The sequence below is a fragment of the Ailuropoda melanoleuca genome, chromosome 16 (assembly GCF_002007445.2).
Source record: "Ailuropoda melanoleuca isolate Jingjing chromosome 16, ASM200744v2, whole genome shotgun sequence".
Lineage (NCBI taxonomy): Eukaryota > Metazoa > Chordata > Mammalia > Carnivora > Ursidae > Ailuropoda > Ailuropoda melanoleuca.
In genome coordinates, this window is record NC_048233.1 from 39,719,778 (window position 1) to 39,859,799 (window position 140,022).

At 49.2% G+C, this 140,022-nt stretch overlaps 4 protein-coding genes and 1 non-coding gene across 20 annotated transcripts; 2 read left to right on the forward strand and 3 right to left on the reverse strand.

Annotated features, from left to right (window-relative positions):
• Nucleotides 1–9,467: 9,467 nt before the first annotated feature.
• Nucleotides 9,468–31,778, reverse strand: FAM186B (family with sequence similarity 186 member B). 3 transcript variants are annotated; one of them, XM_034646499.1, is made up of 11 exons: nt 30,809–30,836; nt 26,668–26,735; nt 24,461–24,567; nt 23,385–23,610; nt 18,688–18,870; nt 14,963–16,625; nt 14,326–14,518; nt 13,315–13,493; nt 12,392–12,577; nt 11,065–11,217; nt 9,468–9,809 (listed from the first exon to the last, which is right to left on the reverse strand). In XM_034646499.1, the coding sequence occupies exons 3-11, from the start codon at nt 24,554–24,556 to the stop codon at nt 9,665–9,667; spliced, it is 3,024 nt and encodes a 1,007-aa protein (XP_034502390.1). In that variant the 5' UTR covers nt 24,557–24,567; nt 26,668–26,735; nt 30,809–30,836; the 3' UTR covers nt 9,468–9,664. The 3 variants fall into 3 exon arrangements, with proteins under 3 accessions (XP_034502390.1, XP_034502391.1, XP_019658480.1); XM_034646500.1 differs by lacking the exons at nt 11,065–11,217; nt 24,461–24,567 and having other exon boundaries at nt 30,809–31,778; XM_019802921.2 differs by lacking the exons at nt 26,668–26,735; nt 30,809–30,836 and having other exon boundaries at nt 24,461–24,716.
• A 63-nt stretch (nt 31,779–31,841) lies between these two features.
• On the forward strand, nt 31,842–51,888 carry PRPF40B (pre-mRNA processing factor 40 homolog B). 9 transcript variants are annotated; one of them, XM_034646504.1, is made up of 26 exons: nt 31,847–32,063; nt 37,596–37,676; nt 38,449–38,592; nt 38,901–38,966; nt 39,628–39,655; nt 39,885–39,910; nt 40,040–40,150; nt 40,432–40,552; nt 40,636–40,660; nt 40,879–41,079; nt 41,316–41,445; nt 41,528–41,592; nt 42,101–42,265; nt 42,367–42,475; nt 42,846–42,996; nt 43,713–43,846; nt 44,522–44,636; nt 44,840–44,931; nt 49,036–49,152; nt 49,392–49,529; nt 49,738–49,833; nt 50,069–50,155; nt 50,305–50,548; nt 50,771–50,832; nt 50,946–51,089; nt 51,190–51,888. In XM_034646504.1, exons 1-26 carry the CDS (start codon nt 32,007–32,009, stop codon nt 51,280–51,282), a joined length of 2,802 nt encoding a protein of 933 aa, XP_034502395.1. In that variant the 5' UTR covers nt 31,847–32,006; the 3' UTR covers nt 51,283–51,888. The 9 variants fall into 9 exon arrangements, 6 of the variants coding, with proteins under 6 accessions (XP_034502394.1, XP_034502392.1, XP_034502395.1 ...); XM_034646505.1 differs by having other exon boundaries at nt 31,850–32,063; nt 50,374–50,548; XM_034646501.1 differs by lacking the exon at nt 39,628–39,655 and having other exon boundaries at nt 31,846–33,841.
• A 133-nt stretch (nt 51,889–52,021) lies between these two features.
• On the reverse strand, nt 52,022–103,709 carry FMNL3 (formin like 3). Its single transcript, XM_034646507.1, is given in 28 exon segments — nt 52,022–52,954; nt 53,654–53,770; nt 53,902–54,025; nt 54,302–54,394; nt 54,734–54,826; nt 54,828–54,836; nt 55,338–55,498; nt 56,151–56,280; nt 56,376–56,456; nt 56,563–56,631; nt 56,736–56,970; nt 57,813–58,015; nt 58,214–58,338; nt 58,422–58,490; nt 58,925–59,204; nt 60,254–60,355; nt 60,723–60,872; nt 61,185–61,295; nt 61,890–61,964; nt 63,074–63,167; nt 63,506–63,582; nt 63,755–63,863; nt 65,075–65,227; nt 68,001–68,084; nt 71,183–71,259; nt 71,539–71,619; nt 73,589–73,672; nt 103,274–103,709. Coding segments are annotated over 27 exon segments (3,087 nt in total). The 5' UTR covers nt 103,400–103,709; the 3' UTR covers nt 52,022–52,954; nt 53,654–53,678.
• A 15,167-nt stretch (nt 103,710–118,876) lies between these two features.
• TMBIM6 (transmembrane BAX inhibitor motif containing 6) lies at nt 118,877–137,028 on the forward strand. 6 transcript variants are annotated; one of them, XM_019802930.2, is made up of 10 exons: nt 118,877–119,001; nt 127,598–127,685; nt 128,072–128,180; nt 130,616–130,736; nt 131,975–132,023; nt 132,130–132,227; nt 132,432–132,511; nt 132,816–132,916; nt 133,557–133,632; nt 135,018–135,041. In XM_019802930.2, exons 2-10 carry the CDS (start codon nt 127,630–127,632, stop codon nt 135,039–135,041), a joined length of 714 nt encoding a protein of 237 aa, XP_019658489.1. In that variant the 5' UTR covers nt 118,877–119,001; nt 127,598–127,629. The 6 variants fall into 6 exon arrangements, with proteins under 6 accessions (XP_019658489.1, XP_011227173.1, XP_034500875.1 ...); XM_011228871.3 differs by having other exon boundaries at nt 118,881–118,993; XM_034644984.1 differs by lacking the exon at nt 118,877–119,001 and adding an exon at nt 119,718–119,736.
• On the reverse strand, nt 133,826–133,944 carry LOC117796827. Its single transcript, XR_004621532.1, has one exon. It is a non-coding gene; the product is annotated as a 5S ribosomal RNA (ribosomal RNA).
• Nucleotides 137,029–140,022: the final 2,994 nt, after the last annotated feature.

The following is a 140,022-nucleotide window of genomic DNA, read 5'->3' on the forward strand; positions in this document are numbered from 1 at the left end:
GCCGCAGTTTCATCACCTTTCAGGAAATAATAGTCTCCATTTCATAGGAGGGCTCTGAGGAGTAAATTACTGTTCAAACAAGCAGATAGCACAGAGCAAGTGTTGAACACGCTAGCAGTTGGTACTGTTCTTAGGGCTTGGGTCTTGGTGTCACCTGCCAGGTCATCAGTATAAGACCCAAACTGCGATGACATAGCCCGTCCCCACTCTGTCCACTTGAGAAGGTTCAGTTTCCCTCTCACCTAAAGCCGCCACCTTCTGGGCTCTCAGTCAGAGGACACAGGATCTTTCTGCTATTGGCTCAACTCTGTCGTCTTAGGAAGTCAAGTTTAATAAAGCTGTTGACCAGCAAAAAGTTACCTTTCGATTCACAGTACATTTTAAGTCAACATATACTTGATATCTGTACACATTTTTTTTTCCCCAAGGTAAGAGAAACCATCTGCCAAGGAAGAGCCTTACACACAGATGAGGGCTCCTGAAACAGCAGTCCCCAGGGCAGAGACCCACAGACACACTGTGAAACACGCAACTTCAAGAACATGACAAGGTTTACACATCGCAGTCCAAAAGCCAGCATCACACTTAATGAGAAAACTAAATTATTCCCATTAAAGTTAGATATGTCACAAGGATGGCCCCTGTGACGATTTTTATTTAATATTGCTTTGGAAGTACTAGCCTACTTAATTACAAAAGAGAAAGGAACGAGGTCAAAAAACTGGAAAAGAGGTAAAATTATTATGTATTTATGAAGTGATAGCCTACCTGGAAAATCTAAGGACATCAACTGCAAAACTGATATGAATGAGACATTTTAGCAAAGTAAATACAAGCTAATATACAAAAAGCCAGTGAACAACAACCAATTAAAAAATATAGGGGAATAAAATATATCCTTTGCAATAGCAACAACAAAGTAAACTAACCAAGACTAATCTTAATAAATGTGTTACATCTAGGTGCCCAATACTAAAATGCTAGCAAAGGACACAAAAGGAGGCTTGAATAAATGACAAGGCATATTCTATTTGGGATACAAAGACTCACTACCATAAAGATGTCAGCTCTCCATAAATTAATCTATAAATTTAGCACATTCTAATAAAAATACCAACAGACTACATAATCTGAATATAAAGTCCATATGGAAATTTCTGCATCACGAATAGCCATGAACATTCTGAAAAAGGTTAGTGAGAATTAGTTCTACCAAATATAAAACCATTAAAAGCTACAATAATTAAAACAGTAAAATCCAGGGGACACTAGCGCATACATGGGCAATTTGATCCAGAGAACCAAATTGAGAATCCAGTAATAGACTCAAGACATTTAAAATGTTAGTGTATGATAAAGATGGCATTGTCTATCAGCAGGGAAGAATGGATTAGACAATAAGTGGGTATCGAAACAATTGTGTAACTGCCTGAAAAAAAAAAAAGATGTATCTCTGCCTTGGTTTTTACACTAAAATAAATCCAAATGATCAATTGTGTTTAAACAAATGTAAAAGGATACAACCATAGATGGATGTCATAGTAGAGAAAGCATTTGTCAGAATAGCACAAAATTTCCCAAAGCATAAAAAAAAAAATTCTGTCAACATGAAAATCTATAATTTCTGCAGAGCAAATAACCACCATAAACAAAGACAAATGGTACACAGGGGGAAGTATCTGCAATTCCTATCATAGACAAAGGGACTAATTTGCTTAATATATACAAAATCCATTCAAATCAATATGAAAGGGAATAAAAATCCAATAAGAAAATGGGATGGTTAACATACGAGGAAGATAAATGGCTCTTAGACATATGAAAAAATAGTCAACCTCACAAGAAAATTGAAACTACATTTAGATATCATCTTTAAGCTACAGATTGGCAAAAAAAATCCAACATCTGATAATATACCCCTGGCATGTTTGTGGGGAAATAGGCCCTCTTATATGTTACTGGCAGAACTATGAATTGTTGGGGCGCCTGGGTGGCACAGCGGTTAAGCGTCTGCCTTCGGCTCAGGGCGTGATCCTGGCGTTGTGGGATCGGGCCCCACATCAGGCTCCTCTGCTGTGAGCCTGCTTCTTCCTCTCCCACTCCCCCTGCTTGTGTTCCCTCTCTCGCTGGCTGTCTCTATCTCTGTCAAATAAATAAATAAAATCTTAAAAAAAAAAAAAAGAACTATGAATTGTTAATACTTGTCAAAATTAAAAATGCACATAATTTCTGATCCAATATACTTGCTCACATACAAGATAAAGTATGTACAAAGTTATCAACTATAGCATTGTTTAGAGTAGTGAACGTTTACAAACATCTATCACTAGAAGACTAGTTAAACAAGTTATGGCCCAACCCTACAATGGAATATCATACAGCCAAGCCGAAGAGCTGTCACAAAAATCTTTGCAGAACATGGTTAAACTCGTGAAGAGCCATTAAGGAATTTTTATAAGACCCAGAAAGATCTCTCTGGCCTAGTGTGGAACGTAGAATGCAAGAGTAAAACTACAGACAGGGAGGTCAGTCAGTGGCCTAATCTAGAGTGTCACCAAAGACGAGACACATAAAATGTAGACTGGGTAGGGCTTGGGGCTAGACTGGGTGTAGAGGCGCAAGAGATGAGGCACTGAGGATACCCTGGTCTCCAGCTTTGGTGCTAGACGGATAGTGATGGTCATACACTGAGATAGGGAGAGCAAGCGGAGAAGTTGGTGTGAGTGGGAAGGAAAGAGGAGTTTTATTTGGATGACTTGAGCTAGAGGGGCTAGTGAGCAACCAGGTGACACATTCAGTTGGGCGTTTGGATATCCAGCTCTAGGACGCAGGAGAGAGGCTGGAATTACGGATAAATTTGGGAGCCATGATCATACAGCTGATGTTCAAAGCCGTAGGGGAGGATGAAGTCATTTGGGGACATCCTATGGTGTGAGGAAAGGAGAGAGTCCACGTACTGGAGCAACCCACAGAGTACCCCGGCAGAAGACAGCGAGCTTCTAGAAGAGCCACAGGAGTGTGAGGAATACAGGAGGAAACCAAATATCACAGGACAGAAGTCAAGGGAAAAATGTGGAAGCATTTTCGTGGTCTGTGTCTCTTACTTGATTATAAAGTCCTTGACATAAGCTGGTTTTATGTTTGTTTCCTCCCTGTCTGCTCCATCCCTATCTTCAATCAGTACAAGGTCTTGCACGTAATGGACACGTCTGTGAACAATTAAGGGCAAAATGAGTAAATCCAATCAAAGCTGGCTTTTATGCTACTCGGGTTGAAACCTTCATTGTTGCTCCCCTAACTGGGTTTCCCTGCATCCACTGTGTAATCCCTGTCTCCACCTTGCCACAGCTGCCTCTCGAAAGCACAGACCTGGAACTACCACTCCTTGCCTTGAAAATCATCAAGCCCATCCAAACTCAACCCCAATCTAGCTGAGCTCCTACAGCACCTGGCTTCTACCCAATGAACCACAGCCACAGGGACCACTTTCCGGCCCATAAAGATGGTCTAAGTAAGCTTCCAGTGTTCTATTCCCTTGGATTCCCCCCGCTTTCCCCACTCCTGCCACCCGTGTAGTTCTACCCATCCTTCAACGTTCTATTGAAATCCCACTTAGCCCTGAAGGCCTTTCCAGACCTTTGCTGCAAAGAACATCTCCTTCCCCTGTTCTCCATTTTACTTTGCACCTGCACTACTGTGTCACTTGCCCCGAACTGTGTTTGTTGTAGATGCCAGCTCCCCACCATTTGCTACTCTGTCTCCACACTGGAGTGTGAAGAGGGATCGTGTGCCAAGATCGTCATTACACGTCCAGCACTCAGTGCAGTACACTCAGTAATTGCTAAATGAGTGATAGATGGATGAGTGGACGGTGAGTCCTTGGCGCAGTATGAGGACCTAGTTCTATGTATTTGAGCACGCCAGTGCTTTGGATATGGTCTGTGCCCTGTGTTTGCAGAAAGATCCTGGGAAGCTTGTTTTATTCACTTAATGCCCTCACTGCCTCGTGTAGAGCACAGCCCTGCAGTGGGTGCTCGATAAATGTTTAAGGACTCAATAAATACTCATTTAACTTGCTCTCAGAAGCCTCCAGAGAGGCCAATGGCTTTGGCAAACAATGTTTTGTATGTGCTTCCTGCCTTTGCAGGGCAGTGACAAGTGTGTCTTGTAAACACGGCGCTACTGAGGGACTGTGAAGTGTGGCCGACACACTAAATTAGGGCTGTTCCTGTGGTAAAGCATTCAACACGAAGATGTGGCTCTCCGGGCAGAAACACAGCCCAGAAGAAGCCTCTGAGGTAAGGGTAGGCAGCTCGACTAAGGAGGGACGGAATCACTCACTCCTTAGGGAGAGTCTGACTCGGTTTCTGGGTGCACAGCCCTCTGTGCTGGGAGAAGCTACAGCTGTGAACACGAAGGGGCATCTGCTCTTCAAGCATCTAAGGTCTGGTGGGGCTGAGGATGGGCCTGTCACATTCCAGAATAAAGGCAAGGTTGACCAAGGCTGGGCGATGCCTGAATAAAAGGGGTTTTAGGGGGGATTAGGAGGGGCTTCCTGGGGGGAGGGCATTTGAGCTCTCTTACTAAGCTTTCCTGAATGGGATGGGAATTGTAAAAGCTTCTGACTGGTCTCCCTGCCTCCCCCTCCCAGCCTTCATCACTGTTCTCGTCACTGTAGCCAGAGCGATGCTTTTGTCTCCCACCAGTTTTTTTATTTAATTGAAGTGTAGGTGACGCACAATGTTACATTTATAATTGTAGGTGATGCACAATGTTACATTAGTTTCAGGTGTACCAGAGCCATGCTCTTGAAGTGTCGCTCAGATGTCACTCATTTCCTCAAAATTCTGCAATGGTTCCCATTTCATTCAAAATAAACATGGCTCCTGTTGGTTGAGAGTGAAAAAGAAGTCCTTACTGTGGCCTGCAAGGTGCTGATCTGTCCCCAGGTCCCCTCTCCCTCATCAGTCCTTCTCTTCTCCTCCCTCACCTGGCACCAGCCACACTGGAGGCTTGCTGGAACTTGAGTTTGGCGGGCACGTTCCCTTGCCTGCATGCTCTTCTTACCCCATGGCTCACATCTCGCCTCCTCAAGACTACTCAAATTTCACCTCAGTGAGGCCTGACGTGACCTATTTTAAATGGCAACTCCTTTATCGTGGTACCTTACCCTCTTGAAATGTGTGTTTCCCCATGGCATCTTTTACCATCTAACATACGGTGTATCGTATTACTTTTTAATTTCTTATCTTTCTCCCCAGAGGAATGTGAACTCCATGAAAGCACTTAAAAAAAAAATCTATTTTTGTCAGTACTTGTAGCCCTCATGCCTAGACCCGTGCCCAGTATTAAGTGGCCAACAGATATCTGTTGAATGAATAAATGAATGAATGAATGCAGACGTGATGTGGGTTTGAGGAAGTCTACAGGAAGGGTGTCCTGGCAGAGTTCCTAACAAGCAGTTGCCTCAAGAATCATTTGCAAGGAAAGCTCTCTGAACGGCCGAGCTGAGGACCCTGCAGGGGTGGTCAGAGGAGGAGGAGGTGGCCTCCACTGAGGGAGAGGACTCCGGCCACCAGGAATTGTCTGCAGGATCCGGATGTGCAAGGTGAGTGAGGAGTCCCTTGTCTCTTTCCCCTACCTTTGCTGTACTTGCTCTGCACACTCAGCCAAGCCCCTTCTCAGGGGAAGCCCACCAGCTTCACTTGTGTCCGTCTATTGGCAGTTCCCACTATTTTAAATCCCGCCCTCAGACTCCAGGCCAGCTGAGGCCCTAAAAGAAGCTCTTTGCCGCCTCCTTGTGGTTCCTGTAGTAAAGGAACTTTCTTCCGGAAAGTGAGGCCACGGAAGCCAACACAGGGACTCTTGGAACAGGGGTGGCGGGGGAGGAAACCTGATTCCTCCTGATCCCATGGCAACTCTGAATTATTGGCGACTGTCCGCCTCTCACAGACGTTGCCACCAATGGCAATGACCATGCACTCAGCAGAGCCCTGACAGGTGTCCCAACTGGACTCCGGCTTTGGTTGTTCCAGGCCGGTCATGTTTGGGAAAAGGATTTGGAGCAACAGTCAGATCCCAGGGCCTACCTTGATGGGCACTGAGGCCAGTCAACTAGTACGTCTAGCCTCTACCTACTCAGCCTCTTTCCTATTCACAGCCAATCAACAGTCTTTGAGGGGTGCCGTGGCCACAGCCAGCTCAAGGTGGGGCGTGTGTAAAGAGGGGAGGGCCTGGGTATGGCATGGGGTGGGGAGCGCGGGCTGCAGGCTGTGAACTGGGCAGCTGGTGCCCGGAAGGATGCTGCTCACTTGCAGCCCATTGGGTTTTGCACGTAACAGAAACCTGCCCAAGCTACTTTCAGTCTTCAAATGGGGAAATGTCGTGCCGCGCTCCTAGGTTGTCTTGTGGACCTCTAGGCAGGGATCCAGCCGGGCCTGGAACCATCTGGCTGAGTTTCTAATAAGACTCTTGTTTTTCTATATAATTTGTTTTACTTTCTGGTTTGTTTGTTTGTTTCTTTCTTTCTTGAGAGAGACTACTAAGTGGGGGTGGGGGCAGAGGGAGAGAGAGGGAGAGAATCTTAAGCTGACTCCCCACTGAGCGCAGAGCTGGACCAGGAACTGGATCTCACAACCCTGAGATCATGACCTGAGCCAAAATTAAGAGTCAGACGCTCAACTGACTGAGCCACCCAGGCCCTGCATCTTTCTGGTTACTTTCTAGATGTTCTCTGATTTCAACAGTTTGACTGTGATATGCTTAGTTATGTTTTTCTTCCCATTTATCCTGTTTGGGGTTCTCTGAGCTTCTTGGACCTGTGGTTTGTTGTCTTTTGTTAACTTGGGAGATTCTGGGGCGCGTGGGTGGCTCAGTTGTTAAGCATCTGCCTTCAGCTCAGGGCATGATCCCGGCGTTATGGGATCGAGCCCCACATCAGGCTCCTCTGCTGGGAGCCTGCTTCTTCCTCTCCCACTCCCCCTGCTTGTGTTCCCTCTTTCGCTGGCTGTCTCTCTCTGTCAAATAAATAAATACAATCTAAAAAAAAAAAAACCCAAAAAACTTGGGAGATTCTGAGTGATCATCTCTTCAAATATTTTTTCTGCCTCATTCTGTCTCCCCTCCCCTTCTGGGACGTCCATTACATATGTGTAGGACCAGTTGTCATTGTCTCATATGTCTTGGTGCTTAGTTCTGAGTTTGCTCAATTGTCTGTTTGCTTTTACTTTTTGTGATACAGTTTGGTTCATTTTTGTTGATCTAGCTCCAAGTTCACAGATTTTTTGACTCTGCTTCTGTCCAGTTTGATAAACGTGCTGAAGGAATTCTTCATCTCTGATGTTAAAGTTTTCCCTTCTAGCATTTTCACTTTTCCATTTCTTTTTTATAATTTCCTACTCTGCTCAAATTCCCCATCTGTTATGCATGTTGTCCACCTTTTCCACTAGACTATTTATAGTAAATATAACTATTTCAAATTCCCCAATTAATAGTAACATGTTAGCCATGCTTTTTATTTATTTTTAATTTTTAAGAAGATTACGCCTCCAGTCATGGAGTCACACTCAGCCTTTTTCTGACTTTCCAAGTTGGCCTCCCCAGTACATGGAAAACAAGACCTGGCATGGCTTTCCTCTCCCTGGCTCTTCGGCTGGGCTGTCTTCAAAAGGTTTTTGTCCTTTCCACTTTACCAACGCCTCCTTGCAGGTCACACTTAGCACTTCAAGCAGACCCTTTCCTCGTGTCTCCTTCTCCACATTAGTGTTGGCTCATCATCTTGGAGGCCCCGGAGGCCACGGGCCATACAGAGCTATGGCCAACTCCCAAATCTGGCTCGAAGAAATATGCCAAGAAGCATTCCTTCCTATGCCTTACGCTTCCTGAAGTTTTTTGGGGGGTGGAGGCGATATCTTATTCTACCAAGTACATCAACTTTCCTCCGAAAAAAAAAATGAAGCTCGTGTACAATGTCAAAAACTTCATAGAAAATCACCATATATATCACATATCCTCATAGAGAGACAGAGATAGAGATCTCTCTCCTTGGTGTCCAAACCTCTTGGCTTCCCAGGTGGGACAGTCCATGACTTCTTTGCCTTCAAGGATATGAAACTGTTGACAGAGCAGAAGAATCTGTCAGACACTCTGCTCGCTTGCCAGAGAGCTTACTAGAGAATGTCCAGAGGGTCGAAGTCTGCCATCACCAGAGCAGGCGTAGCCACTGGGCACCTTAAGCGCAGCGCCAAGAGCCTATAAAAACGTATGGAACCTTTAAAATGTCATTGGCATCAAAATACAAACATGGAAAAATATTAATATGCAATTGTTGACAAAACATAATACTGTTAGTTTCATTACACTGTCAACTTGAGTATTAAAATATTCTCATTACATTTACAAAACTTGTTAGATTTCATCCCTATGCATGAAGATCGTTGAGAAGTCACAGCCAACGACATGTTAAAAAAACTCAGAGCCAGTTATTTCCAAAGCAAAGTTATATAAATCCTTTCAGATTATGTAAAGCTGTACATGTCGTGCGAGGGCATTTTATTATGTGGGATACAATTGGGGTGAGGCCTCCAAAGAAAGAATAAGCCTGGGACCTGAAAGGCCAGGAGCGGCGTGGCCGCCACAGCCGTCCTGTGTAAGACCTGCGTCGGGAATGCCTCTCACTTCCCTCCCAGACCAGGCATCCTTGCTGTATGTTAAGCCGTTGCTCAGAAGTCATTTTCTACTCTGACATCATCCAAAGGCCAGCTGTTCATGTCCCATGTCCTCCTCTTCCTTCCAGAGTCTCGACCTTGAGTGGAAGCCAGGATAGACACCATTCCTGATAAACAGAATCCCTGGATTGCAGTTCTCTGAGGACAAGGTCATTTCCTGACCCATGTCCCTAGGCCAGGTGTGGCTGGGCCATTGGAGAGAAGGGGGAGGGTAGAGGCCAAGTGCGAGATGGGGCAGATGGCTGTGTGCCGGGGGAGTGGACTGGGCGGCAGCGCTCGTTAGCTGGGTGAACTCATGAAGGTAGTGTTGTGACTGGATCGAAGACAACTGGCAGAGATGGCCTCCTCGGCCCGCACCATCTAGATTTGGAACCTCTGTGTCTCTATTTCTTCTACCTGTGTCCTCACTCCTCAGAGACCTACATGCCTCTGCCTCCAACCGGGGACACTGGGCCTTGACTGGTACTTGGTGTCTTCCCTTGTTCTTATCTTTTGACCTTTCCGGCTAATTGTCAGCACAGCAGTTACTTACTTGTTCGTGTCTCTGATTCATCGAAAAGTCACCGGTGCCTACTGGGTGCCAGGCACTAACCGTGGCCATCTCAGCTTGTTGGCTCTCAAAGGGTAGAGACACCACTTGGGGAATCCCCCCCAATTGGCATCCAGTTCAGGGGCCAGGTGGTCATGGAGCTGGCTCCAAAAATGAGTTGGGGAGCTGCGGGTTTCAGCAACAACACAGAAATCTTTAAAAATAAACACACCTCTATTTTATTAAAAATGTACAGTTTGGGGACTGAAGGAGGAAAGTCGTGTTTCTCAAAGTTCTAGGACTACTTAGCAATACCCAGGATGTTTGTGTAAAAACACCAGCTGGGAACCTGCATTTGAATCAAGTTCCCATGTGATGTTTAGTCACCCTGAAGTTTGAGAATCACTGACTAAGGGATGGAGTGGGGACTGAGATTGTCTCGATCCTTCTGGCTTTTTAGGGTTCCAGGAAGGGACTCATTTGACTTTTTACAGACAAGCTCGGCTGACTCATCCGGGGCTTCCTGGCGTTCCTTTCTGTCAGCCACCAAGACACTGAAAGAGTTAATTCAATTATGGGTTGGAGAGCAGCTGAGACAAGGCCCCAGGATGTGAATGCCCACCCAGCCCACCCAAGAGCTTCCCTCTTCGCCCCTGGGAGACAGTCCAGGGCGGCGCCCAGACTGGACCCGGACGTGGAACTGCTTAACTTAACACTTCGGCCACGTCCGAGGGGCTCTGCTTCTCTTCTGGCGATCTGCCTCTTGTCTCACATCACAGAGTACTTCCTCTTCCCTCCCCTCATCCTGCCCTGCTCCTTCCTATCCATTTGTGTTCCTTCCTCTCCACTGCCCTCTAATCTCTTTCCCCAGAAACCAAGTTACAAGCCCTCTCTGTCTGCAGCAGGCTGGAGGTCTGTGTGAGTCTGTGCTCGCCGCATCTTGGCCGTGCACATGACCCACCGTCCTTGAGCAGTGCAGGGATAGGCCGCGAGCAACGGAGGGCAGAGCGCTTAGAGTCGGGCTCGAGATCCTTCTGTACCTGCAGACAGCGTTTGGTGTGTGCAGGCACACAGCTATCTTACCTGTCAGCCAGAGAGCCCGGAGGAGCTGTTCACAAGACAAAGCAGAGACAGCTCTTGGAGGAGGGGGTCTGCTGGGTTTTGAGGGACACGGCTTTGTAGTGTCCCAACCCATAGAGGCAAGATGAATAGCCCTTCCCCACATTCTGAGGGGACACCCCAGGGGCCTGTAGATGATACAGGCTGTCCATTGCAGGCAGGAGAATGCGGCAGGCGGTGTGCAGCCCATCCTAGTTATGAAACTAGATGGTGCCCTGACTGGGCCCAGGGAGCTGGTGAGGCTGACAGGATCACAAAGAAGTGAGTGACCTGGGACCACACAGCAGCTGGATGTGAGGATCCTTGATGAGCCAGGGGCAGGCAGCCAGAGAGAAGGTACACTCTAGTGGGAGTGGAAGCAGAGTGTGTCTCCACGCACGGAGCCCTCACAAAGAAAACAGCACGGCCACCCCCCACCCCCCGGCAGACAGCAGTAGCCTGGGCAAGTAGCAGAGAACTTTCACTGAAGAGTAGCAGATTCCCATGCCACAGTAATGGGGTCCCAAGACAACACGGGGAGCCCCCGCACTGAACCATCCAGGATGAGCCTGCCACGCAGGGAGGGGGCGCCCACCTGGGATGCGGAGCAAGAAGACAGAAGAGGTAGGGCTTTGCCGCTACACCTGGTAGTATGATACACTGAATCAACTCGTATGGAGTTAAAAAAGTGGGGAAGAAAATTGTATTCACCTAAATTCCCCTGGAAAGGGGAAGCTGTCTTTGCCGGGATCAATATTTTGATAAGTGCGTAAGCCTGAAGCTGAGATCCCAGTGGAGGTCTGGGTGTGGGTGGAACAGCTCTGCAGGAGATAGGAAGGAGTCTCCGGGTTTTGCATGTCATGCCAGAGAGAGGGGGGAAGAAAGGAGGCTGTTGTTCAGTGCTGTTCACTGTGAATCCCTTTCCCCAACAACCCCCACCCCCCAATTTTCAAGGGTCAAGTGGAGTGTGTATTCTTGATATTTACGTACACATATTTATGTGTGTGGGAAGAACAAAGGGGTTGGGCCTCAGATTCAAGCAGACACCAAGCAAAGCCCAGGCCCTGGCGGGGAGGCAGAGAGAAGAGGAGGTCGGGGAGAAAAGACGCTACTCTAGGGGCCTTGGGCAACTTAAGCCAAATCTTAGCAGGGCAGGGCCCCAGTTGAACCCTGGGTTCCTGAGTTCTGCCACAGTGTTGTTTTGGTTACTCTCAATTTTGTTTGCTTTATCCAACACAACTAACAACATACACATATACAGACACACAGACACACACATACCTCTTAGCCATTCTGCAGGAGCTGGAAACCAGGTATCTATGTACTAGCTGGGATCCTCAGGCCCACTTCAGAGTAGAAGTGGAGCCAAGGACCAGCCTGCTTTCATGTTACCATGTCATACTGTCTTCCCTAAGTCCCCGTCTGGAGGACAGGGCAGCAGTGGTGTCTTACACCTTGGTTCTGGTTAGATCTAGACGGGCAGGTGTCAGTGCCCTCTCCCTGTCAAAGATCTATAATTGGGGCAGGGCCAGGGCCACAAGAGGCAGCTGGGATTGGCTCTAAAAAATCTAAACAGGCTCCTTGAAAGAGCCTTGGGTCTTCAACAGTGACATCTTCAAGCCCGGGGAGGCAAAGGAGAATTGAACCTTCCTAACTACAAAAGCCTCCTGTTGGCCCACTGAGTCCTGCCTCTTCCCCTCAGCTACTCTTCTCGGAACAATTCTCGAAGGCAGTAGGGAAATGAGAATGCCAAAAACAGGGCCAGGCCCGAGTCTCGGGCTCATCACGGGATTCTTGGTCTCCCCCATCTCTCCATTCCTGTACCCAGTTCTAGAATGGTGGCGTGGGGCCCGAAGCTGATGGCTGGTGAGGCAGGTGAACATCTCTCTGTCTGAGGTGGTGCAATAAATGAGATGGTTATGAATGTCTGGAAAGAGATCTCTTGGGTGGTTGGACAGAGACAATATGCACTCTGGCCCCTGCCCGTGGTGGGAATGTCTCCCTGAATCCAGATTAACCGTCCAGGCTTGCACCTTACCAGGCCTTGAGGGACCTTAAGCTTCTGCGGTAGGAGGAATGCACATCCAAGGCCAACAGCCGGGGAACGTCTGGGCACCCTCCTAGCTGCTCCCAGGGCAGGCTGGGGGGAGTCCTCTCTTCTATTGGGTAACTGGAGGAGGCCACATCAGTTCTCCAGATGGCCTCCATCTGGTTCTCCTGTTGGCTGGGGTGTGGAGGTTGAAAGTGTAGAAAGAAACGAAGAGTTAGATACATAGAGGGAGATCGAGAAGCAACAAGCTCTCCAAAGATGTAAGGCCCAAAACATCGGGTCTTGTTTTCTTTCCCTCTCAAATAGTTGTCAACACCATCCTGTCACCTCTTGTCCCCTTAACCCTAAGCCTCGCCTCTCTGGGGCTTATCTGGCTGAGGAGCTGCTGGAAGGGCACCGGGATAGCCTCTGTTCTTCTAGGCACAAGCCCCAGGGCTGCCCCACACAGGGCCACACTAGGGGAGGATGTGGGCCTTCTTGACTGCCCAGAAGCTCATGGTATGTCTTTCTGAGCCTGGAGGTTACACGGTGGGAAGGATCAGCCTTGTTTATATGGACAGATCAATAGCAGTGCTGGATCAACAATGCTCAGGGCAGAAATGATTCTAAGCTCTCAGGGGTGGGTCCTCAGAGTCTTTCAGTTGCAGTTTGAAACCTGCTTGGTCGGGCTGGCTTCTGAAGCCCACATCTCTCACACACACACACACACACACACACACACACACACCTGAGCCAATGGCCAGAGCTGAGCAGGGCAGCTGAGAAGACGGGCATCTTGCAACTCACGAGGTGAGCTTGGCCTGTCTGTGCCCTCACCAAACTGCCAGGCTCCCCGGTCTGGCCACCCCCAGTCTTGCTCCCTTTCTCCCCACCCATCTCAAGGGGCTGCCCATCAGCTCCCCTGCACCTACCGGGCCCGGCGCAGGGGCACACATTTCCAGTGCTTGGCTGCACAGTGCTCTGGGGACTGCTTGGAGGAGGGACCACAGGAGTGGGTGCGGCGAAGAAAGGAGGGGGGTGGCTTGCTTTTCCTCGACTTTGGGTTGGTGATCACAGGAATGTGCATGTGGGTGTTCCACTCCAGCTGGAGCTAGAGGAGCCAGCAGAGGGGCATCAGGGAGATAGGAATGTATCCCCTCTCCAGAGCATAGCCTGACTCAGGGCGGAGAGGAGAAGGTAAGCCCCAGGGAACCCCTCCAATCAGAGACCCCTGGGATCCCCGAGGATCAAATTTCCTAAAAATTCCTTGAATTATTATTTGCTAGGTTAGTTCCTGTTTTCTCCTTTGTTGTGGAGAAGCTGGACAGTGAGCGAAACAGCAAGGAAAAACCTAACAGAAGCCAGAGCAACGGGAACTCGAGAGAGCACTCAGGATTCATGACATGAGGCCAAAGATACCAGAACATTCTAGGGTATCCTTGTTTCCAGGCCCGGCCCTGGCACTGCGTGAGGAGCTGAAGGAACCCTCCCAGCCACCCAGAGAACTGTCATGCAGTCCCTTTCCTTCTCACCCTCAAAACCAATGTGGCAAGTCAAGCTACCTACAGGAGATGATCTAGATGAGGGGAAAGTGGTTGGAAACTGAGTTGGGAGGATAGCCCCAAGGCCAAGGCACCTCCAGCTGCCCAGTGCCGGCACTTACACTGCGTGCCTCAGCACACAGCTTCCCCCAAACTCTACAGCTCTTTTTGAGGGCCTCTCTCTCTCTCTCTCCCTACCTCCCCCATATATGGAAATTGGAAAGCTGCCCTTCCTCCCACTCAGGGGCCTCCAGCCTTCACCTCCTCCTGGCTCAGAGGCTTTCACCTGCCGTTTTAGTTCCCTTCCGCTGCCCCGCCCCCAGTCCCACCCCACAGCCCCACTGGCTCACTTCCTGGCCCCGTCCCTCCTGGTGGTGTTGACCCCGGGCAGCAGAGGCCCACCTTGGGGAACATGGTCACCATGCTGCTCAGACACTCTCGGCGCTTCTCCTCCAGGTCCTTCTGCTTGTCTGCCCAGGCCTGCAGCCAGAGGTTCTGCAGGTGGTCGATGTTTTCCAGGAAGATGTAAAGGTTCTGGGCCTTGTAGGTAGTCTCAGTTTCTCTCATGACTTGTATGTGGTTGATCACTTCCTGTCTGGGAAACGAGGGAAGTGATTTAGTGGGTGAAAGGACCTCCTGCTCCCACAAGTCTGTTAAGCAGCTAGGGCTCTGTGTTTGTGATTCCTGACAGCAAGGAGAGCAACAGAGGCTGGGGAGAGCCAAGGAAAGCGGGAGGCAGAGAAGTGGGAGGTGGTGGCGGGTGAGGAGCCTTGGGGCCTGGCTGGAAGCAGGGGGGCACAGTAGGTGCGTTATGGACAGGGCTAAGGGAAGAGAGGAAGAAATAAGGAGGCGGGCTTCGAGGAAAAGCCTGCTATAGAAAGAGCAGAGTGCATGTGTATGTGCCTGACCTCCCAACGCCCCAAGGTCAGACACCCTTTGCCGGTCCCCTCCCTCGGGGGACCTTGTCCCGGTCCAGGGTGACCTCTCCATCCCCATGTGCCACACACAGCAGTGGGTGCGGGTGCCAGGGAGTACCTACCGGAGGCTCTGGAAGCGTCTGTAGAGGATGTACCTACGGCACAGGCACTGCAGCCGGAGCGTGCTCAGCTCCATGGTGGTGGTGGTGAGCTCCAGCGCCTTGCTGCGCAGGGAGTGGGGCAGCCCCGGCTCAGCCTCCTCCAGAAGCTTCAGGTTCTTCCTCTGGGCCTCTGCGTCCATGTGGTATACTTTCCCTTTAAGAGTTGCCGGGGACGTTTGCAAGGGAGGCCGGGACACCTTTTGGATGGATGTGCCTGTGACAGGGAAGGAGGCCGATTTCTTGGGCTTCGTGGGAACCTGGCAGGCCCGTGGTTTCTGGGTAGACTTGGCAGAACTCAGGTTCCTCTGGTTTCTGGGGGCAGGCCGCTGGGTACTAGGGGACCTGGGCCGGTGTGGCCTCCTGCCTTGGTAAGCAGACTGGGCCCGGCTTGGGGGAGGCGCCAGCGATGCCTTCTCCAGGTCCTTCCACCGCCTGGTAGTCGTGAAGATCATTCTGCCTACGTCCTCCCCTGACCGCTCTAGCTCTCTCCGCGGGCCCCCTTGCTCCTTCTCCTGCTGGCCCAACCTCCGCTGCTGCTCCCTCGCCTTCTCCTGCAACTCCCACTGCTGCAGCTTCTCCTGGTGCTCCCGCTCCAGCAGGGCCCATTTCTTCTGCCGCTGCAGCCACATCGCCTCCTCCTCCAGCCACTGCTGCCTCTGCCTCTCCCAGCTGAGTTCCTCTTCCCAGTGCTCCACTTTGCTCTTCAAGGCCACCTTCTTGGAGCTCTCTGGGGACAGCTGCGTCCTAAAATGAGACTTAATTTGGAGTCCTTCCTTCTCCTGGGTTGCTTTCTGGAAGTCCTTCTGGTCTTTGACTTGGTGTCCTGGGCTCTCTGCCACAGGTCCTTCCCATTTCTTAGGAAACTTGTGATCCACCGGGGACAGCAACACGGGGTGGAGATGTTCAGTGTCCTTGCTGCTGTACACATCTGCAATCCTTGAATGTGTGGTCATGGTGGAAAGTGGCTGAGACGTTGAAGGCCTGGTACCACTGTCCCAGGCTGGGGCCATGGAACCTGGGGTCAGTGACAAAAACAACCACTCCTTGGGTTCCTGTTGGGTTTCCTCCATGACTGTTTTTTTCTTTGGAAGGGTCTCTTTCTCAGGGGGGCCCAGGGAGTCGACCAAGATCTTGGCTGGTTCTTCTGCTTGATCTCTAGAAGACTGAGCCTTCTTCAGCTGGAACTCTAAGGCATGCTTTATCAGGAGGAGGTCATGGTATTTTCTCCCTAGGATTTCTACCTGCTTTAGTAGGGCATCCCTCTTGCTCTGGAGAACTTGGAGGGAATTCTGGAAGTAGAGCCTCTGGCTGCTGAGTTCTTTGGTCATCTCTATTTTCAGGTTCCTGTATTTGGTCTCCAGATTATTATTCTCCTTGTGCTGGAGGGTCAAGGCCTTGTTGAGGTTCTCCACCACAGCAGACATGTACCTGATGGCTCTGACCTCCCCCTGGTTAAACATGGTGGAGTCCAGGAGCTCCTGCAGCATGGACGTCACCTCAGAGACCTTCATGCAGGTAGTATGCTTGTCCTGGAGCATCTGCTCTGGGCTCAGTGGCTGAGGATAGGATGCAGATCTGGGGGGGCTTTGTTCCCACCAGTCCTGCCAGAAGGTGTGTTTGGATACTAGGAGAGGTAGAGAGAACAAAGGCAACAAACTCCCGTGGGTGCCAAAGATTATACTGATTCTCTACACCCTGCTTGGCTAAATTCCCATCCAACCCTCTTAGGCCTTTGTCAAGAATAAGGAACTGAGGCAATACATGAGGCCAGGGAGATGTTATCAGGAGAGGTCTCTGCCAGGCTCAGAGCTTGCCCAGAGCTTTCCCATCGGGGTCTGCCAGCTCCATGGCACCTGCAGGGCCCATGGGTCCTGAAACTATTCAATTCAGTTCAACTCAATTCAATGTACTTCTGATCCTACATATTTCCCTGGAGTAAAGTTACTTTTCTAATCATGCCACTTCCCAGCCTCAGTATCCATGTTTGGCTCCCTACTGCCAACTACCCAAACTCCGGAACCCTACCTGGCAGTTAGATTTCAGATCACCTGAGAAGATTTGTTTCCCTTTCCTGTTACCACTAGACTGTGTAGAGAATTTATCACATGGTTCTGCAGCTGTTCATATGCTGGGTTTTTTAATGACTAATGTCTTTTTCCATTTGGGGGGTCATGAACTCCTTTGATACTTTGAGGAAAGCCGGGGACCTCCTACCCAGGAAAATGCACATAAACACAGACTGTGCACTCTGTTCAAACCAGTTCATAGACCTCAGCTCCTCAGAGCTGGGTCATGGTCATAGTGGTATCCCCTTGATCTAGGTGCATAGGGCTGCTAGAGTGATTATCTTGGAACATCCATTCACTCGCCCATTCGACGGACATCACTGACAGAAAAAACATTGGCTAACTGGGTGAGGAGCTAAAGGGTATGTGGAAATTAAATGGCATTGAAGTCAAGCTAGCATTTGGCCTAGTGGTTCAGAGCTTGAATTCTGGAATCCGATAACTTGGGCTAGAATCCCATCCTTACTACTTGCTTTAGGCAAGTTTCCTAACTTCTCAGTGCCTCTGTTTCTGAACAATGGGGATAACCACAGCATCTACTCATAGGAATTCACTGGATCGTGCATGTTTAGTGGCAAGCACAGTACCAGGTACCTCGTAAGTGCTCAATAACTAATCCCTAAGAAGAAATGAATAAGACACAGCCTTTGCCCCTCCAGGAGTTTATAATCTAGCAGGGAAATGAGTATACAAATAACTATATTTCAAGACATAATGTCAAGGATTGTAGGAGAGTCCGTCTCCTTCCCTGCTTCTTCCCTCCCCCAACTATCGATCTTGCTTGATAAGGATCCTGGCCATGAGAATCAATGACAAAACACACATGTGACCTACCGCTTATTAAGCCCTGAGCATGTTCTAAGCTGGTGCCAGATGCCTCAGACCTAGGGGAACCCTGCACGTGGGCGGTGTGCTCCTCTCTTTGCATATGAAGAGAATGAGGTTCAGAAAGGTTAAACAACTTGCTCAAAGTCACACAGCCAGAAATTGACACACGGGATTCAAACTCAAGTCCATCTAACTGCGAAGCCCAGTAAGATTAAGAAGCCAGAAAACCTAAGTGTGGGGTCTGGTTTTGCCATAGTTTTTGTTTTGTTTTGTTTTGTTTTGTGGTCATTTCTCTTCTCTGAGCTTTAATGTTCTCAACTATAAAATGTAAGAGGAGTTCAATAATCTCAGGTCCCTTCTAGTGCTGATACAAGTAAAATTTCGAGGTTGAGCCGTGTTGTTGACTGACCATTTCTGGAGCAGCCACAAATGAGAAGGTTCTGGAAGGGCCTCTGGTGAGTCTCGCTAGACTTCTTGGCTCTGCAGCTACAAACTCCATCCAGCCTTTCTGGCTTTCTAGTCTTGATCCCCAGGACATGCATGAGGATACAGCCCCAGGAAGCACCAACAGGGACCTGTCTCCACATTACTCCTCCCTTCACAGCTCAGAACTGCAGAGCGCTCAGCTTGGGTTCAACACCCCAACCCCATAATACTGCCTCTCCATTTCAGATAAGGCTTTTGTTATGGAGGAGAGTCAAAAAGACCCCGACAGACCCCAGTATGTGACTTCTTCTCCTGAGATGGCATCCACCCCACACAACCCCCATCCTGGGTGCTCCTGCAACCTACTTTGTGTCCTTTTCTTTTGTCTTTCAATGAGAGTAGAGCAAAGGGAAATGAGAGACTCGATGCCTCCTTTGGTGGCAATGAGAGAGAGAGGTAACACCTTCTCCATCACCTCGATCCATTCGTCCAGAGCTTTCTCTTCCTCCTTACCCTTCCTGTTCCTGAACTCATAGGTCAGACTGTCACCTGGAAAGGGAGTGAGGGGTACAAGCTGAGTGCAATCTGTCCTCTAGGGAGCTCCAAGGAGTCCCATAGCATGAGGGTTATACCAGCAGGCTTTGAGGTCGGATTGGATTCACCTCTTACTAGCTGTGTGATGTTGGGTAAGTTACTTATTTCTCTGAGCCTCAACATACATGCCTGTAAGAGTTGGGTGGGGATTAAATGAGATAATACATGTGAAATGATTAACATGAACCCTGCTGTGTAGAAAATAGGCAATAGACATTAAACAGTGTTGTTTAACTATAAGGCCAGGGATGTGTCTGCCTTGTTATTGTTCTATCCCCATTGCCTAGTCTGGTATCTGGACAATTAAATGAATTAACTGGAGGGAACAACCCTGCTTAGTTCTTGGGTGCAGCTGAAGGACCACAGAATTGAGAGCTCCTTGGGGGAGGGCAGTGTAAAGGGGGTGGGGCACATCCCTAAACCCTCTTACTCCATCACTGCAGCATCTGCCCAACCTCATAGCAGAGTAAGGTCTTATGAAGGCATAACTCTGATCTTAATGAGGGTAGCACCTGGCTCCAGGCCTGCGTATAGTTGGTCCACACTCAAGTGGCTATACCAGTTGTTTACAGCTGGCCTCAATGCTATTTGGCCCAGTGCCCATGAAGTAAGAGTCATTAAGTAAATATCACCTGTGGGTTCCTCTATAAAATACCTGGTGTGTTCCACCAAAAAAACTGCTAGAACTAATAAACAAATTCAGTAAAGTTGCAGGGTACAAAATCAACATGTAAAAATCAGTTGCATTTCAGGGCGCCTGGGTGGCTCAGTCGGTTAAGCATCCGACTCTTAATTTCAGGTCAGGTCATGATCTCAGGGCTGTGGGACTGAGCCCCACATTGGGCTCCACACTGGGCGTGGAGCCTTCTGGGGATTCTCTCTGTCCCTCTCCCTCTGCGCCTCCTCTGACTGCATGCATGCGTGCGCACTCTCCCTCACTCTCTCAAAATAAATAAATAAAAATAAAGTTCTCTTTAAAAATCGGTTGCATTTCTATACGTTAACAATAACGTATCTGAAAAAAAAAAAGAAAATAATCCCATATACAACAGCATCAAAAACAATAATATACTTAGGAATAAATTTAACCAGGGAGGAGAAGGATCTCTACACTGGAAACTGTAAGACGTTGATAGGAGAAATTGAAGAAGACACATATAAATGGAAAGATACTCCACGTTCATGGATTGGAAGACAATATTGTTTAAAATGTCCATACTATTTTGGGGTGCCTGGGTGGCTCAGTCGTTAACCATCTGCCTTTGGCTCAGTTCATGATCCCAGCGTTCTGGGATCGAGCCCCACATCAGGCTCCCTGCTCAGCAGGAAGCCTGCTTCTCGCTCTCCCACTCCCCCTGCTTGTGTTCCCCCTCTCACTGCCTCTCTCTCTGTCAAATAAATAAATAAATAAATAAATAAAATCTTTAAAAAAAATAAATTAAATGTCCATACTACCATCTTAGAGACATCTATAGATTCAACAAAATCTCTATCAAAATCCCAACAACATTTTCCACAGAAACAGAAAAAACAATCCTAAAATTCATATAGAACCACAAAAGGCCCCAAATAGCCAGAGCAATCTTGAGAAAAAGAACAAAGATGGAGGCATCATCTGATTTCAAACTATGTTACCAAGCTATAGTAATCAAGACAATATGGTATTGGCATAAAAAGAGATACATAGACAAATGGAATAGAGTCAAGAACCCAGAAATAAACTCATGCATTAATGGGCAACTAATATTTGACAATCGAGTCAAGAATACACAATGGGTGAAGGATGGCTCTTCAATGAGTGATGTTGGTAAACCTGGATATTCATATGCAAAATGGATCCCTATCTTACACCATTCACAAAAATTAACTTGAAATGGATTAGAGACTTAAATCTAAGACCTGAAACCCTAAAACTCCTAGAAGAAAACACAGGGGAAAAGCTTCTTGACATTGGTCCTGGCAATGATTTTGTGAATATGACACCAAAAGCAAAGGCAACAGAAGCAAACACAAACAAGTGGGACTACATCAAACTAAAAAGTTTCTGCGTGGTAAAAGAAAGGATCAACAAAATGAAAAAGGCAATCTATAGAATGAGAGGAAGTATTTGCAAACCGTTTATCTGATAAGGGGTCAATATCCAGAAGAAGGAGCTCATACAACTGGATAGTGAACAAAACAAATAATCCAATTAAAAAACAGGCAAAGGCAACACAGATTCCATACTAAAGACCAAAGGAGGCTGGCCTGGTCTCAGAGATCTTTCCCTTGCGATGCAAGCACGCAGCTCCTAGAAAGCGGCCCTTTGAAAAATGACGACAACTAACTGTCCAACCGTAGCTACTCCATGACTGTGCAAGAGTCATACCCAAAGTCATCCCTTTGATCCAACTTCCTGCACGAGCTGCAACACATTCCGAACCAGTTTAAATGTACCCAGTGCAGAATCAGCTACCGGGCAGCCTATTGACATGGGGAGGAAACTGTACAGGTGCTGTCAGTGTTGTCCTGGAGTTTAGGAAAGCAGGCAAATGTGTGTCCCCCGCTGTGCTGACAAATGTGTCCATGAGTAACACCTGTCAGTGTGGGCCTGGCTGGGGCGGGACCATCTACTCCAGGGATGAGGAAACAGCCGTGCAGAAAAATCGAAACCAGTGCCTAAGTTCACACATCTACTAAATGGTGGAGACGGACTCACATCTCCTCCACAGCCAGTAATTTTAACCACAAGGGTTCGGTGTCTCCTGAAGTTGGAAAGGAGGTTTAGTGAAAGTGAGAAGGGTCAGTGGTCCTGAAGGGAGGGAGAGTAGGAGGCAGGGGCCAACAGCCCCAGGCAAATATTCAAATAAGTATCCTGAGAGATATGGAGGGCACACTAACATTGGAGATGATGAATTTAAAATGACAACAATTTGACATACTTCTTTTGTTATTTTTAATTTTCTCACATGTAATATTAAGGATATAGAACCAGATTATATTTATGATTCCTTTCAACCCCATGATTAAATATGTATATGAAAGGAAAGAAGGCAAAGGACCTGAACAGACATTTTTCTAAAGAAGACCTACAAATGGTCAACAGGTACGTGAAAAGGTGTTCAACAACACTCGTCGTCAGGGAAGCACAAATTAAAACCACAAGGGGATATTACCTCATACCCGATAGGATGGCTATTATGAAACAGATAAGAGATTCCAAGTGTTGGTGAGGATGTGGAGAAAAGGGGACCCTTGTGCACTGCCGGTGGAATATAAATTGGTACAACCATTTTGAAAAACAGTATGGAGGTTTTTTTCTAAAAGTTAAAAATACAATTACCACATGGTCCCGCAATCCCACTTCTGGGCATATGTCCAAAGGGAATGGAATCACTACCTCCAAGAGATATCTGTATTTCCATGTTCACTGAAACATCATTCACAGGAGCCAAAACATAAAACCAAGCTAAGAGTCAGTAGATCGATGAGTGGTTAAAGAAAATGTGGTATATATGATGAAATATTTATTTTTTTAGTTTATTTATTTATTTAAGTAACCTCTACCCCCAACGTGGGGCTTTAAGTCATGACCTTGAGGTCAAGAGTCACATGCTCTTCCAACTGAGCCAGCCAGGAGCCCCCTTTATACAATGAAATATTATTCAGTCATAGCAAAGGAAATCCTGCCATTTGTCACAACATGGATAGACCTTGAGGATATTATGGCAAGTGAAATAAGTCAAACAGAGAAAGACAAACACCATATGATCTCACGTGTGGAATCTAAAAAGCTGAACTCACAGAAACAGACAGTAGAACGGTGGTTACCAGGGGCTGGGGGGTGGGGGAAATGGGGAGATTGGCCAAAGGGTACAAAGTTTCAGTTATAAAATAAAAAAGTTCTGGGGATCTAATATAGTGTGGTGACTATACCAACAATGCCATACTGTGTGCCTGTAATAGGCCCACCAGAAAAAAAAAAAAGGGGGGGGGTGGTGGGTAATCTGTGAGATGATGGATGTGTTAACTAACCTGATTGTGACAAGCCTTGCACAACATATATGTCTATCAAATCATTGCATTGTACACTTTAAATTACACAATGTTATTTGTCAATTACGTCTCAATAAATCTGGAAAAAATAAAAACAAAATAAATAAAGCAGCATGGGTTTGAATTTAGTTTCAACCCTGCTAAAAAATGAGACGTCACAATGGACCTGTGACTTAGCTCCATCACACATGCAGCTAATGTCACGATCTACTATATTCTGGACAATTACATGTTTGTCCCTCTGGGGAGTAGACGGGATCGCTGTGACAGGAGTGGGGGAAGGTCTCAGTGGAGAGGCACTGCACCCACTGCCCTGCTTTCCCCTCCCGGCAAGAGCCGACGTGGTGTGGGGAAAGGAGGAGACAGGAATGAGTGTGGGACCAGTGTCCAGCGGGGAAGGTGCCCGCCCCCAGGCACCCGGTCTGCAGACTCACCCCAGTCACCCAGCCAGCGGAGAATTTCGTACAAGTGCTTCTCTTTAGTCTTAGCATCTTCGGAGAAGGAGGCAATTTTCTCCAGCAAGATGAATCTGTTCTTGCCCTTTTGCTCTGTTCGGTCAGATTTCACCTTTTCTTTTAAATCATATCCCAATTCTTCCTGGAAGCGGTTGATGACACAGTTGACATTGTCCAAGATGTCTGAGAGCTGGGAAGAGATATCCTATATGGGAGGCAGCAGATTGTAGTGTTTAGGGGTGGGAACTCTGGCGCCAGATCCCATGTCCCGGTAGTGTGATCTCAGACAAGTCAGTTCACCCCTTGGGGCCTCAGTGTTCTTACTTATAAACTGGGGATCATTATGGTACTCACGTCACAATTTTTCTAAAGATTAAATGAATCAATATTTGTAAAGCACTTAGGACGGTTCCTGGTACATGAAATAAGTGTTAGCTCTTCTTGGTGTCACTTTGATGATTAAGACCAGGTCAGGAAGGGAGAGAACACTAAAAATTCAGAGCATACATTTCTTCAGAATTTCAAAATTTTCTAGGGATTTCTGGACATCTCTCCTCACAAGGATCCAGAAGCAACAGGCTGAAAAAATGAGGCCCTAAGAAACCCTTAGGATCAGAGGCTCCCATAAAAAAAATGCACTGGATGCTCACGTGCAGGGTGATTTCAGTCTTTGGCCTTTTCCCTGTAAGCTTCTAGGGCTTAGCGTGAAGGATTCTCACAGGTGGCCAAGAACAGGCCTGAATCAGGAACTCTGGGCCCCTCCTCTTGCCCTGCTAAGACTTATCACTATGTGTCTCAGGGCCATCCTGGGGCTTCCTCATGGGCTGTTCCTTTCCTATGCCCTGTCTCACGGGGTGGTTTGATTCCCGCTCGCTCTACAGAGGCCAAGTCTAGGAGATGGATAGTTTGGATTAATCTGTCTGCAAACCCAGCTTGCTGAGGATCCCAGGACTCCCGAAGGCCCAGAGCTGGACTCCTGTCCCAGTCTGGACTCAGTTCCCAGTCTCCACATCAGATCCCAATAGAAGGGTTGACCCCTTCATTACAGGTGTTACCTCCTGAGCCCGCGTTTGCTGGGCAGCCTCAATCCTTGAGATGATGGCTTTCACCGATGCAGGGGTCATCAACTGTGGGGGCCTGTCTTTCTCCATTTTGGATCACCCTGTTAGTTGCAAAGGTGTCCTGTGTCTCTGGTACCCAGGCCTGGACATGTGATGCTAGCTGCTTTGGGGTTAAGGACTCCAGGGCAGTTCCTAAGTACCCTCTCTGCCTAGCCACAGCTCCCTGTAACTGCCAGACGTCAGGTTCCAACTGACCCCTTCTCCAGTGACATCATCAGTTTGATTAGAAGAATGGCTCCTTGTCAACTATCTGCGTGGTTATCTAGCTTTTTATGTATTACCTAATATATATTAAGTCGACCTATTGTGGGGTTTTTTTTGTTTTTGTTTTTAAAGATTTTATTTGTCAGAGAGAGAGAGAGAGAGCACGCAAGCAGGGGGAGCAGCAGGCAGAGGGAGAAACAGCCTCTGTGCTGAGCAAGGAGCCCAATGTGGGACTCAATCCCAGGACCCTGGGACCATGACCTGAGTGGAAAGCAGATGCTTACCCAACTGAGCCACCCTGGTGTCCCGTGTCGACCTATTGTTTTTTTCTTAAGTCCTTAAATGTTCTGTTACCAAACTAAATATTGCTGGCTAAAAATAGGAAAAAATAATTAGAAAAAGTTCTTTGCCCAAAGAAAAGTTTTTAAAAATTAGAACCAATCAATAAGTAATGGTGATATGTTTGCATTTGCACCAAGGATTAAGGCTCTATCAGCACTTTTCCTTACTGAAGGGGATCATTATTGCAAGATTGCTTTTAGAAACAAATGTCTAAAATGGACATTGTTGTATGCCCAGGACCTAGAACCAAGCCTGGCACACAGTAGGCACTTAATAAACACTTGTTGAATGAATGCATATGTAAGAACAAATGTGTATACTTGCAAATTATTCTTCCATGCTACTTAAAAGTACTCCCACTTAACAGATAAGGAATTAAATATTGTAAAGTTCAGTTCTCAGCAGTGCCATGGCCACTTAATAACTTGGCACCTGACACCCACCTTTCATATACCATCAGTTCATTCGCATACTCAAAGCTAGAAATACAGAAATGAGTGAGACCTAGTTCTGTCTTTGAGGCACTCATACCCTGATTTACAGATACCTCTCTATCTATACATCTGGCACTGGATAGTCCTTTAATCCCTTAAAATTTCAGAGCACGTTGTAGTTTACAAATAACTTATTCATCCTTAAAAACATGGATGAGCCACCTAAGACTCAGAAGAGTCACGAGATTTACCTAAAGTTACAGAGCTGGGGAAGTACAGAGCCAGGACTTCATCCTCATTTCCTGATTCCCAGTCTGGGGTCCTTTCCTTTTTCCCTCTTCTTCCTCCCCTTCCTCCCTTTCTTCTTTCTTTTGAACCCAATCATACTGATAATTAGATTACATATAAATGACCTAAGAAAGCTAATTAAAAGATAGAGCTTGTAAGGTTCAATAAAGAAAAACCCAAGACTCAATTATGTGCTGTCTATAAGAAACCACACTTAAAATAAAAAGACACACATAGGGGCACCTGGGTGGCGCAGTCATTAAGCATCTGCCTTTGGCTCAGGGCATGATCCCAGCATTCTGGGATCGAGCCCCACATCAGGCTTCTCTGCTAGGAGCCTGCTTTTTCCTCTCCCACTCCCCCTGCTTGTGTTCCCTCTCTTGCTGGCTCTCTCTCTCTCTCAAATAAATAAATAAAATCTTTAAAAAAAAAAAGACACACATAGGTTAAAAGTAAAAGGAGAGAAAGAGATAAACCATGCTAATACTAATCAAAAAGAAAGCTGGGATGGCTATATTAATAGCAGACTTTAGAATAAGAAATATCAGCAAAGATAAAAACGGGAGGGACATTCCATAATGATAGAGATGTCCATTAATAAAGGGGACATAATCCAGGGCGCCTGCATGGCTTAGTTGGTTAAGCATCTGCCTACCACTCAGGTCATGATCTCAGGGTCCTGGGATCAAGCCCCCATGTTGGGCTCCCTGCTCATCGGGGAGTCTGCTTTTCCTTCTCCCTCTGCCCCTCCCCCTGCTTGTGCTCTCCCTCTCTCTCAAATAAATATATATAATCTTTAAAAGAAGGATATAATCCTATATGTGCATGAACCTAATAACAGAGCTTCAAAATATACAAAGCAAAAAAACTTACAGATATGAAAGAACAAATGGACAAATCCACAATTACAGTTAGAGATTTCAACACTTCTCTTGCAGGAACTGGTAAAAATAGAAAAAAATCAGTAAGGACTTAGAGGTTTTGAAAAACACTATCAACCCACTTGACTCAACTGACATTTATAGAACACCTCATCCAACAACAACAGCGGGACACATATTATTTCCAAATGCATATGGAACAATCTGAGCCTTAAACAAACGTCAGTAAGTTTATGAAGATTAGAGTCATATAATGGGATGCCTGGATGGCTCAGTCAGTTAAGCGACCGACTCTTGATTTCCGCTGAGGTCATGATCTCAGGGTCATGGGATAGAGCCTGGGTGGGTGCTCCTTACTCAATGGGGCCTCTGCCTCTCTTGCTCTGCTTCTCCCCCTGTGCGCATGCACTCTCTCTCTCTCTCTCAAATAAACAAATAAATAAATCATTAAAAAAATATGTTCTCTGACCACAATGGAATTAAACTATAAATCAATAATTGAGAAATACCTAGAAAATTCCCAAATACTTGTAAATTAAACAACTTCTATATAATCCATGAATCAAAAAAGAAATCACAAGGAAAATTATGAAATATTGTGAACTGAATGGAAATGAAAACATGACAAAATTTAGCTCTTGATTTGGGCTCAGGTCATGATCTCAGGGTCATGAGATTGGCTACGTGACAGGGGTGGAGCCTGTTTAAGATTCTTTCCCTCTCCCTCTGCCCCTCCCCTGCTTCTTCTCTAAAAAGAAAAAAAAAAAAGGGGGTGCCTGGGTGGCTCAGTCCTTCAGTGTCTGCCTTTGGCTCAGGGCGTGATCACAGAGCCCTGGGATCGAGCCCCGCATCAGGCTCCTCTGCTAGGAGCCTGCTTCTTCCTCTCCCACTCCCCCTGCTTGTGGTTCCCTCTCTCGAAGGCTGTCTCTCTCTCTGTCAAATAAATAAATAAAATCTTTAAAAAAAGAAAAGAAAAGAAAAGAAAAGAAAAGAAAAGAAAAGAAAAGAAAAGAAAAAAAGAGCCACCCTTAATGATCACTAGCCCAGGAAAGATGTTTGTAAACCTTTTTTTTTTTAAAAAGCAGAAGTCTCCTTTTCCAAGCAAAGCCTTTTGCAGAACCTCACTACCTAAAACAGATAAAAGCAATATCTTACTAGAATACATTAATAGTATAAGTTCAATTTCATGATATCCCAGTGTTATAAAATTATTCAATGTCAACAAGGATGTTTCGGTAAACTGCGAAACTTGGTATGTAGGACATTTGAGTGTATCTATTTTTAGTTAATTTTTTATTAAAGTGATCTCTACACCCAACGTGCGGCTCGAACTCATTACCCTAAGATCAAGAGTCGCACGCTCCATTGACTGAGCCACAGCCAGGCGCCCCTTGAGTATACATGTTTTTAAACTACTGTTTTAAAAACAGATAAAATATATCTAAAGTTTTTGGATAAAAATGGTAGATTGAACACATGTATCTAATTTTGCTCTACTAAAAATACACTAAAACTATAGCAAAGGGATTTTTTAGGCCATAAATCCACAAAGACAGGGAAACAGGAGAGGAGACAGGAACAGAATACTTTAGGAAGTTGGAAAGCATACGGACGAGTGGTTATTGACTTAGACTAGAGAAGGATGGGTCCTAAGGCAGCAGTGGGGCAACTGGATGGCAAACAGAATTGGTTGTGCCAGATGCCTGACCACCCCAGAAGAAGACCTAAAGATGGTAGCATTAGAGGTTCCCTGCAGTGAAACTCTTGGCCAACAAGCCCCACCCATATACCTGAGCTCACAGAACACAGATGCCTCCCGTGGGCTTTTTGGTAACCCATCCTTTAATGTGAGCAAACGACCCAGGATTATAAGACGTCCAAGAAAAGATTCTAACAGAGAGAGAACAAAACAACAGAAAAAGAAATTTAGAGCAAACAGAGATTACGCAGAAAGAAGAAAACTGAAACAAAACTACCATTAATAGCTTCAGAGATAAGAAACCATTGCGATACTGAAACAAAATAAGATGCTATTAGAAAGGAATACTCGAAGAATAACAGTAAAGTGAGAGTAATAAAAATCTTTACAATATTGAAAAACTCAGTAGAATAATGGGAAGATAAGATTGAGAACTCTCCCAGGACACAAAGTAATAACGATGGAAAGTAGGAGAGAAAAATAAGAAATTGGTAGGAGCATTCCATCAGATTCATCATCTGGATTTTAGGAGTCCCCAAAAAGAAAGAATGGGGAAAATGGAAGGGAAGAAATCACCAATGGGATAATTCAAGATTATTTCCCAGAAGTGAGGGGGCACTGAGTGCCCAGCACAACAAACAGCCTCTCATCCAGACATATCACTGCCATCTTAGAACACTGGAGACAAGGAGAGGTTCAGAGATGGGGAAGAAGCTACTTACAAAGGATAAGAACTTACAAAGCTTCGGACTTCTCATAAGCAATAATGAAAGCTAGAAGGTAATGTCACAATGCCTTCATAATTCCTTAGAAATTCAATACCCAATCAAACAATCAATCAAGTGTTGGAGTAGAAAAATGGAGATGTCAAACATGCAAAGTTTCAAAATAATTTCCCTCTCCTTTTCTCAAGAAGCTTCTGCAAGATGGTCTCCAAAAAGAGGGAATAAATTAAACAACAAAAAAAGACATGGAATATGGCAAACAAAAGAGCCAACAAAGGAGAGATCAAAGACGATGCCAGGAAGATGAGAGAGGAGAGTCCAGGTTGCCAGGTGTGTAGCAAGGGTAGAGGATAAAGGCTCGGATTGGAGGTCCGAAGGCTCCAGCAGAGATCTCTTCAAGAAGATGAAGTTGATAGAGTCTCTGCTGTGTCTAGATATTCTGGGAAGAGATTCAGGCAACTAGGGGAAGATTTTGAGGCAGATTTTGTGATAAATACATAGAAAACTAAACAACTGAAAAAACAAGGTTTAAGTATTAATTCCAGGAAAAATCAAAAGTTGTGCAGGAGAGGAAGTCATCAAAGTTTTCTACATGGCTCGACTCCGAGGAGCAGGTGCAGTCAGTGTTGTAAAAACTGAAAACCAAACTAACAAAAATTATTGGATTAAATTTGCCAGATGGGGGATGAGAGTGAGGGATCAGGTGGTGGGGGGAGAGACCTGAAGGGAACAAAGTTAAATTCTCCAATCTGCCCCTTTTATTTGTGGGAGCTGAGGCAAGACTACAAATGGGATATGTACTCAAATATTTTAATGTTACAAATTAAACTAAAAACTTAATTAAAATACCTTCTAAACTCTTCACTTTACCAACCTACCTTCATAAGAACCTGGAAAGCCAGGTTCTAAATTAGAATTTTTGGAATCCTCAGAGTCCCGCTAGAAAATAGGAGCCCCCAGCCCCTGGCTCTTGTCTCACCCCCTTCTGTTCTGTAATTGCCTCTGTCCTACATGAGAGAGCTTCACACAGGGTCCTGTGGAGACCCCAGCTTGGGCTCTTCCTTCTTGCTGCAAAAAACTGCTCCTTGGCTATCCCTCAGGCCTAGTGGCGCCCATCAGCAAGGTCTTCCTGGGGAAGAAAGCTCCAAGGAGGCAAGCTGGGCAGGGAAATCCAAGGCCCCAGGTATTCAGAATATGGCTTATAAGGGGGTAAGTAGGCTTTGGATGGGCATATCCCCTTGGACTCCTGTGGGGAGGGATGCAGCTGGAGGAGGGCCAGGGTAATGAAGGTAAAATGCCAAAAGAAACAGCTTCAAATAGCTGAAAACGGCTGCCTCCAGGGAGGGAGAGATGATGGAGGCAGGGCTTTGATGTTTTTACTAACAAATCATATACAATTATTTGACTCTTTAAAATAGGTGCCTACGTAGGCTAAGAAATACCTTATTTGAAAAAGAAAAAAAATAAAATTCAATGTGACTGGTACAAGTTTATGGAGCCTCTGACCACTTCTGCGATGCCCAGAGGTCTCAGTAATAAAGTTTGAAAACCACAAGACTAGGCCTTCATTTGAGGCTATCTAGGTATTGTGAAGAAAACCATAATGAAGTTTCTCTCTACAATGGTCCCCACGAACGAACCCCTCTTCCTTTCCTCCCATTTGTCCCTTTTAATTTAGGAGTTCTGCTTCCTGTTGGTGGTTGCCTTACCTCTCTCTCCGTAGACTGTAAGCCCCTTGCAAGCAGAAACCGGCTCACAAGTTTTGGAACTCCAGCACCTAGCACAGCACCGAGTACAGAGTACAGACTCAACTAAGCGTTGATGAATAAAGAAAAAAGGAAGCATTTTTATCCAGGCTTTGGAGAGAAGGTGCTCGATCCCTTTCAGCACCCGTATCAGGAGTCCTGTCAGCTACTAGCCCTGAAACGTTCTGCATATTCATTAGTTTTGGGTTGTGGGTTGTAATTCCCTTTCTGCACAACATAGTATTTCGCTCACATCTCTAACGCCTATAAACGATTGGCTCACTTTCACCGCTTGGTGGGAGCCAAATCTTAAAAGAAGTAACTTCAGGTTCACCTAAGAAGCACGCACGCCGCCTCGGAGGGCAGGGATTTCAGAGGATCTGTATGCTTTTTTTTCAATTGCCCTCTGCCCAGTGCCTGGAACAGTTTGAGGCACATAACAGATGTTCAACAAACACTTGTTTAATGAATGAATTTAAAGTGCTAAAAAAAAAACTAGGCAAAGAATAAAAAAACTCTTTGTGAAGTGCAAAGATACCCCTACATTCTGAATGAACACGTCGGTCCAGCCCCCAGGTCCTGGGAGCGAGCGCCCGTGCGCGGCGGACACGCCAGGCGAGCTGCGACAGCCGGGAAACGGCGGGCCCAGGTCTGGAGGCGGCCGGCGGGAAGGGCGGGAAGGCAGGAGAGAGGCCGACGCGGGGAGCCGGCCCGGGAAGCGCGCTCAAGCCGCTCGGCGCGGCCGGGCTTCTGCGGCTCCCGCCGCCCGTCAGGAGTCCGGAGGCGCGCCCCGCCCCCCGTGGGCGGGCCCGGGACCTGGAGGCGCGGAGGCGGGGTCTGGCTGTCCGCGCCGGGGGCGGGGCCTGGCCCGGGCGCTCCGGGCCGGTTCAGGGCCCGGCTGGTCCGCGGGCGCGACCGGAGCCCCGGCCACCAANGGGGGAGAGGGGTTGAGGGAAGCGAGAGTTGCGGGACTGGGTGAGGAGGAGGAAGGGAAAGAGAGAAGGGTGGGTTTGTGGAGAAAGGTCAGGAAAGGAGAGGGGGCGGGAATGTGGGAACCGGGGGACAAGGGGAGAGCTGGGGGCCACAGTTTCCCCTTGCGGGGTATTTGGCGTGCAACACGCCCCTCGTCAGGCCCAGTGCTTGTTTCCTTTGGAAGCCCTGGATGCCCCGTAGGATCACTTGGAGAGCCCCTCCTTCGTTTCCCGCATTGTCTCCTGAGGTGAGGGGGCATTGTCTCCTGAGGGAGGAAAGGCTGCGGCCCCCATCTAGTGCTGGATAGTCCAAGAAATGAGAAAGCAGAGGACCCTTGGTCCCAACCCTGACTCTGCCACCAACAAACTGTGTTATGACAACTCTGTGTGACCTTGGGCAAGTCACTACCTTTCTTTGGGCCTCAGATTTCCCATCGGTTTGAGGAAAAAAAAAAAAAAACAACCAAGGAAAATGCATGAGAATGATACCCCAGATCTTTTCCAGCTTCAAAATGGAGTGGTTCTTGAGGAAAGAGTTCAGGAGAATGGATTCTAGGATGTGGGGAAGCTAGGGAAAACAGGCTGAAGATGGAGGCGAGGCCTTTAGCTGGGGCTGCAGAAAATCCCCAGGGATGTGGGGGATGGTAGGCACAAAGCCTGCAGGGCTGGAGCAGGCTAGCCAGCGCCTCTGGCATCCTATTGGAGGGATGGAAGAACTCTGAAAGTGGCAGAGGAGAGAGACCTAACCCAAGAAAATGAAGACCAGAATGAGGTCTTCATTCTGAGGAGAAGGCAGGACAGAGAGAAGCAATGGAAGCTATTTTCTAGTAGACAGCCAACATCTGTGGGGAGAAGGAGGAATATACTAAGGCTGGTATAGAGGAGTGGGGACTAGGATGGTCTTGAACACGGAGGGGGCTGGCACTGTTTGGGGCAGCTGAAGCAGGGCAGCCGGTAAAGGTTGACTTCAGGGTAATCGGCTGGTCTCTCGGCCTCTGTGGTATTTTTCTTTTTGATGAGAGGTACCCTTTCTGAGAGGTGTGCCTTCCAGCTTTCATTTTCCAACACAAATCCCTTTAGGGACTGAGTCAGACCAGACCGTCCTTGGGATCACCTGGAGGATTTCAGGATTGTGTGTTGTGGGTTGGGGTGAAAAGAAAACAGGAGAATCAGTTTGTAAGAGATAGCTGTGGCACCATCATCCTTGCTGGGAGACAGCTTTGTGGAGTGGTTGAAAGCACAGGCTTTGGAGTCAGGCTGCATGGATTCCAAACCTGCCTCTGCTGTTTAATCCTTTGGAACCTTGGTCAAGTTATTTAATCTCTCCGAACCTCAGTTTCTTTATTTATAAAATGGGGACAATAATAACCTTTTAGGTTGCAAGGATTAAATGATTGTTTGGCATGATATCTGGCCCGTAATAAGCACTCAATAAATATTAGTTATTAGCTATTCCCTCTTTCCACACTCTTCCTTCCATTTCTCCATTCTTGTTTTTTTCCCCTTTTCTTTCTTCTGAATCTTTAGTTCTGAGATGCCGCTTAGATGTGGAAGAATTGATTGCACCTTTGGGGGGAGTGGTCCTTCCAGTGGCCCAGGTGAACACATGATGATCAGATGATCAGTTGTCTCTTCGTCTCTCTCCAGCTCATATATGTGTTTTTGTTCCAGGAAAGACACAGGATCTGCTCTTTCAGCCCCTTTCCTGTATCCCTCTGTCACACAAGTTACTTCAGTCTTGCCCCAAGGTGTAATGAGACCCACAGTTGTCCAGGCACTGCAGCAAGTGAGATAGGGGCAGGGGTGTTTCAGGAAGAAAAGTATACACATTGCACGGGAAGCTCAGGGAAGGGAGGGCTGTGGAAGTTCCATGGTAATTTATATTCATTCCGTCGCTCTGTCCTCTGCGGGAACTGTCCAAAACAGTCCAGCATCTGGATCCTGGCCAGGGGTCTCCGTTCCAAGTTAAAGACGGTCATTGCTCGCTTCAGCGGCACATATGCCAAGTTAAAGATGCTCATATACAGTGAGTTTTTTATTATTTAGGTTTTTCCCATACCAGTATTTGATTCCAGTTCTCTTTCCCCAGCCGTACAGATAGCCTCTGCCAAGACGCCCATCTCATTATAGGCCGCCTTTACCCAGAGAATTTATACAAATGTACCTGGACGTGTGGGTGCACACGCACATATTTGCCTGTTTTAGGGTATTCCAGTATGCAAAAATCAAATAAGGTTGAGGCTGAGTCTGCATTCTGTCACAGCACTTTGTATGTAGGGCCCTGACTAGACACTCAAGGGGAGGCTTAAAAGGAGAAAACATAATCCCCCAATATGGAGAAATCTCCTCCCAAGTAGGGAGACAGGCTTTCCTGTGGGGAACACCCAGCAAACATCCACAGAGTAGCGTGTCATCAGTGCCAAGTAGTGCAGCATTTATCCTGAGGGGACACAGGGAGGGAGGAGTATGTGTGTGTGTGGAGGATAATCGTAAAGATAATCTGAAGGAGGTGAATATTGGATCATCTTGAGAAAGTGAGAGACAAAGTAGGATAAAAGGAACACATGGTGTAACCTAACAATTGCTGTGCAGAGAGGAGGAGGGAAGCCATTGAGTCGGGCGGAGCCAAGAAGAGTAGATGGGTCTTGCTGAAAGACTTTGAATGTTAGGTCAGATTCCGTAGGGTGAGCAGTAGGGAGCCACCACTAGTTCTCAAGGAAGGGTTGGATCCTTGCTGAGTTAACCACATGGGTAGCGAGGAAGATGCTGGAGTGAAAAAACAGACCCGCTTCCTGTGGCAAGAACTGAGGGGGTAGGACTGGAGGGCAGGTTGGATCCAGTCCTGGCTCTGTCCCTGACCACGGTGGAGCCTGGGACTGATAATTCCCCTTCTTTTTCTCATCAGTCTCAAGGAGACTACCTTGGGTGGTTGCCAGAGTCCCCTCCAGCTCTGACAATTCTGTGTTCCCTGAATAACTACAGGCCTTATCAGTGGCTGTATTTTGTCAACAAATACTAAGTCAACAAATAGTTACTAACACCTTCTGTGTTCCGGTGGGGGCAGTGAGGAAAATGCAGTGGGGATAAGAGATCAGGGTAAGCCCAAACAGGCAAAGTCCTGGCCCTTCAAGTCTAAGATCTGGTGGAGGCAGCAGATATTTCATTGATCCTAAGACTCACATTTTAAAATTTCTTGGCAAGACATCTTACAATCCACAGAGTATCATTTAAGTGGTGGCATTTGTTTTTTTATTAGTGGCCACATAAAATAATGGGACAATCAGCATTATGGAAGTGACTAAACTTCCAGTGGGTAATTGCTAAAGGGGAGGGTGTGTGGTACACAAGCATGTAAAAGAGGGCCCTGACTAAGCCTAGGCCACTGGCCTGGGAGGAAACCTTTCCTGAGGAGACGACTGGTCATGTGAGACCTGTAGGCTAGGTGTGTGGGGTCGGCAGGAAGTTGTGCCAGGCAAGCTGCAGGTCCGATGTGGGAGAACTGAGAGAAGGTGAGTGAAGACCCAGGAGCTCAGCGTGGATGAGGCTGGCAAGGCAGTTGGGAAGCAAACCTCCCACAGCCTTCCAGACCTTGGGGAGGAGTTTTGGTGTCAACCCTAAGAACAATGGGAGCCGCTGAAGAACTTTAAGCAGGGAGTAACATGCTCTGAGGTGCATTTAGATGAGCTTGTGGATGTGGGGAGACTACTACAGAAGATCAGATGAAAACAAGAGGGGTGGTGGGGCGGAGGAGGAAATGGAGAGAAGTGGACGAATTCAAGAAATGTGAATGAGGTACAGTTAGTAGGACTCAATGACGTATTGACAAGAGGGAGTGTGGAGAATGACTCACCAGTTTCCATCTTAGACAACTGTATGGACGGTGGTGCCAATCTCAGATGGGCAACTCTGGAGCCTGGTAGGACCCAGACATGGTTATGTAGCATCTGGGAGGTCAGACAGGGTCCTAAGGCAGCTGGAGATGGGCGAGTGTAGCACAGAGAATTGGAGTTCCTCCCACACTGGTTAATTTCTGACTTCCCATGCTAAGGACAGTCTCTGTCAGGAGCAGGTCTGAATACGGGGCCAGAGTAGTTGAACACTGAGAAAGGTGATTTAAGGTGGAATAGTGTGGCTTATCTCCTTCTCTCCTTAGGACAAGATGGGTGGGTAAAGAGGAAGGACAGATATTATGAGAGGTAGAGATTAGAAAGCATTTTTAAATGCCGAGCCTTCTCAACATAGGGGTCACTGGGGAAATAGGGAAGTTGGGCAGCAGTGGGATGGCTCCTCTTCAGCCAGCTACCAGCTTTCCCTAGAACTCCTCCCTGAAACCCTCTAACCCTCAAGCAAAAGGAGGAAGGGCACAGCCTTTTAGCTCTATCTCCAAGCCTCAGTTCACTTGAAAAGATTTTTTTTTTGGAATGGGTACTATAGTCACATGGATCCATATTCAAAGGTTACAAAAGGACATACATACAGTGAGAAGTTTCCCTTCCCACCTCAGTCCCCCTTCTACTGATTTCTTTATGTCATCTTTTCTCTCCAGCTTTCATTCAAATGATCCCACTTGCTGCACTTTGCATTTTTTCCACTTTTTAATATATCTTAGAGATTGCTCCTATCAAGACAGTGAACTTCTTCATTTTTTATGACTGCATAATATTCCATTTTATGTTTGTTTATAATTTCATATGTGACAGGTATTTAGGCTGATTCCAATCTTCTGTTTTTATGAATAATGCTGGAATGGAAACATACACATATCATTTTGGCCATATCTATAGGATGAATTTGGCTATATCTATAGGATGAATTTTTAGAATTGGGAGTGTTTGTTCCTTCATTTGTTCCTTCTTGCATTCATTCAATATTTATTGAGTACCCATTATGTGCCAGACACTGTGGCAGGTACCAGGAGTCCAGTTTTCAATAAGTCTGACACATCCCTGTCCTCATGGAATGTTATCACACATTAGTAAGGGGAAACGTAATAATTACGAAACTGTATACAACAGGAAACTAAGACGGGCATCAGATAGAGAATAAATTCAACAGTCAGGAAGGCTCCTGGGAGCAAGTCGTATTTAAGCCAACGACTGCGGAATGGGATGTGGCAGCTAGTGGGCATAGGACAGGGAGATGTGGGCTGTTCCCAGTCTCAGCCATGGGGAGAGGTGTTTGGGATCCGTAGGGGAGGGGGAGTAGAGCCGTAGAGGAGAGGGTGATTGGGAGTGGGAGGTGTCAAAGAGTGAGCGAGGAAGTAACGATGAGGCCAGTTGTGGGTCCCCCCCCACCCCGCCACAGTGAAGAGAGAGGGAGGCTAGCTCTTAAGAAGACTGGGTTTAGAGGGCTTTGGGGTTGAATCTAACGGTGAATTCAGGTAGGGGGACGGGAAAAGAGGTCACTTCCTCCCTGGCCTCTTTGGGAATGAGAGACCTGTGTTTAAGGCTTGAGAAGGCACATCCTTGCCCATAGATGGGAGAATGGATGAAAAGCGTCGGGAAGAGCCACACTGGGCCTGTGGTACAGCCGCCTCCATCTCTTCTGTGGTTCTGGCGCGATAAAGACGACCTGGAAGGGGCCTGGCCGGCTGGCTCTTGGCTGGTGGAAGAGAGCAGACCTAGCCAGGGCTCGGAGCTGGGCGTGGGCAGGAAACCGGGCCAGGAGACCCTTCCTCTGAACTTTGTGCTCCTTTTTCATCCTCACCGCTCTGCTTCCCTTCTGCAAAAGCCCATCTCTTTGCCCATCCTGGGTCCTATGACTTTTCTCTCCCTCAACAGTCGGTTCCCGATTCTGGTCCCCGGCCCCCAGCAGCGCCTGCCCCCTTCCCACCGGGGCCCCCCATGATGCCACCACCCTTCGTAAGTTTTATGTCTTTCCCTGGGCTTGGCTTTTCCAGCCTGCACCCCCATCTCCCCGGTCCCTAGCACCGCTGCATTGCCAGCACGGTTTTGTGTCCTGCCTCCTCTGCTACCCTTGGAAAGGGGTGGTGATGCTTGGGCATCGGGGTGGGGGGAGCTGCTGTTAAGCTCCCAGTCCGTAAAGTTGACAGCTCCCCTTTTGTCTTTTTGTCCTTGGGACACACTGGGGCTGGGGTAGGAGAAGTGAAAGGGAAAAGACCCTGTTAGTGTGAGGGCATGGTGGGGCTGCCTTTCTGTTTCACTACTCCTTCTCTGTCCTTTCAATGTGCCACAGAAGTCAGGCTGAAGTAGCAGCTGGTGGTCATCAAGCTGGAGAAAAGGGGATGGGAGGCAGGGGACTGGGGGATGTGGGTACCTGGAATCCTGCCTTCTGGCCCTGCTTCTGAGAGGCCTCTTTGGGGAGAGTTGCTGAAGAGATGGAGCCTTCCAGCCACAGTCTGGTGGCAGTTAGACTTTCCCTCTCCCTTCCCTACCTCTGAAGAAACTGTGTGCTTGCCTGTTAGACCCAGAAGAGCCCCCCGCCCCAGTTTTCCATCTTTCTCAGTGGTGAGAAGCAGGCAGTTTCATGCTTTAAGCTTCTCGAACTAAAGCCTTGGAATTGCCTCAGAGCCGGGGTGGAGGGTTGAGAAGGGTGGGAGACAAGTGGATATTCCCTGACAGGTCCAAGGAGGTGTCTTCTCTGCTCAGTGTCCCTTCCTTTCCTCACTTCCAGATGCCCCCTCCAGGAATCCCCCCACCCTTTCCTCCGATGGGACTACCCCCCATGAGTCAGAGACCACCAGCCATCCCCCCGATGCCACCTGGCATCATGCCCCCAATGCTTCCACCAATGGGGGCACCACCACCACTCACGCAGGTAATCCTCTCTCCTGCACCAGTGCCTCAGAAAACCCCGTGAGTCCAGCTGGGGGTGGAGGTGAGAATGGGCGTCTGGACTTTAGGAAGTAGGGAGAGAAGGGAGGGAGCTTTGGCTAGGCCCATGTGGATTTGTCTGCTGAATGACGGGAGAAAACTCTCTGGCTGGGCTGAGAGCCCAAAACCTGGGGATTGTCTAAAGGGGGGCCATGTGAAGGTCATGGCCCCGAACGGGATCTCTCAGGAGCCTGCCTTGCTTGTGCCTGCCCTCACCTCGGTAGTTGTTTTTTGTCTTCTTTGTATCCCTAGATACCAGGAATGGTACCTCCCATGATGCCAGGAATGCTGATGCCAGCGGTGCCTGTCACCGCAGCGGTAAGCACTGGGGGCCAGCAGGAAGCAGGCCTTGCCCTGCAGCCCTGTGGGTCTGACTCGGAGTACAGGGAATGGCCTCCATTCTTTCCCTCTTCTCATTGGATCCATCCTGGTCCGGGCAGCACTCCCCACACTCAAGTCCTCTTCTCCAGCCACATACTCTGCTCTTTTCGTTTCTCACTCCTCCCCAAAGGCATGTTACTCTCTTGTTACTCCTCGCTGTGCCCAGCTCCCTTAAGGAACACAGTCTTGGCTGACACTGCTTACCCTCATAGAGCTGGCACTGTGGACACTTGAATAGAGTCCCTCCTCACATCTTCTTTGTCTCTAGCGGAAGCAACAGCTTCCCGTGCCATTGCTCAGTGTAGCAGAGTCTGGGTAGGATGTAGCAGTTGGCATCCACTATGGAAGAGGGGCCTCGGAGGTTGACTCAACAAAATACTCTCACTTGAGGAAAACAAAGAACAGAGCTGCTCTGCGGTTCCCCATAGGATCCTACAGCCACGGCCCCAGAGGGTGGGGGATGCTTGTTAGGGAGCAGAGGTCCCTGGGAGCAGGACACATGGATCCTGGCCTGGCCTGCTTCTTCATCCCCCATGGCCTGGGTCCTGGGGGCCACTGGGCTTGGCCCCAACCCTTCCCCCTCCTCTTTCTTCGGCAGACGGCTCCGGGTGCGGACACAGCCAGCTGTGAGTCTTCTGGGGGTCTGCTCCCCCCAGGCTCGGAGGTTGGGGGGGTACAGGGGAGAGGGGACCGTGGACTAGAGCCCACCCTGGATCATGCCTGTTGGGATGCCAGGGAGCCTGGGATGTTGATGGGACCAGGGGATATTTCTTGGGGATGGAGTAGGGGAGGAATAGGTGGGATAAGATGGGGGTCGGGGCAAGGACTTAATATTTCTCTTGGCTTCTTTTCTAGCTGCTGTGGCTGGGACAGGCCCTCCGGTGAGTTCTGCCAACTCAGGGGTCTCTGGGTAGAGAAGCTGAACATTGGGGGGCTGATGGTTAAATCTTTGGGGTAAGGAGGAGAAGCTTTGGGGATGGGGCCCTGACCACCATTCTGTGCCCCCCCAGAGGGCGCTGTGGAGTGAGCATGTGGCCCCTGACGGACGCATCTACTACTACAACGCTGACGACAAGCAGTCCGTGTGGGAGAAGCCCAGCGTGCTCAAGTCCAAGGCAGAGGTCCTGAGCGGGGCTTTCTGGCCCTTCCTCTCAGCTGCCCTGACCCTTCCAAGTCCTTGCCCTCCCCTGAGTCTTTAACCATACACATGGTTCCTCTGATCCCAAGATCCCTGACCATTCCCCCAGCCTCCCTAGGATCTCAGGAAGTTTGTCTTCCCTCGTGTTGAGCCAGGGCAGGTGGTAGCTAAAAGTTCCCTATTCACTGGTTCCCCTTAGCTCCCCCGACTGTAGCTAGAGGGCATGTCCAGCCCACTGATGTCCTTTGACCCATCCTCTTGCAGTTGCTGCTGTCCCAGTGTCCCTGGAAAGAGTACAAGTCAGACACAGGCAAACCTTACTACTATAACAACCAGAGTAAGGAGTCTCGCTGGACCCGGCCCAAGGACCTGGATGACCTGGAGGGTGAGGAGGGGCTGGGGCCTGGGCTGCGGTTCTGGGGGGTGGCCCTTGCCACCCTGTGACCGTGTTATCTTTTCCTGTTGCAGCTCTAGTCAAACAGGAGGCTGCAGGGTGAGTGACTTGCCCACCTACCCACCTGTACTTGGGGCCGCCTGAGGGGTGGGGGTGGACCCTCTCTGTGATCCCTACTCTGTGGAAGAGCCAGCTCTCAGTCTCCTTGTGGAGCAGCCTGCCCCGGCCCCAGTGCTTCGCAGGATAGAGACCAGCTGGCCCTGCCGGTCCCTCTCTCTGCTCCACTCCTGGACACTGCCGTTCCGGCCCACCTGCAGGAAACAGCAGCAGCCCCAGACACTGCAGCCTCAGCCGCCTCAGCCCCAGCCTGAGCCCCCGCCTGTGCCGCCTGGCCCCACCCCTCTGCCCCTGGGCCTTCTAGAGCCTGAGCCAGGTGGGAGTGAAGATTGCGATATGTCAGAGGCTGCCCAGCCTGTGGAGCAGGGCTTTCTGCAGCAGCCGGAGGAGGGCCCCAGCAGGTGAGGGCTGCCCCCCTGAGGCATTCCAGATGCTGGCTTCAAGCTCCCAGCCTAGTTCAACCCTTGACTTCTGCCAGGCCTCTTGGGAAGGGTGTGCAGATCTGGGCATGGCCTCTGGAGGGCAGAGAAGGGCTGCTTTGGGGAGCCAGGAGAGGGTGGCATACTCCTGACCACATAGGGCACTGAAAGCTGTGGGGCCTGGGAGATGCTGTGGCTGAGTCCCCTTTGCCCCCCAGTGCTACTGGACAGCATCAGCCACCACAGCAGGAGGAAGAGGAATCAAAGCCAGAACCAGAGAGGTCTGGCCTCAGTTGGAGCAACCGGGAGAAGGCAAAGCAGGCCTTCAAGGAGCTGCTGAGGGATAAGGTGCGGGGGTGGGGCTCCCAGGGTAGGCCTGGAGGGGCCTAGAGGTGGGCAGGCCCCATGACCCCTGCCTGCTCCATTCTAGGCTGTCCCCTCCAATGCCTCGTGGGAACAGGCCATGAAGATGGTGGTCACCGACCCCCGTTACAGGTAGGCCTGGGCAGAGGGAGCCAGGCCCTCCAGACTATGAGCAGCTGGGCCAGGGCCTCCCTGAGAAGCCCCAGCTCAACATTCAGGCCCCAGAGGGGCCTGAGTCAGGAGAGTGATAGAAGGGCAAGGGTGCAGAGGAAAGAGAAGCTGGAGGGCCTCCAGGAGGAGGAGGGGAAAGGTATCTGACACGAGACATTCAATAAATGCTTGTTGAATTGAATTGATTCGAATTGAATTAATTGGGGTGAGGGGGCTGGATAGGGTGGAGGCCTGAATGCACCTTGAGAACCCCAGAGCAAAAGGGCTCAGTGTCAGTGTCTTGGAGCCCTGTCTTCCCCCTCACTGCCTCCCGCCCCTCCCCTCATCCCAGAGACCCGTCTTGCCTCCCTGCAGCCTGCTGTGCCCATGCATGGACCCCTCACTCAGTTCCGTGTGCCGTGACCCTGCTTGGTGGGCTGTTCAGGGTGACTCCTCTATCCCCACCCCACTCCCACCCTTTCCACCCCAGTGCCTTGCCCAAACTGAGTGAGAAAAAGCAGGCATTCAATGCCTACAAGGCGCAGCGGGAGAAGGAGGAGAAGGAAGAGGCCCGGCTAAGGGCTAAGGAGGCCAAGCAGACCTTGCAGCATTTCCTGGAGCAGCACGAACGCATGACCTCTACCACCCGCTACCGGTCAGGGGGCCAGGCTGGGGTGGGGTCTGGGAACCCCGAGAACACATGGGCCCAGGGTCTCTGTCCCCTGCCTGCCTACCCACAGCCCATATGCTTCACAGGCGGGCAGAACAGACCTTTGGGGAGCTGGAGGTGTGGGCTGTGGTCCCTGAGAGGGATCGAAAAGAGGTTTATGATGATGTCCTCTTCTTCCTGGCCAAGAAGGAGAAGGTAACAGTCACTGGCTGGATCCGTCAGTCTGTCTTACTTGAGGCTTTTGTGTCTTTGCGTCCTTGCGGAGCCCGGCCATTCATTTCTCCACTGCCCCAGGGTCTCAGCTCCTTACTTGGAAGCTGTTGTGGCACTTGCACATCCCCCCACTTCTGCTCGGGTCCTACAACCTGGGTGTGGGAGGTCAGGAGGGCCTCTGCGAGGGGTTGGTCTGTAATCCGCGCTCCTTCCCGGATGTGGAAGTCTTGAGTCTGGGCCTCCTAGGGTTCCCTAGCTGCCTGCCTTTCCCCAGACGCTCCTCTGCCCAGGCCCACTTGAGTAGCTCCCACCTGCCCTCCCTCACCCTGACCCTGACGCTATGGCTCCCCAGGAACAGGCCAAGCAGCTCCGGCGCCGCAACATCCAGGCCCTGAAGAGCATCCTGGATGGGATGAGTAGTGTCAACTTCCAAACTACGTGGTCCCAGGCCCAGCAGTACCTCATGGATAACCCCAGCTTTGCTCAGGACCACCAGCTGCAGAGTAAGCCCGGGTCTCCGCTCCCGCCTGTCCCTTCCCCCTTCCTCACCGACCGGGGACGCCAGAGCCTGCCTCATACTGCTCCCCTGCACTTCTTGCCCCACTGGATGTCCAGGGGTCCTCAGCATTCACTCAGTCCCTGTATCTCTCCAGAGTCTGGAGATGCTAGAATGCTGGGACACGCCCTCCCTCCCTCCGGGGTCCACTGTTGACCTGGCCATTGTGTGTCCTTGGAGAAGGAGCTCTAGGATAGGCGTCAGAAGACCGGGAGAGAATGATTTTTCTAACTCCTATGAATATGGTCTTAAATTGTCATGGCCTGTGGGCCTTAACTGGTCGCATGTTGTTACAGTGAGCTGTTGTTGCCCTGTAGTTGTTGGCAGTATCAGAAATAGACCTTCTGAACTTTCATCAAAGCCTGATTGATTCCCAGTTCCATAAAACACAAAACTTCAGATCCCGAGATGACTGATTTCATAGGATTACTTCCAGTAACTGACTTCACAAGAGCTGCCTACTTGCTGATTTTGTTCTCATACATTAATGAACACCTCTCCAGAACCACCATTACAGTCTCCTCTCCCGCAGAGGCCTCTGCTCCCCTTGCCTCCCCCACTGTGGGGGACCCTGGCACCTACTGAGGCAGCACCTTCGAACACGGGGGGCGCTGGGGTCAGCGAGGGTGGCCCACTGGTGCCGAGCCTCCTCCCTGTGCTTAGACATGGACAAGGAAGATGCACTGATCTGCTTCGAGGAGCACATCCGAGCTTTGGAGAGGGAGGAGGAGGAGGAGCGGGAGCGGGCCCGCCTTCGGGAGCGGCGTCAGCAACGCAAGAACCGGGAGGCCTTCCAGGTACCTTTGCCGCCCGCCGGAGAGGCGCTTAGCTCCGCCCGGGCCCGTACCCTGCTCTTGCCCATGCCCTGCCTCCGCGGCTAGGCCCTCTGTGCCGTGTCTGCCCGGTGGTCCCGTGCAGTGCCTCCTCCGCCAGGCCGCTCTGCACCTGTGGCTCTGTCCCTGCTGTGTCCCCTTCCCCCGGGGCGTGCTCCTCGCGGGAGACTAGATGAATGCACCACCCAGAAGCTGCCAGCAGGGAGCACCCTAAAGGCACAACCTGGCAGCTCCCGGTTCATTTCCCTTTGGTGGGGAGCCAGATGGGCAGAGCTGGCGTGTCCCACAGCTTGGAGGTGGCAGCGGTGGCGATCGTGGTGGGGGTTCCTTAGCTCTAACACTTCGGGAAGCTGAGAGCAAGCCGCAGGAAGGACATGCTGCAGACAAGTTTCTATTGCTCCGCCTTCTAGTCCGGCTCCTGTCATGTTTGAGTCTGGCCCTCTCTGTATTTACATTCTCTCCGTTTTCACTGCTCTCTGCCTCCCCATCTGTAGCTCTTCATCTCTGCCTCCGTTGCCTGCATTTCCTCAGTCTGGATTGTCCCGGCCTCTCCCTCCCATCCCCTCTCTTCCTCCCCAGTCTCTGGCTCTGCCTCTCTCCCTGTCTCACTCTCCCTATAACTGGCCTCTCCCCGCTCAGACCTTCCTGGACGAGCTGCACGAGACAGGGCAGCTGCACTCTATGTCCACCTGGATGGAGCTGTATCCAGCTGTCAGCACTGATGTCCGCTTTGCCAACATGCTGGGCCAGCCGGGTAAGGCAGCCAGGCTCCCCCTTCTCTGGCCTGGCTTCCTGTCCTGCCAGCCTCTCTGCACCCCAGCCAGGCTCCCCCTTCTCTGGCCTGGCTTCCTGTCCTGCCAGCCTCTCTGCACCCCCACTCCCTCGTCCTGCCCTCGACCCCTCCCCCAGGCCTCGGGAAGCTGCCGCCCGCCAGGCCCCCCTCCCTCTCCCCCGCAGGCTCCACCCCTCTGGACTTGTTCAAGTTCTATGTGGAGGAGTTGAAGGCACGATTCCATGATGAGAAGAAGATCATTAAGGACATCCTTAAGGTGAGGGAGGCCCGGGGTTGTGGATGGATGCAGACTGGGTGCAGGGCACCTCTCTGGACAGGACTCCCTAATTAAGTCCTATATGGCCGGAGCAGCGTGGCTCCGTTCAGCAGAGATCTGCTGAGATCCCTGACTGCGCACGGGGGACACGGAAATAAGAAAGTTGCAGTTTCTGGCCGTAAGGAGCTCATGGCCTAGGAGGAAGATAAACGTGACACCTATTACGGAGGGGGGCAAGTGCTATTAGAGACGAGAATCGCCAGAATTGCTCTTTGCGCTGCACCTGTAAGAACAAGTAAGTGGAGGAGGCCGGTGTCCCAGGCACAGGGTATTGCAGGAGCAGAGGCAAGGGGGTGGGAAGGGCACGGCAGGTTTGAGGAGCAAGGGGCACAGCTAATCGTAAGCTGGTAGCGCACAGAGATGTTCCTTCTGGCCTGTACAGCGTTTTAGAAAAAGTTCAACTTTGTTGCTAACATTTTAAAATTAGGAGATTGTACAGAAAAATCTGGGTCTTCAACTTCTCTTAAAAATACGGATGATCTAGCAGCACTGGGCTGGTTTTGCAAGGCATTCAGTGGCCTCAGGGGCATGCCATCCTTAACCTCACGTGCCTGCCACCACTCTGGCGTGGCAGCGAGTTTAGTGGCACCTTGCAGCCACCTTGCTTGTCTTACACTGGAGAGAGAGTTCTCAACGTCCGTGTCCACCAAAGATGGAAGAGTGATTGCTGCACTAAGAACCTCGTGTTTCAGAAGGAAAAAACAAAGAGAAAGCGTGTTTGTTGGTGGAAGCGAAGAACACGCAGGGGCGCTGGGGAGGCCGTACACGCAGCAGTTAGGAGCAGCGGTGTGGGGCAGACTGCCTGGGACACGAGTCCAGCTTAACCGCTTACTAATTGTGTGACCTTCGGCAGACTGTTTAACTTTTCTGAGCCTCAGTTTCCTCCTCTGAAAAATGGGGGATTTTCCACCAACGCATACCTGATTACCAAGGGCAGTGACGTGGCACCTGGGGCGAGAAGGGTCTGAGAATAGAGCTAGGAACGTGCCCCTGCACACACAGCATTTCTCTGAAGGCCTGTGTTTTGCTTCCAGATGCAGGTGTTGTATCTTCATACCGTATTACTTCTCTGTTTAATACAAACATAACGTTTTAAAAGTCCTTACCATTAGGTAACACATGCCCTATTGTCCTGTGGCTTCCTGTTTCGCTGGGACCCGACGGCCCAGTTTGGAAGGAGAGCCCTAGGTGTAAAATACCTTGAATGCTAACACAAGAAGTTTGCGTTTTTATCTTGTAAGTAATGGGCAGCCAGGGAACGGTATGGTCGGAGGATGTCTTGGAAGAGCCACGGGGGCCGAGTGTAGAGTAGCACCTCTCAGACTGAGTGCTTGCGTCCTTAGGGATCGGTGGGGGAAAGACAGTATTCGAAGCCTCGGGACACTGAAAAGTCACAGTGGCCAGTGATTCGAACACATTTGGAGCTTGAGCCGTCCTCTTCTGGCTCACCCCCAGGCTCTCTCCCCTGCTGTTCGGGCCCTTTGGTGGAAAAGTCGGAGCAGTACAGGACTGGAGCACGGTTAGCAGTGCGGGAGGTGGTCTGGGTGGTAAGTGAGCTCGGCAGAGGCAGCAGGGACAGCAGATGAGGGGGAGCTGTAGTGCTCCAGCTGTGTTTTTCTGAGGACCCCCCTCCCCTCGGGTTTCCTCAGGGGTGCCTTGGGACAAGAAAGTGGGACAGTTTATGCTCCTTCCTCTATGTTTAAGTATAGCAGTTTTTCTTTTATATGTTGAGGCTCTACATAAGATTTTTGTGAAAAAAAATGTTTCTGCTGTTAAAAAAAGAAGTTTAAAAGCAGGAGGGTGGAGTCACTCAGAAGTCGAGGGGATGGATTTTTTGCGTGTGAAATGGAGGGCACGGAAGGAGGAGGTTGAAGTGGGCGGAGGTGGGATGATGGTACCATGAGTGAGGACTCAGCAGAACAGGGCTGGAGAAAATAGGAATTCCATTTGGGGAATTACTCTCGAAACTACCCTGGGGCGGGGAGGAATAAAGCAAAGACCATATCTTAAATAGGATGATCGTGTAAAGTATAAATATCGAATCCCAGGAGAGCTACATTTTATTGGATGCTTACATCTTAGCCACAGGGTGGCTGGTCCTGCTGACGGGCCCTGTAGGAGTCCCGTCCTTGCTGTGTCCTGTCTGTCCACCTCTCCTGAGAAAGAAGCTAAGAGTCCCCCTACCTCTTCCCCTTTTGGGGCTCCTGCGTACAGAAGGCTGATGAGCCCAGGAGTCCCCGTGGCCATCCACTAGCCAGACAGACTGTGAGGGCACCTCTCACACCATGGGATAATGCAAAGAGCCTTGGAACAGCTGGAGGCCAGAAGATCTGGGCCTGGGAGATCCATGGGAGTGGAGACGGATGGCTCACAGGGAATGAATTCTCTTGGGGTCCACTGAATTTGAAGTTTCTGTGAAACATCCAGTCTGTTATGGGTCTGAAAATCAGGAGGGACGGAGGGGCCGGGGTTGCTAGGGACAGTCTAGATTGTAAAGACCCAAGTACTGTTCTCAGGGGAATAAGCACAGGCAAGAGAGGCAGTTAAAGAGGTCAGAGAGACCAGAGGGTAGTCGTTGAAGGGAGCAGCACACATACAAGGATCAGTCAAGTGAGGACCGAGAAGGGGCCCTTGGAAGTTGTCTCTGAGGACATGAGCGTTTTTAGGAAAGTAGTGTCTGTAAAGAGGGTAGAGTGGGTGCAGCTCAGACCTTGGAGTCAGGTAACGCCTGGCGGTATGTTAGTTGAGACCTCTGCAAGTCATACAACGTCTGAGCCTCAGTTTCCTCATCTGTAGAATAGGGATAATTTACGTGCATGGTTGTGGGCAGTGCTAATATTTGTATAGTGCCTGGCTTATAGTAGGTTCACGAAATGTTGATTTGTTTTCCTGTGTGCTGCATTTAAAGATTTTGAACCAAAGGGAAAGCAGCACAGGTTGTTAGCTTGAGGAAGGTGAGAGCAGGTGGACAGGAGTGAGGGGTATGAGCTTGATGGAAGCAGCCAGTGGAGAGGTGGGATTGAAGCTTTCACTTCCCTGAGAGAGAGACTGGGATGTTTGAGAGGGGCTGGAGCGTGGGTTGAGGAAACGCTCTCGAAACGGACAAGAGCACGCTCTGCTGCGGGCAGAAGGCCGCCACAAGTTAGTGCTGTGCGGAGGGCGGGGGAGGGGACTGGGCCTGGGCCTCCACTGACGCACACTCCAGCGGCTCCACTTTTCACCGGGTCAACTTGGGCCCAGTGAGGTAACTCTCCTAAGCCTCTGCTTTATGGAGGTGTTGGGAGGCAGGGATGAGAAGCTTGGAGTCTGGCCCAGGGAGCTTCGAGAAGGGGAGGTATTTTTAATAGTGTTCTGGAGTTGCACACCTGATGGCCTGGAATTCCCCTGAGGACTGAGTGATCTGTGTGGGTTTAGTGCTGCAAACTGTGGGCTTTGGTGTTAGAAGGACCTGGGGTAGAGTTAGCTGTGAGACCGTGGGCAAGCGCTCTAGTTTCTCTAAACCTTGGTTTCTCCTTCCACATAAACTCAGGCGGCCAGGACCTATGGTTAAATTTCGATACTGAGGATTAAAACAGATAAGGTGTGTGAAGCACTCAGCACAGTACCTGGCAGCATAGTAAGCACCCAAGAAATAAGCCAAAGGATGGGACCGACAGGTGTTGACAGAATGCAAGGAAGTTACTGAGCAGCAGCAGGAGGGCCCATCTGGGGCCGAGCCTTAAGCCGAAGGAACAAAGAATGACTTGTGAGAAAGGCAGGCATCAGTCAGCAGACAGGGTGCACGCGCACCGTGCTCCCCTCCCCATGGGATCCGGTGCCCCCCTCCGCTCCCTGCGACATCCAGACCGAGGGCAGGCGTGGGAGGCTTAGTCATCACACGGTGAGGACTTGGACAGCAGAAGTACGTCTGAGTCCCGTGGGTCTCTTCTGGGGGCTGGGGGACTTCTAGAGCACCCTGTAGTCTGACCCTCTGCCTGCGCCGGAGGCCGGCTTCGGGCTTCGGGCCCTTGGTGGCCTCTGCTTCATGCGCCGCTGTGCCCACAGGACCGGGGCTTCTGCGTGGAGGTGAACACAGCCTTTGAGGACTTCGCCCACGTCATAAGCTTTGACAAGAGGGCTGCTGCGCTGGACGCAGGCAACATCAAGCTGACCTTCAATAGTGTGAGGGGCGGGGCAGGGCGGGGCCGTAGCCAGAGCTTCATTCTCGAACTCATCCCTTTGTCTTGTTCCATTCCTTCTCACTCACTGCCCCGGTGTGACTGTACCCCCGCCCCCACCCCCGTTCAGTGGGTGGCGGCCGGAGCCCAGACCCCAGCCTCCCATGTCCTGCAGTCTGCCCGAGTGGGGCCTGGGCGCCCACCCTCCTGGGTGACCCTGCTCTGCCCTCTTTCTGTCCTCAGCTGCTGGAGAAAGCAGAGGCGCGGGAGAGAGAGCGGGAGAAGGAGGAGGCGCGAAGGATGCGGCGCAGGGAAGCTGCCTTCCGAAGCATGCTGAGGCAGGCCGTGCCTGCCCTGGAGCTGGGCACTGCCTGGGAAGAGGTCAGCGCTGCAGCCTGGCACCACACACCACCCCCTCGGTCCTGAGGGCAGCGGTGCTTCACCACCACTGGGGGCCCGCCCCAGTCATAGCACAGCTCGCGGCCAGCTTCGGCTCCCTTCCTTCCTCTGCCCCAGCCCTGCCCTGTGTTCATGGCGGTGTCCGTGCCTTGCTGGGGCTGGTCTCATCAGCAGTGCTCTCCCGTTCAAGGTCCGTGAGCGCTTTGTGTGCGACTCAGCCTTTGAGCAGATCACCCTGGAGTCGGAGCGGATCCGGCTCTTCCGGGAGTTCCTGCAGGTACTGGAGGTGAGGCAGAGCTTCTGACCCTGCGCATCCGTCCCGGGCTCGTGAACACCCGGTCGGGCTCAGCAGAGACCCAGTGGCCTCCTACCCCTGGGGCTCTCCTTTCCCTGAGGTCTGACGGTGGCCTGGAGAGGCCGGAGGCCCTCGCTTGAGAGGAGGCAAAGCCAGATTTTCGGCGCAGGGTGCTTCCTTTGGCTAGCCCTGGCGCCTTCCTCACCCTTCCCTCTGCCCCTACCAGACTGAATGCCAGCACCTCCACACCAAAGGCCGAAAACACGGCAGAAAGGGCAAGAAGCACCATCGAAAGCGTTCCCACTCGCCCTCAGTGAGTTGGTGGGCAGAAGGGATGTTGGGGGGAGGCTGGATTGTCTCGGGGAAATAGGAGCCGCTTTTCTTGTTTTTTCCCTACGTCACCTCCCCTTGGAGTGAGATTTGAAACTTCCTTTGGCCCTGGATCCTCCTCTCTGTCCCCAGTTCCCAGACTTGAGGGCTTCTGGAGGCCAGAGAACCTGTGTGCTGACATGTGTCTGCCGGTCTGCCCAGGGCTCTGAGTCGGAAGAGGAGCTGCCCCCGCCGTCTCTCCGACCCCCCAAGCGGAGAAGGCGGAACCCCTCGGAGTCAGGCTCCGAGCCCTCTTCCTCACTTGATTCGGTTGAAAGTGCGGGTGCTGCCCTTGGAGGACGGGGCTCCCCATCCGCTCGCCTTCTCCTTGGATCAGGTGAGCAGTTGGGAGTTGGAGCAGTTGACTCAGTGCCCTGAGGGTGGAGTGGATTAGGAGGTCTGCGCCCATCACAGTGGGGAGAACTGGGAGAAGGAAGGGAAACTGCACGGACAGAGACTTCCTCAGCTAGCTCCCTGTCTAAGGAACAAGGACTGCGGCCAAGAAAGCAACGAGCCCTCCCTCCTCCTGTGGGACTTACTGGGCATTTTCTATCTCCAGATCATGGCCTTCGGAAAGCCAAGAAACCAAAAAAGAAAACTAAGAAGAGAAGACACAAGTCGGTGCGTAGAGAAGGGACTTCTACCCAGGGTCCTGCTATGTTGAGAGAGCTCTTCAGCCGCCTCCCGGGCTGTCCTTCACAGGAACTGAGCAGGCGGGCTCTGGGCTCTTACAGAACAGTCCTGAGAGCGAGACAGACCCTGAGGAGAAAGCTGGCAAGGAGAGTGATGAGAAAGAACCAGAACAGGACAAGGACAGGGAGCTCCGGCGGGCAGAACTCCCTAACCGCTCCCCAGGTTTTGGAGTCAAGAAGGAGAAGGTGAGAGGCAGGCGCCTGACCCCAGCCCAGTCAGCACCCTCTCCAGGCCTCCGTGGCCCTCGGGGGAGGCTGTGCATGAGCTGTGCCTTTGCTCCGCCAGACGGGCTGGGACACGTCGGAAAGTGAGCTGAGCGAGGGGGAGCTAGAAAGGCGGCGGCGGACACTCCTGCAGCAGCTGGATGACCACCAGTGACCCGACGAGCTGCTCTGCCTCGGGTCTATGTGAGGCCGTGGATCCTAGGTCACCCTCACTCTCTGCACTAGACTCCTTTCTTAGTCTGGCCTGTGTCCACCTTTCCTCAAGTAAGCCCACCCCCAGCACGCCACGGCTGGCACCTGCCCAGGTTGCTCGTGGTCTTCAAGGGTCCTCCACTTCCCAGGCAACTAGCGCAGTCCTCGCCCTCAGCCCCAGACTGGAGATGGGGATGCCATGCGGAGCAGGTGGTGCCAGTAGAGAAAATGTGAGAAGGGGCCTCTAGGGAAGAATGACAGGTTGGTGACAGGCGGGGTCCTTACCCTCTAGCATCAGTGCCTGCTCCTGCCTGCCTGGGCCCTCGGGCTCCACCACTCCTTCCTTCAGCCCCAGGACCCAGTGTATGTGTGTTTTGTTTTGTTTTGTTTTTGTTTTTTAAATAATATTTATAACATGGCCAGTGGCTCTTTTATCATCTTCATATCCTGCTGGGGCTTGCTGGGGACTGGGCAGGTGCACGCGTGGCCAGCAGAGAGCACCAGTGTCTTGTGGCAGGCCAGTCTCCCTTTGTGTGGTTGGAGCTCGCCCAGCCCCGTTCCCCTTCCCCAGGCTTTTGCGCTCACTTCCCCCATGCAGACGGCAGCTCCATGTGGCCTCCTTTCTGTCCCCATGGTTCGGGTCAGGCTAAAGGGCCACCTGACAACCTCCCCCCCCCCGAAAGAGGAAACAGAGTCAGGCCTGGTGCTTCAAGCCTTTGTTGAGAGAAGGGAGGTCTGGGATTTATGTACACGAGAAGGGAGGTGGTACATGTACAGAAAGAAGTGGGTCCCTGTGTTCCCCTCCAGGGGCTGAGGAGAAACTGGCAGGAGACTGAGAAAATAGTCAGCTAGGACTGCCATGCCCCCTGTCCCCTGCCAAAAACCCTAGTTGTGGAAAGGAGGTAAGGGTGCTGATGGCACACCCTTTCTCTAGCGATCCAGGGGAAACCTCTCCGCCTCCGCCCACCCAAAAACAGAGTCAGCCTAGAGTGGAAAGGGCCCAGGGCAGTAAGTGTGGCATCTCTCCTCTCCCCTTATCACCAGGGCACAGCTGTGTGGGGACCAGGCTTAAGTGGGCCTTGCTCCTGGTAAAAGGTGATCTGAGACTGGTAGGGTCCTGGGGCCCCCTAAGTCTGGATACTTCCACACCATAGCTGACCATGGGCCTACGAAAAGGAAGGGAAAAAAAGGGGTATTTGCTTTCTCCTCTTGTCCCTCTGGCCTAGTGATAGAGGGGGCTGTGGGCCCCTGCATAGGCTAAAGCTAGAAGTGATTTTTCCCAGCTCTGAGCTGACCCTTGCTGACCTTTCAGTCAGGAAATGAATTTGAAGACCCTGGGGACAAAGTGCAGTACTGAAGGCACCAGGGAAGTGCCAGGCCCCAAGAGACCCAGTGACCCCAGTGACGTCAGGCATGTGCAGCTTTGAGAGCTGGGGTGGACACTGGGTTGAGAGCAGCATAGCCCTGTGCTGCGCCCTCAGCCAATTCCAGGGCTCCAGGTCCACAGGTTGGAGAGTTGAAGTGCTTCTGCCTTCTGAGGGGGTCTTAGTGGGGGCCTGGAGCCCGAGGGGGGCTGTTGGGCGGGGCAGCACTCCTGGCTTGGTGGCGAATGACAATGGGCTGGCGGTGGAGGCCTGTGGGGAAGACAGAGACCTGTGAACAGGCAAGGAGGCTGGGCCAGGCCCACCCTCTGTCGGAATAGCCCCTTGAAGGGCAGCCCCATGGGCAAGGCCAAAGAAGAGCCCATCGTGAGGCCGAGGAGGGAGAAGCTTTAAGAGAGGCTAGAGGGGATGGTCAGGGAGATTGCTGGGGCTCTGCATTTTCCGAGGACCAGGTGGCGGTGACTGGAGGCCACTGGGCAGTGGCAGAGATGAAGTAGACTCGGCAATGGCCAGAGGCTGGGGAGAGACCCCAGGGAGACTGAGTATCAGGAAACCGGCCAAGGGACATCCGACGCCCCAGGGCAGAAGCTACCGCCAGAGCTCTTATGGGGGCGGGGGACAAGTCACAAAGGATACCCCGGCCCAGGAATGGAGCCTCAGCGTCAGCACCGAGAGGTGGTGGCCTGGTCCTGCCTGCTCTGCAAACACCCTACCCCTCCGCTCTTAGTAGAAGCCAGGACAGCATTAGTGGGAGACACCACTTCCCTGAAGGCACATGCAAGGGGCCAAGCCATGCTGCTCAGAGCATGGGGCATGCAAGTAGAGTAGAGCCCCATCCCTGTGAGGCTGCCAGAGGATGGTTCCAAGTCATGCAGGGGAGGAGGTGCCTGTGGGCCCAGCAGGAGTCCTGCGAGGTGGGCATGCAGAGGGGGCAGCTGTGGTGCCCAGTACCTGTCAAGAGCCCCAGCCTTGGGGGTTAACAGTTTGACTCATCATGGTGGGCTGCGTCGCAGAAGAAGCGCGAGCCCCGCTTGGCAGTACGGGCCGTGAAAGGGACACTCTTCAACACTGTGGCCCAGGAAAGAGACACAGTGGTCAGGCCTCCTGGGGATGGGGTGGGAGGAGGGCCCGAAGGGGTAGGGTTGGAGTGTGGGAGCTGGGCCTAGAGGCCAGGCCCAAGGGAGGGACAAGGGCCCCACCTGTAATGATGTCTTCAATGGTACCATCCTTCCCCTCGTACACAGGCCGATGCTCCTTGGCCTGGCGTCTCCTCAACTCTGCAATTAGCTCCTGCTGTTGCCACTTGTTCCGCTGAGATGGGGTCTAGGGCCGAGCAACGAAGGGGAAGGGAGTCCTCACTAACCTACCGTGGGGCTGGTTCCTGCCCCAGGACGCAGTCTGAGGATGCCCTTGATCGCACACAGCAGCCCACCCCCGATCGTCACCTAGGAATCCCCTCCCAAAGCCCCTCTCCCCATCCCTTTGGACTCCAGCCTCAGACCCTCTGGGTGGTCTCTGGGCTCCAGTTTTCCATCTCTGAGTTCTCTCTCCACCCCTCCTAATCCTCTGCTCCAGGCCCCAGCTCTTGGTCCCACCCACCTTGGCATCCAGTTTCTTGGCTTCCTGAGCCAGCTGCTTCTCCCGCATTACCTCCTCCTGCTTCTTTCTAGCTTCGTTCTCTTGTTCTGCTTCCTAAGACCGGGCGGGGGGTGGGGGGTAGGGGGTGAGGCTCACACAGGCCGTGAGGGGAGGGGCTGACACTGAGGGTGGAGAATGGGTGGCAGTGGGACCAGCAACCCCAGGTGGCCACCCTCTGGAGGGGCACTTCCTGCCCTGAACAATGACAGGAAGGGCCTGGGCCCCCACCCTGCCCACCAGTCCACAGCTGAGAGGCCCGTGGCCAGCTTCCATTGCTCCCTCCCAGGACTCCGAGGAGGAGACAGAAAAGGCCCAGACTTGGAGCCCAGCCCTCCCTCCCCCACCAGTCTTCTCTCAGCCAGACTCCTTTTTAAAAGCCTCTCTTCTGCTCACCTTGTAAGAACGAATGAATCGGACAAAAACTGGGAAGAATACAGAAGGGGGTGTGGTCTTGGGACTCTCGCCAAAGTAGCGCACAACTGCATTTATAGGCCTCCTGGGGGGGGGGGGNGGCCCCCGGGGGGGGGGGGGGACGGAAGGGGTCAGGCTGGCAGAGAAGGACAAGCCCGGCTCCCCAGCAGGGACAGGAGGCCCACAGAAAACAGTGCTTGGGGCCAAAGGAGGCAAATTAGCACCCCTGTGGGATGGAAGTGAACCTGGGGCTCCCACAGCTCCTTAGACTATGTCCCCAGAGGCAGCTGCTGGCCACCCCCAAAGCCCCCTCTCCCCCCATACAGCCAGCCAACCATGTGGTAAAGGTTCTTTGGTCCAGGGGCGCCTGGGCGGCACAGTTAAGCTCAGATTGTCATCTTGGCGTCTCCTTAAGACTCTCTCTCCCTCTCCCTCTGCCCCCCTCCCTGCACGCACTTGCTCTCTCTCAAATAAATAAATCTTTAAAAAAAAAAAGTGCTTTCATCCAAGAACCAGAACAAAGCCCATCTAGAGGGGCAAGTGCCTTGGCCCTGGCTGCTCCCACCTGCCCCCACCCTTTGCCCACCTCGGCCGTCTTGGCGTCACGCTGGAGCTTGTCCAGTTTGCCTTCATTGGTGCTGAGGAAGTTCCGAAGGACGCTGTTGTCATGGATGCCGCATTCCCGCCGAATCAGCTCCATGCCCCGGCCCAGCTCCTTAACGTCTAGCAGCACGTTCTCCAGGGACACTGTGGTTACCAGAACCCGGGCTGAGGCCTGCTCGGGGGCCGACATGCCCACCTCCCAGCCCAGGGCTGCACAGAACTCGGCCCTCCCTGTCAGCAGGGGCTCCCTCAGCTGCTCATGCCCCTGCCACCCGAGCCACCCGGGGGACGCAGAGAAGCACACACACAGCGAACGGGGCTCTCACAGAGGTAAGGAAAAGGAATGGCGGCTGTGAGCTCATGACCCCAAATGCAAGGTAGCACAGAAGACAAGCCAGAGAGACTGCTGGTCTCCAAAATGGAGCTGCCTCCGGCCTGGGGCAGAAATACCAGCTGCCTTAGGCTGTGGGGGCTTTATGGTTTTTCTAAGCCCTTCACGGCATCACAGAGAAAGTCTCCAGGGCCAGCCTGAGGCAGTTGGGAGTGAAGAGCCACTGTGGCTGCTCTGCCTGCCCCGCGGCACCCCGGTGGGAAGGGCTGGGCCAGGCGGGTGCTGCAGGAAGGCTCCCTCTGTGGTGGCCCCTACCCATGGCCCCAGCGGAAAGCTTTGAAGTGGCCAGAAAGGAGATAAAAAAAAGCCAGAAACGAAAGGACCCAAGCGTTCCCTCTCCCAAGGTTCCTGGGATTGTCCTGGGCTAGCCACGAGGGCCGGCTCGCCGGGCCAGGCTCCGCTCACCTGCCGCGGCCTTCTCCACGAAGTGCAGCTCGTGCCAGAAGTTGGCCAGGTCTGGGTATTTCTCCTTCACCGTCAAAGCGATGAAATGCAGCAGGGTCATCTTCCTGTCAGTGGACTTGGTGTCCAGCAGCTGGGAGAGGGGGGCCGGGGGTGGTGAGAGAGGGCCGAACACCGTGACTCAGGCCTCCCGGCCCCGGGCTGCCCCCCGCCCCCCGCCCATCTTACCAGATCCAGGCTCTGCAGCTTGAAGCCGTACACAGCTCCTCGCTTGCTGCTGTTCATGTAGTTCCCCAGGGCCAGTATGATCTAGCCAAAAGACGCAGGGGAGGAGGTGAGGCCGGGCCCAGTGGGCTCCTTCCTCCCCCCCCCGGGCCCAGGCCCAAGGGCGCCCGCATCCGCGACCTCTCCGCACCTCCAGCATCTGCTTCAGCTTCTGCGAGGACTTGACAGAGGCAGAGGCGGCGATGATGGCGTTGAGTTGCTGGAAGGCAAGACGCAGAGCTGCTCAGCCCTGGCTGGGATGGGGCGGAGCCAGCCCAACGGGGCGGGCGGGGCGGGGGTAGCAGGTGCAGGGCGAGGCTGTACCGGCGTGAGCATCTGCAGGTTGTCCTGGAAGTTGCCCAGGAAGGCCATGCCGGCCATGCGCTGGGTCAGCCGCTCCACCTTGCTGAAGAGCAGCATGAAGCGGTCCTCGGCCGCCAGCTCATCCAGAGGCTGCCGCTCCCGCTCGTACTGCCGCAGCAGCTTGACCTCGGCCTCCGTGGGCAGGAAGCGCATCAGGCACTCCACGAAGTCCACGGGCAGCGTCTGCAGGTCAAACCTGTGTAGGAGGAAGGAGCCACCTCAGGTCTTGCATCGCCTGTTCTCGGTCATCCCTTGGTTCTCCAGCTTCTAGAAGGACTGAGGGTGGGGTCTGCCCATTGCCTTCTCTATCAGAGCACGAGGAACAATCCTAGGGGAACATTCCACAGCTTGTTTTAAAGCCCTTCAGTGTCTTCCCTCTACCCCTAGGGAGAACTCTTTTTTTTTTTTTAAGATTTTATTTATTTATGTGACAGACAGCGAGAGAGGGAACACAAGCAGGGGGAGTGGGAGAGGAAGAAGCAGGCTCCTAGCAGAGGAGCCCAATGTGGGACTTGATCCCAGAACGCCGGGATCACGCCCTGAGCCGAAGGCAGACGCTTAACGACTGCGCTACCCAGGCGCCCCCCTAGGGAGAACTCTTAATACCCGATCATCGATCATCATGCTTCTCCCTCCAGGCACTGAAGAGGACTTCATATACTTCCTCAGGCCAGGTCGCAGGTGAGACCTCCCCTCTTCCAGGAAGCCATCCCTGATCACCCAGCTCAGCTACCTGGCCTGCTCTGTTCCCCCAAAGCTGCCCATCCCTCCACCACCTTAGTGCTTATCACCCAGTGCTACTGGTCTGCTCCCCCTAGACTGGCAGCAACTCGAGCGAAGGTTTGGGCTGATCCCCAGCACCTCCCACAGTGCCTGGCACACAGCACAGATGCATTAAGTTCTGGCCAAACCAGTGGCTGATTGAGGGGTGTGAGATAGCTCTGTCGATGCCCTCGAATCCGGGGAAGGCCAGGATCCTAGGTGGAGAACCGGGTTGCCAACTGACTGGGACCCGGGCGAGGTGAGCGGGAGCCTCACGTGTGGATGGCCCTGCAGATCTCCTCGGCCGAGCGGCCAGCCTTGCGGAGGGTGATGGCTAGGTTCTTGGCACGATTGGCTTCCAACAGGGTCACCTTGCTGGCGGCCTTTTGCGCTGTCTTGTTCTTAGAGCAGATGAGGTCAAGGGCAGGGCCCTGGGCTTTCGTCTTGAACAGTTCTTCAAACTTGTCCAGGTCTAGGTCCTGGCAGGGGTTGACGAGAAGGGAAAAAGCGGTGGCCTGTCCTACTAGAAGACCCCTGGCAGCACGCCCAGCATCTGTTCAGCTCTGGTGCGTGGATGCCTGAGTCCTAGGGCGTTTCCAAGGCCAGGAGATCTGGCTAAAAGCACGATCCGGTCCCCGCGCCCTCAGCCCCACCCCTAAGGTTCGAGGCCCCGCTACCTCCAAGATCTTCTCATCGTCAAGCTCACTGAAGACGGTGCCGCTGATCTGGTTGGGTTTCAGTGCCGTCCAGTTGAAGACAGGCAGCCGGAACTTGGTCTTGATAGGTTTCTTGATGCGAATGGCTAATTTGGAAGGAAGATCAGTGAGGCGCTGAAGCTAAGGACACCTTCCTCCGTCCCACTAGCCCTGCCCTGGGGGCACTCACCGGACAGGCCTACTGTCAACACCACAGAGGGAGCAGCGCCAGGGAGAGGTGGGGCTGGGGGACACTTGTCTGGAGGAAAAGAAATGCCACGGTGACCCAGGGCCCAAAGACTCTTCAGAGATCCCTTCCCTGATGCCACCCCACCTGTCCACGAAGCGTCTTGGGGAAAGCGGATGTGTGAACTCCCTGCCCTTCCGGCTCCCAGGGGCCCTAACTCTGGTGGGGCAGGTCTCATGGCGTCTGGCCCACTGTCTCCTGCTCTGGCCTAAGCCCTCCCCGTGGCCGTCCTCAGAGGAATCAGGAGCAGCACCGTTATGGACCCTTAAAACAGACCCATGTCTGCCCTTGGGTGCCCCTTCCCCAGTAACCTGAGCCTCCCTCAGATTCTCGCCCTCCGCCAATGCTTGCCCACCTGACTTCACATCCTTCCACTCACGTCCCTGGCTTCCCCCTAAGGGAGGCACTGCTCACTGGGGTTTCGGGGTGGCCGCGGTCCTCCTCACCTGGTAACGGGGGTGGGGGCGGGGGCAGGGGAGGAGCTGGCGGCGGAGGCAGGGGCAGGGCCTCCTCGGGCGGTGGGGCTGGAGCCAGGAGGTCCAGGTCGGAGGGCAGCATGCCCTCACTCAGCTCTGCCGGGCCAATCCGGGCCAGGGCCTCGCTGCCCACTGACTCCAGGCCCCGCGCCCCAGGCTCCAAGTGGCATCGGCGCTGGAAGGCCTCCTCCTTCTCTTTAATGAGCCGCCGCAGCGTGTGTACCTGGTGGCTCGTGTTCTCGTAAGTCTCCTAGCGGGAGACAGTGCCAGTAAGGAAAGGTAAGCGGAAGGCACAGCAGTCGTTGCCCTTGAGAGGGACACTTCCTACCCCCAGTTTCTCAGCTGGGCTCTCTGGGAGGGTGCCCAGAGGCAGAGAGCAGCAGGAACCCAGGTGGGGGCCGGGAAGGCTGGACCGCACAGAACGAGAGGTGAGCCACAGAGCGCCGGCCCAGCGGACACCCTCCCGTGTGCTTCCTCTCAGACCCAGCCTTAGACTCACTGGTTCCTCAAGGCCCAGGCTGGAGGCTGCTCCTGGGCACACCTCCCGGGCCTACCTCTAGCCTGCCACACTGCTCTCAGCCCTCTGTGCCTCGACTGCTCCCGCTGCGTTTGGCCTTGTATGATCACTCCCTTGGCAGCCCCCTGTGGACAAGGCCCTGCCCGAGCCATCTCTGTATCCTCCATATTCCCTGGAACAGTACTGCAAACTCTCAGCAGGCCTGATAGATGTGTATCGCGCCCCTGGTCTCCCGACGCAGGAGACCTGGCGGACAGCACCTGAGCTACGCAGCCTGCCCGTTAGGCAGGGGAGGGGCCGGTAGGAGGAGGCCTGGATGCTAGAGGCACCTGCGGGGGCCCCATCTGCTCCTGTCCTCCTCTGCGTGCGCCTGGTCCACTCTGGATTCAGTTTCCCTCCCCAACTAAAAATTGGGGTGAAATCATCAGCCCACCCTCGTCTGAGTGCCTCAAGTGTGAACCAAGATCTGGATTTTCGAAGACTTAACATGACTCAAGAAATAAAAGCCAAACAAAAAACTAAGATTTGCATTTCTTATACTAGGATGGAGCTGACTGTATGAAAAAGCAAAAAGATAAAAATAAATTGATAAGAGAAATGTTGAAAGAAAGAAAAGGAAGGAAGAGAGAGAGAAGAAGGAAGGAAGGGAGAAAGAAAGAAGAAAGAAAGAAAGAAAGAAAGAAAGAAAGAAAGAAAGAAAGAAAGAAAGAAAAGCAAGGCCTGTTCCCCAGGCCCGGTGCCGAGCACCTGTCGGGGCCTCCCTTTCCCAGATTACTTGGTACCTTGACGCTCTCTAGTTCCTTCTCCCGCTGCAGCAGCTGCTTCTCTAGCTCTGCGACACGCATCATGTTCTCATTCTCTAGGTCCAGAAGCTTCTCCGTGAGCTGCAGGATGGGAAGGGCAGGTCTGGAGACAGGCCTAAATCTTGGGCACTTTGCACAGCCTAAACCTCCGCCAGGATCTGGGCCCGACCCCCTCCTCCAGAGCTGCAAAGGCAGCAGGGCCTGGTGGCTTCCCTGCATCACTCCGGTGGGCCCAGGGTCTGAGACCCTGTGAAACAGACCACATCGGACTCTCTCCAGCCTGAGGCCACCTCGCGCCCAGTCCTGGAGGTCAGTGTGTGTCCTAATCTGGCCTCGGCCAGATCATGCGAGGTTCCGAGGCTTCCGTGGGCCTCAATCTGGAACTGAGATGGCCCCATCCTCTCCCCACCCGCAATGGTAGTTCTGGAAGCAAAAAAGGACTACCTACGTGGGACACATGTTCTTCCAGCTCCTCCACCTTCTCCAGGGCCACGTTCTTGGTCTCTGCATCCTCCAACAAGCCTCCCACGTCAAACACGTTGTCCAGGTAGGCCTGGATCTGCACCTGCAGCTTCTCGCTCTCTGTGTGCCTTGACTTCTGGGAAGAGTGGAGACGGTAGTAGTTGGGGGAGTCTCCTGAGAGAGACGTGGTCCTCACCACCCTCCATGACCGCTTCCTAGAGCATAAGACCCAGGGACTTCCTTCTGCAGCCATGGAGAGACTCACCCTATGGAACTGCCTAGTTAGAGAGCGCCCCCTGCAGGAGGGCCCGGGACCCCGGCCGCAGAAGACAGGCGGCGTTCCGAGAGCATCCACCTCTAGGCTCTTGTAAAAGAACCCTTCGTGATATGACTAAGCGGGCCCTCTGCCCCCAGGCTCCCCACCCGCAAAGACTCGAGGCCAGCTCACCTGCAAGAACTCCTCCAGCCCCAGCTTGGTGAACTCGTACTGCAGGTGGACCCGGAAGTTCATATCCTCCACCGAGTGCACCACGATGTTGATGAACTGCATGCAGGCCACCTGCGGAGCAGCCGCCCAGAGGGTCAGGGGCAGGGAGCACCAGGGGCGACCACAGAGCCAGGCTGTTAGCACCGGCGTCGTCACGGGGGTACTCAAAGGACAATTAAAAAACTGAATCTTTCTGGGAACAGTAAGAGTATTTTAACTGAAAAAATATCGACCTTAATATTCAGTATTCAGTGTACGAAGACAAGTACATTACATGAGAACTGGACAGAAATGGAGATACAATTGATTTCCTTTGCATGTCAGCAGGTATTTCTTGAGACAATGCTACGTGACTAAAGACCGGAGGCTGAAGGGAAGAGAAGCTAGGGAAAGGTTGGGCAAAGCGAAGCAGCTTGAAAAAATCCAAATCAGGGGCAGTAAGGCCACAAAAAGGGGGAAAGGAGGTGGACCCAAGACACAAAAAGGTCAGTGTCCTGAAGTTTCTAAAAGCTCTCTGCGGTAGGAGAGTGGACGAGGAGCACTCATTGAGTAGAGAGAATCATTCTAGGTTCTAGACAGAATATCAAGATAATGCTGTTGGCCTCGGCCTGTTAAAGAGTGTGGGACCCTGCTAGGCATGCGCCTGACCCAGGCCCAGTTCCTCACCATGAAGTCGATGTTGCTGTCCTCGTTCCGGAAATACTCCATCAGCTTCTCAAAGCGGTGAAGCTCCTTGCATACCTGAACGAGGAAACTTGCCCAGTGAGAAGCTCTATCCCGTGCAGAACCTAAGCCCTTGAGCCCTGCTCCCAGGAGCATCGCAGCAAAGGGGCTGGTTCAGACTTAGCTTAACCACGACTCTTTCTATGCAAGGAAGCATTTGTGACACATAGAAGAAAGCCTGTAAGTTTAGCAGGCTCTCCAAGTAGAAGAAAGCCTGGGACCTGCCACTGCCTTGGGTCACTGGTCCCCCATTAATTTGCTGAGGAAACCCAGTAAAGCGTAGGCCATTAGTCTGGGCTTTAGGTGCCTCTGGGGGTAGGCCAAGAAGAAACACAGTTGCTCCATTATTGAAGGAAGGAGGGAGGAAGGAGGAAGGTGGGAGGCCATGGCTGAGGTCCTAGCGGGGACACAGGAGAGAGGCCAGGGTGCAGGAAAGCCCCTGTGCTGAGAGAGGGGTCCAGAGACTCTGCTGAGCCTCTGGCTTCAAGGAGGAAGAGCCATTTCCTGGCTTGAACAATGGATGTTAGGGAAGAGGTCCAAAGAGGAGGAAGGGGTGGGACCAGCAGCTGCGACTGGATGTCGAGGAATCCTATGTTCAAGCAGATGAGGGTTTCCGAGCCAGGCCCGGTGGCTGGGGAAATTCCAAGTAGGAGCGCCCTCTTCCCTCACCAATACCAGCCAACAACCAGGAGGATCCTTGCTTGCCTTCTCCTCCCACGGCAAACACGTCTGCCTTGGGTTCTCCCAGTGGGTTGTCTGCCTCAGAGCCACCGGGGGGGGGCCTGTTAAAGCACAGGTACTCAGCCCCCCAGGAGCAAGTTTAACAAGCTCCTCAGGTGTTCTGACGCATGGCCAGGTTAGAGCCGTTGGACGGCAGCCCTCAACTGAGGGCATCTTTAGCTGGAGCTGTCTTGCCGTTAGATCTGGTAAGATTGAAGTTCTGGTTTCGGTGTTAAAAAAAAAAAAGGCAGGGGGGCAGGCTTCTTAGTCAAGCACCAGATGTTAAAATCATCACTGGGGTGTGTGAGATCACAGGAAAGGGAGCTTACCTACCTGGCTCCCCACCTCCTCACCAAACACACACACACACACACACACACACACACACACACACGTAGGAGACTGACCTCTTTGAAATTGTCAAAGGCGGCAAGAATGATTTCGTGACCTCCCCGCACCAAACACACAGCTGCCAAGAGCTCCAAGACAAGGGCTTTGGTCCTAAGGGGCGAAGAAAAAAGATGAACCCCCTAGCTCCCCACCCCGACCACCACACAGTTCACCTGCACGACTAGGTGAGCCCTTTCAGAGTGACAGCCTCAGAAGTGAGGGGAGTGGGTTTCGGAAAGGAAGCAGGGGAACGAGGGCGAGCTGTGCAGACCAGAGGGAAGCCAGGGACACTCCCCTCCCAGCTGAAGCGAGGAGCAGAACTAAGGCGCTGACCTAGGCTGCGGGTCCCCCGAGGCCAGGCAGGCGGGACTTCTTGTCAGGGACAAGTGGAGCGCGGATCGCCAGAGCGCTGAACGCAGTGGGCAGGAAGGGGCAGGGAAGGGACTCACCTTGGGTTCTTGTTGTTGAGACTGAGGGCAATCTCATTGACAGCGTGGGGGTGGGACATGACCAGGTTGAAGCCGTACTGCAACAAGGGGAAAGGACGGAAGGAAGGAAGACCTTGATGGTGGGGAAGGCAGCTCCCTGCTGGATCTCCCTGACTATCGGCCTTTTACAAGCCGGTGCCCTCCCAGCTCTTCTAGTTCGGGACATGAGGCAGGACGGGCAGAGCATCGTGGCTAGTGCTGCCCCCTTACCTGATAGTTCATGATGGCTCTGAGGCAAAGGATACAGACGTGGACATCATCCTTCTGGCTCACCAGGCGGGAGTTCTTCAGGGCCCTGCGCCCGGGGAGAGTGCTATACCTGGGGAAGAGGGGGCTGCTGGTGAAGGGTCTAGAATCACTCACTATCACCCAGACAGCAGGCTGCACCCCAACAGCAGCAGGAAAGGGGGACAGGCAACCTTGAACTGACAGCCTCGAGAGTGGTGGGGGCGGGGGCAGGGTGCTCAGCCGTTTTCACCTCTCCGCCACAGGCCTTTGTGAGGAACCCAGCTTTAGAATCAGTGCCCAAACCATCCTGAGCCTAGGGTTCCTCCGAAACACAACGGCAGCCATGCAGGCCTTCCCGGTCCTCAAGATGGATCCAGGGAGACATTCATATGAGCCTTCCCGCCTCCTCCTTCCAGTCGCTGCATCTTCCACAAATTCCCCGGGGCGGGAGCATCTTGGCCCCCATCCCACTTCTGTGTCCCAGAAAGGGCAGAGCAGGCCCCGAAGACAGTAGGAGGGCCAGGAGCTACATCTGGCTTTGCCCCCAGTGAGGTTTTATGAAAGAAAGAGGAAGCATGAATGGTGTCTGCTCACGCACAACGAGAATGATGAGCGGGGTCAGAGGGACAAAACCCAAAGGAGACCAGGAGAAAAGCATGACCACAAGAGGGGCACGGAGCACAGAAAGGGCCACAAGGCCCAAAGGAAAGCCTCCCTGGGTAGGAGACGCTCTGAAAAGTCATCTGGTCTATCCACCTGCCTCCAGGCAGGACGGCTCCTAAAACATTGAAAAAAAAAAAATGAACACAAGGCGGGCTTGGAGAGAAAAGAAAGAAGTGAAGGGAAGGCGAGCAGCGGGCAGGTTGGGTGGGAGCTGGTCACGGAGCAGCCGATGGGGCAGAATGCAGAGCCAGAGGGAAACAGACGTGAGGGCAGGAGCCGGATCACCCAGTGACGACCAGGAAGCTGGATAAGGGCTGGTCCCGACCAACAGGCCGGCGGGAATGGCAGAATGAAAAAGAGGAATGGGGGGAGCCCCTAGATGGGGAGTGTGGAGAGGGGAGAGCTGGAACCCCAGGTGGGGTGGGCACAGCCGAGGGCGATGTACTTACCCAGGACAGATTGCTGGACAGAGTCAAGGAGACAGAGAGGACAGACCAGAGACAGACTGGCAGGCAGAGGGCAAGAGAGCTGAGCCTGGAAGCAAGAGTGGAGGGAGGAGCAATGAGCACTCACCCCGGCACCCGAGACCTGGCCCGGGGGCTGGGGGGAGGCAGGCGGGCAGAGCAAGAACACACATACCGGAGCACAGACTGGCGCGCAGAGCGAGCGAGGCTGTTGGTGAAGGGGGCTGACAGGGCGCTGGGGGGCTGCAGGTCCTCGATGGACCTGCTCCAGGACCGGAGCTTGTCAAACGCACCGTCGTCACCACTCTCCAGACCCTCAAAGTCAAACCTGGAGCACGAAAGGGGACACACAAGCGCACACACAGGAGAAAGTCAGGGCTAAGCCCCTGGACAGCCCACCCCCACCCTGTAGACCTCGAGGGCAATACGAAGCAAGGATGGCAAGAAGAGAAAGCGGAATTGGGCAGCAGAGACCCAACCCTGGTCGGGAGAGCCACAACGCAGGACAAGGGCAGCGGAGGCACAGGCAGCAACCAGGAGGGGGACCTGAGGGGATGGGAATGCTGACAGGGGTGAGCTGCAGCTCCCTGCTGGCCAGGCAACTCCAGGAGTGACCGCTCCATGGGCCTGAAGGGAGGCTTTCTGCGCTCCTAGCCTTAGATAGCGCATCTCAGAGAAGCCATGGCTTCCCGTGGAGAATCTGCCCTGTGGAAGGGTGCTGGGGAACAGGCCGATGCAGGTCTCGCTGGTTGGCAAATGGCAGTGGCCAAAGGGGCCTCTCAGTGCCCTGAAGGGGCCTGGCTTGTTCTGGATTGGGCTCATGAGGGCAGGTCTGAATGGAGGGGAATGGGGGTCCCAGCCAACCTAGAGTGGGACAGGCCACGAGGTTCAAGAGTACCATGGTCCCATCCCAGCACTGGGTTTTAATGGCTGGGTTTTCTGTGGTTGTACTTGAGACTGCTAGGTTTTCTGAAATAGAGGCTCCTTGGGCTTAAGCTTCCCGGGGGGAAGAAATCACAGGTCAAGGGTGTGGACTGGGGTCCTTCAACCCTACAGGAGTTGGGATGGTTTCTCTGCCACTTTCTACTTCCACGACCACCACCAGCAATTTGGGAGTGGGGCCAGGGCAAGGAGGACAGCTTGAGATCCCAGGCCCATGGGTCCTTGTCCTTTACGAATCCCCACATCAGGATATACCCACTCTGAGAAACCAGCTCCACTTTTCTTTCCTGTCCTCTTCCCCCCAGTAGGTCATTAAGGACTGAACAAGCATCTCCGACAGGCTCTTCCCCCGAGGAACCTTCTGCTCAGAACTTCATAGCCCCAGGGTCAAAGGCACAGAGGCCAAGGCTCTCTGAGATAGGAAATGACATCTGCAGATGACTGAATGTTCCAAAGGAGCCGGGGCAGGCTGCAGAGTCCCAATGATGAGATGTTTAACGGGGCTCTCAAGTAAACATCAGAGGAGGCTCCCTGACAGGGAAGCTTGCCAGTGGCTTCCCTTGGTCAGTAATAGTATTCCTTAGCCCCGGTACACGCAGTTTACAAATAAATGCCTCACCCAAACTCTGTTTGGCTTCACCCTTTTCCTTTCAACCCTTCCCAAAATACACTTTCTCTCCCCTTCACACTCTCTCCCTGCCCTGAATCTTTCTTTCGAAAACAGAGTCAAAAGCTCTGCTGTGGACACTGCAATACTGAGAATCCCGCGTATTTTGGTTTCAAGCAGCTGGGATTTGTTTGCTTTTCGAACAAGATAGATAGGCTTATTTGGAAAAGTGATCTAAATCTTTTTACTATAAAAGCTCTGAATTTTTAAAAAAATCACTTCAGCAAATGTTTTTCATTTCTTTCTATAAAAAGAGTAGTTTTGAAAGGGAGAGGAGGGTCACGAGGTCTGAACTCTGCAGGGATGGGAACGGGGAGTAGGCCACTCGTGGTTTTCACGAGGGGTGACCTGAAGAAAGTGACAGGCAAACCAAGGAGAGGCATTAGTTAGAACCCTAAAGAGCTACAGCTGAGGGTCTGCTGGACAAAGGAGAATGGCCGTGGGGTAAGGACAGTAACGACGAAAGTGAAAGCCAAGGCTAGGACTGAGTCCCAGAACTGAGGGGTTCCCCAGGACTCGGGACTTTTGGTGCTAACATTGGGAAAAGTCCCGGGCACACCGGGGTGGTCGGTCAGCCAAGGGCTGACTGAAGTCTCAGCTCTAAGTCTGAAGCTTTCCTCGGTCACCCCACGAATCATCAGTACAGTCCCTCTTTCCCTGTATCCGGGCAATTACGGTAGGTTACACCACCTTGAATAATAATAATTAACAATAAATCGCTAGTGCAGTATAGACTTGGCTACGCTCCGAACACTACTAGTGGCTTTCCACACATTATCATCTCAACCTTCCAACAACCCTGGAACACGGATCCCCTTTTATACAAGAGGATGCAAATGCGCTTGAGGTCACCCAGATAGTCAAGGTCGTTATAACTGAGACCCACAGCCAGCTTTGCGGGTGTTGTGGTCGAAAGCACTCGTTTTCATCACCTCATGCCGCCTTCTCTTCTGCACTCGTGTGCTCAAGGCTACTTCCACCCCCCACCCAGCGACCTGATTGAAAGGGCTCTGAATACTTCATTTTTGGTCTGGGTCAAAGGTCATGCCCACTGCCCCTGGGGCTCTTCTTCAGCAATGACCTGTAGTAACCCTCTCACGTCTGGAGACCCAAAGGAGATTCTTAAAGACTCAATCCCCAGAGTCAAATGAATCCCACCGGGCGTCTCTCCCAGAAGCCAGGACATTTCCTTAGACTGCTCTCAGCCTGGAGTCTGGATCCTCTGGGTTCTAACCCTGAGCTCCCTTTCTGTATCTCCCTCCTTCTGCTTCCCAAAATGTACCTTCTGCTCCAGCCACCTGGCCTTCTTCACGGATCCCAGACATCTCCTTGGCTGCCTGTCCACTCCCACACCACCGCCTGGCCTGGGACTCCTGGCCTGGGACTCCCATTCCCGTCTTCATGACTGCAGTCTCACCCTTCCTCAGCAAATCAGAATAGGAGTGTGTCCTCCCTCGCCGGTCCTCAACCCCAGCCCCAGGGAGGTACTCACATGACAGAACATTGGGCAAAGGACAGGTAATCCACCAGCACATCCAGGCCTTTGTTTTCATCGTTCAGAAACTCCCGCACCCACCTGCAGATAGAGGAAACATAGTGGAGGGGTCTGCTAAAGCAGGTCAAGGGTGAGAAAGGCGAAGGGCCTCTGACCCAACACCCACTCCTGAATCCTTTGGAACTTAGCACCAGGCTGGGAAAATTCTGAGGTTCAAAACCCATGGCAGACTGATCCATGGTCACAGCACTGGCCTAGAGCTCCGCGAGGCCGGGGAGCCAGGAATGGGGAAAGGTACAAGGCTTTCCAATGCCATGTCATCCACACAAGCTTTCAGGAACCCTCTCCGAAATGGCCGGGGCCCAGGCTCCATCATCTCCTGTGTCCTTGGTGTCTAGCACAACACCGGGGTGCTGTCCCTGCGTGGTGTCTACTGGCAGAATTGTGCGGAGGTGCGAGATTGAGCAAAAGCATCTACCACAGGCCCTTGTGCACAGCCGTGCCTGACACGGGCTAGCACGGCTCCAACTGGACTGAAGTCTCTGTCAAAAGACAGGCAGGAAGGGTCAAAGAGAGCTCTGGAACAGAGACATTCTGGGCCGAAGGGCCCTTTCACCGAGTTCAAGGAAAGAGAGTTTGGGCCACAGTGAGCCAAGAGGGATATGTGGGAATTCTGTGTTTGGTCAGGGTGAGTTTGACGGAATAGGAAAAGGATGGGGGAACAGTTAGGCGAGTAACTCCAGAATGGCTATGACCACTCAGAGCCAGACTGAGGCCTCAGGCCCCTTCAGCCAGAGAGGCAGGAAGGTGGACAACAAAGACCCTTAAGACAATGGACCCGGGCATTTCCACCCTCTGCCTTCAGGCCTCTTGGCCTGAGATATCCCTGGAAGGAAATTCAAGAGCCGATCCCAGGAGGGCTGTTACAGGACAGGTTCATTCCACGGCACAGAGAAACATAAAACTCGCAGGATGAAACCCCGACTCTCCTCAGGGCTGTTTCCTTGGACGTCTGGGGGTCTTATAGGCAGCTGCACCCAACAGCCCTGCAGGGCTGTCTCCCCCCCCCGCCGCTGGAACACCAGCGCCATGTTTGCTGGCCACACCCTGGGACACAGTGAGAGGCTGGGCCGGAGCGCCAGGCTCAGCTGAAGCTGACTGACACCGGAGCTGCCTGAAGTTAGCTTCCTCCCTGGGGGCCGACAGGCCTCCCGTTTCCTGTCTGTCTGCTCTCCAGCTCCCCACCCCCTTCTCATTTCCTGTCTGAGTCTACACTGCTATTTTCGGGATCTTGACACTCTGAGGAGAGGTTAAAGGGCACTTCGGCAAGGCAGAGAAACCAATACAAACCAGAGAGAGAAGGAGCTGCTGAGGCGCTGGAATCCCACTTCCCAGCCTGCCCCGCTCCAGGGCCTGAGTTCCCATTGGGCTGCCCCTACACACCCAGCTTCGGCAGGCCCTGGGGCTGGTCAGGCTGTGACAGAAGCAGGACCCTCCTCTCCCCACCTTGCCCTGGCCTCCTACCACCCCGGAGCACCCACACCCCAGTCTGACAGCCTGACAAGCTCTTCCTGCCTGGAACTCTGGGAAGGAGCCTGGCCCTCCCACATAACTGCCCAGAGAAGCCACAGTTCAGACGGCAGGAGCTCCTAAAATGCCAGACCCTAAGCTGTTCCCTGGGAACCAAGGGCCAGGTCCAGACCTCTAACTTCTGTGCCAACTGCCAAGAGGCCCCGGGCCTGGGAACCATGCTGCTCTGGCCCCAGCTCCTGGCTAGCGGCCAGAGAGGCAGGCACCAGGTAGAAGGGGTGAGCAGAGCGGTGTGTCGCGCACGACTCTGTGGCCCCCTCCTGAGAAGAACAGGCTCCCATCCTCATGCAGCAAGACCTACTAAGAAAGAAAGAGGGGCCTGAGAGGGAGGGGAGGGGGGCGAAGGCCCTGTGGGGTGGCATGTAGGTGGGATTGGGAGTTGCCATCTCTTTCACTCCCCCCATCCCCCCCCACACACAGGATAGCTGCGGGGGCCCTGCCACTCCTTCTGCGAGGATTCACCAAATACAGCTGGAGGCTGAGTTTCACGTTTGCTAGCCTGTCAGCTCTCACTCTGGTTCACGGATGAGGCGTGCAAGCCAATTCTGGCCACCGAGCACAGCTGCCGAGGCCAGGAACTAGCCCTTTCCTGTTCTCTCCTGCGCCATGTCCCCGTGACTGCTGCTGCCGCAGCTGGCCGCAAACAGGTAGCCGCTATAAGAGCCCCAGGCCAGCCAAGCCCGGTGTGGACAAGTGGGCGGCCGCCACGGGCAGGAGGGGAAAGGCAGATGATGTCATTTGGCTCTTTCCACCCCTGCTCTCAGGAAGCCCAGGACCCTGGGGATGGCACCTGCCCAGCCTCCCCCACCCCCACCCCAGGCTCAACTTCTCGCTCATGCAAGCTCTCAGTATTTGTGCCAGGCCCCTCGGTCAGGACTGCAGCCCCGCCTGCAGTCCTCCATCAGGTTTCCCTCACTGTCCTTCCTGTACATTCTCTCTGTCTCTGTCTCTCTCTCACTTTCACTACATATACTCTGACTGGTTACAGTTTTATAAAACGGAGACCACAGCCATCTGTCACTGTACCTCACACATTAGCCTTCGGCCTGTTCAGCAAGTCCTGGTTCCCCACTCAGAGACCAGCAAACACGACTCCCACCGTTCCTAGGGACCCCGTCAGCAGATGGCAGTACCAGGGGCTAGATAACAGAAGACGTTCGACTCCTGGCCCTCACTGCCTTAGATCTGCCTTCTTGGTGCCCTAGGAAGCTGCTTCTGCTCATGAACTAAGATTGTCTTGTAATCACGAAAGTAATCTTCTGGGCACCGAACGGTCCGGGGACGAGGTCTCAGCTGCCCGATGTCATGTGCTCGCCCATCGCCAGCACTCTCTGGGGCTCCCCCGGCCCAGCCCCAGGCCCCAGGCCCCCTCGAGTCTCAGCTGCTACTTCAAGCCACAGGCTGACGACCCCAGGAGAGGCCCCAAGCTCGCCAGCGGCATCCAGTCAGCAGCTGGCAGAGCAAAGAGCACAGTCTGAAGCTCTGGGGAACCAAAAGCCATTCAAGGGGCGACTGTGCCTCACGGCAGGGAGATAAACAAGCCGCCATCTTCAGAGGACACCGGATCCTGACGGCCGATTCTGACTCACCCAATGTGGTTGGTACGAAGTGAGATCTCCAGCTCCCTCAGTACTTTGGTTGACTCCTGCACTCTCCTCCTGAACTTCTGCAAACATGGAATTTCCTGTCACTATTGGAGGTCCCCGATCCAACTTGATAGTACAAACAAAAGGGGTAGAAAAGGAAGGGAGGGGACACAAGAGGGCAGTTATAAGCCTTCCCTCTGTTAGTAGCCAGCCACTCCAGGCCCATGGCCTCAGAACCCAGAAACCCAACTCCCATTGCTCAGAAGCAGATGTCCCACCCCAAGTCACAGGGTTTGCCCCCCAAACCCCACAGGACCACAAGGGGCAGCAAGGTGGGGCCTCCCTGCCTCACACGTCACCTTCCGGGTTACGCTGGGGTCCAAGAAGCTCTGGAGTTTCTGGATGTAAGTGTGGGGAGGATTCTTCACCTGGAACCGTTCCTGTGAGGGAAACACGCATGTGCGCACAGACACCCAGAGTTCTGAGGACAGTGTTGAGGAAGTCGAACACTCATGGTGTTCAGTGTGAGGGGACCCAGCCTCCTAAAGTTGTCAGCTGGCCCTTAACATCATCCAAACTATAGGTTCTCTTCCTGGACTTATTTTCAGGCGCTTCTCATCTACCGCCATCTTTCCCTTCCCCGATTAGTGATCTCTGAGCCTAAAATACTTTTCTATGTTGCAAATGATGTTAAGAGCCTGCCGCTTGCTAAGATGTGGGGATTAAAGAACTGGGAACAGCACCCAAAACAAAGATACAATTGAGAAATGGTGTCCACTGCTTAGCAAACTGATGGCCTGGGATTAGGAGGGCCGTGGAGAGAGGAGCTAAGCCATGTGGAATACAAACTCCTCAGCCCTGACCCCAGACCTGGGATGGGACTGGCTTCGCAGCACTAACACATTCAGGGCTGCAAACACACGTTCTGTTCCTTGCCTGGACCCCAGGCCCCGACAAGCCAGACAATCTCAAATGCTGAACCTGCTTTCGGCGAGGTTATCCCTCGATCCCCTTCCATGGAGGGCACGGGACCACGGGATCGTGCCCTCCCCGTTTTGGTCCAACCCCCCGTATCAGACCCAAGAGAAAACTCAGGGAAAACTCTGAAGCGTTCTGATCCTTTAGGGCCTTCACAACTGAGACCTGAAGAGCTGGGGGGTAGGGGTGCCGCAGAGGGTTCAGGGAAAATGATCAAATGTTAGGAAATAGAACCTCAACCCATAATGAAAGAAAAAAGGAAGGTGTGAGAAACAGTCGAAATGACGTGACCTGGCAGAGACAGGGAGATGATCAGTTAAGGAAACTCAGTACCAGCAGGCTACTGCTCTCCAGCCCCCAGGCAGGAGCTCGCCGCGCGTGCCAGCTCTGCGTAACATAGAAGACAAGGAAACGGGCCTTCCCTGGAAAGGCAGGGACCTGAACCAGGGGCTCTGAGGCATGAGTCTACCTTGGGTCACGCAGCCTGATTTGGGAGGCAGTGGAACATAAAATCTAGCACAGACGAACTCGGCTGCTTCCAAAAAACATAACGGCGCCTTCCTCAGGAGGGTTTTGTGAGGATGACATGAGATATTTCAGTATATGTAAAGTTCTTGGTCCCCGATAAGTACTTAATAAATGTCAGCTATTACGGTTCTGTTCTGTGCTTGAAAAGAAGTCATAACTTCGTGAGCACTCCCTCACGACGTGCTGGGTGGGTGCACTGAGTACCCGCCGTGCCAGGTGCTTCGCGCTCCCGAGAGGTAAGGAAGTAAAAGCGGACTCTCCTAGCGGAGCAGACAGGCCTGTCGGAGTTCAGGAACTCATGATTCATGAAATCCAAATGCACGCAGGGGAAAGAGCCAGGCCTTGGGTCCTGGTTCTAGTTCTGAGCTAAGTGATAATCTCTCTACTCTATTCCACCTCAAAACACCACTCGTGCAGGGAGAGCTTCCAATCCTCATGTTCTGAGATGTGGGAACAGAAGCCTTTAGGGGACTGGGTCTTCTCATTCCTAGAGAAAAACCCAGGTGCCAGGGCTGGGGTTGAGTGAGAGAGAAAGGGTCCTTTGGTCGGCCCTGCCAGACAGAGCCCTCACCCTGGAGAAAGGCAGAAACAGACTCTGCTGGGAAAGCTACCCAGCTCCTCTGCAGACAGCCAGACAGCCAGACCTACACAAACTTCCTCAGGGTTCTGCCCATCAGGAAGAAATCAAGACAGCTCTTTGCAGGAGTTAGAGGGGAACTTGGCCTGCCAGCCCTGTCTTTGTTAAGAGAGCCCTCTTAGAACAGGAAGTGAGCACGGACTAAGGCCAAGCCCAGGCCAGGGTTTCTCAAGGACCCCAGGGCTGCAGTCAGTGCCTTCGGCCCTGCTGCCTTGTCCAGCCCAAGACACAACCCCTACTCCTGGGCCTCGCCCCAAACCCCATACCTGGTCACAGATCAGATCCCACTTCTTCTCATTGTCATACTGCCGCAGGAGCCGGGCCTTGTCAGGAGGCAGGTTCATGGAGCTCTGAGGAGAGAACCTGAGTCAACAGGGCTGAAAGCTCCCCTCACCCAGAGGAGAGCAAGGGAGAGCGCGCGTACCTTTCCCCTCCTGGGCCCTCGGCTTCCCCCTGATGTTCTGTGGCTGATAAGGAAGGCTCAGAGAGCTGTGACAGTCCTTCTGCCTCCCCTTCACATTCAGTTCAGTTTGGTTGAGCAATGTTTTCCAAATTAGTGAGTCGAGATTAACTTTATTTTTAATGAAAACAAACAGATTAAAATAGAAGAGGCTAGAAGATACCAGAAATCCCTACAAGTAGGAAATATGTTTCATGAAGCTTTTGTTTTTTTTATATTTTAAGTATATACATACACATATGCCCGCACACCAGTCATGCCATAAAATGTGTTTAACTTGGGACAGGGCAGAAAAGTGAGAAAGCCCCCTGTCTAAAACAGCAGCTTTCAATCTGCTTCTCCCCCACGGCCTGAGGGATGCACAGCCTTCCTGCATCATGCACGACCACGGGTGAATCCCGAGCCAGCCACAGCCTGTGTGGACGCCACGAGTCTACCACTTTGCCCCATATCAGGATACAAGTACACGAGAAGGACATTAGCATAAAGATAACGGCTCATTTTTTTAAGGAAATAATTTATGAAATGTCAGTACTTGAATTATTAGTAGCAAGTTACTTATGATGCAACTCCCCATTAATTAAGACACAGGAAAGTGTTCCAACCCCTTCCTGAAAGACACTCTAAGTTGGAATACAGAAGCACAGACCAGAAGTCGTCTTATTTCGCTCACTACTGTTTGCTGAATAAATAAAGAAATAAAAGTGGGCATGAGCGAGGGAAGCCCAAGGTACCCCTGGGCTAGCCATACGCGGCCCAGCAGCCTACCTTCCCTTCCCCTCCTTGATCCGCACCCAGCCAAGCTTCTCATCTACCCAGTGTGGCTGCCTTCATTTCAGGTCACAGCCCTTGCCTCTGTAGGCACCTGTCCTTCGCCCCATAGTCCCAAATCAAATATCATCTCCTACCCGAACAATCATAGCTGTCTGATAAACCACGTGACTTCCCACACATCCAGCCTCTTTCCCCAGCACACTGCAGGCCACCTGGAAGGCCTTCCTCTCCTCTTTCTCTCCCTTACTTACTGCTCCAAGTTCAGCTCCAACTCCCTGGGCACCCAAGCATGGCCAATGTTTACATCTATCATCTAGCCCCTCAAGGACTGTGTCTATTCTTATGGTCTCCAACTCCTGATGATGTCTCATACTCTGATAGGCACCTAGTGGAGAGAAAGCGGACAGTAACCCTAAGGTTAAGGCATCCTGGTTCTGAGTAATGGGCCCAGCTCTGGGCCAGAAACCTGGTCACTGTGGCTCAAAAAAAGGAGTATGGTTGGGATTTTTGCTCAGTGTTTAGGAATACCAACATGGGGCAAGGGAGAGAAGAAAAGAAGGGGGAGAGGATCACCCATCACACCCGTCTTCGCAGTTTCTGCTGCCCTGCGAGTCTGCCTGAACTCCTGCAGGAAGAGGAGCTAATCAAATCCCCCTCGCTGCTGATGCAGTAGGGATGGCTGGTTGGGCAAATACAATCCCGAATATTCTCTCTGAAACTACTTGGCTAAGGGCCATTCTCAGCATGTCTGTGTGGAGAGGAGGACAGGGGCAGGAGGCCACAACGTAACAGGGACCCCAAAGTGGAAAGTGAGCCCGGACCAAGGTCTCCCTCCTAACCACAGCCAGGCTGCTGCTGGCTAAGCCCAAAAGAGGCCAGAGAAGAAAGAGACCTCAGGCCCGGTTCCGGCTCTGGGCACAATTTGAGCACTTCACTATCTTCTGTCCATTTCTCCTAAGTCCGTGCCATGGAAATAGAAAATAGTCGTCTCCCCTGGAAGAAAGCAACTGGAGAAGTGGGGAGCCTGTCGCTACTGTGGCAGACATCACATCCTATCTACACCAACTTCCTCAGCCACCCGCTGTCAGCGGCTGTGGTCTCGTGCTTCCCCACAAGGTGAACTGGGGAGAAAATGTCTGGTGCCCCAGGGGCTTTGAGGATGGAACAAAGTCACCCCCTTTGGGAACCCTGGCCTAAGAGCATGGAAGAGTGGAAGAGGCACATCAGGGTTCAAACTTTAGATGCCCAGGAGAGATGGAGTATGGACATGGGTGGCAGAAGCATGAATCAGCTCTGACCACAGGCCCACAAGCTCCAGTCTTGAGCTTTGCGTGGCACTTTCTGGGCAGTGATGCTGGCTTCCTCTGTTTCTCTGGGGCCCAAGTGTGACGAGGAAGGAAGTGGGGAGGGGAATTCCCCCCGCCTCCAGCACTCTCACACGAAGTCGGTCCCCAAGTGCAGGGTGGGAGCCAGCCGCACGGGCCTCTCTCCGTGCCAGACGAGGGCCCTAGATCTTCTGCAGGCGCCCGATAACGTGTGTGAGCCCAGCAGGGCCCTGACATCCTGAGCAAGGACAACTTCCTGAGTTCCGGGGACAGCCAGGGAATAAACCCAACATGTTCGGGTCTCCGTCAAAGGTGTGTTTCCTTGACACTTTTGTTCAGTGGTTCCGCACCAATGGTGAGCTCTTGTGAGGCAGAAGCTAGGCTCAGTGCTTGCTAACTGCTCCCTGAAACCCTTGCTGAGCAGAAAGGGGGCACGGCTGTCTTGGAGCCGAGGCACTGAATGTGGGTTCAGAAAGCCCAAGATCAACTCTGGGCTCTTCAGAGCTCATCCATAAAATGGAGATAATCTCCCTACTTCACAGGGGCTTATGAGGATTAAATGATAAATATTTTATATCCGTATGTGTCTGGAACACTGTGGGTGTTCCACTGTCTCCTTCCCCTTCCTCCTGAAAATCCCGGGTCATGTTCGGACATCCCAAGGACCCCTCTTGCTTCTGGGTTGACTCGATCTCTGCCCCTGTCCCTCCTTCAGCACTGCTTCTCGACCACTCAGGACACAGTCATCCTTTGCACTACCCCCACCTCGTCATCCCCCACCAACACTAAGATGAGGAGGCAATTAAACACCGACATCCTCGAGGAAGGAGACCCTGGAGAGATGGGGGCAGAAGGGGAAGATGAACTCACACGGAAAGCAACTCTGAGACATCAGAGCAACCAGCCAGAAATCTAATAATAAAAACCTATAACAGGAAGCAGCAGAAAGGGGGGGATGTGATGCTTCCCCAGCAGGGCTGTTCTGGTTTACTGCCAGTTTGAGGTCAGGCACAGAGCCCTGCTCAGTGCCTAACCCCCTCCTGGGTTCTCTGGGAGCAAGGCTTCCTTACTCCCCACCCAACCCCTCTCAGCCCCAGAGAAGCCAAGGAGGACGGAGCTAGCTCTGGTCACGGAGGTTCCCTTTCCTGCCCTGTACCCCTAGCCAGTTAGCCCCTCCTCACTTCCTTCCCATAGCAGGGGAAGGGAAATGCCGGTGGGGTTGGAGTTTCCTTCGAAGGTGTGGGTCCTGCTCTGGGACTCACCCCTGACTCTGTCAGTCTCCTTGGGCCAGGCCTGGGGAAAACCCAACCAACAGAAATAGGAACCACCAAAAACTCCCAACTGTTTCTGTTGGTCCCAGTTGATCACGATGAATCTGGGGAACAGAAATGAACACAGGCATAGCTCCTCTGAGAGGCAGGGAGAGGGATGTCTGAAACTTTCCCACGAAGGGGATTCTGGAGGCTTTAGGGAAGGCAGTCAGGGACTGTTTATTCTGAGCAAACACAGAATGTGAGTTGGTTTTCTTTATGTTTTCCCCCTCAGAACCGTTTCCCCACCAGGTCCGTTATGGCTGACTTTTCTCCCAAGTGTGGTAGGCCCAGTCCCCATGCTCAGCCCATGGGGGTGGGAAGGCTGGAAAGCTGAATCTAGAACTTCCCCAGAGATGAAATAGACACTGTCCTGGGCACCACCTGTTGCTAGGCCCCTGGCCACAGCTGCCAACGAGTCCTCCTGGGCACCCACGGATCAGCCCATTCTGCAGACAGGCAGAGGCAGAATGAGGTGAGGAGGCACCAGGTTTGGGAGCCCAGGAGACTGCTGTAGGAGGAGCTGGAGCCCTGTGTTCCCGCCCTGCGTTCCCGCCCTGCGTTCCTTCACAAACCAACAATCTTGCCCAAGCCAACAGCAAAGCAAGCAACACCAGGCACAAAGGCCCGTCCCCAGCCGCCAAAAGGACAGAGCGCTAGGAGTGGCCCAGCCTGCCCTCCACGTCTCTCTACTACTGGTGGGCAGTAGGCACAGCTGTGGCCAGCTGGGCATGGCTCCCAAAGGGCGAGAGCCCAAGGAGGTGGGAGGTACCAGCTCCTGCCGCCTTGGCCCCCTTGGCGGCCACAGCCAGCCCCGCTGCAGTAGCAGCTCCCAGACAATGAGAGTTATTTTCAGCCAGCGCTTTAACACAAGCCAGCTGGCCCGTGTGCAGGGCGGGAGCCCTCCACCCAGCCCGCCCAGACGGCAGCCGCTGGCCCAGCCCACTGCCCACGCCGCTCCCGCCTCTGCGTCACTGTTTATCTCCTTTCAGCACAGCTCCTCCTAACTGCCCCCCCAAAACTGGAATCCTGTCAAAAGGAAACCAAAAAATCAGAGAGTTTGATCAAAGATCCAAGAGCTGAAATTCAGAAGGTCCAGATCTGGGAAGCAGAGAAGCCCCTCCAAACACCCCCACTCTTTTCCCCAGTCCCGTGACTGGCAGGAGTAGTGCTGGGGAGGAAGCGGACTGGACAGGGGCTCCCTGCAGCCCCCACGGGCCGGGGCCGAGCCTGGCTTTGCTGCCAACCAGAAGATGAAGCTCGGGACGGCTCTCCTGGCCTCCCTCCCTCCCATCCTTCTTTCCAGACCTTAGGTTTGGAGATGAGCACTTGAGACAGCCTGGAATGAGCCAGAGCCAACCGTGAAAGGTTCTGGGAGAAGTACCGTATCCTGCGGCAGAAGGGCAACCTAAGCTGGGTTTAGGACACTTGGCTGGAGGGAGAGGTTGCCCTCCCCATCCATGATGGAGTGGGGGTAAACGCTTCACCCAGCCTCCTGCACAGCAGAGCGGTCAAGGATAGGAAGCGGTGGGCTCCAGGCCTCCAGCCCTGCTGCCGTCACACCCGGCAGCCTCGGCAGCACGGCTCCCCTCTGTTCCTCATCTCCCTCCACCTGCAACCCCCCTGCACAGGCGCTCCAGTGTGCAACCCAACTCTAGCCACACACGGCTTCCTCGAGGCCTGAGCTGCCCTGGTACGCTTATGGGAAAGTTGCTGGGGTACGGCATGACAGAAGACATCAGAAAAGTGGGTGCTCCTTGACTTAAGTGTCTGTAGTGGTTAGGTCTAGCCTTCTGTTTTTGTTTACTTGGAGCTCTCACTCCGGGGACAAGCTGCCAGGGGAAAGCCAGCTTTCACAGACTCAGAGCCCCGTCTGGAGAACGTGCTTCTGTGGTCACTGATGACTCTATAACCAGAAATGACTTGCTGAGCAGTTATGGGCCAAGTCCCCGAGCAGCCTGGAGGAAAAAGAGATGGATTCACCAGATGTCTCAGGCTGAGCTCTGCAACTCACACCAGGGAAGTCAGATGAAGGAGAGGCCTTAGAAGGTCAGCGTCAAAGAGGTGGCTTTTTCCGAAATAGAACCGTACCCCCGAGGCCTCTTCTTCACCCTGGGAGACCCTTCCACTGGCTCCTGAGAAGGCAAAGGAAGTTGGCCATCTCCCCAGTGCTAGCAAACCCCATAGTTCTATGTCTGCCACACCGTCGGCCTCACACCTGATATCAGATAACCTCAGGAGGTACGCTGGCCCCCAGACGCCAGGTGAGGACGTCCCTTCTGGACTATTCGGTCAAGAGGCACACAAGCGCAGACAGAGGAACTCATGTTAGCTCTTCCCAACTGAGCCCCCAGGCCCTAGTGAAAAGCCACTGTCACAGCAACTCGATCTGTCTGCTGGCTCCTCAGCCCCTCCTCGCGGTTAGCCAGGCCCACACACTCCCCAGTTACGCAAAATGGAAACTATTCTGCTGGGGGCAGCCGGATTTCCAAAGCTAAGGAGGCTTGGGGCAGAGCCTCACATTCTCCCTGCGGCCAGCCAAGGTCCCCCTTTCTCCTCATGATATTCTCCCCTCCTGCCTGGGAGCCCTGAGAGGCAGCACTACTTTTCAGAGGACACAGTGTTTCTGGGGTTACATCCCACAAAGGGGATTTTCCTCTCTCTCCCTAGACCACAGCTGTTATTCACTGAGACCCAATACATGTCCCTCTCAGGGCCTCTCGTCCATACCTTCCCTTCCATTCCCACTGTCACCAATCAGCTAGGCCCTTATTGTTTACTCCTGACCCTCTGGGATGAACTTCCAGCTAGCACCCCTATTTCCTATTTCCAGCCCTCTTTCCCCCCAACCTGCGCAAGGATGAAATTCCTCAACTTCTCAGCACCTAAGAAAAATCATGTCTTTTCTTAATTCAGAACTCTTCTCTGACTCCTTATCATTTATACAAAACACCCTGAACTCCTTGGACTGCTGTTCTTAGAGTCTTAAAATAAGAAAGAGCTGTCCTGTCTCCCCCAGGCTGGCCCCTGCATGTCTGAGCAGCCTTGTCCTCTTCTGGACTCTCTCCTGGAACAGCTACTCTTGCCATAGGAGCTGCTTATAACTGATGTTTCCCCAATCTCCTGAATCCCTACCTATTACTGACTCAAAATCCATCAGCTCTGTGACCCCCCAACCTAAAATAATCAGCTCCTCTTCTGAGCTCCAAAGCCTAATCATACACGTGAAGAATGAAAAGCCAGAGACCTTGTTATCCCCCACCCTCTTCTTCTCATCTTCCTCAGTAACGAAACTCCAATGTTCAGTGGAGCACTTGGCAGCCCAGAATTAATACATTTCTCTTCTTCCCTTGCATTTAGGTATGGCTATGCGACATAAACAGAAGTAGTGTGTACAACTTCTGAGAAGTGTCATTAAAAGGAGGGAGCGTACCCTTCTTTTCCCCTTTCTGCTTCCAGCTGGTTGAAATGCAGAGGTAATGGCTGGAACTTCAACAGCTATTCTGGACCATGAAGTGACCTTGGAAATGAAGTCCAGATGGATGAAGTAACAAGAAAGAAAATACGTGGTCACTGATACCTTGGACCTCAGCGCAAATTAAACGTCTTCCATATAGTGTCTCTCGTGTGTGTTTCCTCTATTCACAACTAGAACACAAATTCCTTAAGGGTAGGGGTCATGCCTGATCCCTTTTTTGAACCACATGCAGGTGCTTAATAAGTAACTGACTGATCTGCTACAACCTCTCCTACCACCAAGTTCGTTTTTGGCCCCTGGTTATTTTTGGAGGGGATTGCCCAATTTCTCACTGTTGTCCTTTCTATTTCTGGGCTCTCTTTCCTATAATCAGCCTCATCTACTGTAGCCCAAATCACTTTCTTTATACGCTGCGTCTCCCTCAGCAAGCTCCCGCTCCTCTGTCTGAGTTTCAACTCTGCCCTTCAGTTCATGCCCTAAATCTGAGCCACTCCTCTGCCCTTCTCTTTAATCAGCCTCATCTTATGTGTGCTAGACCCTAGGTCCCCGAGCGCAGGGATTACCACCAGATTACTGACCAGTGTAATGCTCTATAGAGATTGGGCAAGTTGAATTTCCCCATACGTATACTCCTCTGCCTGCCCCTATGTTTAAGTGTTCTGCTCCATGACACCCTAGAGACATCATTCCCAACTGTCAGCACTGTCTCTTCTTCAATTCAACATAGGTGAAATCCTACCTTTTCCCCACCCCCCAACAGTGTCTCCACACATTTACTAATGCCTTCCAAACTGTCTCCAGAAAGCTGTGACTTACGGCTAATGTCTTGTCACCTTTTCTTGGGCATCCAATCAATATTCTGTCGCAACCTCAGAGTGTGGTTAAAGCTGTGAAGGATGAGCCATACCGCCCTGGCATGAATCCTACCTCCACCGCGTACTAGTTACGTGGCCTTGAGAGAATTACTTAATCTCTATGAGCCTTAGTTTCCTCATCTATAAAACGGAGGTAGAAATAGTATCTCCCTCACACGGTTGTTATGATGATTAAATATGTTAATACACGTAAAGTATTTATTTACTATATGTAAAGCATTTAAATCAGAACCTAGGTAGTAAATGTTACATATAATGCTAGCAATGTTTTTTGTCTGGGTTTTTTTATTCAACACATAGCTGGAAAACAAGCATTTGCCAAGCACTAAGCTAGGAGCTGGGAATATTAAAATAAATAGGGCAGGATCCCTCCGTTCAGGAAGTTTATATCCAGAGGGCAAGGCAGGAGCAAAGCAGGTGTGAGTGTAGGCAGCGCTGCTGGAAAAGAGAGTTGTGCCTGGCCCTGCGGGGGCCTGAGGAGGCAACATCTAATTGGACAGAGGAATCAAGGAAGGTTTGCTGGAAGAGATCCTGTAGGATTTAGTCTTAAAGATCGAGCAGGAGGGAGTCAGGCAAAGCAATGAAGGAGGGGAAGGTGGCGATATTCTAGGCAAGAAGACAGCATCTCCGTGACATGGAAGTGCAAAGCAGCCTATGAAGTCCAGAAGTCCCTGAGTGATCTGCAAAGATGAAGTGACAGTGTATAGGAGGGAATTACAGTAGGCAGGGAACAGTCAAGACAAAGGGGCTTAGGAGCTAAGGCAAGTAGGTGGCCATGAAGAGGACAATAAGGATACCACTATTAAAATGAAAATAGTAATAATGACAAAAGCTACCATTTATTCACTGAACTGCGATAAGAGCTATCCATGAATTACCTCATTGAATTCTCACAACAAGCCTATGAAGTTGGGACTATCCTCACTCCCATTTTAGAGGTGAGTTAGCAAAGGCTTGGGAAGGCTGTGGAACCTGCCCGGGTTCACAGAGCAAATACGGGGTGGAGCTGGGATTTGAACCCAGGTCTGACACCGCAGCCTGACCTTGTAACCCCACACAACGGAGGCAATGAATTCTATTAGGCCTCCTCTGTGACTTTTCTAATTGTATGCAACCTTCGGGATCAACACAATGAACCTTCCTCACGAACCTCCCCCAAACCACCCAGAGTTCACACGCTCCTTCCTCCGAGCAAGCTTGCACGAGGTTTACTGCCCTTCACCTCCTACTGGCAATCGCATTCAATCCCGCCTTCAACAACTCGGTGGATCACTCACTGTGCCAAAGGGAAGACGTGTTTTGCTTTGTGGTAACTCCTATATATTTACAAAGAAACGGGAAATTGCAGTTGATAAACATCTGCTCTGGGCCAGGCGCTGTGCTAGACCCTTTAATTATAAGATGTCATGGAAAAAAATCACTTGTCTCTCATATTGTTATTCACCTTTCACATTTTGTGCTGTTTCCCAGACTATACTGTAAGCTCCATGAGGGCACGGACCTTGCCTTGAGTACGCTCTTCCTAGACAAGAATGTCTGGCCAGCAGAAGATGTTCCGTAGATACCGCGGGCCAGCCATGTGGACCGTGGAGGCCGGCTGGGGGTGGCACGCCGTCGCACCCAGTACACTGGCGAGCGACCCATCTCTGGCTTTCCAGGAGTCTCATTATAAGACCAGGAGCTTATTATCAAACCATAAAACTTAATGAATCCCTTCCTACTTGCAGGCTATATGTGGGAGGGGCATGACTCCTGCTTTATGGAAGGATAAACTGAGGCCCAACATGGGCTCACATCTGTCACAAGTCACATGAGCTGGGGAGAGGCACTTTAAGTCTTCTGTCTGTCCTTGCTTTCTCAATTGTTCTCAAATGTGGGTCTGGCCTCAGGGCGGCAGTGCTCCTGTGGTCTTGGGGGAGAAATGATAATGACCCCAGTCTGCTCTTGACCCATGAGGCTGTCTGCCCAACATTGTTCCCCTCTGCCTTTTAAGTAAGGCCAGAGCTTGACACAGGTGTCATAGGTGCCCAACCCCAATTCCATCTTTGAGTGTCCCAGATTTTTTATGTCTCATTTCATCATCCACCCAGAAAAGCAACAATAACTACATCTCTTTGGAGTTAGCCTTCCGCGAGTTCCCACCCCACAATCTAAAGAGACCTTGACTCTTCTCTGCTTCTTGCAACGTCTGGCTCCCTAAGTACCATATCCACTCAGGGCCACAGATGCAGAGGAGAACGTTCCTCAGCATCTCTTGCACACCAGGCACTTTTCTCACATAAGCTCCCTTACTGCCTCCAATAACCACTGCAGGGAACTCATGCTTGTTTAACTGGTGAGAGAATTAAGACTCTGAAACCAACTGGCTTGAGATCACACAGAATGTGGCAGAACCCAGATTCAAATCCAGAAATGTGGCCTCCAACATAACTTTTGCCAGGACGTGGCTCCTTCTACCGTGTCCTTCCATCTCTTTACAACACAAAAAACAAAAAACAAAAAACTCCATTTCTAGCTTGGGAAGGTCCACCTGGATTTGTCTGACTGGCTTTGGTTGATGATTAAACAGTGCTTCCCTGTCCAGCACAACTGGGATAAAACCAGCTAAACAAGGTGTGCCAGGCACCTAAAGTGCAAGGCTTTGGTCTCAGAGTAAGAATGAGACCCTGCAGAGCAGAGACAAGGGAACTGCCTCCTTGAACACCACGTGGTGACAGTTCCCTCGTATATGAACGGCATCTTAAAAGTTCAGAGCGCTATGGATAACAGCATGGACTCTGGAATCAGGGATGACCTAGATTTGAAACCTGGTACTTTTTATGAGACAGTGGGAAAGTTATTAACTTTCTTTGAATCTAAGTTTCTTCATCCATAAAATGTGGATTGTGGTATCCACCCCTTATAAGAATTAAGTGAAGGGATGAATGAATGAAAAGGATTTCACACAGTATCTGGCACGGGAGAAGGGCTCTATAAACGGTACCTGGGGTGACCTACTCCAGGAGTCACAGGTGACTCGAGTTAACTTCTAAGCACACATTCAAAATACAATTTCATAGTCCTTTAAAATACATAAAGGTGAAACTATATAGATAGAGCGAACAGTATAGGTTAAATATATTTATTTATGTGTTTCTTAACCCTCTAGGTTAGAGCAATTGCACACACTCCTCTTCGAAAGATCAGACCGAGACATCAACGGCCACCAGGGGAGTCCCAGGAAAGCTGGGACCAGAATTTGGGGAGACACAAATGAGTCACTGACGAAGGCGCCCTGCTGAGTGACCTGGGACAACTCCTCTAACCTTTCGGAGATTTTGCTGAGCTGTCTTCAGTGTTCGACCTTATCTCACATCCCTCATTTCCCCCTTGTCTCCTGACGTCCTCAGGTTAAATCTGCAGTATGTAAACCTGAGGTCCAGTTTCTACCACAAATCTCTATTTTTGGTTCCCTCACCTAACCGCTCCTCTAGCAAGTCTGTCCTCTCCTTGGGATAGTGCCTGCCCTCCCAGTCACTTGAAGGGCTGTGCTGTCTAGGGATAGAGAGAAAGGCAGGAGAATGCTTCAGCCCCCAGTTTTATTTGACCAGTAGAGACTGATGACTGTCAAGTATTTCCTTCTATCCCAGACTTCTCCTTTGAGTTTCAGCTTTAATTATCCAACTGCCCGTTAGACATTCCACCTGGACTTCCACAGTCTCCGTGACTTCACGTGCCTCAGACTGACCTCATCACTTTTCCTTCTACGTTATTTCCTCTCCTGTGTTCTCAACCAGTAGCACCTCCATCTAACTCATCCCAGCAAGCTAGAAACATGGGGGTCATCCTGAATTCCTCCCTTAGCCCTCATCTCCATCTTCCCAATGTCAAATCTAATCAGTTGTCAAGTCCCCCACATTTAATTTTTGTAACTACCTAGTGACTCTGTCGCATGGTCTCCATCACTCACGCCAGCCCTGGTTCAGGCTCCCACTGCCATCACCACACTACCCCGGCCTCCTTGACCACTCCCGCCTCTCCTCCCACCGCTCAGCCTGACCCCTCCCACTCCAACAACCCCGCTGCATGAGGATTCCTGACATATCTGCTCTTCCTCACCCCGCTGCCCCTGCTGTCCCCTCTACCTAGAACGCTTTCTCTCCTACACGTCTCTCCAACTCCTAATTATCCCTTTAGCCAGCATAGATTTCCTCCCACAGGCAGTATTCCCCGAGCCCCACCTCTCCTCTGTGCCCCCCAGATGCTCCTGCATTGTCTATACCATTGCACTTCCCAAGCTGTATATTACAATTACATGTTTAGTGTGTTTGTCTCCCTCTCTAGACTGAACTCCTGGGGGCAGACACCGTCTTAGTCATCTTCACTTTTCTGGCACTTAACATAATTCTAAGTGCTCAGTAAATGCTTACGGAGTGAATGAAGGCTAGGCTGCAGTCAGCGAGTCTCTGAGGGCTGGCACTGGGTCCTTCTCTCCCTCTCCAGGCAGGGAAGATGACACCTTAACAATTCTCAGTTCACAGCCTCAGGCCCCCCAGGGTACTGATGTGACTCTTCACCTGCCTTGCCGTAGAGTAAGGATGGAGTAAGCTGTCTGCCCTCTGGCCTCCACGACATTCGGAAACAACTGGTAGTGTTTTTATACTGTTATGACACCACCTTGATATTTCCCTGGGCATCTGCAGCAACAGGTATGACATGATGTCTTTACAATTCTTGGAAAGAATCAACTGAGAAGCCAAATGCTGCCATACACTGTCTAGCTCGCTGCCCCTCACCTCCTGAGCTTATGCTCAAAACTTTTAACAAGGATATTCTGGAGAAATGACAAACAAATGCTTTGGGAGCTCACCAGGACCAGCTGCCCCATAAAAGCACAGATTCTTAATTCCTCAGTCACTCACGATGCCAGCAGTAATTAGCCAACCCAAAGGGAGCAAGTAATAGCTGCTATTGGACCATCGTTCTGGAACTCATGCCAGCTGCATTGGAAAATAATCTGCAGACGTGAGCACTTTACAAGGGATTCACCAAGTGCCCCGACTGCCAAGGGCCTGAGGATAATGAGCCCTTGTGTGATGCTGATTCCGCTGAGCAGCGAGTAAAAACAAAATAACCACAACCACAAACAAGAAGCCTGCCCAAAGTAAGGGGCTCAAACATATCCTGGACACATAAGGTTCAAACAAAGACAGTCTTTCCCAGTTAGCTCTCATCCATCCATTCTAGAACATTGTCTGGACCTCACTCTAAGGCTGGCATCGAGGGGAGGGCAGTATGTGATCTCCAATCTGCATACGAACCCACATAAGAGTGGCCCCTACCACCCCAGAGTTCACTACTGTCCCAGGAGCATGGGTCTGGACCTGGGCAGGCCTATGCTAGCTGTTCTGGCCTTGGTAAATGCCCCAGTCCAGAAGCCGCTTGACATCCAATCCTTCTGGGGTGCCTAGGTGGCTCGAGTCCTGGGATCGAGCCCTGCATCGGGCTCCCTGCTCAGCGGGGAGTCTGCTTCTTCCTCTCCCTCTGCTGCTCTCTCTGTCAAATAAACAAAATCTTTACTGTCCAATCCTTCCATGGCTGTACAAGAGATGAAATGTGCTGAGGGGCAGACCAAGGGTTACACCAGTTCCTAAAGGCTGTAAGCCCTGTGGATAAGTCAGGACAAGGCCAACATCATCAACGGGGAAAGCAAGGGGACAACTATGTGCTGTGCAGTTCAGTGATTTGACAACTTGTGGTACACAAAACCAGTCCCTACTCATCAACAGTAATTCATATTTCTTGAATATTCCTTTTGGGCTCCTTAATACTAGATCCCTGACATGAAGAGGTTAGTGGTCTTAAAACATTTCTACTTAAAATTTATTAAGTGCCCAGTATGCCAGACACTGCCCTGGGCCCTTTACATCCTCATAAATTCCTTAGAAGCCAAGTATTATTATCCTGATTATACAGATAAAAAAATTAAGACTCAAGGAAATGAAGGCACTGGCCCAAGGTCACAGAGATAATAAATGGCAGAGCCAGGATTCAAATCCGGATTCACTGAGTCCCAAAGCTCTTGAAAAAGGCCTGCCTGAACAGGCAAAAGGAATCCCTGAACTCCTTGCAGTTTCCTAGGCCAGACTTCTTTTTTTTTTTTTTTTAAGATTTTATTTATTTCTTTGACAGAGAGAGACAGCCAGCAAGAGAGGGAACACAGGCAGGGGGAGTGGGAGAGGAAGAAGCAGGCTCATAGCGGAGGAGCCTGATGTGGGGCTCGATCCCAGGGCTCCGGGATCACGCCCTGAGCCGAAGGCAGACGCTTAACGACTGAGCCACCCAGGTGCCCCCCTAGGCCAGACTTCTTATTCCTCCGCCAGCCGAGGACACACAGAGAGACTTCAGGAGATCTTGAGAGAATGAGGCTTGAGGAGCCCTGGAAAGACAAGTATTTAAAGACTCTGCTTCTATCCCAGTGGGCTACGTAAGAAACAAGACTGAATAATACTGACTTCACAGGAATCCCTAAAAATCTGTTGTCAGACTCTATCATCCCTTCCAAATATCTCCCTAAAATCCAGCACAGCTCACCCCAGGCCTACAAACCCCAACCCTGCCCAGAACAGGTACTAAAGGGAGAAAATGGAACAGTGCCTAGGGAGGAGACACATTTCTCCTCCACTTAAATACAGCCCAGGACCTCTGCAAATTAAAAGCTCCCTCTTTACTGAATCCACTCAGCTTTAGTTATAGGTCGCACTTTTTATTTTTGTAACCAGCCAACCCGCCAAATTATAGGCTCAGGCCACTGGTAGGCACGCCAAACACTGGGGCCAGCAGAGGCACTGCCCTTTCTGGCCTGAGGGTGGGTAGAGGAGTGAGGACTGAGCTCCAGTCAAACCTGAAAAGGCAGAGGGCATGATCACTCCACTGGGCAAAGCTGAGTGAGGAGCCTGGTCTCACTCAGGCCACCATGCTGCCCAGAGGGGAGCCAGATTCCAGGATTCCCCACGCAGCAGCCATAGGGAACTCTTTTTTTTTTATTTTAAGATTTTATTTATTTCTTTGACAGAGATAGAGACAGCCAGCGAGAGAGGGAACACAAGATTTTATAGTGGGAGAGGAAGAAGCAGGCTCATAGCGGAAGAGCCTGATGTGGGGCTCGATCCCAGGGCTCCGGGATCACGCCCTGAGCCGAAGGCAGACGCTTAACCGCTGTGCCACCCAGGCGCCCCAGGGAACTCTTAATACTATAAAGCAGATCAAGTCACTCCCCTACAATAATATCCAAATTCCTTACCAAAGTTGACATGGTCCCCCATGATCTGGGCCCTGCTCACCTCTCTCCAGCATCCTTTTTTCTTTTTTTAAAGATTTTATTTATTTATTCGACAGAGAGAGAGAGACAGCCAGCGAGAGAGGGAACACAAGCAGGGGCAGTGGGAGAGGAAGAAGCAGGCTCCCAGCGGAGGAGCCTGATGTGGGGCTCGATCCCAAAACACCAGGATCACGCCCTGAGCCGAAGGCAGACGCTTAACGACTGAGCCACCCAGGCGCCCCCAGCATCCTTGTCAACCAATCTGGCATTCCTTCAGGTCCTCAGCTGTAGCCTAGCGTGACTCCCGGGTGTCTGGCCCGCACAACTAGCTGGAAGAGGGTGCGGGGTCATCCTTCTACCCTCTACCCCAACAGTGTGCAAGAAAACACTAGCAGGTAGAAAGTGGCTCAGAAACACTGGACGCTATTGCTAAGCAATGAGCTACGTTTATTGAGCACCTACCATGAACAAGGCACTGCTAATAACACAAATTATTTAGTGCAAGACAACATTTCCCCCTAAAGGAAGGCAAGATAGATTTGGCAAAAGAAAGAATTAGCCCAAAACCTGGTGACTGGAAATGGAGTCTTCCAAATTTTGGGACTTCTGCAGTTCAGGGGTAACATATGGATCATCCTCTATCCAGTTTTGCCTACATCAAATTATTCTGATTTTGTAACCTCTAAGGACTGAATCGCCACCTATTTCTCCTATACTTAAATCATTTTGTTTATAGAGCAAACCCATGAATGGCCATGAACCACTTACCAACTAATCTCTATTCCCCGTTGAAAGCCTGGGCAAGAAGGCCTCCACAGCCTTTTCTAACGATCAGGAACACTTCGGACAAAACTCTCTGTGAACTGCCCATCCGTCCTGATCCAGGCTCACCTCCCGGTCTGTACCTGGGCTTCTCTGTCCCAGCAGCAGGCTCCTGGCTGCCCCTCACTTGGCTGGTTGTTCTTCTCTTAATCCCCTCCCCTATGCTCTGGACTGCAGCAGCCTCCTTGCTCCTTAGCTGCACCTGTCACCTTTAAGACCTGACTGAAAGCGCATGTCCTCCTTAGAGCACTGCCGGATCAGCAATCCACTGCCACGGTGATCCTTCCTTAACTCTCCAGCCCTTCTGTGCTCCTAGCTGTGTGACACCCCGTCACCTCAGGGTCTCATTTGGTCTTCCCAAATGCATGGGACCGGGCGAGACAAAGAGGATCCCCAGGTAATGGATAAGATAACTGACGTGCACAAGGAGTCTCGTAGACAATCTGAAGACACACAGTGGTTTTAATTCTCCATTTGTTCAAAGTACAGTTCTAAGTATATAGTTTTGTCTCTCCAACTTAGATAGTGAGCGTTGTCTTTTATTTCTTGGTGTTCTCCAAAGTACTCAGGAAAGTGCCATGTTTACAGCAGGAACCTAAGACCTGTTTCCTTAATAAATCAAGAGAGGAAGAAAAATGAAATGAAAGCAGAAAACCTCTTATAAACTTCCCAGGCTATTTCTGGTCTTCATTTAAAGGGAGCCTTTGTTATGCTCTCTCCTAACAACTTGTTCTTTGCCTCCCAAGGACATATCATAATTCGTGATTAAGTATTTATTTGCTTAATATCTGTCTTTCCCTGTAAACTCCACCAAGGCGGAGGTGATTATTTGTTTTTCCACCATTGTATACCCAGTGGTACTGCTGGCACATAGTAAGTAAAAAAACAAACCAAAACAAAAAACCTCCAAAAACCAAAAACCAAAACCAAAACACTTGAATAGCCCATGTCCTAGTGGGATAAGACTGGCTGGCTCCAAAGCAAATCTTCCTACATCTCTTAGCAAAGGAAAACTTGTTCTGGAACCTTCCATATATTCTGCTGTAATCCACACAATCCCCTCCAAAGCAGCACCGAGGGCAAGGGGCCCGATCCTGGGAAGAGAAGGAAACCCTAGCCCACAATGTGGGCTTGGAGTCAGATGGCTTGAATTCAGATCCTGACTTCACCACTTACTAACCGTGTGATCATAAGTGAGCTACTCAACCTTCCTGGACCTTGGTGTCCTCATCTGTAAAATGCAGATAATAAAGCCACTTCATAAAGTTGTGATGATCAAATGAGATAATGTGTGAAGAGCTTTGCACGGTGCCTGGCATACCATTAGCACTGGAAATGTGGGCTGTGCAAAAGATCAGCTATCTGTATTCCTGGGAGATAAGAATCTAGAGAACGTGACTTCCATGGGGGTCAGGACTTTGAGAAACTTAACTGCAGGAAGTCCAGAGCTCACATTTATTCTCTTTGCTCACTTCACCTGCTACAGCTCTGCTAAGGCTGGAGGTGCAGCTTTCACTGGCCTAGAAATAAAAAAGGCTAAAAATATACAACCTGACTGTGTCTGGGGGACCAAGATCATGCCTACATTAAGGAATTTAAAATGCAGCCTCAGGGCAGAAGAGCATCTCCTAGGATTCTTTCTACTCTAAAAATGATTGCCAGCTCAGCACAAGGCAGGGAATGGGCTGTGGCCAGTTGCTGACTCCACTGGTGTCCTTTCTCCCTCTTGCTCTCCTCTTTTGGCTCAGTATAGAGAATAAGAAAGAGGAGCTTTCTTTTTTGCAAGAAAAGTTGAGTCCATCTCCCCTATTTTTTTCCCCTCCTTTTCCCTCAGAAGAGGAATAAATGTATGAGTATATACTGTAAAAAAAAAAAATCAATCAATGCAAAAGCTTACAGAATAAAAAATGAGTCACTCTTCAGCCCCCAACTCTATCCATTGCCCCCCAAGGGTCACCACAATTAACAATTTGGTGTGGATTCTTCCAGGCTTTTTTTCTATATGTTTACATATAAACATACATGGCTTAAAAAGCANAGGAATAAATGTATGAGTATATACTGTAAAAAAAAAAAATCAATCAATGCAAAAGCTTACAGAATAAAAAATGAGTCACTCTTCAGCCCCCAACTCTATCCATTGCCCCCCAAGGGTCACCACAATTAACAATTTGGTGTGGATTCTTCCAGGCTTTTTTTCTATATGTTTACATATAAACATACATGGCTTAAAAAGCATTATATACAGTCTTCTTTTAATTTCTTTTTTATATGATTATATTTACACACACGCACACACACACACACACACGCACACACACGCACGCACCTTGGAGATTCCCACCAGCCACAGANCCCCTGCTTGTGTTCCCTCTCTCGCTAGCTGTCTCTATCTCTGTCAAATAAATAAAATCTTTAAAAAAAAAGCATTATATACAGTCTTCTTTTAATTTCTTTTTTATATGATTATATTTACACACACGCGCGCACACACACACACACACACACACACGCACGCACCTTGGAGATTCCCACCAGCCACAGGCATTACTGAGTGCCTACCCAGTGCCAGTTCTGTGGCTGGACAGTGATAAGCATACATAAAGGCTCCACCCTCCGGAGTCAACAGTCTCAGGAGACGGATAACAAACAAGTAATCAACAAATAATTTCAAAATGAAAATAATACAAAAGAAATAAGTAGCATGCTACAATAGAGAATAATAAGTGAGGGAGGGCTCTCTGAGAGGTGGCATTTTTTTTTTTTAGAGGTGACATTTTTTTTTTAAACTGACACCTGAAGTATAAGCTGGATCAAGCCATTTGAAGATCCAGGGAAAAGGCATTCCAGAAGAGGAAACAGGTTGTGCAAAGGCCCTGAGACAGAAAGGAGCTTGTACTGAAATGAAAGAAGGCTAACGTGGAGCTTGGTAAACAGGAGGGTGAGTGGGGTTGAAGAGGTCAGCAGGGTCAAATAATGCACAATCTTAAGGGCCAAGGTCAGGAGTTTGCTTTTTTTTTTTTTGGTATGTACAAAAGGAAGCCATTAAATGTTTTAGGCGGGTGGAAAAAATAAAAAACATTTTAGGCAGGAGAAAGATGCTATGTGATTTATATTTTGAATTTGCTTTGTGGAGAATGAATGGGGGAATGGAGAAAGGGGCAGTAGAGGAAGCCAGTTGGTTGGATATAATAGAAGCAAGAGCTGATATTGCTGGGACTGAAGCCATGGTAGCAGAGATAGAGAAAATGGGTAGATCTGAGATATATTTTTGGAGATGGAATCGGCAGGGCTCGCTGATAGGGTACAGTAAAGGGAGAAGGAAAAAATTAAGGGTAACTCCCAGCACTTGCCTTGAGTAATTAGGTGAACAGGAGAGAAATCGATTTGGGCAAAAATAGACCATCAGGTTGTTCCCAGTTTGTTACTGTTAAACAATGTGGCCCTGAGGGTCCTTTACACACGCATTCATGCACGTGTATAAACAGTTCTGTAGGACAGTTTCCTAGAAGATGGACTGGTCAGAGGGTATGCACATTTGAAATTGAGAGACACGATAAAATGCCTTCTACAATGCCTGTACCAAATTACCCCACTATTAATGGTATTTTAATGTATCATTGAAGATACCCACAGACATTATCAATCTCTCAAAGTTCACCTAGATAATTAGCATAAAAAGTGTATATTTTAAATGTTCATTTCCTTAACTTCCAGTGAGATTAAGAATTTCGGGGCGCCTGGGTGGTGCAGTCGTTAAGCGTCTGCCTTCGGCTCAGGGCGTGATCCCGGCGTTATGGGATCGAGCCCCACATCAGGCTCCTCTGCTATGAGCCTGCTTCTTCCTCTCCCACTCCCCCTGCTTGTGTTCCCTCTCTCGCTGGCTGTCTCTATTTCTGTCGAATAAATAAAAATAAAATCTTTTAAAAAAAAAGAATTTAAGTACATTCTCCTTGTAAAAAATGTAAACATTATAAAACTTAAATTCCCTTTGACGTTCCTGTTCCTCCCAATGTGGTTCCTTCACTCTCCATCCCAGAGGTAACTGCTGTGTGCCTCCAGAAATTTTTCTATGCATTTAAAAATCTGTATATGCGGGATGCCTGGGTGGCTCAGCAGAAAGCATCTGCTTTAGGCTCAGGTCATGATCCTAGGGTCCTGGGAATCGAGCCCCACAGCGGACTCCCTGCTCAGTGAGGAGTCTGCCTCTCCCTCCATGACTGCTCCTCCCCTCGCTTGTTCTCTCTCTCTCTCTCAAATAAATAAAAATAAAATCTTTAAAAATAAAATGAAATAAAAATCTATATATGCAATCAAGAATTACGTGTTTTTTGGAAGTTGTATTTCTAGCAGTCCTTTTAGCATGAGCAAAAAATCTAACTGAAAATTTTTGCTGAAGGCCTAAGTAAGTGACATTTAAGTTGAGCCCTTCTCAAGGTTAACCACTCTGAGCCCTGGTTTCATCACCTGTAAAATAGAAGTAACACAAATGCCTCACAGAGTTGTTGACAAGTTAACTAATTAACGCATGTGAAAGCTTGCGGCATCTACCCAACAAATGTTAATTCTCTTTCCTTAACCTATACAATTAAATTGAGGCATTTGGTGGAGACCAGCAACTGAGCCATTCCTATAAGGATGAGATAGGAGACTCTACCCAGAAAAAAACATTTTTAATGTTGTTCTGAAAAAAACCTTTTTTTCATATTAAGTCCCTTAAAAACCCTGAATTTTCCTTCAAAAATTTTAGTATAAAATATTCTGAGCAGTCAAAAAACATATAGGTCATTTAAAAATTATTATTATTCGTTTTTTTGGTAAGGCAGAAAGCAAGAGGCTTTAAGCATAAAAGTAACTGCTAGAGACCAGTTGTTCCCAGTTCCCTCGCAGGCACACCATGGGAAGCGGACTGCCTGGATATTCCCAGAGAATTTAGGCCTGCAAGAGACAGCTTGAGGCAGGTAGTACTTCCAAACACAGGATGTGACCTAACGTTTGGGTCTCACTGCAAGGATGCCACTGGTTCCCCTGGCTTGTCGAAGTACATCCTGTCATCCCTACCTAGATGTTCCTGGATGTTGAGGGTGTAGTTCAAAAGGGCAGACCCCATCACAAAGTGTCCTTAATCAAAATGAAATCAAAACATCCACGGGCCAAAATCTCCCCCTCGGAATGGGAGTCAGCCAAGCTTCAACAAGCTCTCTTGTTTGGAATCACCAACAAGAGACATCAGTTTATCTGAACTGATGACCAGGGCTGCTTCTCCTTGCAAAGTATCAAGAATGCTTGTATCAGGGAGCTCCTGCTACCTTCTCACCCAGCTCTACTTTCCCATTCCTCCAGGCTCAATGCCGGAAATTCCTTAGCAGATGCAAGAATAAGCTTTAAACCCCCAAATATTGTGTGTGTGTGTGTGTGTGTGCACGGACGTGCACACGCACACATATGTGTTAGGGCAGGGAGAATTAGGGGTCACAGGTCTAATCAGATTTTCGAAAGGGTCTGTTACCCAAAAGATTCAGAAGCATTGTTCAAAGATCTCTCAAACATATTCCCAACCTAAAAGAATTTTCACCTGGGCTTGAGGAGCTAACTGGAGGTGGGTAAAGATCAGCAATGGAGCAGGTGTACCCCAAACTGCTCCTTGATAAAATTTACAGTAGGGCCTAAAGTACAGAGGGAATCAGGCCTTAACCTTAAGACAATAGTCATAAAAGAGGTCTATTTCTTGCCTGAGGGTATGATAGGAAATGGGAAAATTAAGAAAGTACCAAAAACTATGTATCTGCCTTCACTTCTGCTGTCCCTGAAGCTTGATCTCCAACTGGGACACAGGATGGTGGAGGTACAGATTAGTAGAGGATGATTCTCAGCAGGGGTGCTATCGGCAGGTGGACAGGACCATTCTTTACAGTGTGGGACTGACCCAAACACTGGAAGATAGTTAATATCCCTGGCCCTCAGGCACAAAGTACCAGCAGCACCACCCGGTCAGCGTGATAACCAAAACATCCTCACTTATCTCCAAAAACTCCCTCCTGGGATCATAATTCACCCACACAGCAACCACTTTTATTTATGGGAACAGAAGTCGGTGTAGTGGGTAATGTATATGCCACAAACATTTATTTGTAGAACCTTTACAGGTTACAAAGTATTTTCACTCTGGTTTCCACTCTAAACATCCTCAAAACCCCGTAAGATAGGTATTATCATTACCCATTTCATAAAGAATGGAAGTTGTGCAGAAAGAAACATTATTTAAAGATTGTATTTATTTTAGAGATAGAGCGTGTGGAGGGCCAGAGGGAGAGAGAGGGAGTGAGAACCTCAAACAGACTGCACTGAGCACAGAGCCCGACGCGGGGATCAATCCCAAGACCCTGAGATCATGACCTGAACCAAAATCAAGAGTCGGATGTTTAATGGACTGCGCCACCCAGGCGCCCCTATAGGTTCTTAAAACAAGATAACCATCTCCTAAAGTAGGGAGCCAGGCTCATCCCCAGCTCTTCCTTAAAGAGGCACTGGGCAACTGGAGAGGGGCTATGACATTCTCTAGTCTAGACCTGAGTAGATGAGCAAGTAGGGAAGAAAGAGAATACACACCAGCTCCGTTAATGTTTTTAGGGACCGAGGGGCAACTCCAGCCCCTCTGGTGCTAACTCTGGGTGACGGTCGGAAGGTGGTAAAAGAGATGGGGAGGGGATACGAGGAAGAGATGAAGACAAGAACTGAACCATCACATCGTAAACAGCCTAAACCCCTCCTCTCCTGGCGAAATTCATCATGTAAATAATTCTGCTAGCCCCTTGTGTTCTGAATATTATTTATAACACCATTCAAGGACCTCAAAGTACTTTATAAACTGAGAAGAACATGCAAATTTGTAAAGCTGGGGAGGGGGGAGGGGTACTGCTTCCAAAACACCCTATCCTGGTCCTCTCCTGCCCAACACACAAACTCCCAGCCCGTGACTTTGCTGGGAGGGGATGGAAGACAGAAAAGGTGAGAGAATCTGGAAAGAGGGGGATTCTGAAAGATGAAAAGAGAAGTAGGGAGCAGGGTGGGAGGCGAAGACAACCAGAGTATCTCAAGGACAGAGAGAGGCAGCTTGACAGTTCGACGTCTTCCTTGGGTGATTCATTCTCCCATGTGGGAGGAAAACAACATACAAAGATGTGGCTTTGCTGAGGGAGGCAAAAGAGAGACTGGAACTGGGAACTCGGGAATTCTAGCTGCTCAGTTCATCTCTATTCTGGAATATACTTTTCTTTGTGGATGACAATCTTAAAACCCTTAAGTTGCCAACTGGTACTGTTCAACGAGGGAGCCCAGAAGTACCCAGCAAGGAGCAGGAGGCGGGGGTGCTGTGTGGAGAGAGCACCCTCTCTTATCTTCAAAGTAAAAGGTCCTTCCTCTTCTCTGAAGTGCATTTCCGAACTGGAATGAACCCCCGGCCTTTCCCTGGCACTGCTTCAGCTCAGCTCAGACTTGGGAGAAACGCTTCCCCCAGAATGGAGGTGACCAGCCTGGTGGACCAGTTAACACACTGACTTCAGGCAGCCCGCCGCTGCTGCCCCCTGGGCCCACTGCAGTCGGTTCTGGGGCGGAACTCTGGTCTTGACCACAGAACCAGGGCCCTGGCTCCAACCAGCCTTCCCAGGCAACCTCAGGGGTAGGGGAGGGTCTGTGGTCTCATTTCCTCGCCACCTTGGCTTCTTTTTTCACTTCATTGAAGATTAGCTATTTCCACCACGACTAGTTCCTGTTCTCAGCAGCTGTAGCAGCTGTCCCCCCACAGACAGAGCTCTGAGACACTGCTGTGGCTGCCACCTGGACCGTCCCAGCTGCAGACTTGTCCCAGGCCCAACAAGTCCTGAGCTCCAGGGTCTCTTCGTCCCAGATAAAACAGCAGGGAGAAGAAATGAAGGGACAGGAAGCAATTCCAAGAACTCCACAGTAGATACACCAGTGTGCATTTTTTAAATTATTTTAATCTTATATAATAGGCTCTTTCCTATGTGAAAAAGTTTTATAATAAAAATATGGAAATGCATACATTTATTACATAGGAATGTGAATATGTAATAAATCCTCAACAGAGAGCAAAGATTACAAACAAAAGATAGCCAAAACATTTACGATGAAATGTTGAAAGAAATGCAAAGTAAAACAAGACACCATTTCTTATTAATGCAATTAGCAAAGGTTTTTAAAAATGTGAAACCATCCAATAACGTTTAGCTTACAGAGAAAGGGAGGGATGCACACTGTCCGTGAAAAGGCCAAGTAGTTCAACTTTTTTAGAAGCATATTTCTCAGAGGACTTTCAAAAGCATATCCCCTTTGACCCAATAATTATACTTCTAGCAATTCATCCTAAATAAATAATCAGAGATGCACGCAACTATTATGAACAGGGTATTCTTCACAGTGTTATTTTTAGTAGCAAAAAAAGAGAGAAATAAAAGATAAGGCATTAATAAACTACTATCCTATGGAATACGATCCAGCTACGAAATCATGACACTAAAGAATGTTTAAGCAAAGGAGAAAATACTTAAGAAAGTAAAATAAAAATCAGTTTACAAAACAATTTGCACAGTATGCTCCTAGTTGTTAAAATACACATAAGTACATGAAAATGTTAATACTAGACAGTGAGATCACAGGTGATTTTAATTCTCTTCTTTATGCTTTTTCATGTATCGTTTATACTTGTTATATTTTTGACTTCTAAATTTGCTTAATAAACATGAATTACCATCATGAGCAGGAGAAAAGAAGCTATTCTCAATCTTCTTCTCTTCCTTGAGGATACTCACATGCATGACTCCCTTTTTCAAAACCATTTGGAAATATGTATTGAGGACCTTAAAAACTTTATATCCTACAACCTAGCAGGTTCAATTTTGGGTTTCTGTCCTAAGGAAAACTCTAAATATTGCAAAGCTTTTGTATACCAAGTTATTCATCACAGCATTGTTTATGATGGCAAACAGAAGCAAACAACCTGAAAGTCCAACAATACAACAGTTAAGTACACAATGGTACATTCATTTGAGAGACCACTGTACAAGCATTTAAAAATGTTTACAATGGCTGGCTTGGGAAAACTAGTGAAATAACAGAGCCAAAGGAAAAAAAAAACCCCAAACTGGATTAAAAAAATATATACCAATATTACAACATTGTACAAAACCTTATGCAGAGAAAAAAAATATGAAAGGTTTTAAAACACATTGACTCCATTTGGTAAAGGAACTAGAGAAAATATGGATGTTTTTCTTCAATATAAATCTTTAATTTTTTCTTCTTTCTAAATTGCCCGTACTTTTCTTAGGAAATGAGTACTACTTTAAGAGAAAAAAGAAAAAAAGCTGAAACTCCCTCTGAGCAATGAAAACATTCCCAAATGACAAGAAGCCCACTCCATCAGTCCTATCACCCTATCCCCCCCCACACCTCCCCCAGTCTAAGGCAGGGTCATATGGGAAGGTCAAGGGAATGAGGCTCCTCTCTGGTGGCCTAAGGTCTTCTTGGTGGGGTCTCTGAGCAAGAGGGTTCCCCTGACCAGCTGCTGTCAAGGGTCCTCTCCCTCCCCCATGTCCTATTCCAGCCTGAACTAATTCACCACAATCCCCAGGGCTGGGAAAAAATTTCCATCATGACCACTTGGAACTTGATATTTAGTCCAAGTTTTTCCCAGCCCCTTTCTGTGTCACAGGAGGCCCTCAAGGCCTCTTAGACAGCTAGCACCCAGACCAACTTAGCTCCCACATCAACGCTACACTTAACAGCAAAACCCCAGGCCGTCAGTCATCACCAGGGAAATGTGAGAGGAGGACCCATGGCAGGGACAGGCCCTGTCATACAACCCTACCCTTATGCCCTGAGAGCCTCCGCCTAAGGGAGAACCAGGGGTTTTTCTGGCGTCAGAACCTTTAGACTCCATTTCAAGTCCATAATAAGTCAGCAAAGAGAAAAATGAGGGTGCAAACACAACAAGGGCAGACAGCTATCCTTTCAAAGCCCTAAGGCCCTCTGCCTCCCCTCTCTATCTTAGCAAAGGCCAATACTGGCCAGAATACTAGCTCTGAGAAATTGAGGTTGGGTAATAATCTAGTTGGGACAAAAACACAGCCTGGGGCTTTATCAGACCAGAGATGGGTTCTCATTCTGATATTGATAGAGAAGCTCCAATAATTGTACCAGCCCTAAACTTCTCAGTACTCAACGGAATAGGAGCTGCTACTCAGACAGGGGGTAAGGAAGGATCCCAGAGAAACAGCATAACACAGCTTCACAACCTTTTTCATATCAGGGCACACCAGAAAATAATACTATTTGTACAGCACACCTGATAAACAGTGGAACTGATCCCAGTCAGAGGTGACGAGTCAGGGACCTCAGCTGCCCCCCAGGGATGAGGGGATCAGTATCCCAGCAGAGCAGTAGGGGAAATCCTTGGATTAGGGCACTGGGCCAGGTTAGGACTCTTGGGATCAATGTCCTAAACAAATCACCTCCTGGCCTCAGACCTTGAGCTCTCCAACCTCGGCTGTCAGGCCGTGTGTCAGATCATGTGTCTACACCAGAAAGCCGGGAGCCTGTGGTCTTGACTCACAATGATACAACTTCCCCAGCCAGTGTGGTTTTTGGGGTGGGGGTGGGGTGTTCCACAGATACACTGGAACTGGGGGAAGCCCTCCATCTGACAGCAGAAGGCATATCCTGAGACTGGCTATACAAAATAGGTAATTGGTTTCATCATATTTCTAAACTTAAAATCCTTTTTGGGAATATAAGTGATCTCAGATCTGAGTCACTGCTGAGGGCTACAAATTTAAAAGCTACTATTTACTGAGCATATAGTAGTTGCCAGACTCTACTATCCAAGTACTTGACTTCCAGTTTCATTATATCCACACAGCAACGTCATGTGGCAAATACTATTATTATCTTCATTTATAAGAAGAAACTGGGACTCAAAGAGATGGAGCAACTTGCTTAAGCCCAAACACTTTTCGAACTAGAGACTGTGGAGAGGTCCGTATTTGAGCCCACTTTGACTTGAAAGTCCATATGCTTAACCAGGACACCAGAATGTCACCTCAACAAACTTCCAAATAGCTTTTTCTAAAGCCAAATCAATCATAATAATGCTGACAACCTGGGAAAGAAAAGAGTAAGAAAGGAGAAGCTTGCCTGACTCACACAATCAAGAAAAAAACGCTAATCTATACTGAGTACCTACAGGGTACCAAGAAGGGCCTTATATACCTGGCTCATCTAATTCTCATAAACCTACCAGGATAGAAATTATTACCCCATCTTCTAGGTAAGGAAATCTATAAAACGGACAGATGAGGCTTAGAGAGGTTAAGACAGTTACTAAGACAGCCCTTGCTTTTTCTACTACACGCACACTCCACTTCCCCTGACTATACAGGAAATGCACCTGAGCTTGCTCCAGGGTCAAACATCCAATGCGAGTACTGTTCCCAAACAGTAGGACAGTAGAAAGAAGGATAGTAGAAAGGGCATGTTTCAGAAGCAGAGGAAAGAGACCCCAGAGAAGAACTCAAATCCCCAAGAAAGCATGATTTTCCTGTGCTGGAGAAATGAAATAAAATCCCCTCCTCCCATAAGACAGCTAGCTAACTAGCCCTGGCCTGCCCTGTTCCAACCCCCCATCAACAGCAGCTCAGGCACACAGAAACAAGACCAAAACAAAAGCCAAGAGGAAACAAATCAAAACTTTATACAGAAAATATAACTTGCAAGTGGGTGGCCCCGGCTCTGGCTTGACCTATGCTCTCTGGGTGCTCTGGTTCGTAATCAGGACACCGCGTGCATTTTGTGGATATTAAGCCATTAATTTGCCAACTTACTAAACAAACTTGTCAACCAAGCTCCAAGGAGGACACGATCAACTCTGGTTCTGAGCTCTCACGACCAACAGCCTGGCAGCCCCTACCTAAGACAAACCCCGACCCAGTCCACCTCAAACCATCCCTTTCTCTCCAATTTCTGTAACTACCTTGTGCCAGCTCCCTGGGGGGTGGGGGGGTTCACACCCCCACTGGAGTGCAGATTCCCTCCCACTCTTTTCCCCAACAGTTGAGCTCTTGTTCTCAAGGGCACCAAATCCCAATCTCTCCTCCTCAGCCTCTGAGTTGGCCTCAGCACATTAGTAATCACTGACTCACCCATCCCCTTGAGGAGGCTGGGGGAAATGCAGAGGGCCACAGGATGTGTGGCCCAGATCCCTCTGGCCCTCTGCAGAGCTGGTGGGCACTGAGAGGTTCCAGTAACACTGCTTTCCCTTGGAATGCCTCTCGGCTGGCTGCAGTGCCAGTGGGCTAATGTCAGGCTCTCCACCATCGGAGAGGCCAGGATCTCTAGACAGTCCCACTGTTGCCAACAGATCTAATCTCCCTATTCCAAGGCAGATGAAATCCAATAAGGCTGCTAAGTCCACTATTCCCTCCGCATGGGCAAAGGCAAAGTGGGCCCTTCAGACCATACCAACAATAACAGCAGCATTAACACTGCTCCTTTAGAGAGTTCTTTGAGGAACTGGAACTATTTCCCCAAATTTCTTAAAGGTTTACCTCTGCCAGCAAATGTTCCATCACCTTGTTCACTTTCTTTCTCCAAAACTTCATTTTTACCTCCAACATCCTTTTGGCTCCATCCCAGTGATATACCAGCTCAGATCCTCCCTATCCACAGAGCCACTGACACCAATGTCCAATTCCCACACTAAAGGAGAATCCCAAAGTCAGCTTAAAATTCATCTATACAGATCTTTGGGGAACCTACAGAAAGACTAAAAAGAAGCACAGGCAAAGAACACAAACCAGCCACTAGGGCTTAACATAAAGAGGGAGAAAAAAAAGGAGGCGGGATGGTTTGTGTATTGTTTCAATTGGAAAAATACACTGGTGAAATGGCTTATCCACATGTTCAGCCTTTTAGACAAATCCACTATAACTTTGCAGGATGCCTGCAGGCCATTCTGAAAATAAGGAGAATGGCATCACTCTTTATTCCACCCCCTGCAAGAGCTCCCAGCCCCCTGTCCGTTCCCCCCTCCTCTCCCCCAAACATCTGGTCTGGGCTGGAAGTGGGACCCACTCCCTGGGAAGCCTCCATGTTAACACGAGCGGCTGTCTCCCCAGTCAGAGAACCCTGACTTGGGCTGAGGAGTGGGCCGGCCCCAAGTTTCTGAATTCCCCGGCACCAGCAAGAGGCTTAGAAATGAGAATTCTAGGGACCCAGGAAGGCTGTCGGAGAAGTGGGGAGAAGTGAGAGGGCTACAGAAGGGGGAGAGAGGAGGAAGTGTGGATCCTGGGGAGGTCCCAGGCTGAGGACCCCCTCCTCCTAAGTGTCCAGGGGTTGAGGCCGCAGTCGGGAGGTCCCCGACCGGGCTGTCGGGCGGCCAGCGGCTGCTCAGAAGTTGCCAAGAAGACACTGAGTCTATCGGAACCCCCCCACCTGAAGGGGTGGGCCGGATAGGGGCACCCGGGCAGAGTCCTACCCGGGCACTGGGACCTGGGGGACGGTAGGAGGGGGAAGGGACTGGGCTCAGCTCTCACCAGCACCAAGGCGAACCTCTCTTCCAGTTCACAGGGCTCAGGCATCGGCATCTTGCCGGGCGGCGGCAGCAGCGAGACTGAAGGGGGCTCTCCCGGGCCCCCCTCGGCGCTCTCCAGGTTGCCCATCGCGGCGGGGCCCCCTCGGGGGCCTCAGCCCCCCACCTCCACGCCCGGGGGCCTTGGGCTCGGCCGCTCCGACCCGGCTCCTCCCTCAGCGTCGGCTCCCCTAGTCCCGACTCCTCTGCCCCGTGCGGGGCGCTGGGAGCTCCTCGGGGTCCCGCAGGCGGTGCCGCACGGCGAGCGCGGAGGCAGCGCAGCGGACAGCGGCACCGAAGCGACCGACCCGGCGGCCACCGCTCTCGCTCACACCCGCCGCCTCGCCGCTCTCGGCTCGCCGCTCCCGCGCTGCCCCTCCCCGCCCCCTCGCGCTCTTTCCCTTCCCTCCCTCCCCCCGACTTCGCTTCCTCCCACCCACTCCCGGCCGAGACTCCGGCTTCCCCCCCGAACGCCGACTGCAGCCCGCGCGCCGCGCGCCCCATTCATGCAGGGCCCGCCTCCCGCCTACAGGCCTCCCGAGCATCCCGCCCCGCCCCGCCCCCGCGCCTGATTGACGACTGTACCTGCCAATCACAGCGCCTCCCGCCCCCGGCGGCCTCGCGCCTGGCGCCTAGCGCGCCCTGGCGGCTCCGGTGCGAATCGAATCACCGCGGTTGCTGAAGGTGTGAGGCACTGGCTTGGACATCCGAGCAATGGACCTGGCCCTTTCCACAAGGAGCTCATAAAACATACAAATATGTAAAATATACGGCCCGGTGTGTAAAGCTAGCTACAAGAGAAGTAGAAACAACTGGATGCTCAGGAGAGGGAGAGAGACTACATCTGTTAAGAGTTGTAAGGGACTCATTTGAACTGGGCACTGAGGGGTGAGGAAGACCTTAATTGACAGAGACAGGTGAAAAGGCATTTAGGAGGAGAGAATCTTACCAAAGGTCAGAGGTTGATCTGGCTGGGTGTGAAAATGGGGGTGCAGAAGAAGAACGCTGTTCTGGGCTAAGTCTGCTGGTGGGTCATCATTGATGATGTGATGAACACCTGTTGTTTCTGCTAGCCTAGCTTCCATCCCTTTTCTTCAAGTAATAGCACCCCATTTCCTCGTAGGGAACCACCAATCCCCTGTTCTCAGTCCAATGGAGCTGAACTTCACCCCCTTTGCAGAGGGCTCTAAGACCTAGACCCTGCCAGTCGCAGGATTTTCTTTCCCTATTCCCAGAGACTGTTTTAGGGATCAACACTTGACCCAAATCCAGAAAAGAGACAGTCTGTTTTCCATCGTTAGAATGTAAATCTGGAGCTGCTGGTAGCCATCATGCCATCACCGATCACACCTCAAGCCTGCTGGGGAAAGCAAAGCTAAGAAATAGGGACAGAGTTCTAGCAACATGCTGAAAACCTGAATCTAGCCATGCCTGAAGTTATCACCTTGACTTTTTCTTTATTTATTCAACAAATTGTTACTGAAAAGCTTATTATATGTCAGATACTGTTTTCGGCTTTGAAGATACATTTGTAAACAAAAAAAGGCATATATCTTGCCCTTTTGGAATTTACACTTACAACTAAACAAGTAAAATGTACAGATGTTAGTGGTCAATGTTAAATAAAAATAAAACTAAAAAGGGATAGAGATGGAAGAGAGGTTAAAATTTTAAATAAGATGGTCAGAGAAGGCCTCAGTAATAAGATGACATTTGTATTTAGATAAAGATCTGAAGAAAGTAAGGGAGTAAACCATGTGGATATCTGAGGGAAGAATGATCCAGACAGAGAGGATGGCAAGTCCATACTATGCTTCGGTGTCAGAGGAACAGCAAGGAGGCCAGTGTGAGATAATACAGGTAGAAAGATGGTGGTGGCTTTAACCAGGGGTAGCTGTACAGGTGGAAAGAAATGGTTGGATTCTTTTTTTTTTTAATTTCTTTCTTGCCACATTTTGTCTATACATACAAACATAGTTATCTCTAAACTTTATTTATTTAAGTAAGCTCCATGCCCACCGTGGGGTGTGAATTCACATCCCTGAGATCAAGAGTTGCGTGCTGTACTGACTGAGCCAGGCAGGAGCTCCAGAAATGGTCAAAGTAGAACCAATAGAATTGTTTGGCACTTTGGAATTATCTTTTATTCGCCCTCCACATTCAAAGTTTTTATTTGACCTGAGCAACTGAGAGGGTGGAGTTTTCACTAACCAAAATGGAGAGGAGTAGGTTTGTTGAGGGAGAGCCAGAAAGGGAAGATTAGAAACAGGGTGCTGGCTGTGATGAATTTGATTTGCTGACTGGACATCCAAGGAGAGGTAGCCACTTGGCAATTGGATATAAATGAGTCTGGAGACCAGGTTGGTAGTACCAATTTGGAAATTATCATCATGTGGATGCTATTTAAAGCTGGTAAATTCTCTTTTGCAAGTCAGTCTGCATTGTTTCTATTGCTTACAACCCCAAAGTGGAGGAGTCCCTGTCTTTTCAGACCACTGAAACTCTCTCCTGTGCAGCTCAGCCTCTTCCAAACAGTTGGACAAATGAATCAACTCACATCTTATCCCCTCTTCCTCCCCCTCCACCCCAAACACATACTTTCCCAACTGCTGTAGCAGACTCTTCTAAAGCGGAAGAGTTGTGATTTTATGATACACTGAAGACTGCTACTAGAGAAAAAAACTGAGAATTCAAAGGGGGAAATAACTCATCAGTCACTTTTTAAACAGCTGCTCAAGGAACATCCAGAAGAAAGAAGAAACTCAATAAGATAGTGACCAGCAGTGTATTTATCCTTGTGTGGTCTTTTGGTCCCCAACCTTTTATTTTTGGTTTTACTTGACCACCAGATTTACATTCTCTAGGGACTTCTGGAGTCTGCTAGATTACTGCTTTCATTGTTAACTCTCTGCTCATCCACTTTCAAAATTTCTAACTTTATACGAGATAAAGCCAAAACTTAATCTGGTATTCAAAGGTCTATATCATCTGTAAGCCCCATTGCCCCTTCAATCTACTTTTCCTATCTTATCTGGCTCTAATATTTTATGAACCCTTTGCTTCAGCTGGAAACATCCACCTCCAAACATTTCGTTGTACATTCTTATGTCTTCAGCTTAGCTCTTTGTGCTAACCGTAATAATGGCTCCCCAAAATGCCCATGTCCTAATCTCCAGAACCTGTGAATATGTTATTTTACAAGGCAAAAGGGACTTTGGAGATGTGATTAAATTAAGGATCTTGAGATGGGAAGATTATCGTGGGTTATCTGAATGTGTTCATTGTAATCACAAGGACCCTTCTAAGAGGGAGGCAGAAGGGTCAGAATGAGAGAAGGAGACATGGCAACAGAAGCAGAAGTTGGAGGGACGCAGGGCCATAAGCCAAGGAATGCAGCAGCCTTTAGAAACTGGGAAAGGCAAGGAAACAGACTCCCCCTTACAGCTTCCAAAGGGGCACAGCCCTGTTCACTTTAATTTTAGCCCTGTAAGACATATTTTCAGATATCTAACCTCTAGAACTGTAACATAATAAATATATGTGTTTTTTGGGGCTTTTTTTAAGAGTTTTTATTTATTTGACAGAGATAGAGACAGCCAGTGAGAGAGGGAACACAAGCAGGGGGAGTGGGAGAGAAAGAAGCAGACTTCCAGCGGAGGAGCCTGATGTGGGGCTCGAAGGGATCACGCCCTGAGCCGAAGGCAGAGGTTTAACGAATGAGCCACCCAGGCGCCTCGAATCTATGTTGTTTTAAGCCACTAAGTTTGTGGTAATTGGTTAAAGCAGTAGTAAAGAATGCGTACACCCCTGCTGTGTCCGTTTTAGATTTCTGCTTTCTTCTATGCAGCCTATTCAAATCCCACTCAGACTCAGCTTAATCTTTAGTTTTTAACAGAAACGCAACAAATACTTATTGGATACCTATCATGTGCAAAGCATCTGGCTAGATACCAGTAAATAGAGAAAGAATGCAAGATACAAAGATAAATATGAGACTCCCCGACTTCAAAAGAGCTGACAGGCAGGGGAGGCAAGGTAGAGAGGAGAAGGAATATGGACTGAGTTTGAAGGCATAAGATGAATACATTGGTGGAGACCAGCTTTTAAGTCCCATCCTGGAGTTCTCCTAGATTTAAATGATCGTGACTCTTATTTTCTCAACTTTTCATTTAGAACAACATTTACTGAGAGTCCTCTACTACATGCATAGCACTGGGCTAGGTGCTGTGGAGGATACCCAGATACATAACTCCTGGTTCCTCTACTGGTTTCTGTTGTTTAATTTTGTGTCTGTGTCTCGTCTGGACTGTGGGATTTTTTGTTTGTTTATTTGAAACATATGTATCCAGTACCTCCTTTGTTTCTAAGTGTGAAGGGAGATTCGATGATGACTAGTTGTCTTTCTTTCAGGTGCTTACCATCTCCTAGGAAAGAGTCTCAAAATATTTACAAAACAGTGTGATAAGTGTTGGAATAGAGGGGTGTGCAAAATGTTCCCAAGAGAACTGAGGGCGGAGCTATAAAGGGGGCTTCGGAGAGTAGGTGACACTTGAACCATGGCTGAAAGATAAATAGATGTGCCAGAGGGAAGGTGAGACACTGTGATGAGAAGGTGATGGAAGGAGGGTGATCAGGAGAGGAAGAGGCATTTCAGGAAGGAGGAAAATTACAGGCCAAAATAGAGAACTATGAAAGAGCACAGATGTCTAAGCAATGTTAAGGATTTCAGTGAGGCTGAAGATAGGATCTGTGTGTAGCAGGAGGACAGGGGACAAAGCTAGAGACGCATGTCAAATCAAGTTCAAGAGGACTCTTGGGCTCCGCTGAGGAGTTTGTCCCATGCTGTAGATAGTTCTGTATCCTAGATGGTTTTCCAGTATGCCCTTTGGAAAGATTCCCTAATTAGGATTGAGAATACAGAAAGGTCTACAGAGAGGATATGGAAAAGAGAAGGGCTGGAACCAAATCAGGGCAGGGAAATGAAGAGAAATAAAGTCATAGGTAAAGATTACATTAGCCTGCTTGGATTGCCATAACAAAATACTGCAGATTGGGTGTCTAGAACAACAGAAATTTATTTTCTCACAGTCCTGGAGGCTAGAAGTCCAAGATCAAGGTGGCATCAGGTTGATTTCTGGTAAGACCTCTCTTCCTGACTTATAGATGGCCACCTTCTCCCTATGTGCCCATATGGTCTCACCTCTGTTCAGACTTGGAGAAAGAGGGTTGTAGTGTCTCTCTTTTGTAAGATGCCAGTCCTATTGCATTAGGCCCCATCCTATGACCTCCTTCAACCTTAATTGCCTCCTTAAAGGCCCTATCACCAAATACAGTCACCTTGGGCTTTAGGATTCAACATATGAATTTGGGGAGGATACAATTCAGTCTATAACAGAGGTATACTTGAGACAGAATCAAGAAGACTTAGTTACACCTATTAGATAATAGTGACTAATATTTTTACAGTGCTTTATAATTTACAATATTTTTTCACATCCATTATCTGATTTTAACTTTACAACACTGTAGTGGTGGATATTATCATTATTCTCATTATGCAGATGAATAAACAGACTAAATGAAGTTAAATAATATGTTCAAAGCCATATGCTAGTAATTGGTGACCCTGGCACTGAACCTGACCTTGGCCTTGGAATCCCATGCCATTCTGATTCTCTTGTGGGAGGTGAGGGAATAAAAAGATTGAAAAGTTGAGGCCAGCTTGAAGATGTCTTACCCTTAATCTCTAGGGAAGCCCAGAATCTCTCTTAGGTCAAGTGCTTCCATCCCCTCCTCAAAACACTTCCAAACTCCTGCCTCCACCTGTGCCTTCCCCACCGAGGAAGTTCCTACATTATCTCTAGCCCCTCCTCTAAAGTCTTGAGAAACACACACTTTCTTTCTCCTTCTCTTTCCTTGGAAGGTGTGGAGGGTGGTGGAGGCGAATGTGAACACAGACATTTAAAAGTTTTTCTTAATAATTTACACTTTTACACATAGAATGCTCTTTCCCTCCCTCCTTGCTGGCTAATTCCCCTCATCCATTAAAATAAAGCTTACAGGTCACCTCTTTCATGACTTCCCAAGTTTAATTGAGAACATGTTCGTGAGCACAGTGTCCCAACGTATCTCTAACATCATACCGTGAAATCATCGAATTGTGTAAGCTCCTTCAGGGCAGTAAATACTCCTAGTATTTAGCAATACCACCCGCTTCATGTCTGCTACATGCTCATCGAACAGATGAATGACTTCATACATTGTCACATTCTTGCCACACAATGGCAATCCCTTTACTCTTGACCATTCCTCCCAGATACAATCTGTCTGCTTGTATCACTTAGGGTTCAATGCAGGAAACAAAAGTTCCTCCAAGTATTGTAAGGATACTAGGACACAAAATCTACAAAATCAACTGGAAAGTCTACAGGAGCCCACCGTAGGCTGAAACGCCACCAAGGAAGCTGCTACCTCTGCCACGGTCGGGGGGGTGGTGTATCTGGAGGTCTCTGCCGGTGACTGGGTCTACGAACAAGTGGCTACAAGTGTGATCCAGGGATCTGGAAGCTATGATCAGGATGTTGCTGCTGCTACACTCTGATGCAACCACCTCTCAATATTTACAAAGCGGGAGACATCACTGAATCACTGTTATACAAATACATCACAATTCCATGACCTTGCTTGCCAGGAGAAAATAGCCGGAGCTGCGGTACAATGGCCTTTGTTTCACTTCTGCCTTCTAAATCTCACCCAAATACATCTGACTGCCTGCAAGGCCTTCTGAGAAATATAATCTTTAGCTTTTCAGCCTTTGCAGTATAGGAAAGCACACTAGAAGGAGATGGGATTATATGATGAATGTTAACTAACTATACCCACCACTCCGCTAGTCTGAAATCCACCCAAAGTCTTGTCACCTGCAACTGGCTCTTTTCCTCCTTCCCCACCCACCTTGACCAATGCCTACCCTGGTGGCTGGTTTAGTCTTTGGTCTTGGTCTCTTTAGTCTGCTCCTTCAGGCTATAGTTTGCCCATTTCTGTGATGTGGGTGAGGCAAAATTTATTAGCTACGATTCCAAAAGCACACTCTGTAAAGAATAAATTGACATATTGGGCTTCATCAAAATTAAAAACTAATGCTCTTTGAAAGGCACTGTTTTTTGCTTTTGTTTTTTTGTTTTTTTTTTTAAAGATTTTTTTTTTATTTACTCTACAGAGATAGAGACAGCCAGCGAGAGAGGGAACACAAGCAGGGGGAGGGGAGAGGAAGAAGCAGGTTCACAGCAGAGGAGCCCGACGTGGGGCTCGATCCCGTAATGCCGGGATCACGCCCTGAGCCGAAGGCAGACGCCCAACCGCTGTGCCACCCAGGCCGCCCCTGTTTCTGTTTTTTAAGTAGGCTCCATGCTCCATGTGGGGCTTGAACTCACTACACTGAGATCAAAGTCACATGCTCTACTGAATGAGGCAGCGAGGCACCCCTGAAAAGCATTGTTAAGAGAAGCAAAAACAGGGGCGCCTGGGTGGCACAGCGGTTAAGCATCTGCCTTCGGCTCAGGGCGTGATCCCGGCGTTATGGGATCGAGCCCCACATCAGGCTCCTCTGCTATGAGCCTGCTTCTTCCTCTCCTTCTCCCCCTGCTTGTGTTCCCTCTTTTGCTGGCTGTCTCTATCTCTGTCGAATAAATAAATAAAATCTTTAAAAAAAGAGAGAGAGAAGTAAAAACAAGCCACAAGCCCAGAGAAAATATTGCAAATCACATATCTGACAAAGGACTTGTATCCAGAATATGTAAATAAGTCTCAAAAATCAATGATTTTTTTTAAAAAATGGGCAAAAAATTTGAACAGCTTACCAAAGAAGATATATGGATGACAAATAAACACGTGAAAAGATACTCGATATCATTAGTCATTAGGGAAATGCAAATTAAGACCACAATGAGATACCACCACGCACCTAAAATGAAAAAGTCTGATCTGAGTGTTGGTGATGATGTGGAGAGACTAGATTTCTCACACACTACTGGTGGGAGCGTAAAATGGTAAAGCCACTTTGGGAAATAGCTTAGCAGTTTCTTAAAAAGTTAAACATACACCTACCATGTGATGTAGTCATTCTACTTCTAGGTATTTACCCCAGAGAAAAAGAAACACATGGGCACACAAAGACTGGTACACAAATATTCTTAGCACTTTGGAATAGCAAAAGACTGGAAACAATCCCAAAGCCAAGTGAGTAGATAAACAAATTATGGTAATCCATACAATGGGATGACAAAAATAATAGGAAGAAATGAATTATGATACTATAACGATGGATGAATCACAAATAATTTAGTTGATTAAGAGAGACCAAACAATTTGACCATATGGTAAGAGTACACATAAAATTCTAGAAAATTCAAACTAATCTACAATGATAGAAACCAAATCAGTGGTTGCCTAGGGATAAGGGAGGATAAAGGCGGGAAAGATTATAAAGGAGCATGAGGAAGTTTGGGGGATATAATGAATATGTCCATTATCTTGATTATGACGATGGTTTTGGTATGCCTCGGTGGTTCACTCAGTTAAGCATCTGCCTTCAGCTCAGGTCGTGATCTCAGGGTCCTGGGATCAAGCCCCGCATCAGGCTCTCTGCTCAGTGGGGAGTCTGCTTCTTCCTCTCCTTCTCCCTCTGTGATCTCTCTGGCCTTCTCTCTCTCTCAAATAAATAAAAATATCTTTTAAAAAACCATATGATGATGCTTTCATGTCAAAACTCATGAAATTGGATGCTTTAGATATATGCAGTTTGTTATATGTCAGTTATACCCAAGAGGGGCACCTGGGTGGCTCAGTCGGTTAAGCGTCTGCCTTTGGCTCAGGTCATGATCCTAGAGTCCTGGGATTGAGCCCCACATCGGGCTCCCTGCTCAGCCAGGAGCCTGCTTCTCTCCCTGCCCCTCTCCCCTGCTTGTGCTCGCTCTCTCTGTCTGAAACAAATAAATAAAATCTTTAAAAAAAATTATACCTAAGAAAAAAATTCAAGCAGAGACCTTTGGACTGGAAAGAAGCCCCTATAGTCCTTGTATATACTCTTACATGATTGTTGGTTTGATGTCTGTCTTTCCCACTTGCATGAAAACTCCATGGAGGCTGGGGCTGTATCTATTTGCACAAGCACATCTCTTGTGTTTAACATAGAATCTGGTGCATATTAGGTACTTGACACATATTTGCTGAAGAAAGAAGAGAGAGAGAGGAGTTGAGAATACCTCCAAGTTTTAACCTGAGTGAGAGAGAGAATGTGCTGCTGCTGACAGATATGGAGGAATCAAGAGGAAGGGCAGAAATGAAACAGTGAAGGAGGAGGACAAGGAGAGCCAAGTAGTGCCATGGCAGTGAAGCCAAGGTAAGTAGCAGTTGCAAGGAGAAGGATTAGAAAAAGGCCATTTGATTTTCGGATTTAGCAGTTAGATGGCACTGGGGCCCTGAACAAAGTGATTTTGGACAGAAGCCAGGTTGTTTTTCCCTCCCTGTACACAAAACAAAAACTTCTTAATACAGTGAAAGTATCCATTTGCTTCCCTCCCTCTTCGTCTTCCCGTCCAAGTCCTCATTCTCTGTCCCTTATTCTGTTCTGAGAGACTAATTCCTCCTTTCTTGGATGCCATTCTTGTTCTCTTACAATCCATTTGCCACAAATCAGCTAGAATGATGGTGTTCAAACACGAATCCGGTCCTGTGCCTCCTTCTCCCATGGAATCTCCTTGACATTTACTTCCCCCTTTACGCTAACGGTTAACACCCTCCTGTGCTCAAGCCGTGAAGCCCTCAAGTTTTGTCACATTGTCAGCTGGAATCAGGAGGGGGCTGAATAAGAGCATTAGTTATATATTTCTGCCAAACAAATTACCCAAAACCTTGAGGCTTGAAACAAACAAAAAACTTTATGATCTCATAGTTTCAGAGACTCAGGCATCTGGGAGAGGCTTCGCTGGGTGCTTCTGGCTTAGCTTCTCTCATGAGGTTGCAATAAAGCTCCTGCCTGGGGCTCCAGTCATCAGAAGTCTTGACTCCTTTGAAGAAGCCTCCCTCACAAGGCTGTCGTCAAGATGCCGCCGTTCCTCGCTAGTTGTTGGCAAAAGGCCTTTGTTCCTCGCCACCTGGGCCTTTCCACTGAGCTGCTTGAGTCTCCTCCTGACATGGCAGCTGGCCGTGAGTGATCAGAGAGAGCAGAGAGGATGTCACAGTGCTTTTTACGATTGAGTCTCTCTGGCCTTAATCATTTCCACTTTAGTGTATTTGTTAGAAGCAAATCCTTCAGTCCAGCCCACACCGAAGGGGAGGGGAATTAGACTCTATCTCTCTCCCTCTTTTTTTTTTAAGATTTTATTTATTTATTTGACAGAGAGAGAGAGACAGCCAGCGAGAGAGGGAACACAATTAGGGGAAGTGGGAGAGGGAGAAGCAGGCTCCCAGTGGAGGAGCCTGATGTGGGGCTCGATCCCAGAATGCCAGGATCACGCCCTGAGCCAAAGGCAGATGCTTAACGACTGAGCCACCCAGGCACCCCTAGACTCCATCTCTTGAGGGGAAGAGTCTCAAAGAATGACAGGACCTTTTTGAAAAACATCACCAGAAGGCGAAGAAAAAATATGTATATCAATGCCTTAAGGATGAAAAAAAGGTTTGGATCATCACTTGCGAATAGTGACACTGGAGTTAATGCAGCGAGCAATTGTTATACAAGTGTAGTACCTTTTCTACCTGTGCTATGTGACAGGAGCAGGGCCAGGGAAAGCAGATGAAGAGGCTGGCCAAGGGTTTGGGGCTTAGAAACAGTAAGAGAATAGAAAAATGTGGACGGTAGAGGGGTGGGAAATACTGAAGTAATTGATCTGAAGCGCAGGCGGGAGGGCCACAGTGATATGGAAAGAGCTATTTACTTTCAAGAATGAAGCGTCTATGATAGCTCTTTAAGGAAACTGACTTAATCTGGGTTCCAGTTTCCTTATTTGTAAAATGGGATTAATAACGTCTGCATTATCTTCCTACTGAGTTACTACGCAAAGTGAAACAACAGTTGGAAAATTACTTTGAAAAGAGTAAAGCATTCTTTTGTTACCACTGCTTTCCAAAGTTAGAAGGGGCTGAACTGATATTAAGAAATATTGCAAGCTATGTATTTTTTTTTCTCCTGCCAGTCTTCAGTAATAATAGCCCAAAATACTGAGGTTGGAAAAAGAAAACTCAATTTTCTTCATTCCTGTCCTTCAGGTGTCAATGGATATGCAAATGAGACCTGGGAAGTGAAAAGCCTCCTCTTGAATCTTAAACAGAATATTAAATACGCACACTTATAAGTGATGGTGTGGATTTTAATGTGCTTCATTCTTGTGAGCTGCTTGTTCTCATAACCGCTGGGCAGAACGAGGTCAGTGCATTTGAGATCAGAAGGAAGTACTGAGGTTGTAAAAGTAGACAAGAAAAGGTGTGAGATGCAGAAAGAATGACTTCAGGGAAGCCATGTTTATCTCTACTTGTTGGGAAACCACAGTGGTTCTCCTAAGGTTGAATTTAGACCAAGGGCCTCAAGTCAGTCCCAGCTTGCCTCTTCTTCCTGTTCTCCTCTCCGTCCTTGCCCTAGGCTGAGGAATTCAGCCTGCTTTCCATTTCTTTAACTCTGCCACATTCTCCTCCCCAACTTCTGGAATGTAGACCCTATTATTATCTTCCCACCTTCCTCCCCACCATCTTATACACACTTAGTGCTTCAAGTCAGGTAAAACTGCCATTTTTTTCAAAGGTTTTATTAAATTAACACACACACACACACAACTTTACAAAATTGCGTGAACAATACATGTCAATTTTACAATGAGAGGCAGTACGGCTTCATGATTAGGAGTATGGGCATAAGTAGACCCCTTAATCCCCTTCACCTATTTCCTACCCCCTACCATGTTCTTCATGTTCTTTACTGTCAGATATGTCATTCCTGACTATCTCCTACCAGGAGAAAATATAGCACTGTAAATGCAATGCCATGGCTCTTTGGAAACTTTTTTGTATTGAAACAATAAAAATATTCTTGTCTCTGTAGTTCTCCCATGCTATTTATTTACTCCAGGCTATATCATTACTCATGACACTACATCATTCATCATGTTGCCCTTGACTTTCTTAAAAATTATTACTGTGCTCTGTTGATGATGACCACGAATGGAAGTCTTACCCGGAGTGTGCAGGAAATTTTGAACAATAATTTCATGTATGGTCACGTTAAATTTTCATTCAGAATTTTATGCCATAAACATAGAACAACACCTCTTCCAACCATGTCTTCTCTTGTATTCTATAATCACAGCTTTCCCAGACTGTGATCTCTTTCAATGTTGACCACATCCTTATCTTCCATACACCGCCACCAACAGGGAATATATGTGGGGGATCCATGGGTACAGCAAGAGGAGTGATGCCATTTGTGCAGGCCTCATATGGCATGACTTAAGACTGACATGGGGAGGGTATTTTATCACCACATCATTCAGAAGCAAAAGAGGACATCAGTTGGAAAGGGCCTATTGGTACTGTGAAGTGACAGTCTCTAAAGCACCTCCAAATGATATTGGAGGAGAGAGGTGGAGCTACTCCCAGATGACTGCCTGATATGTGTCCCAGGGCCTTTGGAGGGAATGGAGTTACTGCCCTGGGTACCAGTGGTGGAGTAAACAGTGGGGTGGTGGCATGCAGTGACAGACAGGAGAAGAGATGCCCACTGCCACTCTATTGTCCTCTGGCACTATGGACCACCAGTAGCTCCACAGTCAGAACACTGAAAAGAGAAGGTCAACACAGGGAGGGACCCATACACACGACTCAAGTCCAAGAGCTGGGGAAGCTCTGTCAGTAGCCCAGAGGCCCGAACTCATCTTCCACGTGACTACAAATAGGCTTATCAGCACCATCCTGGAGACAATCTCATCTGATTCCCAAAAAGGAATACTGTGCAGGCCAGAAAGAGTAGTTGGCTCATTAGGATGCCCTCTTAAAATTGAGACCTGGTCTCAGGACCTTGGGATGACCCCATAGACATGAGTTCCAGAGTTTCTCAGGCAACGTGGGATTGGAGAATGCCATGAAGGAGAGAAACTGGGACAAGGGCGCACTCAGGGCCTAGTCTGGGCTCAGCTTTAATAGCACTGCTGGCCCTGGCTGGTCCCAGGCACATAAGGGACACCTAGGACATTTCCAGGAAGGCCCTCCAAAGCTGAGGCCCTCTGAGGCACAGGATCCAGGGCAGGAACCTGGGAATAGGGTGTTATCATAAGGAAGTGATTGCTATGTGATTTATGAGGATAAGTTTTAAAGGGAGTTTCCATCTAGCTCTCCTTGTCACTGGGATTTCTCACTCTGGAAGAGAAGAAGCCAGCTCTCATGCTATAAGGACATTCAAGCAGTCCTATGGAAGAGCCCAAATGCAGAGGAACTCAGGCTTCCAAGCTAACGGCTAACACTTAATTGTCAGCCATATGAGTGAGCTACCTTGGAAGTAATTCCTCCAGCCCCAGTCAAGCCTTTGGATGACTACAGCCCCTGCTGACATCTGACTGCAACTTCATGAGAGACCCCCAGCCAGAGGGAATGAATAATCTGTCACCAGTGAATGAGTAACCTGTATCAGTCAATACCATACAGACAAAGCCCTTAGCTACTTACTCCTCTAGGTGGAGAATTCAACATTAGCATGACAAAAGGTTTCTTGGGCCTTAACTGTGGCTTGGAATAGAGCTGCTGCACTAGTACAAAGGTAAAAACCTCTGCGCAACTTGTGTGGGTTGATGACCAGGAAGCAGACAGGCCCCATTCCCAAGCACTCTAGCCCAAGAAATGTGGCAGACATTAAGGTGGGGTGGGGAGAGAAACCCCAAGGAAGACAATAATACATTTTCACCCACTCTGATGGAATGAGGTTCAGAGTAAATATTAGGTTGTACTGTAGAAAGTAAAATTATATTTATTGCATACCTGAGTTTGGGTACCGAGAATCATACCTTGCACATTTGTATTCTTTACTGAAAGGATAACTGTTCTATCCTCTAGAAGGATGATTTAGAGGGATCTCTACTCATCCAATTCTTTTTTTTTTTAAGATTTTAAAAATATTTATTTGACAGAGATAGAGACAGCCAGCGAGAGAGGTAACACAAGCAGGGGGAGTGGGAAAGGAAGAAGCAGGCTCCCAGCGGAGGGGCCCGATGTGGGGCTCGATCCCAGAACGCCGGGACCACGCCCCCAGCCGAAGGCAGACGCTCAACGACTGAGCCACCCAGGCGCCCCTCATCCAATTCTTAATCTACATTTCTTCCCCTACTAGGCCAGAACCTTTTCTGTCAGGGGCTGTTTCCTCATCTATAAAATGAGAGGCAGCAGTGAATCTATATTCTGTGCAGCCTGAAAAATATACAATTGTGGGGCTGTATTTAAGAAATAGAATATGAAATTATATAATTGTCAATATTTACTTAGAATGAGAAAAAGAAATCATTGCCTATTTTAAAATGCTGACAAAACGAAAAACATCACACAATCCAGAAAAAAAACGAAACAAAACCCAAAAAACATTTTTAACTACCTGGCAACCACTATAAGCTCTTTTTTCTACATTTTTTGCCTGCATACTCTTTGCCTCTTCATATGTCGATTTTGTACTATTTTTAAAGCTATTAGACAAATTAGAAAAAAGTAATTTAAAACATTGACAGTGTGTATAGATAGATAGATAGATATAATTTTATTTTTTTTCCTGTTGGCTTCACAACTCCTTGCTGTTAAGTTCTCGCACTGGTGGTGCTTCTTGCACGGGACAAGCTCTTGGGGAGCTCCAGGCCTTTGATCTCCCTTGGTTTAGTTTCTTCCGGGGCTGCCTGGGCAGCTCTGCCAGGTCGCCGCCCTCGTTACCTCTCTCATCCACCCCACTCCACAGGCCGAAGTGACTATGAACTTGTCGTCTATCTCCACCAAGCGGGCAAGGTGATCCTGGAAGCCCGCCAGCCCCGCACGCGGCCCCAGGACCACCACTTGGGCTAGAGGGTGTCGGTGCTTCCGATACAGGACTGGGCTCGCATTCCTGGACAATTCGCTAAGCCTTCAGAAGTGCTTGAAGCCTAAGCCCCACTAGATTCAAGGTAGATTGGCCCCGTGAGAGCCCTTTTTACGTGTTATCTGAACCTCTTTCCCCCTTTAACATTCACGAGAAGCCTAAAACCAGAATCCCGGGTGTTTGTTGCGCTATCCCATCACGCGTCGCGGGGGCCCCGCGACAGGCCAGGTATCTTGGGTGGGGCCTGTCCCTCTTCACTATCTCCACTAGGGGCGGCTTTAGACCGCCGTCCTACCTAACTGTGGGGGAAGAGGCGGAGACCTTTTGCTACGACGCCGGTTGGCGGCCAGAGTCTTGATCGACAAGGGCATTGGCGAATGGCTATGAAGTAAGCGGCCGCTGTTTACGCACGTAAGGCCAATGGGAAGGTAGAGGTGCGGCCAGGGGCCAATGAGGACTGGCCTTAAGCGGAACGCAGGGGCGGAGCTTCCCCCGAGGGGCCGACTCTCGGGTAAAGAGTCTGGAGCGGACGCTGGGAGAGTCAGAAGCACATCCGGTGCTGGAAGAGCTGTGTAGGCTCCTAGGAGGCGGGTAAGAGGGTACGTCTGAAACAGAGACTGTGTGAGCCGGGAGTGAGAAATGGAGAGGGGATTGGCAGTTATTGTCTGGGCAAGAGTGGGAATAGTCTCGGTTGTCGAACAGACTGCATCCTCGGGGAGTGGGGCCCTGCTCCGCGACTGGACTCGGGAAAACTGCGCGGGGAGGGGAGAAGCTCGGGAACTAGTACCGCGCATGCGCAACCGTACAGGAGCGGGGGAGGGGCTGGGGTGCGTCGGCTCGGTTTTTCGGGGCGTCAAGGCTCCCGTTCTGGGCTCGAGTGCTACCGAAGGGTCCTTGTTAGTCTCTCTTCCTTCTTTCCTTCCTCCCTCCCACTCTGCATTCCTTCTCTCCCCCCACCCCCGCCAAGAGTAGGCGCAGGGGCCCTTTGCCCCAGCCTCGACTACTTGAATTCAGGCCACGTCCCCCACCCCTTCCTTCCGAGGCTAATGAAAGCGAAACCTCGCGGGTTTGTGGTCACCCAGCTTCACCCGACTGATTGTTTCTCTGCTGTGGGCCCTCTGGCTGGGCCCCTCCTGGGTGAGCAGCGAGGGCCAGGACTCGACAAAGGGCCTGGTCAGGGAGGCTGCCCTGTCACGGCCAGGCGGGTGATGTCACACTCCTTTGTGACACGCGAAGCTCTTTAGTTACTGGAAGCCGAAAGCAGAGGCGGGAGGTGAGAAGATCCTTCCTGGCTTTCCAGCCCCATCCTGGTCTGATTGGTTACCTTTGGACAGGTGAGGTGGCCTTAGCTTTGCTTGGTCCTGCGCCTTGGGGGCGACTTTCTCAAAGTCCGCGCAGGAAAGACGTCGTTGGGCGGTTGTTTTTTCTTGGACCTACTTGCTGGAGCTATGGTAGTAAGTAGGCTTTGGTATTTTTGTATATTTATTAAGTGTGGAGTTGTTCCTCAGTTCCAGCCCAGACTGCATTGCCTACCCCATCAGCCTTTCCCTGACCGAACAACAATAACAGAAACCGCTCTGAACTTGAGACTGTTCTAGCAATAGTTAACTTGTGAATGTGTAACTCAGTAGAAGAGCTGACTGTGCCTGAAACACAAAGATTTTAAGGTTAAAAGTTAATGGCGAATAGACTTTTCTAGTTATTTATTGATACTTAGTTTCAGTTTATCTTTTGGTTGAATGTGTAGTGTAAGAATTCAGTTCAAGAATGATTATTCACGTTGCATAACCGAGTTCTTGTGACTTCTGCAAATACACTTATTTCTGTGATTATTAGGTTTGCTCTCTTTGGTGGTTTATTTATTTTGTCTAATATTTTTTGTTCTGGCTTCAAGAATATGTTGATACTTAGATCTTCTACCATTTTCCTCTAATAGGGACAGAACGGTTAAATCCTTGAGAAGCACTCTCTAATTTATATTCAGTTTCCTTCTTCCATTATTCGTCTTGTGGAAACATGTCTTAGTAAACCCTCTTCCTGTCTCTATCTTCCCCACGATTGATGTGACTGAAGTCTTACTCTCCTAAGAATAGGAAAGGTAAAATTAATCCAGATATTTAGTCAGCATTTCAGTTGTTTCGTTGTTTTGAATATAGTTCATGCTTATCGTAGAAGTGCTGAAAAATACAGAGAAGTGTAGTAGGAATCATCATGTATTTATATTTTTAAAACTTCTTTTGGCCTTTGGCTTGAACTGCCTTAATGAAAACTTGCTTTTCTACTGTAGGGTCTAATAGTAGGAAGAGCACCAGGCATTAGAGGTCATAAGGCCCGTAGTCTGGTTCTGGCTGTACTGTTTAACTTTGTGGTGTTGGTCAAATCAATACAAAGTGTGCGTTTAGTATTTTACAATATTTCACACAGCTTTTCTTTCTTCCTCTTTTTTTTAACTGAAGTATAGTTGACACACAGTGTTCTGTTACTTCAGTGTGCAACATAGTGATGATTCAACAAGTCTGTACATTATGCTGTGCTCGCCACGAGTTAGCTGTCATCTCACCATACAGCACTATTACGCTATCACTGACTACATTCCCCTGTGCTGTACTTTTTACCTGTGTCCCATAGATTTTTTTTTTTTAAAACTGGCATTCAGTAAGCTTGGTAGAGCAGGTGTTACTTAATCATCCTTATCTGTAAGATAAGGAAGCCTAGATGACCTTAGGTAAAATGACTTTCCCAAAGTTATGCGTTAGAAAGTGGCAGGATTTGTGACTCCAAAGCCAGTGCTCCTGCCACTATTAACGCTGCCTTTTTGAACTTTCTTTTTAAAGTGAGACTAATCATTTTTGCCCTTTCTTTATGGATTGGTGTGAAGATCAAAGGAGATAATGCATATACAAGCACCTTAAAAGTTGTAAAGTTTTCTATAAATGTAGTTGTATTATAGAAGGTACTACTGCTGGCCTGAAGTTTCACTTTATTTCATAAACTACCCAAGGGTATTAATCTCCTTTGGGAAAAATACTGAATATGCTCTTGATGTTTTGTCTGCTAAATTTTCCTTTGCCAGTTTGACTTGACTGTAGAAGCTGTTAGGAGTGTCTTCCACTTTACCCTGATTTGTTCCCCCAGGGTTGTTTTTTGTTTGTTTGTTTGTTTGTTTTTAAATTTTTTTTTTTTTTAGAGAGATCAAGAGCGCGCGCACACACAGAGAGAGAAGCAGACTTCCGGCTGAGCAGGGAGCCCGACATAGGGCTCAATCCCAGGACCCTGGGATCATGTCCTGAGCTGAAGGCAGACACTTAACCAACTGGGCCACCCAGGCGCCCTCCCCCCTCCCCTGGAGTTTCTAACCAAGCTTCTTGAAGTAGCTTTTGTTTTCCAAAGATGGTGTTCAAACCAAGGAGGGAAAGGAAAGATTAAAGATTGGCTTTTAGGGCCACTCGAGTTACTCCTCAGGGTAGGTTCACCTTTGACCCAGCTGGGGAGTGTTGATTTGAGGTTGCAACACTCCTGATTAGATAATGGGGGTCTGCATTTACTCTGGGGACTCCTGGTTGTGCTTAAGTATGGGGGGATAAAAGCTGAATCAGATGCAAACTCTGCTCTCAAGGTGCTTACAGCCAAATGTGTGAGAAGTTCTGATACAATTAACTGGAATCCAGAATACTTGAAAAGAGCTTCAAGGGTGAGAATTGAGTGGTGTGTTCTTTGTCCTCATCCACGCCTGCTCTCATCTGAGCTTAATATGTTGTTATTGGAGAGGGATTACTGGTTTACACTGGAAAATGAGTATGTATTTAGGACATTGGGGCCTCTTTATGATTCAGTCTGTCAAACACTTGTGGTTACAGAGAGAGATTCAGTAATGTCAGAGTTCAATGCAAAAAATAATTTATTGAAGGCAATAGACATCCCATCTCCAGTTACTGTCTTGGTTCTGAGGCAGCACCCTAGAGAGACGGGATCCAGTGTTAGCTAGCTAATCTAGCTAGCCAGGAATTAGGGCCCAAATTAAGGGAGGGGCTGGGACATCTAGGGTTCAAATCTAGAATCACCAGAGCCTAGGCCTGTCAAAGCAGTTCTTTGGACTTCCTGAAACCAAACTGACCTACCTTCTAGGGGTGACAAGGAAAGCATCAAGCTAATGACCATTTACTTCACCAAATTCTCTACCACATCGGATTATCACTTAGTGGTTATTAGGCTGTCTCAAAATGCCTGGTGGCCCTGTGGGACAGGAGGTACAGTGTAAATGTGCCTGAGGAGAGGTATGCCATTTAAACAAAAGTAATTTTAGCCAGTAATAAGATTTATCAAATTCCTTTAAATTCCAGTTTATAATTTTCTTAGACTCTTCCTCTCCACCCAATTTAATTTTATTCATTTGGGTAAATATTAAGTCTTTAGGATATAGTTAGCTGTGAGTTAATGGTTGAGTAATAATTAAAAAAGTAATTTATAAGGCATATGTAAATTAGATCTGCAATAAATGTTTTATAAAACTAGGGGGAAATAATGCACTGAGGACATGAGAGTAATGAGTACACTGGTAACAACATAGGGAGCCAGTCTTAGGTATGAAGCGCTATTCCTTTTTTTTTTTTTTTTAAGAGAGAGAGAGCACGCATTCGTGAGAGGGTAGGTGGGGGAAGAGAGGCAGAGGGAGAGAATCTTAAGCAGGTTCCACACCTGGCACAGAGCCTCACTCAGGCAGGGCTCAATCCCATGACCCTGAGATCATGACCTGAGGGGAAATCAAGAGTCCCGATGCTTAACTGGCTGGGCCACCCAGGCACCCCTGTATGAAGCACTATTCTAAGCACTTTATTTGTATTATCTTACATAATCCTAGAACCTATGAAGTAGAGATTATTATATATTACTATATACAAATGAGGAAACTAAAGCACAGTGAGGTTCAAGTGCCAGAAGCTTGCTGTGTGTTAACAGCTAAGGAAATATCAGTCAGTATTCAAGTGCAGCAAGACAAGCTCTTAACCACTATTCTAGATACATGGTTTTACAGAGTCTGAAAGCTATTCAACAGGAAGAACTACTGAAAAAATACAGTTCTGCTACCCGGCCTCCAGCTTTTTAACCTCATGGGGTTTTTCTTCTCTGAAGTATCAGTTGGTTCCTTCTGGATATGTGGGAAGGGGACTCAAAATGGTTGAATAACGACAGGAATGAGAAATCATATAATTCACAAACTAAATGTTTAATTAAATGTGTGAATAATGTTTCCTTGACTTGCTGTATTTTTAAAAAATAATTTATTTTAAGCAAGCTCCACACCCAATGTGGGACTTGAACTCACAACCTGAAATCAAGATTTGGGTGCTCTACTGACTGAACCACACAAGTACCCCTGACTTGCTGGTTTTGTTGTTAAATTGTATACATTAAGGCAGCCTTCTGCTCAATAGTCAGCAGGCTTTTGTCTTTCGAAGGCAAGGATTTTTTTTTTTTTTAATTTGTAGTTGTTTCTGTTTTGCATAACTTTTGGCCGCTTGGCCGTGTTTCATGTGGACTGTACTTAATAGGTATTGAAATAAGATTGTAGAGAATTTTTGTTGTGTTATTCTCAAGGCTTGGCCCTGGATAATAATTATTCATTTTAGGACAAGGGTAAGGAAGATACCTAGAACAAAACAAGAGATTTAACAAGACCTAAGGCCTTGTATTCTAAATAGATAATCCCACCTCCTTGTTTTACATTTGAGTGTAGAATTTGGGCGGTGGGAGAGAGGGTGCAATTTCTAGATTTTTGTGTGAGTTGGTGTCTAGGGTGAGGCAGGATCAGTGCTGGTATGGATTTCATAACGGGCTGATGTGCGTTAGGGGAACTACTGTATTGAATAATTTTTGAGCAACTTGTATACTTTTTTCCTTTATTGTGGTAAAATATACATAGTATAAAACTTGTCATTTTAATTTTTTTTTTAAAGATTTTATTTGCTAGAGAGCGAGAGAGCACAAGCAGGGGGAGTGGTGGGGGGGGCAGTGAGAGAGCACTTGCACAAGCGGGGAGCAGCAGGCAGAGGGAGAGGCAGGCTCCCTGATCATGACCTGAGCTGAAGGCAGACACTTAAGAAGGCAGACACTTAACCAACTGAGCCACCCAGGCATCCCCTTCATGTCCTTTTTTTAAAACAAAGATATTCATTTAACTGTGGGGCCCCTTTGAAATGTTAACTGAGTTAATTGGTTAATAGTTTTGAACACTTCCGAGCTCTGTTAGGAGCTAAACTGTTCCCTGGGACAGACCTAGGGCAAACTGTCTTACTTCCTTGATTCTAAGACCTAACTTTTTCCTTCTCATGTTTTAACAGTACTGAAATAAATTATGTCCTATACATATCGTGACATTTATTTAAATGTGTACTTCATTGTATTTTTTCCTTACAAAGCTATTATTAAAATTGCTGTGTGCCTTGGGGCGCCTGGGTGGCTCAGTCGGTTAAGCATCTGACTCTTGATTTTGGCTCAAGTCAAGATCTCAGGGCCCTGGGATCAATCCCTGCATCAGGCTCCATACTTAGCTTGGAGCCTGCCTAAGATTCTCTCTCCCTCTCCCACCCCTCGTGTGTGTGTGTGTGTGTGTGTGTGTGTGTGTGTAAGTGTGTAAGTGCACGCTCTGACAGGAAAACTCTGTGCGTTTGTATCTGGAAAATTTGGTACTTACATATTTCACTTAAATTATAGAATAAGTACTGGTGTTAGAAAACTGGTTTTATTTAATTTATTTTTTACTTCTTTTAAACCACAAGGCAGTACTTAAATCATGGAGAAATTCCTGATACTCCCTCCCTGTCCTCACAACTTTCGATAGTTTTGGTTTTTCCATTGGCAGTTGTAAGAGGCAGTCAGTACCCCCTGGGAAATGTGAAAGAGCATATTGGGAAAGAGGAGTTTCTGCTATTATCCCCTCCCACTGTTGCCACTCAGTGGGGTCTGGTTACAGGGTGTTGCCCCTTTCTAACAATCCCCTGGGTATTTGAGGATTTACACTTCCAGGCCCATTCACCACCACCCCCCTTCCTTCTTTTAACTCTTGAAATTGGAAGCAAGAGGTCCTTCAGTGTTGTTGTTGTGAATACTGAGAAACTTGGCTCTGAAGGTTGCTTCAGAACTGTTGCAAGTTCTATCTGGGGATGTCATTAAGCGTGTTAATGGAAGCCTTAAACAAAGACACTTTCCAGGCGCTGGATTCTGCCGTCCTGTAAGTGTGCTCTCCAGAGGATGTGAGTTCATCATGGTTGTGAAAGGCTGTGGTGGGTCCTGCAACAGCCTGCAATAGTTGCACCATCTAGATCACGAGGGCCCGGAGCCCCGGGACTGAGAGGTGTGAGCAGCAGCTTTACTAACTTCTGCAGCTTCCCACTGTATCCACCCTTAAGAACAGAACTAACCAGAAAATTGAGGTGAGTAGGATATTGGTGAGAAAGGAAAAAGGAGATCGAGAGCACAAGCTAGCCATTGTAACTGTTGCATTTGTGAGAAAGCCAGCCTCAGGAAACAAACGGTAGTGATGCCTGTGAACTAGAAGAATGGCCTCTTTCCACTGGCCCCCGACTTCTCAGGAGTCAGTTTGGGATTGTAACTTTTATTACCCAGATTAATTTTGCTGAGTATTGGGCTAGGTGCTCATTAGAATAGGTGTGACTAGTTGGCTTGTCTTTCACACTGCTTAGCTTTGTGTTAATACCACCCCATTCCCTTTTTCGGACATTTTGAAATGAATAGGCATTATGGGTCTAATAAGAATCTGGATGATTGTGGAAGATTGATATTTAGGAAAGATAAAAATTCGTGATTAGTTTTTTTTTGTTTGTTTTTTAAGCTCTGTAAATTGAATGTATTTGTTTAGGATTGTATGTGAAATAGAGGAGGGAACAAAATTTAAGAGCTGAACTTGATGGTATTGATGGCATGTAACCTGGGTGCAGTTCGATAAAAAATGTCCTTTCTATGACATAATTGGGACAGTTGGCAAGATCTGAATAAGGTCTGTAGATCAGATAATAGTATTGGGTCAGTGTTAATTTCCTGGTTTTGATTATTGTTTTCAGATGTACACACAAGTATTTAGGGGTGCCTTCATGATTGGGAAAAAATATTTTTGTGCCTTCATTGTTGGGGGAAAAATACTTCAAAGTCTCTATATACTGCTATATAGAGTGGGGATAAAGCAGATATGGTGAAACAGTAACAGGTAGGAAATTTGGGTAAAGGGTCTATAGGAATTCTTTGTACTATTCCATCTCTTCTGTAGGAAAGTTTCTGAAATTATGTAAGAAAACCCTTTCTACACAAATTCCTTTTTCATGGAGGAACTTTTCTCTTTTTAAAATTATAAATCCCTTTCAGTTCAGTTTTAACGTGCATTGGATGGAAAGTTTCTACATGCATATATTTAAAATTCAAGACCTGGGCGCCTGAGTGGCTTGGGTGGCTCAGGTCATGATCCCAAGGTACTGGGATTGAGCCCCACGTCAGGCTCCTTGCTCAGCGGGGGCCTGCTTCTCCCTCTCCCTCTGCTGCTCCCCCTACTTGTTCTCTCTCTCTGTCAAATAAATAAATAAAATCTTTGAAAAAATTAAAGTCCAAAACCTAGTACCAGGCCCAGCTCCTCCCTTCCTCCCTCTTTGAGGTTCTCTGCCTTTGCTGAGAGAATTCTCTAGCATCTTGATACAGTGACATAAAATTGCTTTATTTTGCACGGGTTTTGAAGTGTTCCAGTCTTGATACGGGCTCAGGTCATGCTCTCAGGGTGGAGGCCCAGTGTGGAGCCTGCTTAAGATTTTCTCTCTCCCTAAATATCGCTTTATGTTCCAGTGACTGGGTCCCTTTAACTAATTGCTAACTGGTAATTTCTCAAAGAAAGAAACTATCTATTAAAGGGACAAATTACCTTCTGAAAGGATAGAAATCAAATGCTACTAACAAAATAGGAAGAAGATGCTTCATTTCCTCTGTGTCCTTGAAAGTGGTTGAGTATGATTGCAAATATATCCTAGAAGGAAATGCATAAAAATGAAAACGTCTGTGCCAGGGCAGTGGGATTTTAGATAACTTTCATTTTTCCAAACTTGTATGTTGCTATTTTTCATGAGAAAGTTGTTTGTTATTTTGTATGTTCTTGTATCTGTAAAATAACCTTTCTTCTTTTTATCCTTGATTCTACAGAGCGGAGGCTGTGTCCCACAGACTCTGGCATCATGAACATATTTGATCGGAAGATCAACTTTGATGCACTCTTAAAATTTTCCCACATGTAAGTTTTTTGGTCTTGACTGTAGTTTCTTATTGCGTTTCCTTTCATATCATTTTCGTTTTCCTAGTTTATTAACTTTTGTGTGTATTAACTAGCATATTAACTTTGCTAGAATCCAGAGGATGTGATAAAAGCACCCGGATTCTAAAGGCTGCCCGGTAGTCACTGAAAAACCATTTAGTTATTCTAGTTTGGGTACTGATTGTTCATAATTTGGGACCTTTGGCTCCTCCCCAGCATTTAAGATTCTCAGTTCATCTGTTTTCAAAACATTCTTTTTTTATTATAATTTTACATATTCCCTGGGAAGAAAAAAGGGAAATGAATCTTAGCTTAAAAATGAAATTGGTCCTAAAATAATGGCTGTTACTAACATTCTTTCCCAGAACCTCCTCGACACAGCAGCACCTGAAGAAGGTCTATGCCAGTTTTGCCCTCTGTATGTTTGTGGCGGCCGCGGGGGCCTATGTCCACGTGGTCACTCATTTCCTTCAGGTAAGAGCACTTTCTCTCCTAGTTGCTGGGGCACAGATCGCAGTGGGAAGAAACCAGCTCAGCAGGGTGGTGCCAGCCTGTACCCCTCCTTAATCCTTTTCTGTAGTTTGCAGTCTGCATTCAGCCAGACCCAGCTGGTAACTAAGGACATGCAGAGCCATTTAAATTTTCTGGCAGCTGTGTCCTCTCTAGGTATTGAAAACAGAATGTCTTAACCTGGACACTGAGTGGTGTGTAGGTGACACATGAGACCCCGGCCCGCTGAGTTGTGGCATGGCGTGTGCGCTGGGGTTTGCACAGTAGCCTTTTTATCTTTTCCTCACTTCTTCCTCTTTTTTGCTTGTGACTGTGGGGTTCTTAGATATAGAACACTGATTGTACAATTATCAGGAGAGGCAGGGTTGAGACCTTCAAGGATTTGACCTGTTTTATTCGCTGATGTACTTAGAGCTGCATGGTTGCGTGAAAACCTTCAGCAGCTCACTTTCCTATGTTGAAAGAGACCTTGAGTTTGGCCAGTAGGAATAAAAGGGACAGTTGACGAATAATCAAAAAGTTTGAAGTTCTCACTAACCAAGACGTGGCCTTTCCAAGTGTCCTTTTTAGTGTAAGTTCAGGGAGGGTGTCTGTGTTGGCATTTGCAACTACTGAGAACTGTCCCTATGCTCAGGCATGTCCTGGCAGAGCTTGTGTGAAAATTACTCTAGCTACTCAGAGAATAAGACTTCTGATCCCTGGAGTTTAGACTAACACATGCTCCACCTTCTAGCCATTTTGGTTTCTGGTTGCGGGTGGGGTTTTTTTTGTTTTGTTTTTGTTTTAAGCAGTGTAGTAAATGCAGTTATCCTCATTATTCGTGGATTCTATATTTACGAATTTACCTACTTGCTAAAATGTATTTGTAACCCTAAAATCAGTACTCACGGTGCTTTTGCAGACATTTGCAGTCCTAAGCAGAACAGCAAAAACTTTGAGTTGCACACGGCACTGTTTCCAGCTGAGGTTGAATAAGGCGCCCCACTGCCCTGCTTCAAGCTCTTGTACTGTGAACGAGGGTCTTTTTCATGGTCTGTGTAGTGTTACATTTTTTGCATTTTTGTGATTTTGGTGGTGATGTCAGTGTTTAAAATGGACCCCAGGTGTAGTGCTCGAGTGCTGTCTAGCGTTCCTGAGTGCAAAAAAAAAAAAAAGTACACTAAGACTGTGGTGTGTCTTATGGAGAAAATGTGTCTCTTGGGTAAGCCTTGTTCAGACTTGAGTTTAAGTGCTGTTGGCCATGAGTTCAGGTTAATGAGCCAACAATATATCTCAAATAAAGTATCCTTAAACATAAACATACATAAAACATGTTTTTCAGTTGAAGAAAATGTAAACAGATGTGCGTGAGAATCTCACCCTTTGTTTTTCTCAGGAGAAGTTGTTCAGCATTCATTAATTCATTATTCACAGTGACTTTATAGAGGATAACTATGAAAAAAAGGATCAGCTATACCTTTAAATAAAGGAAGGAACTTCAGTGCCTACATACCTCCTTAGTGATTTTCTTTTCTTTCTAATTGCCTATAGCTTTTCCCACTTGCTTTTTTTTTTTTTAAGAATATTTTTCTTCTTACAAAACTAATGCACGTTCATTGTAGAGAATTTGGAAAACAGACTAGTGATGAGAAAGAAAACACCCAGACATAACGTTTTGCTTCTTACTCTGTCTCAGTACATTTAGGCTGCTCTAACAGAAAACCATAGACCGAGTAGCTTAAACAGCAAATGTTTCTCGCAGTTTGGGAGGCTGGATGTCCAGGCTCACGGCACTAGGGGATATTCTATGTGGTGAGGGCCTGCTTCCTGTGTAAATGACCGTCTTCTCACTGTCTTCACATGACAGAAGGGGCAGGGGAGCTCCCTGGGATCTCTGTTGTAAGGGCACTAATGAAGGCTCCACTCTCATGACCTAATCACCTTCCAAAGACACCCACCCAACCTTGAAATATCAGCACATTGGCGGTTAAAATATAAACATGAATTTGTGGGGAGCATAAACATTCAGTCTGTAACACCCTCTCTTTTTTCTCTGTATGGGTATATATTTGTATGTGTGTTTTAAAGTGATCAGAAAGGGATCATTTCTCCTTGTCCTACAGATTGGAACGTGCTTCAAGCACTTGTCACTTTGATTCATCTTTTTCTTGGGCAAGACTCAGTTTGACTTGGGTAGTTGTGGCTGATGGACTGCCTGGGTCAGAAGAGCTTTTCCATCCACCATGGTCCTAGCCCTGTCTGGCATGGCTTCTAGTTTCTTCTTAGCTCTCTCTGCCTTTCCACTACCGCCAGGTTAGAAGGAAATATTAGGAAGTTCAGATGAATATTTGATCCCAGTAAGGTTTGTAGAATAAATTTGGTATTTTCAAGTATTTCATTATTGATTCTGGATCTGACAGGCTGGCCTGCTGTCTGCCTTGGGCTCTCTGGGGTTGATGATTTGGCTGATGACAATACCTCATAGCCATGAAACTGAGCAAAAACGACTGGGACTTCTTGCTGGATTTGCTTTCCTCACAGGTATGTTAGGAATTGGGCTAATTTGGGGTGGGAGGGGGTACTGTATCTAGCATCTCTTTAGACTAAGGCCCCGATTTGTATGGATTCCGATCACCCCAACTGGCACGCTGTACTATTCAGTCTTGTGTTTGGGTGTATTTGGCCTTGTATTGCTCTCTGACTTCATAGAGGTGCATCTTGCTTTCCCATCCGGAGGAGTAGCTCATTAGGACTAGTGACTGTGCTGCTGCTTTTGTATCCAAAAATAAGCCTTTGTGTGCTTGAATGAATGAGCTTCAAGAGCTTAGGTAGCATAACTTGGTAATGGTCGACGTGGGACTGAACTAGGCCTAAAACTCTAACTTAGTTGGACTCACACTGGCAACTCTCACTCCTGTGACCATTTATTCTGAACTTTGCAGACAGTTAATTGAAGCCATACATTGAGATCCATCCAACAGAGCACTTTGCTGAATCTCAAGAAAAGATTTAAAAGCACAGCTCTTCTAGAATTATCATTAGGGGAAACAGGACTCAAGCTACATCGTAAAAATACTTGCAAAGCAGCATTTGACTTAGTCTGACTCATTTTGCGTGTGTCTAATCTACGTAGTGTTGAAGTAGAAAGGAAGGGATTTAGAGATTAAGATTTTTAAAATAGGGAAAGCTAGTTTTTGAAGACATTAGGGGGTGGAATTACCAGGAGGAGAGAGAGTAGCAAGAGCAGAGGAAACGTTGGGGCCGGAACAGGGTGCCACTGCACCCTTCTCTTGGCAAGTGTCCACCTGCAGAACCGGTCTGGCCTTTTCTACAGAGGGAGGCTGCCCTGCGTGACTGCAGGTCGCTGGCCACAAGGCACTGGTTTGCTCTTGACCCTTGTGTTCCAGTTCCTGATCTGGCCCACGTTACAGTCTCACATCACTCCTCTTCGGAGTATTGCAGCCTTACTGCTTCGCTCAAAAATGTTTGACGTGCTTGCTTCCTTTTTCCTAATGTGTTTTCATCCTGGGCCATCCATGATTCTCAGCTAAGAGAGCAGTTTTGTAGCTCTATCTATAAATAAATAACTGAGTCAAGTATATGTTCTCTGGAAAACAGTTAAGGTGGATAGAGGAGAGAGAGATTTAATTATTTTAGTACTCATGTTTTAGTTTTTTAGGACCATGGGCATGCCTGTGTTTTTGATGGTCAGCTTTTAGACAAGGGTCCTCTTCAGGAGTTGATGGTAATACTGTGTTCTGGGGCTTTTTATTTTCTAGGAGTTGGCCTGGGCCCAGCTCTGGAGCTGTGCATTGCCATCAACCCCAGGTAACTATTTTAGTAGCATCTTAGGCCTTTTTTTGTTGCAAATATGCCTCCTAAATATAGGTTTGCAGACCTGTAGCCCTCAGTCTAATGGTTTTTCCTCTGACAGCATTCTTCCCACCGCCTTCATGGGCACAGCCATGATCTTCACCTGCTTCACCCTGAGCGCCCTCTATGCCAGGCGCCGGAGCTACCTCTTTCTGGGAGGTAGGTGTGGAGTGGAAAACAGAGTCTCCACTTAACCAGAGTTCGCACTGTAACTCTTCCCCTACCCTCCAGCTCCTTGTGATTGTTGGGTTGAAATTGAAAGCCTTAATTTTGGGGGTAGGGGGTAAGTAAGGAATGGCTTTAATGGGGTTGTCTTACTTTGCTTTGGCTTTTCTCAGGATGGCTTTTTGTCATCTCTTACAGGTGTCTTGATGTCAGCCATGAGCCTGATGTTCTTGTCTTCCCTGGGGAACCTTTTCTTTGGATCCATTTGGCTTTTCCAGGTGAGACTTTGCATATAACTTTCTAGCAGCCATTTGCCTTGCACTCCTTGTACTTGCTTCATCCTAAAGCAAGGTAGACTAAGAATCTTCCAGAACGTTCACTTTCGTTGGGCAGTGCGGAGTTGCGCATAGGGAAGTAATGTGGTCTTTACCATAGGCTTCCGTTCCTAAGAACGTTCATGTCAGCGGGGTCAGCATTTGTTGTGCTTTCAAATAGCCAAGAGCCAAAAAAGAGGCACAGCTGGTTTTTTCCCCTCTGTGGTGTTTCCCACATGGTAACCTCATGTCATTCTTCTCCTGTTAGGCAAACCTTTATGTGGGGCTGGTGGTCATGTGTGGCTTTGTCCTTTTTGATACTCAACTCATTATTGAAAAGGCTGAAAATGGAGATAAGGATTATATCTGGTGAGTGGAAACTGGTCTTTGTTGCCTCCCTTTCTGTGGCCGTCGGCGGGGTAAGAGTGGACCAGGCGGCGTCGGCTGAACTTCCTGGCCAGCCTTGGGGTGCGTGTGTGGTAGGAGGCCCATGGTTTTGGAACTGTGCACCAAGTAGCATAGTCTTCCTCAGTTCCTGAAAGACGTCAGCGCTTTTAAAATTGAACTAGTAATTTGCTTTTAATTATCCTTACTTTTAATAGTGGTTATCTCTAGGTATAGGAGAAGGAAAGGGATCTTTCCTCTTTTACTCTTTATTTTTATATTCTTTAAACCTTTAATAATGAAAAGAAGATACACATTCTTTTTAATATATAACTTTTTTAAAAATGTAGTAATCATCTCAGGGTCTCCTTAACTAGTTACTGGTGGCCCGGGGTTCAGATGCGGGCCCCTGCGGTCTGAAGGTCAGTTTTTCTTTTCCCTGTGCTGCGTGGCTTCGTTGATTTGAAAAGGATCTCGGACATCAGAGTTTTACTTAGTTGGTGGTGGAGTGTTGGCGAAGCTCACTCGTGGGGTGGGCGTGGGGCTTTTGTGCTCTGCCCTTCTGTGGGCTGTGGCTAAAGGAAGGTGGGACATGACAGTCGGTAATCTGGTTCTTCTGTTTCAGGCACTGCGTTGACCTCTTCTTAGATTTCATTACTCTCTTCAGAAAACTCATGATGATCCTGGCTATGAATGAGAAGGTTAGTCCGCCTGCTCCCTGAGGGTGAGAGAATGGCACCTGAACTTCGCATCTGTGTAGACTTCAGATTTTAAAACTGACACAGTGTGTAGGTCCAGGTTAACTGTAAGAGGTAAACCAGAAGTCTTTTAGCCCATGGAGAAAAAGGAACAAGTTTAAAAAAAAAAAAAAAAGAATTTTTTTTTTTTTTTTAAAGCCTACAGCACCCGGTATTCCCAGGCGGTCTCCCATCCAAGTACTAACCAGGCCCAACCCTGCTTAACTTCCGAGATCAGACGAGATCGGGCGCGTTCAGGGTGGTATGGCCGTAGACAAAAAAAAAAAAACAAAAAAACTTCTTAAAAAAAACAAGAGGTGCCTGGCTGGCTCAGTTAGTGGACCATGTGACTTCTAATCTCAGGGTTGTAAGTTCAAGCCCCACGTTGGATATAGAGATTAGTTAAAAATTTAAAAATCTTAAAAAAAAAAAAACAACCGAAAACAAATCCCTGAGATTAGTATCAAAAGAGAAAGGGGCTTAAGTGGCAGCAAGAAACAGTCTACTACATGAAGAATTTAAAGGCTGTGAAGATAGTTATGACTCAGGGAAAGATATTCTAGAGGATTTGTTTAATATTGGCTTTTATAAATATGTGTCAGGAGTAGACTGGTTTTACCCGTTTGTTAGTCTTGTTTCCAGAGAACCATTCTGTATATGGTTAGTGAGTGTCACACATAGTTACTCCAGCAGTAGGGGAACAAGTGAAACCTTGAGGGCTTTTTACAGACCTTCTTAGGGAACAAGAGACAGTGTGGTGGTGGCAGAAGCCAGGGAGGAGGTGGGATTGGTGGTTCTCGGTCTTCCTGTGCTGCGACTAGACGAAGCTCCAAGCAGTTTTCAGCCAAAGCCTCAGCTTGCGTCTGTTTCATACACTGGGCTTCCCTGTAGGATGGAATGAAGAATTCACGGGGCTGGATTATTTCTGGGTGTTGGTTGGTGCCTGGGTTTTATGCTCCTCAGGCTAATGGAAAGTTGGTCTTGGCCCCTTGTGTGGTTACTTTAGGGTGGACTGCCAGTCCAGAGTCTCCACGGGTTGGGATTTGAGCGGTGGCGGTTATGAGTAAGCCAGGAGTGGCCAGGCCGCCCAGCTGGGTACTCTTGGGGTGGAGTGGGAGCGACTGCTTAACCTAAATTCTCGTCAGGTCTGTCCGCAACTTGAGGGACCATCAGTGGAAGATCGTTAAGATTCAGTTCCTACCGCACCAAGGGAGTATTTCTCCTTCCGTTTTATCATCCTGTTCCCTTCCAGCCCCTAACCAAAGGCAGCCAGGTATTGGCTCGCTCAAGAGTTTTAGCTTGAATGTCAGATGCCAAAAATTAATTGGGCACTTTTTCTCCATTTGTAGGACAAGAAGAAAGAGAAGAAGTGAAATGACCATGCAGCCTTTCCCATTTTGACCTCCTCTCCCTCCACCCCTCATTTCCTCTTCGCACACATTGCAGGTGGTGTGTTCTGTGATAATGAAAAGCATCAGAAAAGCTTTTGTACTTTGTGGTTTTCTCTATTTTGAATTTTTTGATCAAAAAACTGATTAGCAGAATATAGTTTGGAGTTTGGCTTCGTATTCCTGGGGTTCTTCCCCACTCCCTTTTCTGTCCAGCCCATCCCTAGCCTCTTCCTCTGCTCAGGCAGCCAGCCGGTCGTCACGCGGAGGAGTGGGACCCACAGCAGAGCAAACTCCAGAAGTCCGCCGCCTACCTGCGCTTTACCAGGTGCACGTGAACTGTTCGGCAGAGCCACTCGGCTCTTCCCTCCCGTTGTGTTTTGTGCACGGTTCCTTTGGGACCAGGCAGGGTGTTTTCCGCTGGAGAGGAGTTTGGTGTTCGTGTTCCTCAGGCTCATTACATCTGAGCTGCTCGCAGCCCCTACCGAGGAAATGAAGAGGCTCTTCCGGTGGATGCTTTGCTTCCTCTGAGCTGCCCAAGCCGCCGCTGGTCTGGCAAACACACCTTCCTGTCTTGCTGTCCCAAACGGAATGTGGATTGACGTCTTCCCTTTCCCTGTTCCCGGTCTGACGCTCGGGGAATCTGCCGGTTTCCCATCCATGGTGGGGCGGGAGGATTTCCCCACAAAGGAAGGACTGATTCTTGTCAGGTGTTTATGAAAAGGCTGGTTATGTATGGCAAGATACACAGAGAATTCCCATACTTCCTCTATCTTTATTTTTATGTTTTATCACCTTAGTTGCAGAGTGGTCTCTCCAGCCTGGCTTTGATTGAAGATCCCAGGAGAGGAAGGATGGGGAAGGGGAGTGATTGAGCCCAGGGGTAATAGTAAACTAATCCTGCCTGACAAACCTAGATGAGGACCTGTTTGGGGCGGGGTGGGGAATGGGGAGAGAAACGCTGCTAACTGAATGCTGCTTTGTTGAGATCAGCAGAACTGGGTTGTAATGACTTGGGAGGCAGCATTCCTAACAGTCCAGTGCATTTCTGTCTCCTCCCGCCTGGACGGTGGTGTCAGGCCACAGGTGTGCAGCGGTAGATGAACGTTCATTTTACAGATGCACTTTAGTTTTTGGTCTGTTCACCTGTTCCCAGAAATCTGTAGCCTTCCAGCCGGGGACCAGGTGACCAAACCTGCAAGACATCTGATTCCCTACAGCTTGGTGGTTGTGAGTGTGGGAAGCCAATACTAATGGGGATCACTGGCGCTTTCCCAGGGAGCTGCCAGTCAGCTGGCACAGAAGGGCAGGTGACCTGGAGACAGTTGTGGCTCTGGCTGTTCACAGGGTTTCAGTGGCGGGGGAACTGAGCCCTCCAAAGCTCATTGCCAGTAGGATACCATTTTTGGCTCTCCCTGTTCATAAGCAGCACAGTTTGACCCATGGCTGCTGGTTCGCGGTCCCGTGAAGAGGTTTGTTCCCAGGGTGTGTGTATTCCTGGAGTGGCGTGCTGCCCGGAATGGCTTGCTTCTGCAGAGGGTGCTGCCCTCTGACCTAGCTGCCGCCTCCAGCCTCTGGCTTGAGAACTTTAATAAAGGGACTTCCTTCCCATTAAACACCCAATAGCACTCTCCGTAAATTTGTTGATTCTCTGCAAGGCCTGAGAATCTGGGTTACATCTCTTGAAGCCAAACTCCACCTCTTGTGCTTTTTTGCTTGGGATAAAGGAGTTTTTCTTTAGAAACAGTGCCAAGAATTACAAGATCTAAAAAACGACTTTTAAAGAAAATGCCTAACAGGTTTTTAATACAGTAATCACTGTAATTATCACTTTCTTTTCTAGTTCCTTGGTTTTCAGCTCAGGCTGCATTCTCTAACTCATACTGTGAAGAAAAAGGTGTTTTTGATTCAGAAATATATGAAATCTACATAGTCTTAATTTGTAAAAAATAAAGAAAATTCCTTAACCTTTCCTGGTGTAAGTGTGTGTTAAATTCAAGGCCACAGCTGAACACGGGCTTGGGTACTATCTGACTTGCCTTGTAAGTGGGACCTGGGAGTGGAACAAGATTGAGTTTCTGATCTAGACTTACCAGAAAGAAACAGGGACCCCCAGTGGGCCTTCCACTCTAGCCCCAGCTTGCCACAATGTTGGGAGTTTCCTCTGCGGTAGAGAGCACGGGCCTTTTCCCGTCTTCCCCCGCCCCAGCCTAATTAGGCCTTTTGTGGTAGCAGCACGTGCCGTCGGTTCCAGTGGATAGCCAAGCTTTGGGATTTTGAATGTGCAATGGAAAAGGCATCATAATCTACTTATTCTGCCAGTCTTTTTGGTCACCTGCCGTGGCCAGGCTCTATTCTAGGTGATAGGAATCATAGTGAAATACACAAAAATTCTTGTCTGAACTCAGAGTTTATGAGATATAAACCGGTTTACGTTAAAATCAGGTTATTCCATTTTGGCATGCTTGCTCTCTAGTTGCCATGTTCATTGTAGACACACAGCTTCCTCAGGATTTGACTGTTAACCGACTGGTTCAGGTTACTCCCAGTTGACCCCTTGGATTCCACATACCCCCATCCCAGCTAATACTAGCCACACTCTACAACTTGGAAAGTGTACCTTAAGCCCTCTTCTCAACCTTCTTTCTCTTGCTGACTTTGAAAAAGGCCAGTCTCAGAGACTCTAAAGCCCCTCTGTTTGGGAGATGTTGCCTTCATCCGCCAGGCACTGCAGGGTGCTTTCTGTGTTCAGTACTCCCGGGGGCCTAAGAAGAAGGTGCTTTCTCTACTACATATGATCAGTAACTTCCCGGGTCATGCCAGCAGGTGGCGGCAAATCCGCGTCCAAACAACCCTGTCTCCAGAGCTATTCGTTGTTGCTCTGTGTAGGTGATGTTTCATGGTGTTCATACCTCCCGGCTGGTGTCATCCTTTTCATCCTGGCTGGCGCTCCAGCTGGCTGGAGTAGAGAAAATGTGAGGTGGTTTGGGCAAAGTCTTCCCCATCCCTAATCTTACTAACTAGGAGAGTGAGCTCCCTTTTCCTCCTACCCTAGCGAGCCCACCAAATACAAATTAAACAGACGAGATTAACGCACAGCAGCTCGGTCCGTGCCTAGCAGACCTGCAGGCCTGAAGTCCAGTGAAGAAGGCACTGGGCGGGAGGCGGGAGGGCAGAAGTGGAAGGACTTCTGCACTGGGAAGAGACAGTCTGTCCTGCCTAAGCAGGTGAGCAGATGGGGGCATCCACTAGGCATCAGATGATGTTCTCCATGTTGGGGGGTAAAGATGGATAAGGCAATGACTTCTTTTTAGTCCTTCACAGCCGAGCAGCGCAGGACAGCTGCGTGGAGATGCTAGGTACTTACACCGATGGAGGCACAAGTGGCCATGAGAGACAACAGCGGAGACAGCCCTGCCTGGCGGTTCAGCGAAAAGTGTTTCGGAGAAGGTGCCTGGGTGACTCAGTCGGTGAAACGTCTGCCTTCGGCTCAGGTCATGATCCCAGGACCGTGGGATCGAGCCCCACATTGGGCTCCCTGCTCTGCAGGGAGTCTGCTGCAGATAGATGCCGGAGGAACAAAATCCTTAGGTTCTGTTGGGTTTTAAAGTTTAAGGAGACTGGGAGGACGTGGGAGGGAGGGGGAAACGGGGAAACGGGGAAACAGTAACAGGATTGGCTTTTTTTTTTTTTTTAGATTTTATTTATTCATTTGAGAGAGACAGTGACAGAGATAGAGCGCAAGCAGGGGGAGAGGCAGAGGGAGAAGCAGGCTCCGCGGGCCTGGAGATCACGACCTGAGCTGGAGGCAGACGCTCAGCCATCTGAGGTACCCAGGCGCCCGAGGCCGGCTACTCCGTGCTTAGGAACTGGCTTTGTCCTGAGGGCAACAGTGTGGGTGTCAGGACTTTGAGCAAGGGAGGGGTCAGACATGCATTTTTTACATCTCTGGTGCCTGGACAATGGGCGGGGTGGGGTGCCCTTGAAAGGTAAAGACACTCCACCCAGATTGGTCTTTCCCACCTCCCACTTAGAACAAGCAGAGCTCCTTGGGCGCAGAGCGGTCTGCAGGGGAGACGAGCAGGATGAACCTGGAGCTGATGGAGCACGGCGGCAGAGCGCGAACCAGTCAAGGTGGTTGGTATAACCCAGGGACGTGGGGCTCACCTGCAGACGCACCTCCTGGCTGAAGATGCGATCCTTTGAGCATCAATACGAATTACAAGTGCAATGGATTGAAACCAGATGTTTTAAATCTATAGGATGACATTTTAAAAATATCTTGTTGGTCATCTTTGAAGGATGCTAGTACTTGTTCATAAAGGGAAAGAAAGAAGCATGTATCTCTTTTGCATTAACTGTGCTTCAAGGTAATCAATCAAAAAGGCAAAGTTTCTATCTACAGAAATATTCCAGCTAATAGATGATGGAATTATAGGGTTAATTTATCACTGTTTTGTAAACCTCTAATGAAGCTAGGCCCTGGCAACAGCCACATCATATCAAGAGAGACAACCCGACGTCATGTGCCCCCTCCTGGAAGTCAACAACACTACCATTGAAGCTTTCTTGAAAAAAAAAAAATTCAAATCATATTAAATTCTAGATCTAAGTACTAGTTTACAGGAAAGACGTGAATCAGAGGACTGTGTTAATGACATCATGGGTATGTAAGCAGCAAAATCCAGTAAATGTAAAACTAAGGACAAACAACCTGGATTCTTTAAAAAAAAAAAAAGGCAAAGAAAAGACAAAATGAAAAAACAAAAGGGAAAGGAACCTGGAGATAAGACTTATGAGCCATATCAACAAAATGCAAGCATGGATTCTGATTCAAATAAACCACCTGTAAATGAGAGACAGACAAAACTGGGGCAATTGGAGCCTGTGGTTACCATTCTCTAGGACAACCCCCTAAAATCCCAGCCTCCTGGTATTCCTACCCTCTCCCAGTGAAGGAGGCTGG

Excerpts from the sequence above, each read along its gene's own strand:
- FAM186B (XM_034646499.1), bottom strand. The coding sequence starts at position 24,556 with ATGGAGAAAGACAGGCCCCCACAGTTGATGACCCCTGCATCGGTGAAA. Across the intron at positions 23,611-24,460 it reads AGCAAACGCGGGCTCAGGAG|GATATCTCTTCCCAGCTCTC; the intron begins GTAACACCTGTA and ends CCTCCCATATAG. Across the intron at positions 11,218-12,391 it reads TTAAGGTCCCTCAAGGCCTG|GCATGACATGCAAAACCCGG; the intron begins GTAAGGTGCAAG and ends CCCCTCTCTCTG.
- PRPF40B (XM_034646501.1), top strand. The coding sequence starts at position 33,433 with ATGATCAGTTGTCTCTTCGTCTCTCTCCAGCTCATATATGTGTTTTTG. Across the intron at positions 40,661-40,878 it reads GTCAAACAGGAGGCTGCAGG|GAAACAGCAGCAGCCCCAGA; the intron begins GTGAGTGACTTG and ends GCCCACCTGCAG. Across the intron at positions 51,090-51,189 it reads TTGGAGTCAAGAAGGAGAAG|ACGGGCTGGGACACGTCGGA; the intron begins GTGAGAGGCAGG and ends TTGCTCCGCCAG.
- TMBIM6 (XM_019802930.2), top strand. The coding sequence starts at position 127,630 with ATGAACATATTTGATCGGAAGATCAACTTTGATGCACTCTTAAAATTT. Across the intron at positions 132,228-132,431 it reads GAGCTACCTCTTTCTGGGAG|GTGTCTTGATGTCAGCCATG; the intron begins GTAGGTGTGGAG and ends CATCTCTTACAG. Across the intron at positions 133,633-135,017 it reads TCCTGGCTATGAATGAGAAG|GACAAGAAGAAAGAGAAGAA; the intron begins GTTAGTCCGCCT and ends CTCCATTTGTAG.